The following is a 144179-nucleotide window of genomic DNA, read 5'->3' as shown; positions in this document are numbered from 1 at the left end:
GAATTTCAGATAAGTTCTTATAACCTTGAACATAATAGGTTGATTTGGTTGAAAACAAAAGTAGGTGTACCTTGGAAGAAGAGCATGACAAACTACTACATTACCTTCACAAGAAGCCTCCATCTCAAGATGAAGCTGAGGACTCTGTTGCTCAAATAAATGCTGATAAAGGTCCTGCTACTCAATTCCCTCCTTCAGATGTTGTGTTACATACCCATGGTGACTTGTCTCAAGAACATGTGATTTCTCTTGACCCTTTACAAGGATACCTTCTTAGGCTCTTGTTGTTGCTTTCACCTCCAAGAGTACAGACTTTAGTCAAGATGTTGCAAAGAGTTTTTCTTTCACGTACCCTCTTGCATTTATAGGAGGGCATGAAGTACCTTCTTGGACTTCTATATGCAGATATTTTTGTGTTCCTTTTATGAAAGTTTTGTTATGTTGTATGTCCTGTGATGGACTAGGTGAATTACAAGGAAATAGACTCAGATGATGTACACATTTTTCTAAGATTAATATAACCACTTTTTGGCCCCCAAAAAAAAAGAAAAGCACAAAATTTCTCACCTTTAAATTAGCAATATGTACCATCTTTTTAAAAAAATCAAAATTATACTTAGTTTGCAAAAGTTATGAAATTAGTTCTCTTTAGTGTTTTAGGAATAGCAAAAGATAACCTATTGCAAATCACAGCTCATGACTCATTGTTGTTTTTCATGACTCGCTGTTATTGAATAAACAAAAAGTGAGTTCATGAAAACGTGGTAAAACTATTCACATGAAACCTACTAGCCCATGCCACTATTCCTTAAAATTGTTGTTTTATTAATCATGGATCTTTGTACAAAGAGGATCCAAAGTACTTTACATGTGGCTAGAGAATCTTGGGTCTAAGGCTACATGGTGCAAGATATGAAATGGAATAGTGGAAATCCAACTAACCATCCACTTGGTCGAGTAGGTTGTTGAAGTTAGCCAATCTTGCTAGCTTTGGGTTTGGCTGGTCCTTTCAAGGTGTATTCGCAAGGACCGTTTATTTTGAGGGAGTTAATAAAAGTTCACATCGTATACTATCTACATAATCTACTTTTGTAATGTTGTGACTCAACTTGTGCCTTCTACTTAGTCACCATTTTGATTTAAGATCATGCACTTGTAATCCTCTTAATTCAAAATTTTGATCATGAAACATACCTCATAACTCCAAATTTCTAGCGCATAATTTCTACCTTGTGATGATGATCAAAGTTGTAGATACTTTGTCTTATGGAGAAGTGCAAAAGTTTTAGGCAAGAGTATGCATTTTTTTCATCATTATCAACAATGAAATTCCAAGCTAAGAGAAGTGTGACTCTTTATTATGTTTCCTAGCCTACAAATGGAACTTAGCATGCAGGAATTTGAGTAGTGTCTTCCAAGCTCAATTGCATTTGGTAATTAGGGGCAAGAAATCGAAGGAATAATTTGACATCTTTGGCCTGAGAACTATTATGAGGTTAACAATTTATTGTGTGAGAATTAGTTGCAACATTCTTCTCATATCATATCCACCAGATGCTCTTCACATTTACAAAGCTATAAGTTAGCAGGATATTTAACAAAGGGTAGTGGGGATAGGGGTTTAAGTAGGGGGCCTAGCCCATTTTATGTACATGAGGGGATTATAGAAGAATCCATTTTCAATGGATCCAAGTTATGTGAATGTATAGAGGGGGGTTTAAATTGTACATATACACATGTATACATATAAAATGGTGGTACATGACTAATTTTAAAATGCAAGTTTTGGAACAAGGATGCACTTCCACATATTCAAGAAACTCGTCTCCATGATGATCTTGGTGTGTCATCATTTGGATTGAGGTATCCATGCCTAACACCATGCATTTTGTATCTCATAGCCACAATTGGGTCTTTGTTTGTAGGTGAGTTAAAAGTTCTACCATATTACTATCCATCTAAGGAGTCATGTGGATTTGGCAATCATTCCTCCTCATCCTTGATGTTTAAGCAATACTATGGTATATATGTTCCTTCATGAGGTGGAGGTATGGTGGAGAAGCTACAATACAAAAGAGGCCAGCTTCAAATTGGCTATAACGTGGTTTATAACGGGACATGACACTATGTTGGGTGAGAAATGGATTTAATAGGGCTTTTGGACTTGACATCCAATATTAGAAAAAGTACATAACATGCCAAGGTAGTATGAATGGTAGCTTCAAAGTGTTCTTTTGGTACATAGGCATAGGGTCTAATTGGATAATATGTCTCCTTCAAGACGAATGGCACGTAGTTTGACATTGATTGGGCAAAAAAGTAGGGAGCATTGGGATGAGGATGCTGATACTCTATTAGTTTCTAATATGGCTAGCTAATAAGAAAATGGGTTGAAAGTTTTCTAGGTGCCAAAACTTAGAAGAGGGTAACTTTTGTAGCACAACTATCCCAAAAAATGGAAGATAAGAGCTATAAGGAGAGATTGACTAAGTGGTGACGTTTCCACCCTTGCATTCCTTCAGGATCCAATGCATGTCCTTGCAATACAATTAAGTCAAAGATGATCCTTTTTTATACTAAGCCAAAGGAGCTTGGGTGTCCTTGCTAACATGGCTATTAAGAGGAATATCATTGCAAAATATTTTGAAGAGGTCAAGTTTTTGTAGTAAAACTTTCTCTAAAAGTGGAGCATAAGTTTTTATAGTAAATCTCTCTATGAGCAGGTTATAAGTGTTGCTAGGAGAAAATAATGAAGTGGGCATGTTTCTACCTATTGCTAACCTATTAAACTAAGAATCCAATGACATGGGGTATTTCTTCCTAGTGCTACTTTTGGAAACTAAGAAGCCAATGGATGTTCATACCATACAATGAATTCAAGGAGCAAACTTTTCTATAACAAAGCAAAGGAGCTTGGGTGATCTTGTTAGCATGGCTATTAAGAAGGGGCTCATAGCCAAAAAGAAGCAAAACTATTATAGAGGAGGTCTATGGGCCACTCATCAATCCATGAGGCAAACTCTAGGTCTGTGTACCACTAGACTTGGATAAGGATTTTCCTACCACTAGTACATTGATTAGTGGAGGGACCCATTGACTAGGGAATAGAATATTTTGTATAAGTATCTCCCTTATTCATGATTTCTTTGGTGTCCTTGTCGGTCACATTGCTAATATTTGTGCTTTGAATAAGTGACATTAGTGGGGTTTTGTGAATCATCCTGAATCCAAGGCATTTGTAGTGTTCCTATTCTTTGTAGAGGAATATGAGTAGCAAACACTATTAAGCACCCCACTACATGCTATCCTCTCTCTACGTTATGATGTCTTAAGTGAGGATGATCAATCAACGAGGTGAGAAAAACTGACTACAATGAAGACATGAGATCATGAAAGAATAATGAAAAATCCTACTAGCACCATAAGGTATTCCCAACTCCTATTAGTCATCCATCCCTCTCAATAGGAGGATTCCAAGCCTCATCTCTCTTTGGTTGTGCTTTGTCCAAGTGCTTCTCCAAGGGGTCCTTATCTCTTAGTTCACCCCAGCCTCACCTTGTATTTGTTGAGCCATTGCCTAGTAACACAAAAGTTTTGCCCATATGTATGTTTACTATAACAAATATTTTAAGAGCTCTTGAGACAGCATTGGCTTGTGCTCCAAATGTTGCATCTGCCTCTTGCCCTCCGAACTACTAGCCGCCTGCATAGGTCATTCCCTCATTTCTTTAGTTTGTCAAATGATGTAAACAATGAACCCAATAGCTCAAATTGATGGAATAGTCTTGTGAAGCAACCCATAAACTATGCAAAATCATGAAGTTACCAAAACATAACAAGCTAGTTGGTCCAAATATTCGGATGCAAATAACATCGAAGGAAAAATACACAGCCAAAAATGTTGAAGCAATAACAAATTTTCCATACAGGTTCCAATTGGAAAGTGGATTGGTGATGCTTTATCCACATATACACTCACAAGTTGGTTGATTTTGGTGGCATTTGGTAGTGAAAAATCACATTTCATCATTTTGGAAAATTTCTTGTAAAACTATAGCTTGGATGCGGTGCATGCTTTGGAGGCTAAGGGTCATATGGAAGTATTTTTGCTAGTTGATTTTGAGCTTGGCTAGCTTGTGTTATTAAAAGTAGTCATGTGGTTTTAATGAAACCCACAATAGGTTTGGGCAATGCTAGGTGCACATTATTGAAGTCCTATTTAATTGATTATTTTCAGGGGTGGCCCTCGCAGGTCACCCCCCTGCACCAATAGCTCAATCGGATAGAGTTGGATTACCTGATTGACAAAATGTGTGCCTCTATCCGACACAATTTCAATGGGGCATCCGAATCGGGTGATCACATTTTTGTATAAGAATCTTGGCCTTTATGACTGCTTTAGCTTCAGCCCATTTTGTTAAGTAATCAGTGGCCACAATGATGTAGTGTGCCTGTGTTCCTTTTGCTACGGGATGTATGTAAAGGCTTACAGCCTATCATCCCATATTTGGACAGCATGTCCAATCCATACTGCCTCTGCAAGAGCCATATCCCACTTGTGGATCTAATCACCTCAATGCCCAAGAAATAACGCAGCTCTCCCAAATCCTTCATCTCAAACTTCTGCTTCAATAGCATTTTCACATGAAGGATATCTTCATCACTATCACCTGTGATGATTAAATCATCAACATAAATGACAAGCAACATAATACCTTTCTCTGTTTTTCTCACATAAAGTGAGAAATCTACTGTGGAAATTTGAAAGCCAATACTGACAAGATACTATCCTATCTTGTCAGACCATGCTCTAGGTGCTTGCTTCAAGCCATACAAGGCTTTCTTCAACCTGCAAACAAACTCAGGATGAACAGCATGCACATAACCTGGTGGCTGCTCCATATAGACCTCTTCTTGCAAATCACCATGCAAGAAGGCATTCTTTACATCCATCTGATGTAAAGACCATCCCTTCGATGCAGCCATAGCAATGACTGCTCTCACAGTTGCCATCCTTGCAACCAGACTGAATGTTTCTTCATAATCAATGCCATATGTATGTGCATACCCCTTGATAACTAATCTTGCCTTGTATCTACTCACAGAACCATTTGCATTGTGCTTCACCTTATAGACCCAATTGCAGCCAATTGCATTCTTGTCTTTAGGCAAAGGCACCAGTTCCCATGTAGCATTTGCTTCGAAGGCATCCATTTCTTCATCCATGGCTTTCTCCCATTTTTATTTTCCCATGGCCTACTCAAAAGAAGTGGGTTCTGGTTCTTGTATCACTTTGACCATATAGGCATAGTGAATGGCTGTAAACCCATCATATTTTAGCCTATCCATAGGATACTTGACTCTGGTAGACCTATGCAAAAAAGGCTCACTACCAGGTGCTCTCAAAACATCCTTGGTCTTCCTTACTCCAGGTGTAACAACACAAGGAATACCCAACTCATCATCAATGCTATGTTCTGAGCCACTGGATTCACCATCCACATAAGAGTGACCTGCATTCACATCAACCATGGGCTGATCTACTTTCTCTTTTCCTTTTCGTGATACCTGCATACCACTATCTGCATTGCTTTGAGAAGATTCTCTTGATCTCAATCTGCCTGTCCATGATGAAGTATGTGAACCACTACTAGAGGACACTATAAGTCCACTAATATTTTGTGATTGCTATTGTGAATTCTGTGCAGCATTACCATTTTGGGCATCTACATCATCAACCACATTTACTAGTTTATACCAGCTACTCATCTCATCAAAAACAACATTTTTGCTCACTGTAAACTTATGAGTAGAAGGATTATAGCATCTATACCCTTTCTGTTGCAGAGAATAACCAATAAAGATGCACTTCTCAGCTTTTGGATCCAACTTGCTGTTGAGATATCGAGCTCCACTTGCGATATGCCAGGGTGACTGTTGTGCATTTATGTCACCGACTTGTTAGCTGGAGATTCGGTTGGTACACCGCCCACGAATAATAGCTGGATGACAGCTATCCTTATCTACTATAGTTTGTGGCTCAGTTAGTATGCCAGCTTAGTTAGTTGAGTTTGGTTTGAGACCCACATATAGGGTTCTTCTATTTCTTTGTACTTGAGTTCTTTTGGCTTTCACAACTAAGAAGAGGAAAACTGTTTTCAGCCTCCACCTTCGTGTGTATTCCCCCATTTGTGATTGTGAGAAAGCCGCAAGTGAGACTTCTTCCCTCTCTCCCACAATCTTCACATGGTATCAGAGCCTTGTTCGTGGTAAGGAGCTCAAGAAAGCAAGCCAAGTTCGTGGTGTCCTAGTAAGAGGACCAGTGTTGCTTTCCTATTTCGAGTTTGGGAGCAAATCTCTGCAGGTAGCACAGCCAGAAGTGCAGGAGGGCACTGTTTCAAATTGAGACGCCCTTCGCGGTGTGGCGAGAGCGTAATATATGCTGCTTTGATTTGAGGCCGTTTCGGGGCCCGTTTTGAAGGCGGAAGTTCTTCGCAGGCACTCAGAAAAAGGCCCTGTTTTTTGCTGTGCGACCACTACGCGGCTAGTCGGTGGAAAGGTGCCGCAGAAATTGCATCGTATGATTGTGTGCAGAGATATTGGGAGTTGCAGATTCATGCCTATTGCCTGTTGATGCAAAATCGTCACTAGGAAGTGACTGTGTGGTGAAATACCACTCTCGTCGGTTTTGCAGATCTGCCCGTGTGAGGCAAAAGCTGTGTTTTTTGCAGTGACAGAATATTTTGCAGTGTTCTGTAATGGCATCTAATTCTCTTTCACAGATTGTCACTGAAAAGCTTGATAAGAACAACTTCCAGGCATGGAAGTTTAGAATGACGAATTTCTTGATGGGAAAAGGCTATTGGGAATTCATTACAGGAAATGAAGAAGAACCTGTTCTTCCTAATGTTCCCAGTCAACAGGAAATGCAGGCATTCAAAGGATGGCATGAGAGAGCCAGGAAAGTTATGTACTGGCTGTCTATCAGTATTTCGGACTCCATGATTGTGCATATTCAGGATGCAAATACGCCAGAGGCATGGGATACTTTGGCAAAAATGTATAGCACAAATACGCAAGCCAGGAAAATGCAACTCAAACAGGAGTTGCACAATGTGCAGAGAGAAAATTTGAGCATAAATGACTACCACATGAAAGTGAAGAAAATTGCAGATGCACTTGCTTCCATTGGGTCGCCAGTGGATGATGATGATTTGGTTTCTGTGACCTTGAATGGTCTAGGAAAGGATTATGCACAGTTCCGGACATCCATTGCCGTCCGTGAAAACTTTCCTGATTTTGAGGAGTTGATTGCTCTTCTAATTTATGAAGAGCAGAGAAATGGGGGTGCATCTTCTTTAGCAGGAACTTCAAAAGAAACTGTCTTCTACTCAAATGCTGGCAGAGGTAGAGGCAAAGGTAGAGGAGGCCGATATGCAGGTCATGGTAGAAATCAGAATATGCAGCAAACACAAGAAAACCAGTCCTGTGCAGGAGGACGTGGTAACTCTAGAGGCAGGGGGAGCCAAAGAGGCCGTGGTGGATGGCAGAGAAGCCAAAATGCAAACAGCAATGTTGAATGCTACTATTGTGGCAAAATGGGTCATATGGCTAAAGACTGCTACAAAAAGCAGAATGACATTATGAGTGGAAAATTGCAGCAAGGCAATTATGCATTCTCTAGTAGACAGAGTGATGACAGAAATGAGCATTTGTTTATGGTGCAGCATATGACAAATTCTGTAACAAGTGCAGAAGAAAGCAATGATGTGTGGTATGTTGACTCGGGTGCGTCAAACCACATGACAGGTCACGTTGAATGGATGCAGGATGCAAGAAAAATGGAAAAACCAGGATTTGTGGAGACTGGTGATGATACTGCACATCCTATTGTGCAGATTGGCAAAATTCCTTTGTCTATGCAGGATGGAAAAAAGAAATACTTGTCTGATGTATTTCATGTCCCGAACATCACCAAGAACCTGGTTTCTGTTGGTCAAATGGTTGAGCAGGGCTTGTAGGTTAGATTTAATCCTCATGGATGCTTTGTTGAGGATATGAAAAATAACGGTCGCTTGATAGCAAAAGGAAAGAAGAAGGGTAGGACGTTTACGTTGGATGCAGGCATGCCTGAATTGAGTGCAGCAATGTTTGCACATGGGACCGGTGTAGTTGCAGATATTGATATTTGGCACAAACGCATTGGTCATGTTAATATACAACAACTAAAATCAATGCAAGCCCAAAATATTGTTGCAGGATTGCCTAAATTCAAGGTTGCAGAAATGCACAAGGTTTGTGAAGCCTGTCAATTTGGGAAACAGGCAAGGAAACCTTTTCCTAGGCATGTTCAAGAGAGTAAAAAGCCATTGGAATTAATCCACTCTGATGTGTGGACTACAAAAGCTGCATCTATTGGAGGCTGTCACTATTTTGTCACATTTATTGATGACTTCAGCAGAAAACTGTGGGTGTATTTTATGAAAAAGAAAAGTGAAGTGTTTGGGCACTTCAAAGCTTTCAAAGCTATGGTTGAAAAAGAAACAGGCCTGCAAATAAAATGCCTAAGGTCAGATGGAGGGGGAGAGTACCTCTCAAATGAGTTTGCAAGGTTCTTGCAGGAGCATGGTATAAAGCAGTAATATTCATGCAGCCATACCCCATAGCAAAATGGAATTGCAGAAAGAAAAAACAGGCATATTGGAGAGGTATCTCAGGCTATGCTAAATGAAAAAGATCTACCAGATTATTATTGGGCTGAAGCAGTTGCTACAGCAGTCTATATAATGAACAGGACTCCCACTGCAGCAATACATGGCATGATGCCAGAGGAGATGTATACTGGTAGGAAACCAGATATTTCTCATTTGAAGATTTTTGGTTGCATTGCCTATGTCCATGTGCCAGATGAGTTGAGGTCCAAGTTGGATCCAAAAGCTGAGAAGTGCGTCTTTATTGGTTATTCTCTGCAGCAGAAAGGGTATAGATGCTATAACCCTTCTACACGTAAGTTCACAGTGAGCAGAGATGTTGTTTTTGCTGAGATGAGCAGCTGGTATAAACCAGTAAATGTGATCATTGATGTAGATGCACAAAATGGTATTGCTGCACAGAATTCACAGCAGCAATCACAAAATATCAGTGGACTGCAGTGTCCTCTAGCAGTGGTTCACATACTTCACCATGGACAGGTAAATTGAGATCAGGAGAATCTCCTCAAAGCAATGCAGAGAGTGGTACGCAGGTATCACGAAAAGGGAAAGAGAAGGTAGATCAGCCCATATATGATGTGAATGCAGGTCACCCTTGTGTGGATGGTGAATCCAGTGGCTCAGAACAGAGCATTGATGATGAGTTGGGTATTCCTTCTGTTGTTACACCTGGAGTAAGGAAGACCAGGGATGTTTTGAGAGCACCTGGAAGTGAGCCTATTTTGCGCAGGTCTACCAGGGTTAGGTATCCTGTGGATAGGCTGAAATATGATGGATTTACAGCCATTCACTATGCCTATATGGTCAAAGTGATACAGGAACCAGAACCCACTTCTTTTGAGCAAGCCATGGGAAATGAAAAATGGGAGAAAGCCATGGATGAAGAAATGGATGCCTTGGATGCTAATGCTACATGGGAATTGGTGCCTTTGCCTAAAGGCAAGAATGCAATTGGCTGTAAGTGGGTTTATAAGATCAAGCACAATGCAGATGGTTCTGTGAATAGATACAAGGCAAGATTAGTTGTCAAGGGGTATGCACAGACATATGGCATTGATTATGAAGAAACTTTCAGCCCGGTTGCAAGGATGGCAACCGTAAGAGCAGTCATTGCTATGGCTGCATCAAAGGGATGGTCTTTACATCAGATGGATGTAAAGAATGCCTTCTTGCATGGTGATTTGCAAGAAGAGGTCTTTATGGAGCAGCCAGCAGGTTATGTTCATGCTATTCATCCTGAGTTTGTTTGCAGGTTGAAGAAAGCCTTGTATGGCTTGAAGCAAGCACCTAGAGCATGGTCTGACAAGATAGGACAGTATCTTGTCACTATTGGCTTTCAAATTTCCAAGGCAGATTTCTCACTCTATGTGAGAAAAACAGAGAAAGGGATTATGCTGCTTGTTATTTATGTTGATGATTTGATCATCACAGGTGATAGTGATGAAGATATCCTTCATGTGAAAATGCTATTGAAGCAGAAGTTTGAGATGAAGGATTTGGGAGAGCTGCGTTATTTCTTGGGCATTGAGGTGATTAGATCACCAAGTGGGATACAGCTCTTGCAGAGGCAGTATGGATTGGACATGCTGTCCAAATATGGGATGACAGGCTATAAGCCTATTTCAGTTCCTTTGGAGCAGAATGTGAAGCTGAGCACAGATGTAGGTGAGCTTCTGGAAGACCCTACTATGTACAGACGCATAGTAGGAAGTTTGATTTACATGACTATTACCAGGCCAGATTTGAGCTATGCTGCTGTTGGGTTGGTAAGTCAGTTTATGCAGGCTCTAAGGAAACCGCATTTGGATGTGGCTAGACGCATACTCAGGTATGTGAAGTCCACATTGCAGTATGGACTATTTTACGAGGCTGGGGTTCAGATACAGTTGCATGGATACACTGATGCTGATTGGGCTGGTAGCATTTCTGATAGACGATCTACCAGTGGATATGTGTTCTCTTTTGGGAGTGCTGCAGTCACTTGGAGCAGCAAGAAACAGCCTACAGTTGCCTTGTCGAGCACAGAGGCTGAGTACAGGGGTGCAGCAATGGCTGCATGTGAGGTAGCTTGGTTGCATAAGCTACTTTATGATATGCATCAGTCTACAGATGGACCGGTTGTCATTCATTGTGACAACATGAGCAGTATACATTTGGCAAAGAACCCAGTCTTTCATGCTAGAACAAAGCACATTGAGGTGCATTATCACTATGTGCGGGAGAAGTTTTTACTAGGTCTTATTGATCTAGTTTATGTCAGCATAGAGGATCAGGTAGCTGACATATTCACGAAAGCATTGGGCGTAGAGAAGCTGCGCAAGTTCAGAGACCTGCTTGGTGTGCAGGAATTGGGATTGAGCTCGAGGGGGAGTGTTGAGATATCGAGCTCCACTCGCGATATGCCAGGGTGACTGTTGAGATATCAAGCTCCACTCGCGATATGCCAGGGTGACTGTTGTGCATTTATGTCACCGACTTGTTAGCTGGAGATGCGGTTGGTACACCGCCCATGAATAATAGCTGGATGACAGCTATCCTTATCTACTATAGTTTGTGGCTCAGTTAGTATGCCACCTTAGTTAGTTGAGTTTGGTTTGAGACCCACATATAGGGTTCTTCTATTTCTTTGTACTTGAGTTCTTTTGGCTTTCACAACTAAGAAGAGGAAAACTGTTTTCAGCCTCCACCTTCGTGTGTATTCCCCCATTTGTGATTGTGAGAAAGCCGCAAGTGAGACTCCTTCCCTCTCTCCCACAATCTTCACACTTGCATCTCAACTCATCTGGCACATGAACATAGGCAACCAAAAACTTTCAAATGAGAAATATCTGGTTTCCTACTAGTATACCTCTCCTCTGGAGTCATGCCATGTATTGATGCAGTGGGAGTTCTATTCATTATGTAGACTGCTGTAGCAACTGCTTCAGCCCAATAAAAATCTGGCAGGTCTTTTTCGTTGAGCATGGCACGAGATACCTCTCCAATATGCCTGTTTTTCCTTTCTGCAAGTCCATTTTTCTGTGGGGTATGACTGCATGAATATTGTGCTTTATGGGATTGTTGAGGATGAATGGACGGTGGGTGAATGGTTATGTTATCGCTGCGAGATGGGCTCGAAGTAACTCACCATGTGAGGATGGGAGTAGGGTGGTGGTCGATGGAGAGGGAGGAGTGTCCTGTGTAGGGCTCAGAATGGGGAAGAGGATGGAGGCAAGATGTGAAAGAAGAAGAATGAGGGGGTGGAGTGGGTTTTTATAGGAAATGGGTGTAGGTTTAGGGTTAAACCCTAAACTCTTCCCAAGTCATAACTTTTCATGGTTAGCTCGGTTTGCTCTTTTGCAAACAGATGATCTTTGCATGTAGGAATTGGAAGACATTCTCTCTCTACATGTAGAACTTGCATATAGAAGTTGCAAGTAGAACATGCATGTAGAGCTCGCATGTAGGAATCTCAAGTAGAACTTGCACGTTGAGGATTCCAAAGAGACATTATTTCTAGGCTTATGCAAGTACAAGTGGAGCTTTGCCACTACTCTACACACACATTCTATACTACCTAAGTCCATGTTGGCACAGAGACAACAATCACTCATTACCATGCACTCTAGTTCTATATTGAGCATACGAGCCCAGTGAGTGGTAATTTTTACTATACTCGTAGCGATCATCATGCTAAAGTGTGGTGGTAGTTGAGCAGTGGCATGGAATCGTAGCCACAACAGACGTGATTGATGATAGCCACCACCATCGGGTAGTAATTCCCACAAAAGTAAATCATGAAGCCTAATCACCTATAATCCATCATTACCATAATTTACTGCACTTGTAGTAATAATCATGCATGCAAGCTCGGCGGTGGTAGCTAGAAGCTGAGTAATTGCGAGCCACTGCGGTGGCTAGTAATTAACTGATAGCTTGGTGGATCTTAGCCACCACCACAGACGTGGCTAGGAATCTTAGATGCCACCACCTCTAATCATTCATTACCATGCAAGTCAGTACTGCCACCTTGAATTATTCAAAATTTAGGCCAACCACTACGGTGGCTCTTACCGATAGTAGTTGGGCTACAACCACCGTGGTGGCTCTCACCTTGATAGTGTAGTTGGGCTACAAACAAGCTACAAACTGCTATTCCATTCCCTTAACCGTTTCCTCTTTTATCCCTCTCAAACATTTCATTCTCCCTTGCCATCTCAAGCCTCCACTATTCCATTTCCTTCATTGCTTCATCTTCTATCCCTCTCGACCATTTCTTTCTTCCTTGCACTCTTCCTACAACTTCTATCCCATCTCGTAATGGACCTTGCATAGTCCAAGAGCTTCTCACACAATCTTTCCTCCCCCTTTGTAGCACAGTGTGAGAGCCCCTCCTCCCATGATCTTGAAATCATGACATATGGGTAAGGTAAGTGATCTGCCATGTGGCCTTTCTAAGGTCTCTGAACCTTTGTGAAGGAAAATGATGATGACGGGATCTTGTCTGCGAAGCAGGATGCCGTGCAAGTCGTCGCGCTGTGGATTGGCACTTGTAGAGTCTTGTGGATGCACGTATGGATGGAGACGCTCCAAAGCACGTATGTTCATGTCCAAAGCTTAAGGATTATTGTAGCACTGGTCTGCCTTTGCTAATGAGCTCTTGCTGGGTAGTCCAATTAAGGCATCGCTCGTCTACTGGTGAGTGAGGTTGATGCAATGAGGGAGCCATAGCACCAAGGCTTGTTGACGATGCATGAGCATAAGACGCTGAAGATCTGAGCTGGCTGGTCATGGGCGATTGCTGAGAGGTCATCGCATGCACTGGAGTTTGGTTGTCAGTGGAGCAACCCATGGGCTAAGCTTGCAGGAGGTTATAGTTGGTGGGCATTGAAGGCCAGCATTGGAGTCATCAAGCAAAAGGTCATCTGTGAGGTGCTTTGTCTATTTGTTGGAGATGGCGCTAAGTGCATGGAGCCACTGAAGGCTTGGAGTCGAGGCTCAATAGCCAGTCGCTAGAGAGGTTGCTGGTGTCGTCCGAGAAGGAGTCTCTTTGATGGAGAGACTTTAATGGAGTAGTCAGGCGGCTAGAGCTCTAGTTGGTGGCATGTAGGGAGGCATTCCCAGTCGAGAGCCTAAAGGAGGCTTTAGAGATAGGCGTGAGCTTGTTGGAGGAGCTATTGTGCCATGTCGTTGGGCCACTAATGGAAGGTCTGTTGATGAAGCAAGCATTGCGAGTCTTCCTCATTGTCAAATCATACGATAATATTTGGATCCCTTGCCATAGATGTGCCGAGTCCTTTGCAAACCGTAGATGCCCATTTCTGGCTCAGCTTCGATCATCAACGTATCAGAAATATAAGGACTCACACTTTTGAAACCTTATATGCCATGTGGCAACTTTGGTTGAGCTCTTGTGGAGGCTTTCAGTTGTCTGAGAAGCTCTTGATCATGAGACAAGCTTTGGAGTAGAGCCTTAGTCATTGCAGAAAGGCGTAGCAAATGGCTTTGGACCTTTGGAAGTCCAAGCAAATAAAGTTACTCACACAAATAAAGTACTCTCTTTCTAACAAGATCTTGGTGGTGTTTGCTCCTGAGGGCCTACATGCAAAGAGCAGAGATATATTGTAGAGTCCAAGGAAACTTTAAGGTATGCTTATGTGCTTCCAGTAAATAGAGATCCACATATCGGTTGCAGAAGAGTCGAACACATCAGCAGTTGGATCCACGCACCGCTCTCTATGGAAGATGATATGCATGATATCCCATAGCTCGCACGTGAACCTGGGCACCTTCATTCCCTTGGCTACACGTTGCTTTGGGGTCAGAGACCAGTATGAGGACTTTCCTGAAGGTATGCTTGCCTCATAATCATGAACCCATTGATATTGAGGCCATATTTTGGAATGTTTATCACGGGCTTGCTCCCATGTTACTTGCAATCTTGCCCCACCACTGCAATCTTGGCAATCTTCTGCCATTGTTCCTCAGTAGTCTTGATTTTTTGCATGAGCCCTCCCTCTTTGCGACACTTGTTAAAGAGGAATTTGCATTTACACAAAGTACCAACAGCTAACATGGTCCATGTCATTTTGCCGTCTCCATTATTAGGAATTGCAGACTTGGTAGGCTTCGGGACCCATGGCCTTTGCCTCGGCTAGGAAGGCCTGTTTGGCTTTCAATGACTTGATAGGATGTTGTGTGAGTGGGTTGTGTATTCTCTACAACATGTGTGTGGGAGTCATGAGTGGAAACTGGAGCAGAGGGCAACTCCATGGCTATGTACTATGATGAAGGCACAACATCAACATCTGGAAAAATGGAGTCTTGACTGTCAATGTTTAGGTCCATGATCGACATCCGTGGAAGCCCTGGCAATTGTGGAGGCAATGATGGTGAGGAGAGTCTGTGCTGTTGCATGGTAGATGGGGCGGGCATTGCAATGGAAGTCTCTAAAGATCATTGGGTGTGCATGCGAGCTTGTCCATTGGGTTGGAACCCATGGAACGAAAAGGGGAACAAGTATGCCATAGTGCAATACCTACAATACATGAGAGGGAAGCAATTGAGACCTCGAGTTGATATTTTGGTCATTACCTAGAACTCAGAAAATGCATGTATATCAAATGAATTTATGGTCTCAAAAAAACATCATGTATATGTCATTTTTTGCATTATCCATCACTCTAAAGCGTTCACACACAGTCCATCGAGATTAACCACTTCTTGTGCCAATTTCGAAAGTGTTACATACATGGGGCAGTCCATGCATATTGGAAGCTACAGTGTTGCTTCAATGTAGACTAGAAAGGCCTTTGCAACCAACCCTCCCACCCAACCAACCCTTAATCCCGTCTACTGCAATGTAGGAAGAGTCGAACAGTAGAAAGGTATGCATGCAGCCTTGAGTGGTTGGCAGGGAAATGCATCAACGAATTGTGAACAAATGGCGAAATGCGTGTGCATGCAACGTTGAGTGGTTGGTAGGGAAGTGCATCAATGAACTATGAACAAATGGCGAAATGCATCAATGAACAATGAACAAGCTACGAACTATTAACAAGTGGTGGCAATGCATCTACGAACAACAAAATGCATTAATAAAAAATGAATGGTGGACATAAAAACGACAACCAATGTACAGGCAGATGAATGTAAAGCATATGCTACAATGGACGTCGAAATGCAGCAATGGACGAACACCAAGGCAACTGAAGTAGTGAAGCGAGTGATACAATGCACGAGATCTCCAAAAGGGATAGCATTGCAGCAATCGATGTGCATGGGCTTTGCACACCTCACCTGAAGCGATGCAGTTGCCCTGGCTCGTTGGGGACGAAAAAGCAACGAACGGATCTTGCACATTCAAAATGATGGATTAGTCTAAAAGGAATGTCATTAACAATAGCAAAAGCATGGAGGAAGCATATAGAATGGAGCATACCTTATGGAGAGCAGGGAGGAAGGCAAAGCGACGTCCTGTATTTGACAGTAGCATTCAAAGATATAGCCAAACTAGTTGGCCTCGCCTTGTGAAACACCGAATGTGCAAGTTGCAAGCAAGTGGGCATCGAAATGCTTGGTTGGAGAGAGCCAATTCCCATCTCCAACGGGGCGGATTGATGCCAGAATATGGCGCATCAACGATGGCTATCAAATCAGTATCGGCCCTCCTCATGAATCTTAAGATTCTTAACCCCCTCGTCTGCCACCTTGCTCTCTATTATACTGTTGGTACCCATGGCATCATCGCTGATGTTAGCCGATGTTAGATTATTGTTCTCCATAGTTGTGCCATTAGATCACTAGTGAGCATGTTTGCCATGGTTTTCCATTCGAGGAACCGCAATTACAATTGTACTTGCTTGCAACATGATATTTTGATGACTCACTAGAATGGTGAGGTAAATTGTAAGGGCGGTCATGTTTGATCGATGTTGCATAAGGTTGTCGTAGGGCTTTGAAAGTGTCATGTGCATATAGTATAAAAATGTTATCAAACTTTCCAAGCTTCTCCTAGTTGCAGAGATTGACTTACATACTCATTTAGACCGATTCATCATTGCTCCATTAGACCGATTCATCATTGTGGAGTAGGACAGTACATGAAGTATAATTTCCTAGAGTATAATTCATGAGGCCAATGTCTGTGGAATTAGAGATTATATTAATAGATTGAGTGATTATATTCACTTAATGCATATAATCTCTTAAGCTTTAAATATAATCACACTGTGTGAATGCAATCTCCCCAACGTTTTTAAAAAAAAAAGAAAATTTTAAAACTTTTTCATACTCACACACCCATTTCATTTTGTGGTGGAAATGTGTAGCAGCTCACCTTAGCTAGCCACGTCTATAATGGCCGGTAAAACTTTCAAGCATGGAGTGGATGTTCCAGGGAAGTATTGGTTTGTTTGCTTCGTAAAAAAATGCCCGCTTCAATAGAAGAAGGTTACAACTTTGAGGACCTTTAACAACTATACGTGAATCACACACGTCTCCTATTCCACAATTGAAGCGTGGACCAAAGACATGATGAGTATGTACAAAAGGGAAAGGTGAAGATACACCAGGCACTTCTCGTCACATTCAGTGATCGATAAAGCGCTCAATCTCAGAAGGGAGGTATCCCAACTCCAAGGCCCAGGCTTTACATAGGGCAAACTATAAGGCTAAAGAATTGTGGAAGGCATTGCCTTGCAAAGAAGGAAGAGATTAAGCATAGTGGATTGAAGAGCATGTTCAGGGCGCCTGGGAAGCTCTAGCTCGCAAGGAGAAGCATTTGTGTCTAACTTCTGAGAAGGTTCTCAAAAAGCATGGAGCCATTTAGGACTCTATGGCTACAACCCTCATCCCAGAGGCAAACTATGATAACCCTTTTGTTGATGCTTCCTCTGAGGAGGACTAAAGACATATTTGCAACCATTGCTTTGCAATCTTAATTTTGGATATAAAATTGTAAGCCTTATTTCTTGCGAGTCATAGAACATATATTTCCTTTGTTATACATGTTGCTCTTTTCAATCATATAATGCATTGCATTAATGTGCATACATGGTAAATGTGTAGTCCCGCCATGTCTGCAAACCTATGGTGTGAAAGGAGATGTAATATAATTGACTTCATTCCACCTTCAAACCAATATAATTGACTTCATTGCACACTATTTGGTATGCACATAATCCAATGATTGTTTGCTATGCACATAATCTATGGCATGATAGGAGATGTAATGAACCATTGTGCAATGACGGGATTCAATTCAATTTGCGTGAACCCTCTCCATCACCTCTAAAAGTTAATTTAAGGTACGACAAATCTAGCTTACATTCCCTCACGAGGTTACTTCAATAAACATTCACAAATCCACCCTCTTACCAATACAAATGACTTCGTTGCCTTCTATGCAAGTACTATGAGGCTCCCTTAAAATTCCCTAAAATTCCAACAACCTTCCTTATCTCATGTGCACTTAAAAAACACACAAACACAGCTTTCGTTGGCTCACTAATGCTCGAGACTGCATTTCGACTCCTCTCACTGACCATATTTCTTCATGACTATAGGAGCTTAAAAATGTCATCTCCACCCATGGAGATAAACTCCATGCTACCTACAAAACTTTCCTCAATGTAAACACCAATTTACTTTGGGGTATAGACTCAAACTTACAATTCCTTATTAATCTACCCCATGAAATCCACTCTCTCTACTCTGCTGACATTGCAAACTGTTATGAAGCCATTCCTCATCATGGCTCTTCCAGTCTCATGGCATCCCTATCTTATTTCTGTAAACTTGCTACCAAACTAGGTTTTAAAGGATTCTTTTTTAAAAATGGTTGTATTTGTCTAACAAAATCAACCAAAGTCAAAACCCTTTACACCTTTAGTAAATTTCTCAATTACAACCACTTCTTGCTCCCCACACACACACACTTTTATGTAAGAAAAAAAAAATCTATGGATGGCGTCTAGATTGGTTGGTACATAAGCTTGCTTACCTTACTATTGGTATATGGATATTCTTAAAGAGAAGGGATTCAAGCATAACTTTAATATCGATCAACTAATTGACCACTCTGTCACAAGAGCCCTCAACACATCAGTGATGCATCTAGTTCATTAAAAGTGACGGCTACACCGCATCAATTTTACGTGAAAGAAAAAGCGAGCATCATTATACCATGTACAATGCCCTCTTCGAATGGGCATGCTTGGAGCATAGATGAGGTCAATAAAACCATTCTCGATGCAGCCCCAAATATGATGATGCTGATTTTCAATGTGATTCATTGTGACCCCGATAACAAGGGAGGAGTGTCTATGACACCTATCTTCCCAACTTAACTTGGTTCTTATCATGTTTTCTTGTTGGATGGTGGCAGGAATGCAAATTCTTCTCTTCAGTAAGTTAGATGCTTGTCAGGACTTCACCGGCTTTTACTTTTTTTAAAACATTATTGGCAGTTGGTAATGTCATTTAATGGATAGCTACAAGTCTATAGGGCTAGTATTATGCCTTGGAGCCCAATGGTGTAAGAGATTACAAAGATATGGTGTTGTAGGCATAAAGTCAACCCTATGGTTGACCAATAGTACTTGGGTACTATATATACCAAGTACTTGTATTCTATCATTTGAACATTTCTATTGGAGCTTCCTTGTGTGTGCACTCTTGCTCACTTGTGTTCACAACCTATCTCCACTTTGTTCCTACATTTGGTATTAGAGCACTTCTGTCTAGAGCCCATTCCCATGCTTGCTTCCAGACACTCGCAAGCTTGGTGCTCCAATGCGCGTTCCTGGTTCTCGCATTCAACTCTTCAGCTTTCGTTTGAGGTAGCTCCTTCTCTAGTTCAGTCTAGTGCCTCTTTTCGTCACTAAAAACTTGTTTTAGAGCAGGAAAAAAAACAGTCTGGCGGTTGTTTTTTGACCTTTTGAGGTTCAATTTTGACGTTTTAAAAATTTTTTGAGTTGGCCGCATACAAATAACTTGTCCCGCACCATTTCAATCAAGAAAAAAAATATTTTTACTTTTTTGTCCACGTACAGTTGTACAGATGTCGTACGTCCGTACGGATCTGTTCGTGCAGTCGCGCGACAGTGCTAGGAGTTCGTACAACTTGTCGAAAGGTGATTTCAAGTAGTTTTCACCTATTTTTGATTTTTTTGCTCAGATCTGTACTCTTTTAAGCTCCAGCCTCTCTCGGGTGTGTTCTAGCAACTCTAGGCATCTCCATACTTCTCCAGGCTCTTCCCTACATGTGTATTGTGTTCAGAAGGTACTCCCAATAGCTTCATTTAGCTTCAAGCAACTCACTTCAACTCCCTTGTCATCTCCAACTTGCCCACACAGTCAGCGGACTGTTTTGCAGGTGGTTCCCGCTAAGGTGCACTTTCAGTAAGTGTTTTGGTCTGTGTATTTCACTTCAGGACTATTTTTATAGCCCATACTCTTGCACTCTCAGGTGCATTTGCAGCTACTTTACAATTGTGGATGCCTTTGAGCTCCATTGGATGCATTTGAGCACTCGTGGGTGCACTATTTCAGATTTGGGTTGTGCATTTTCAATTTGGGATTGCACTTCAGATTGCAATGAAGTGCAGTGATTGGTTTATGCCATTTTTGCAGTGATTGCATTGTGCAGTCATTGGCATTTCAGAGCAGCCAATCATACTTTGCATTTGCAACAAGCATTAGTTTGGGATTTGCAGGCACATTTGTAGCCAGTTGCACTTTTGGGACTTGCAGTTCGTTTTGCAGGTACATTTGCAGCTTGTGGTATCCCATTTTGCATAATGTCGACTCTTTCAAACAGTTTTAGCAATTTGTCAGAGGGTGACAAGCTGGATGGACCAAACTATGCCTTGTGGTCATTCATGCTTAAGAACATCTTGGTTGGTAAGGGCTTGTGGGATATTGTTAGTGGGGATGAGGTGAGGCCAACAGGCTCATCAGCACAACTTCTTTGGGTCAGCAGACTACAGGCAAACAGTCATCTGCTACAGCCCCTCTTACTATTCCCATAGCATCAACGAAGGAGCAGAAGAAGTTTGATCACCACAGTGCCCAAGCGATGTTTTTGATTGCCACAAATGTGAAGAGGCACATTATGACGACTATCAAGTCGTGCAAGGATGCAAATGCAGGATGGGGAAGATTGGCAGACATGTATCATGTTAAGAATGAGGCAAGAGCCATTGCCTTGACAAATCAGCTCAAGGATCTCAACATGCAGGAAGGCTAGGTCATCACTGATCATATTGCCAGGATCACTGATCTACGTGATCAACTCGCAAGTATTGATGAGGAAATAGAAGACAAGAAGCTCATCTCTATTACTCTCAATAGCTTAGCGCCCTCATATGGCACATTCATCACTTCATTGACCATTGTTCTCAGGGCAGCCCCACTCTTGTTCGATAAGTTAGTTGGGCTTTGTTGCAGGAAGAGGAGAGATGCTCAAATTTTGCCCAAGCCTCTCGTTACGGTGAGCAAGTGCTTGCCATGGGTGGAAAGGGAAAGTTTCAAAAAAGTTTGAGCCAAAACACAACCATACAACTCATCCCAAGGAGGGAATGCAAGCAGTTCAAGCAAAAATCAGAAAAAGGGCAAATTCAACTATTGCAAGAAGCCAATACATTACATCGTAGAGTGTCAAAAAAGGATTGCCAATGAAAAGAAAAGGCAAAGGGACAACTCTAGTAGTAATTTTGTTGCCCCTAGTGAAACTCATGCTTCAAATGCACAGGGTGAAGCTCATCTTGCCCAAGGTGATAGAGATTTTGTGTTTGCTGCATTTAATGAGAAGATGGATGCCAGGGGGGATTTGAATGCTGAAAATCAATCAAGGGATACTTCCCTTGTTGCAATGATGCATGGTATATCGACAGTGGTGCTGCTAAGCACATGACTCCTTGCCAGGAGTGGTTTGAGAGCATCACACCTGTTCATGGCAGACAGGTTATGTGTGCCAATGATGCTTCTCAAGACATCATCGGAGTTGGGTACATCTCTATTCATCTTGATAATGGGAAAGTTAAGTATATCCGAGATGTTTGGTATGTTCCAGATTTGAGGTAAAATCTGATTTCAGTTTCAAACATTGCCCATGATCAACATATGTTGGTTGAATTTCAAGATAACCAATGTAGGATCAAGGATCCAAAGAAAGGGTATGAGGTTGTAGCAAAACAACAGGCACATGTGATACATGCTTATACAAGCTTGATGCTCAGCCTTATGATTAGAAGATATTGGCGGTAGCAATCACTTCCCAAGCTGATTTATGCCATGCCAGGTTTGGACATGTCCATCACATGGCATTGTCGTACTTATACAACAATAATATGACTCAAGGAATGCTAAAATTGTAGCAACAAGCAAATGAAGTGTGTGAGGGGTGTGCACTTGGCAAATTGCATCACTTGCCATTCAATAAACAAGGCAAGAATTGGGTCAAGGCAACCATAGTGTTGTAGATAGTGCACAGTGATGTATGTGGCCCCATGACTATTCCCACACATAGAGGAGCAAGGTACTTTGTGACCTTTATAGATGACTTCTCTAAGTTCACATGGCTTTTTCTCATGAAGGAAAAATATGAGGTGTTCTATTGGTTTCAAGAGTTCAAAGCTATGGCTGAAAACCAAACCAATTCTAGAATTGAACACTCAACTCAGATAGAGCGGGAGAGTACATGTCACATGCATTCCAGGGATTTTTGAAGCAGCATGGGATTAAACATCACTTGACATGCCCTTACACACCACAGCATAATCCACTCTCTGAGAGGAAGAATCGTACTCTCATGGAGATGACAAGATGCATGTTGAAATTCAAGAGAGTCTCAAAGGATTTTTGGGGAGAAGCAGTTGTGACAGCCACTTACATTCAGAATAGATGCCCTACCAAAGCTTTGGTTAATGTGACTCCATTTGAGGCTTTGTATGGCTTTAAGCCAAAGGTTAGTCATTTCAAAGTTTTTGGCTCAGTGGCATATGCTTTGGTTCAAGATGCACATTGGACAAAGCTTGATGACAAGAGTGTCAAATGCATTTTCGTGCGGTATAGCACTGAAAGCAGGGGATTTAGGCTTTGTAATCCCGCTACCAGGAAGGTAATAATCAACAAAGATGTTCTCTTTGCTGAGAATGAGTGTATGCAGCCCGCTAGTGCAGACTTGCCACCATATGATGACACCCCTTTAGACGTCATCCAGTTTGAGGCCATCCAGTTTGAGGATGATGAGATGGAGTCTCTTGATGCTTCCCCTTCTACTTCTCATAGTTCAGATGGCTTGCTACATGTTGAGGATGGCTCTCCCTCAAATGTTTCAGATTTCCAGCCAATTATTGAGAATAGACAGCCTCATGTTTGGAGGCATTATCAACATCGTGAGGCCACTAAAGATGTTGATGCAGTCTTGAGTGGTACAGAAGAGAAATTTATTCCACGTTGGGCAAGGTTAACCATTCAAGATGCTAAGGATCAGCCTACTTTAGGGAAAACCAGGGCCAACACTCAAAAAAATCAGAAAAAGGTCAATTTTACTTTGATGACCACAGTGATGGAAGCTGAAAATGAGCCTCATAGCTTCAAGGATGCTCAGCATAATCCGGCATGGCAGAAAGCTATGGAAGCTGAGATTAAATCCATTGAGAAGAATGCCACATGAGACTTGGTTGATGCGCCCATTGGGAAAAATGTGGTTGGCACGAAATGGATTTATAAGGTGAAATACCATTTAGATGGCACAATTGAGAAATACAAAGCCTATTTGGTTGCCAAGGGATATGCACAAGAGGAGGGGATAGATTATGAGGAGACTTTTGCTCCAGTGGCCAAGATGACCACCATTTGTTATGTCATCTCTCTTGCTGCGTTTTATGGTTGATCAATGTACCAGATGGATGTCAAGACTGCTTTCCTCAATCCAGATCTTAAAGAGGAGGTCTATGTACATCAGCCCCAAGGTTTTAAGGTGAAGGGACAAGAGCACAAGGTATGCAAGCTCAAGAAGGCTCTATATGGGCTGAAGCAAGCACCTCGTGCGTGGTACAGAAGATACATCAGTTTTTTATGTCCCAGGGCTTCGTAAACACTCATACAGAGACAAATCTGTATGTTCTGCAGCAAAAATCAGAATTGGTCATGTTGGTACTATATGTGGATGGCATCATACTCACTGGCAGTGATTTGCAGCAAATTACAGTAGTGCAATCCGCTTTATGTCACAACTTTGACATGACAGATTTGGGCCTATTGCATTATTGTCTTGGCATTGAGTTTGGCTCACCCATGATGGGATTGCTATGTCACAAACAAAGTATTTGAAGGGGTTGTTACAGAAATTTAAAATGGAGAACTGTAAGCCTATGGCTACTCCATTAGAAAAGGGACTCAAGCTGAGTAAGCATGATACTACTGAAAAGTTTGATGGCACTTTGTACAGGTAGTTGTTTGGCAATTTGATATATCTATGCTCCACACCACCTAATATTGCCTACACCATAGGGCTTTTGAGCTAGTTCATGCATTGTCCCATGATCACACATTGGAATGCAGCCAAGAGGATTCTTAGATATGTCCATGGCACTCTCTCTCTTGGCTTGCATTATGCTTCAGATTGTGATCTAGAGCAGAGTGGTTTCAACGACTCAGATTCGTCAAGGGACATTAACGACAGATGGTCCACTACTAGCTATTGCTTCTCATTGGGTTTAGGTTGTGTCTCATGGCTGAATAAGAAGCAAGAGCAAGTCTCTCTTTCCTCCAATGAGGCAGAGTACAAAGCTGCAAATTCAGCCACTACAGAGTTAATGTGGTTAAGGAGGCTTTTGCATGACTAGCATCATGCATAGGATGGCGAAGCAAACTCTATCTTCTATGACAGCCGGAGTTGCATTGCCATAGCCAACAATCCTGTCTTTCATGCTCGCATGAAACACATTGAAAATCATTATCATTATGTACGGGACTGTATTTATGATGGCTTCACTTATTCCTCTATTGTCCATCTGAGGACAATGTGGCGAATATCTTCACCAAAGCCCTGTCAACATATTTTTTCTTACGACATTGACATGGCTTGGGGATCAGAGACATTCTCACAATGTCAAGGGGGGTTGTGAAGTGATTCACAGTGACATTATTTTCATTTTCAGCCATATCTTTGAGGGGGGATTTGTAAGAGATTACAAAGATATGGTGTTGTCGGCATAAATTCAACCCTATGGTTGACTAGTAGTACTTGGATATTATATATATACCAAGTACTTGTATTTTTTCATTTGAACATTTCTATTGGAGCTTTCTTGTGTGTGCACTCGTTCTCACTTGTATTCACAACCTTTCTCCACTTTGTTCCTACAAATGGGTCCAAGATGATGGTAAAAGAATGAGGAAAGAGAGTGGTCTAAAGAAAATAGGGTTGGCCCTCCCTTCAAAAGGTGGCATGAATAAAAGGCCAAATGGTTGACTTTGGTCTTCACTTGTTGATTACACACATTGGACTACAAGCTCTCATTCTCCTCTATGGAGTTGTCTCTTGCCTTTCATGAATGCCATGTTCTCTTCTCCTCTTCCCTTCTTCTCCCCCTCTCCCTTCTCCACTCCCCTCTCCCCTCTCCCCTCCCTCTTCCTCTCTTGATGGATTCACGATTGCAATAAGCCGAGAGTTGCTAGAGCGACACTAGTGGATGGCATTCAATGTAGAGTAGCTTAGAGAGTACTCCATTAGCATTCTTGCAAGATCCCCATAACACATGAGTCACCGCCAAACTACACACATAGGAACAAAAAATGTTTAAAAAAAACAAAGAATTAGTGGGCAACCAAGGCTAAGCATGGATTACAAAAAGGCTCATATTTATGAGAGGGCACTATCACAAGGTCAAATGCAATCTACTTTCCATGAAATAAACAAATACATAACAACTTTGTTGCATGTAACACCCAAACATGGTTTGATAAAAGCAAGGGAAGAAGCATTAAAATGCCATGCATCACTGGTATGACCAGGAATGTAAAAATGCAAGCAGGGACTAGAAAACAACAAAAGTAGCCAAGAAAGAGGGCAAAGATTGAGCATACAAACAAGTGGTGAGAAAAGAAAAGAGACAATTTCTTAAAAGCAAGCAACTTGAAAGCCTGAAGGAGATAAAACAAAACCTCACCAAGTTTTTTTAGAAATTACATGGCAATCAATTTGAAGAGAGGAAAACAACATGGGAAGACATGATACTGTTCGTTAAAGACCTCTATGAAAGGGAGGGGGAAGAAAAAGTAAACCATGACTTCTCCATCCAAGCAGCAAATGACATCGCAATGGAAGAAGACGCAGGGAAAGGGCTGGAAAAAATTAGAAAATGGAAAGGCAAATGAACAACTTTCTATCCACTATGCTTGTACAAGCAATGATCCTTTATGGATGTCCAGCAGCATTCAAGATAAATATTTAAGTATGTGTGTAGTGTGTTTGTATGTATGCGTGCCTATGCATGTCCATCTCTACATGTGCATCTATGTGTGTGTGTGTGCATACGCATATGCCTGCATATGCATTTATGTGTGCATCTATCTATAGTGCGACAACATGTGTGTTTGCGTATACACATGTGTGTGTATGTGATTTAGTGAGTGTGTGCTTGCAAGATGCCCCTTTCAATTCATCTCTGGTAACCCTTAGTGGGCCCTTTGCTCTCATGATAAGGAATCCCCTCTTGCATGTAACTATTGCAAATTCAGTTCCTCTATAGGGCTAGAAAAGATAATGTAAAAAGCTTATTACGCTCCCTTACATGGGAGGAAGGTGTTTTAAAAAAGGTGATCCCTTGTCAAGACTAAATCGTGCGTGTAAGGTAACTAATGATAAGAACTCGGCTTCTAGCATTTTTCTTTAGCGCTCCATTAAACTAGGGAGGTAGTGCAAGAGCGATCCTAAGGAATAAAAAGATGCCCTGCTAAAGACAAGAGCGCATCTTTGCATGAACATCCGTTTGCTATGAATCTTTGGGTGTTTCATTGGTTTGCTTGGATGAAAAACAGGTACATGGCATCATTGCATGTTAAGATATGAAGAAAAGGCCTCAAGAGCCCATGGCTAGTACCTCATGCCCTTTCTTGAATGTCGAGGCTAGAGGGAGGGTGGCTTAAAATGACTACAAACTAATGAGTAAAGGGCCCATTCAAGAGTTACCAGAGATGAATGGAAAGGGAAGGGGGGAGGGGGGGTGAGAGGGATGGGATAGGGAAGGGCCCTCTAAATCTCGAATGAAATGATAAAAAAAAGAAGGAAAAAGGACAAAATATAAGAGCGGGAGGGGGGGGGGCGGAAAAAAGAAAAAGAAAAAGAAAAAGAAGGGAACAAAGGGGGAAGAGAGAGGCTGCAGGCCTTCTTCTTCTTTTTTCTTTTGATTCATATCCGTTAAAAACTTTCTCAAAATTTTAGTTCATCTTCTTCTTCTTCTTCTTCTTCATCATCATTCACAACACAGGATCTCCATCTCCATCGCCATCTCCATCGCCTCCTTCATCTTCTCGTCTTCCAGGTATTTCCCCCTCTTCCCTCGCACATTTTTTCTCACCTTTCCCCTCCTGCATTCCCTTCCTGCCTTTTCTTCCGTCGTTTTTTTTTTTCGCTCCCCTGCCCCTTTCACAATGCCCGGAAAACCTAGCACAGACTTCCGCCGTGCATTCTCCCCTTTTGAGCCGCTTTTTGGGATTTAGCGTAACGTACGGGCAGACATAGACCCCATACACCTCTTAGTCGAGGACGCATAAGCATTTGCCCTTCTCGCTTGCTTTTCCAGCGTCTTCAAATGCTATCCCAACCTTTTCTTTGCTTACTTTGATTCGTGATTGTTTGCGAATCCTAATTTAATCTTTCGCAATGTAGGAAGCGTACTCGTCTAAAACGTGTATATAGGCTGTGCCATCTTTCCTTTCTTGTACTTGCCAAGCATCGTCGTTTGTGGTTTTGTCGTATAACGTATTAAGGTGCTCGATCTCCCTTCCTTTTTATAGCTGAATATGCAAGGGACGCGGTGATGGCAATTGTCCTGTTAAAGTTATAAAAACGAAAGGCCAATAATTTAAACTTATAATTAGTGATGCCAATTGTTGTACAATAATTTATCAATCTGCTATCAGAAATAGCTATTGACACTGCAGACGTGTGTTGGTGCTCGTTTTGACATGGCCCTTGCGTCTTTGGTTGCACCAGGTGATGATCAAGGTACTTGGTAAATGAGTGTGAGATCTCTGGTCCGGCAACATGGCATCAACAATGAATTGCCTCAACCAGTAGTTGACAATCTGCCGACCTTCTCAGGCCCTGGTGCAAGTGGAGCAGTTTTGACAACCAAAGTGCCACAAAAGCAGCTTGCAATGCGACGCAAGGGCACGGAAAAAAGCGTCCTTGATGATATTATGGGAGATCCTGATGATTTTAGAGACCTAGGGGACTCAGATGCAGAAAGTGATGGGGGACGTTGGGAGGACACTTTGAGGAAAGGGTCAGTACCGATAGCCTGTTTTGTAAGGAAAGTTTATTTTATTGCAATCTATAGAAGTTTAAAAAATATTGGCTTTTTATGATGAGGTTTTGGGATCACTTGTCAAGAAGTTGCTTTAAATTTTACTTATCAGCGGTGGCTGGCTGGTAAAGTCCATGCCTAGGGACCTACAGGCCAATTTTAATGTGGCTTGATGTGCCAAAATGGCTTTGCGTATACTCATTGTGTGTCACGTATAGGCTAAGCAAAGGGAACCGAGTGTCAATCATTGTGAAAGCCATCCAAAAATTGTTGCACGAAAAAGTCGTACTTTGGCCAGACGGATATGAATTGGATCAATGCATTTCATGCACAGATCTGGGGAGGCAGACCCCACAATTTGTACCACTGGGGAGTAACAATTTGGAGAAGCATGCATATTTGTTGCTAATGAAAAACAACCATATTTTGCAATCTTACAAAACCAAAATTTGTCTGCTGTATGTGGAATGCTTTGCTGATTGATGATGCTTTGAGCCCTGACCAGCTGCCCCTGGATGTCTCATATTACATATTTTGTATAAAGAAGTTGTTCTGATGACACTCTAAGCAAATCCTGTACATATCAGGCTTTCCTGAGCAGGAGGTTTGAGAAGGCAGACTCTGCCACCCTTCTATGAATCTCTCGATAAGCATGACGTAGGCCAGTAACAATATGCTGCCAAGAACGATTTATTTTGTTGATTCTTGGATGGGCAGGAAATAACGTCTGGATTTGTATGTTTGAGGGATATGTTTATACTATGGCCTACACCCACTGTTGCGTGCTGATGACATTAGTGTGGATGTCATAGTAGCTAGTCCTTGCTATGCATGGTTTTCAACCTTATGAGTATCATGAGATTGAAGATGCACTATGAGTTGTGTTTTTAGAGGATGAGTTTTGGCATGTTCCTGGATTCATCTAGATAAGTGACATCGTGTAGTGCTATGTCTTTGGACAGTGCCTTCCCGTAGATGTGTGCTCTGCTACTGTCTGTAGGTATGCACCAAGAACTGCTCCCAGAGGTAAGGGCTGCTTCGAGTCCGGCTTCTGCAAACTGCTGCACATTCTCTGGATCACTAACGAAGTATGTTGACCTCCTTGCTGCACTCCTGGACAGCCTATTGTGAGGCACAACACTCGAACTGATTTACCCCAAGGCTAAGGCTGTATATAGAGAGCTGGAACCCTGGAAAACTCACCGAACAGTCTGCATGACTGGCCGGTTGATCAGTATGCGGACTGGTCCGCGACCTGTAACAGCAGCTAAAGATGGCCCAGAACAGGTGCTGCTTTGCCGCGTGTCAGTTCTGCTTCAGGCGACTCTAGAATGCCTATTCTAATCTTGGTACCATGTCCCCGCAATGGACATAATTTCCAGCACTGTTCTCATTGTCACACCGTCGATGCTCAATGACCCAAAGACATACTACTCCTTGAGATGTCCCAGTACCAAAATGCTGTTTACCTCAATGTCCAGCACCATCCTCCAATGGCAATATCATATGTCGTCACGAACATGCCTGGCACACACACCAACTCGGGTACAATCTCTAGGTACACCGAGTTGTACCCCTCTGAATTTGAGAACCAACCGGACCCTGAAAAGAACCAAGAACTCTGGGTCTGTTTCAACCCATTGTGCAACCTGCATGATCCAAAACATACATCCAAAAACCCTAAAATCACCACAGGATGTCTCCAGACAGAAGCTTGAGAGTGAGCTCTCCTCGGTTCAAGCCTTGAACCTACCAAGGTACTGCTATACTCTTGTCTATCGATGCCTTTGGTCCTCCTTCAGAAGTCTTCATCGTTAGTATCACCTGAAAAGTACCAAGTCCGTAGAGCTACACATACTAACTAGGTCCACCAACCAACAGAAATCTCCAATGGCCTCTGTTAAGAAAGCTCCTGTTGTATCTATGCGAAAGGTTTTGACCCTCCAACCTAACAAGCATTGAGTACCAAGCAAACTATTGTAATCATTACCTAAATACAAAGGGATTGCATACCGATGGTTTTGTTGCTTGCTGTCAAAAGTACCTCGATGAAGTTCTTCCATCAACACACCTGTGAGTTCCAAAGCCAATACTCTAGTCAGTGCAAGCTACTTATGGTACATCCATCTCAGAGTGGTCTTCACCTCCCGTATCCTCTATTACGGATCCAGCCTTGTCCTCAGCATGCCCTGAGCAACATACAGTGTCTTCCTCGTCTTCTCAGGAATGGATTTTCTGACCATTGCTCTACATTGCTGAATACTGGACATGAGCATTTGGATATATGCATCCTATCAAGGTGCTACACGGTGTTGCCTTGGAAGAAGCAGAACTATTGCTGCAATTGCTACCGAGAACAACTCATCGTGAACATGAGCTGAATCTTTTCAAGTTGTTTTCCCTTGAACTTTTCTTCTTGCTGCTTCTTTTGATCAGCCTTTTTCTTCCGAAATTGCTTGCCATATGTCCAAGCGTATCGCAAGCAGTAGCACTTTTTCTTCATTTTCCTCCCCTTAGTGTTTCCATCAAAAGAGTTTCCGTCCTCGGAAGTGTCCTTTTTCTTATTCGGCTTGCCTTTCTCATGCTTGTGCTTCCCTTCGCCTTTATTAGCGGATGTTGAAAGCTTTTTTGCTGCCATCGTCCTCACACAACCTTTGCCTTGCTCCTTCTCGGGGCAACAAGGGACCAAGCTCCCTGCAGGTCAATGGCTTTGATCTCTCTCCAAAACTGTCAGGGTTGTCACTAACCCGTTGATGCTCCCTGGTAGTTTACTCAGCATGAGTGTGGCCAACTGATTGTTGTCCACCTTATGACATAAAGCGGTCAATTGATCCCTTAAGACTTTTACTTTGACTATCACTCACCTGTGTTGGGTGCAGGAAGCAATGAAACGGGAGTGGAGTGCAAGAAGCAAATAAGCTGGAGCAAAACGTAGTACTGCTCAAAACGATAAGAGGGAAATACAAAGGGTGGCCAATATGGTCCCCAAGTCAACCATATGGTTGACCAGAGAAGTCAACTCATAGAGTTGACCTGACCTAAAGGTTCATACCAGGGCTAAGTGCTTACAAACCCCCCTCCATGGTATGGCTGAAGTATCCTGGAAATATCTTAGGAATACCTGGAAACAACATCATGGTTGCACATATTCGTCCCAGAGGGATATAGCAACTTATGATAAGTACAGAGTGATCCCTCACGTAATAAAAGGAACCAAGTGTAAAGCATGTCGAAATGCTTCAAACTTGGGCCGTGGTAAAGCCTTCGTGAAGACATCTGCCAAGTTGTCCTCGGTGGGAACATAGGACAACTGGATGACTCCACCAGACAATCGCTCTCGAACATAGTGATAGTGGACCTCAATATGCTTTGTGCGCGCATGAAACAATGGGTTTCTAGCAACCGCCAAAGCACTCTGGTTGTTGGTGTAGATCGTAGTAGAGTCGGGCTGAATGATATTAAGATCTGCAAGTAACTTGCGAAGCCAAATGCCCCCCCTCAACATATGCAAATTGTATTCCCAAATAATAGTGCAACCGGCCCGTATCTGTCATGGCAAAAGACTGCTGTAAATCAGCCTTGAAATCTGCAATTTGTTCCATATGTGGCTCAATGATAAGCATGTCATCCACATATAAAATCAGAATTAAAAATTCTGATGCACTCTTTCGGACAGAAAGAGTGGCCTCGCTTGGCTGTTTTGAAAGCCACGGGCTGTCAAAAATGCATGTATCTTCGCAAACCATGCCTGGGGTGCCTATTTCAATCTATAGAGGGCTTTTCTAACCTAGCAAACCATGTTAGCTGAGTAACATGGACCTCTTCCTGAAGATCACCATGAAGGAAGGCAGTCTTGATGTCTAGTTGATGAACCGATGAGATGCCATAGCAATAACACACCTGATAGTAGTAATGCGTGAGGTGGGAGCAAAGGTCTCCTCAAAGTCAATGCTGTGCTGCTGTGCATATCCCTTTACAACCAAGCGGGCTTTGAGGTGGTCAACACTGCCATCAGCTTTCCTTTTCACATTGTAGACCCACTTTGTGCCTATGGCACGTTTGCCTGCTGGCAAGTCACACATCTCCCAAGTGTTGTTTGTATGAATGGATTCAAGCGCAGCCTTCATGGCATCCATCCATTCCTTGCTGTCAAAGGCATCCTTGTGACATAAAGGTTCCTCATTGCAAGCAGTAGCAACCAAAGCTACAGCCAAATAATTGCCATGCATTTGTTTATGTGCATCTGTAGTGCAGGCTGGCAAAGGCTCAGCTTGCTTGCTGTCCCGGAGGGTGTCCAAAAGCCATCTCGGGACTGCTTTTGCTCTGTAATGACAGCACGCTCTTGTGAAACTGCATGCTGAATAGAATGATCATCAGCTGAAGGCATATGAGGTTGAGTAGGAGCTATTGGTGGAGGATGTGCACTGCTAGAAGTGTATGTCACAACAGTCTGCACTGGCTGCTATGGATCTGTGGGCGACTGAAAGACAGGAAACAATGTATCAAAGACATCTGAGGCATCAATAGTAGGCTGTTTTTTGCATTCCAGACAAGGTAAAGGCACATTTTCAGTGAATATAACATCCCTACTGACAATGACCTTGCCCATGCTGGGCTGAGACAACCTGTGTCCCTTGCTCTCTGTGCTGTAACCGATGGATATGCATTTTACAGCTTTGTCTTCAAGCTTGTGCCTTAGCTGAGATGGCCCATCAGCATAAGGCAATGACCTGAACACCTGCATATGAGAAATTTCAGGTTTGCGACCATGCCATGCCTCGTAAGGTGTGATAGTCTTCAATGCCTTTGTGGGTGCCCGATTGAGCATATAGTTGGAGCACATGACAGCATCCAAGAAAAACTTACTTGGCAAAGACTTCCCTTTGAGCATGCATCTGCCCATTTCCATCTGTGACCGGTTTTTCTCTTTTGCCAACCCGTTCTGCTGCGGAGTATAAGGGACTGTACATTGATAAATAATACCCCGAGCTGCCAAAAAATCAGAAAATTCATGGGACTTGTACTCTCCCCCCCTGTCACTGCGTAGAGTAAGGAACTTGTGCCCTGATTCATTTCAGCCATGGCAAGCCAATGTCTGAAGCATGGGAACACATCAGATTTGGCCTCCATGCCACATATCCAAGCAAATCTGGTGTAGTCATCCACAAAGGTAGAAAAGTAAAGGTAGCCCCCAAGAGATGCTATCCACATTAGCTCGCACACATCACTATGCACAAGGTGAAGCTTCCTGGATGCACCAACTGTCCCATCTTTTGAAAATGAGAAACGGTGCATTTTACCCAATAAGCATGCCTCACAAGCATGTTTAGCTGGTGCATGCATGGGTGGGAGAGTAACCACCATGTCCTATGAATGCATTTTAGCCAAGATTTTGTAGTTGAGGTGACCCAACCTCGCATGCCATAAGTGGGAATCTGAAATTACAGATTCAGCCACCAAATTTGCCTCTATAGCAGGCTGTTTATCATAAACATCAAGATGATATAGCCCAGAAGAAAGTGACCTAGTATGTACTATGCAGTCATCGTATTGGTTGTCATACACGGCACATCGATAACCATCAAATAGAACCCGAAAGCCATTAAGAGATATGGCTGCAATGGCAGAGAAGTTCTTCGTGATACCTGGGACAAACAAAACTTCCATGAGCGTGATTGTATCACCTGAAACTGAAGTGACCTCGATCTGGCCAATCCGTTTCACGGGATGTGATGCATTGTTGGCACATGTCACTGTCACTGTGCCACCATGTGGAGCAGCCCCCAATGTCTGAAAGAGTGATCTACAAGAAGTGATTTGCTTGGAAGCACCACTGTCGAAGCACCAATCTGGCTTAGATTCTAAGACAGACAAGGTTGTAGCATGCTTCTTTGGATGGTACTGACATGTCACCGTGAAAGGCCTCTCTTGGTGAGCAATGGTTGCTGGCAGCAACAGTAGTAGTGATAGCAAGTGTCTTTTGTTGCTTTTTCTTTTCAGAAGCGATGCGCTTGCGACATTCATAAATGTCATGTTCTGGCTTCCTGCAATAATTACAGCGTTTGCTGTTTTTCTTCTTTGCATTAGACGGGGCAGAGTTAGATGAGTGTCCAGCAGTAGATGAGCCTCTAGAAGGCTTGGGTTTGCTGAAATGTTGCCTGTTCTTTTGGCAAAAGCTTGATTGCAATTTGAGAGGCAGCACGATTTGTGCAACTCTGCTCATCTTGCAAGAGAAGGGAAACAAGCTGGTCGAAAGTATAGCACTACCTGAGCATCTGGAATAATTTTATCCACATCGATAAGCTGCTCTTGAAAATCCTTGATTTTTGTGATGTATGCATGCATAGTGTCCTCCTCTTCCAATTTGACATTCTCCAATTGCCTGCGTAAGAAAGTAACATGTGTCTTATTTCGAACCTAGTAAAGGTTAGCCAAGATATCCCGCGCAGCCTTCGATGTCTTGCAAGACCGAATGTGAGGAATGATATGTCTCTTGACTGAAAAAATAAGGATGGAATATGCTTGATCATCTCTACCATCCCATTTGGCCTATTCGGGTGTGGGAGGAGTGGCTGGAGTAGTAGTAGATCTAGAGACTAAAATGAAAATGTTTAGACTTCACAAGCAGTTGTAGCTTGAATGAAGAGATTTTGGACTACCTTTTGATTAGCCTTCTCCTTTAGTGCTAGCCTTCATCATGGTTGAGTCTGCCCTTCACCTCCGGAGTGCCGACAGAAACTGAGTACGAAGACTTTGTATAAATGGATGCTCAAGTATGTGTGGGTGTGTGGATTTGTATGTGTGAGAGCATATTTTTATACTATGGTCTACACCCACTGTTGGGCGTTGATGACGTTAGTGGGGATGTCATAGTAGCTAGTCCCTGCTATGCATGATGGAGTTTATGGTTTTCAACCTTGTGAGTGACTATCATGAGATTGAAACTGCACTATGTTGTGTTTTTAGAGGATGAGTTTGGGAATGTTCCTGGATTCATCTAGGTATATAGTAGTAGATCTAGAGGTGGCTGTAACAGCTGCACCAGCTGTAGCACTAGATCCAGAAGTGGTTGTAGCATTAGCAGAAGTGGACGCTACAGAGGAAGGTCGAAGATCCGATCCTGGGACAATACCCCAAATTTTTTTGGAAACCAGCAAGTGTTTCACCATGTATGACCACATGGCATAGTTGGGGCCATCGAGCTTGTCCTCAGCTGAGAACATACCCATCCAATCGTTGCTTCCCATTGCAAAAAAAAAAAAACCTTGAAGGAAAAATGCTGAGCTCAAGAGTAGCCTGGGCTTTCACTGCAAAATGAGCTGGCTGTCCAAAAATGACAGCAAATGTTAGGCATTGACCAACCAAAAATTGACTGCTTAAACAATGAGCTAAATGCACGTGCTGTCCAAAAAATATGACCTGCAAAAGGACCCCCCTTGCAAGTAGCTGTCCTGCAAATGACCAGCCCAAAACAAAGGGCAAATGTCTGCAAATCTGTCCAATGCAAATCTGAGCTGAATCTATCCAAAATGATGATTGAATGCCACAAATGTTAAAGGACAAACGGCCCAAATCAAAGGATAAATGCAAATATAACCCAAACTTTTGGCTGTGTCAAGCAAAGATCATTGCAAATATCAGCAAATCTGGCAAAAGCCCCAAAATCTGAAGGGGCAAAAATTCCAAAAAGAGGGCAAATATTGAAAAGCCCCAAAATAAAATGCAATTCGCAAATGTGATCAAATGTCTTGCAATGTCTTGCCAATCTCACTGCTATTTGAGAATATCCTGCAATTTGTGTATGTACGACAGGTACGAGCAAGTACGAAGTAGCGCACGGCAAGTACAAAGTGGTGGCCATATGGCGACGTGTGCTATCGGCACAGGGATGGTAGCAAATGCAGGCGCTTGAAATGCGACAGATGTATGGACGTACGGCGATGCGTGGTGTTGCCGCTCGGATGGTAGCAGGAGGGCACTCGAAACGTGGTTGCTGGTAGCTCACAGACGACGAATCACTCCCCTCTATCTTGTTAAAAACGTCCAGACCTCGGACTATTTCTAGAAAATACAAGCAGAAGCCACACCCACCCAAACTTCATCGCACATCGGGTTGGCTCCCGTGCTCACCCGTGGCGTTTACCTCCTTGCAAGGAAGGTGGACTGAGCAATGAGTGGAGAGGGAAGGCAGGTAGGAGCAAGAGAACTTGCTTTGATACCATTGTTGGGTGCAGGAAGCAATGAAATGGGAGTGGAGTGCAAGAAGCAAACAACATGTTGGGGCAAAACATAGTACTACTCAAAAGGATAAGAGGGAAATACAAAGGGTGGCCTATATGGCCCCCAAGTCAACCATATGGTTTACTAGTGAAGTCAACTCATAGAGTTGACTGACCTACAAGGCTCATACCAGGGCTAAGTGTCAACAACCTGGTCAACTTCTTCCATGTCTAGCATCAACATTTGATTTTGGAGCATTACGATGTGGCGGGTATTCACCCTCTCTTGCAAGTTTTTCAGGATTGTCCATGCCTTAGGTGAGGCCTCCACCAGTTGAATCTGTGAAAGCAATAAATCTGTAGTTGTCCTGATGATCATTGCAAATGAATGAGCATCGTTTTGCATCCATTCTTTTGTCATCTAGATTTGTTGCCTTGGTTACTATTCCATGATGCATCCTTTATGTCCATCGGTTTTAGACCTCATTCTTCAGTTATATCCCACAATCCACATGCAGCCATGTGATTACTAGTCTTGATCTTCTAGATTGGGTAGTTTGTCTCATCTAGCATCCTTGTTGAACGAGCTTTTGGTATCCGCATGTATTTCCTTTTGCACCTATGAGATTTAATTTAAAGAATATTCTTACACATACACTGACCTTCTTGTCACATTTAAGTGATCAGAAGCTGCCTTCCTCTTTTAGTTGTCAAAGTCCATCCCTTACTTGGATGCCAAGGCATATACCTCCTGGCTTGACCACCAAGGCATACACTTCCTGGCTTCAGATCTTTGCTTCCAATGCAACCCTAGTCTCACAGATCTCACTTCCAAGCACAGCACCGTCACACAGCTCTCCATAGGCAATTGTGGCTCTGATACCATGTTCTTTTTGACTATTGTTTCCACATGGCAGAATAGTAGATGGTTAAGAGAATCTAGAGAGGAGAAGGGAATGCTGTATTATCCTTGCTGCACTCCTAGACAACCTATTGTGAGGCACAATATATGAGTTGACTTCTTTGGTCAACCATATGGTTGACTTGGGGGCCATATAGGCCACCCTTTGTATTTTCCTCTTATCCATTTTTGAGCAGTACTATGTTTTGCTCCAGCTTGTTGTTTGCTTCCCGCACTCAACTCCCGTTCCATTGCTTCCTGCACCCAACAGTGGTATTAGAGTAGGTTCTCTTGCTCCTACTTGCCTTCCCTTGTGCTCTCCCATTGCTCCTACCTGCCATTTTACTCCAGCTCAGTCCGGTGCCTCATTTCATCGCCAGAAACCTGTTTTTTGAGCAGAAAAACAGTCCAAAGACTGTTTTTTGACTTTTTGAGGTCTGATTTCAACGTTTTTTGAAATTTCTGAGCTGCCCGCATATAAACGACCCTGTCTCGCACCATTTTGCCCAAAGAATTTTTGTTCGTACGATTGTATGAACTTGTACGGACACGTACGCAATGCTGCCAAGAATCCGTACGACTTGTCAGAAGTTGATTTCGAGCATTTTTGAACTGTTTTTGGAGGTTTTTTTCTTCAAATTTGGACACTTTTCAGTCATTTGGGCCTTCCTCCAAGTGCTCCAATCTGCTCTAGTACCATTTGGCTGGGATTCTCTCCCTCTTGACTCAGATTTGCCTGGTACAATTGGATTTGAAGCTTTTCACCCTCTTTTATGTCACGTTCGCATATATTGCAGTGACATTGAGGTGATTTTGCTGTAGAGATTGGGGCTATTGTGTCTCATTTGCAGATTTTGCAGTGATACTTCGACAGTGGTGCTTCCAAGCACATCACTTCTTGCAGATCAGTCTTTCAAACATTGGGGGCTGCTTCACATGGTGGCACAGTGACATGTGCCAACAATGCATCATATCCTGTGAAAGGGATTGGCCAGGTCGAGGTCACTTCAGTTTCAGGTGATACGTGTTGGAAAGGTCACCTCCCCATCTGTAAGCCCCCATATGAGGAGAGCATGGGGGAGGGAGACCTAGGGCAATACCCAACAGAAAAAGAGAGAAAGGGGCTGCCACATAGACAGCATCATGGCTGTCATGTGGGCAGCACATCTAGAGCTGTTATGGGCAGGACAGAGGGCCAGGATAGTGTGGAAGCATGGCAGATCTGTACGGATTACAGACGCCTGCTGTACGGCTGGTTTCAGGGACACGTACGGAGCTTAGGCAGGAGTCCTAGAGCTGGAACAAGCCTGGAGCAGAGGCAAGATAGTCTGGGACAGATTGCGATGGATCTAGGACATGGAGGCGCACTGTTTGCAGAGGCGCAGATAGGGTGTGCAGGCCCAGATCTGCAGCAGGAACTGTGGCTGTCAGTGGGCAGGAGACAGGCCTTTTATAGGCTGGATATATGCCTTGAAAGGAGGGCCAAAGGACCCTGAAAGTGTGGGCCAAAAGCCCTGGGGGAGTGTGCCCTTTTAGGGCTGGACCAGCCACAGACTGGTCGGCCAGTCTGGTCGGCCAGTCTGTACCAGGCTGGTCGGTTTTTCCAGCCCCCTTGGGGGGCCTATAAAAAGAGAGGCCTCAGGCCTCATTTCACATCCAACTTCCAGCAGATCCAGGGCAGAAAGGAGCAGCAGGCTGCCACCCTCTGGACCTACATTCAGGAGGATAGAGAGGTGCTTGAAGGGCTGCAGACTTAGCCAAGAAAGGGTTGGGACCTTGGCTGTCATCTGAGAGGGAAAGAGTGAGGGAGTGGAACAACGGGGAGAGAGAGTGAGAGAGAGGGGAGACACAAAAGATGTGGGTGTGAAGTGTTGAGCCACACCACAACCTCATAGGTTTTATTAGGATTAGGCTTTCACCCTATGACCGTCCTATGACCGTCTTAAGACAGTCATAGGTGTCATATCTTTAATAAAAGGGTGGCAATGTGCCTTTACCCCAACAACCTCCCACCTAAAGGCCAATGTGCCTAAAGGGGAGAAAAGAATAAAAATTACAGCAATATACAGTTACTGTATACAAGACCATAAAATAAGAATGGTCTCATCCTAATCCCATGATGTGGCGGCAATGTGCAAACCGCTCTATAGGCAAGCTCTTAGTGAGCAGATCTGCAGGATTATCATCAGTATGCACCTTCACAAGCTTAAGTCGCTTGTCTTCCAGTACCTCCCTGATGAAATGGTATTTCACATCTATGTGCTTGGTCTTTTGATGAAAGACCAGATTCTTTGCCAACATGATAGCACTCTGACTATCACAATGCAAAACTGGCATATCTCCTGTAATGCCCAAATCTCCCACCAGCCGAGTAAGCCATATTGCTTCCTTGCAAGCCTCAATGGCTGCAACATAATCAGCTTCAGTGGTTGACAGTGCAACGCATTTTTGCAACCGAGACACCCATGATATAGCACCTCCTGCAAATGTGAAAATATAACCGGTAGTAGATTTCCGGTTATGTGCATTCCCTGCATAGTCTGAATCTGTAAAACCATGCACCAATGCATCCTGCCTACCATAGCATATGCACAAGTCTTTGGTACCCTTGAGATACCTCAAGACACCTTTCACTGCTTCCCAGTGCCGCTTGCCTGGATTTGCCATATACCTGCTGATGACTCCCACCGCAAAAGCAATATCCGGACGAGTGGCAACCATGGCATACATCAAAGAACCAACTGCAGATGCATACGGAACCTTGGCCATTTCAGCCTTATCATCATCTGATCTGGGGCTGTCCTTACTGCTGAGTTTTAAATGTGGAGGCAACGGGGTACTAATAGACTTCCCCCCCTCCATTTTAAACCATAGTTTTTTCCATACGTTACCATACGCATACGTCATACGAGTACGGAAGTATGATTGGAGTATGGTTCAGCCCTTGGGGCTGAAACATACGTGACCCTAGTTTTATCCAAAAAATTTCAGAAAAATATAGATTGATCATTGATCATTGTACACATTAAATTGACACAGAGGTATTAAACTGAAACTTGAAACTTGTATAATTTTATTAATTTTAAAGTCGTCAATCATGAGTCATGAGTCATGAGTCGTGAATCGTGATTCTTCATTCATGAAAGACTCCAGCCTCCAGAGACCGTAGTCATCTGGATTCTAGATTTTGATACATCATAGATGGAATCATAGATCATAGATCAATAATCAATACTACACCAAATTTCAAAAGGTCCAAAACATCATGATCAAACTTCAAAGGAAGTAGGTACACCGTATTAGTAACTACACCAAAACATGAAAGGCAAAACATCATAAAGAAAAGGCTGCCAGTGTGCCACAGCCTCAAGCTGCATCTTCATTCTCATCCTCTTGCTCATCCTCATCCTCATCATCATCCGCATCAATGCCTGCACCCTCCTCATCCTCCTCCTCCTCCTCATCACTATCATCCTCATCTGCCTCGCCATGGAACTCCAAAAGACTAGAGCTGCTTGAAGCTGCAGCAACATCCATCGTTCCTGTAAGTGTAACAATAGGGGCTGCAATGTCTTCTCCCTCTGTATCTGCTTGCCTCGCTAGCAGCCTATCATCATCCTTCTCCTTGTTGATCATTTCTAGGGTCACTTCTATCTTCTCAAATCCCCTTTCCTTGATTTTGGAAATGAGACGCAAATTAGTATGGATGTATACTAATTTCTCGGTATTCTTTGGAAGCAGCCTATTCCTTCTTGTAGTATGGATAAGAGAGAATGTGCTCCAATTCCTCTCACAAGGAGAAGCACAAGTGCCTTGCGAGAGCACTCGAAGAGCTAACCGCTGTAAATTTGGTGTGTGAGCCCCAAATGTCTCCCACCATTTCACCCCTTGGTGCATTCTCTTTTCATCCTTTGCAATCGCACGAGCAAATGTGCCTGACATGGATTTGTAAATATACAACTCATCACATAAGGTGCCTTGGCTGTCAACATCATACTTGGTGTACCGCTCTATGGCATCCATCCACCCATCGTGCACCTCCTTGTCACTATCTGGATTTTTCTCTCTCCAAATAGGATGGAGAACAAACGCTGCCGCATGCAATGGAGAATGCATCATATTCCACCTGTCAACACATAAGGCTCTAACATCAGCCAGCTTTGAGGATTCAATCCCATCAATAGTTGCCATCTTCTCGACCATCCGATCAGTGAGTTCATATACAAGTCCCATGGTAGCCCCTTCCCTATCAGCCAGGCGAAGGATCTTCAAAATAGGTGCACAAAGCTTCACAATGAGTCTTGCATCTTGCCAAAATGAAGCACCCAATATAATAGAAGACACCTGTTGTGCTTTCACAGTGCGTGACACCTTCTTCTTGCAATACTCATCACTGACAACCATGCGACGCAATCCATTGTATACCCTCTCATCCAACAAGTTTGCTAACATGATAAACATGTAAGCAAACCGTGTTTGTGCTGGCTTCACCAATTCCTTCTTGCTGAATTTTCTATACATTGCTAACACGGTGTGTTTCCGGGTAACAAATGTCACAATCATGTTAGCATGTACCAACACTGGCTTTACCTATGGAAGCTTTCCAATTTCCTCAAACAAGAGGTCAAGGCAATGGCATGTGCATCTAGTATAGAAAATGTGAGGCCACTCTTCCTCCACCAATTCTCCTGCCCGCACACAGTTAGATGCATTGTCCATACACACCTGCACCACATTTTCAGCCCCAACATCAAGAATGGCATCTTTTAGTATCCCAAAGATGTACTCCCCTGACTTATACTGCCCACTTGTGTCCACGGACTTCAAGAAGGCTGAACCATATATGCATGAGACCATAATATTGATTATAGGCCGGCGTCGAGTGTCAGACCAACCATCACAAGTTATGGTGCAGCCATATTTTTTCCACTTATCCCGAAACTGTAGCATCTCTTGATCTATGCATACTGCTTCATTAGTTAGCTCCGTTGTGCGCAAAACATTGTAGGATGGAGGCTTGAAGGTAGGCCCAACTTGGCCAATGGCACGAACCATCTCCAAAAAATAAGGGCTCCTCACCTTCCAATGAGGAATATCCTCTGCAAAGAAAAAACGACGGAGAGCAATGTATGCATCCTTCCGTGCTTGTGACTCCCATGCCTTTTCCAAGGTTCCCTTTGACGTCTTCAACTTCTTTTGCTTTGGCTCATATGCACTGCCAGATGCATTTCCACTTGCAGTACCACTCACTGAGGCATCTCCCAAATCAGCCACATCTTCAACAAGCTGTTTTGCAGCAGTTTTTAGGGCCCTTTGCCTGCAATCTTCGACAAGTATCTTTCACATTTTCAGGAGGAGCAGTACACTTGTCAACCCCCAAGCCTGTGAGCCCAAGAAAATGTGCCCTTATACGGGTCGGTCCTCCATCCCATGAATGAGGGCAATATTTACATTTACAAGTGAATTGGCCCTTCCCCAAAGGCTTCAAGGCCTCTACAAATTCCCATTCTGGTCCTTTTTGTCTTCCCATTTGTAGATCTGCAAGCTGCAAATTTGCAAAAGAGGGCAAATAAGGCATTGGGCAAAGGAACAATTTCCAAAGAGGGCTTGAAGTCCTTGCAGGCTGCCCTGTTAGATGGCATCAACTAAAGAGAGAGCACTTGCTGCAAAACAGGAAAAAAAAGCAGCCATTGCATTTACCTTGACACTTGGAGCAGGTAGAGCGTAGAGGCAAGCTGCGGGCTGCAACTGTACGGTGACCACTCACCTCCAAAGCAAGTATAAGAGGGCAAAGGGCTGTCTAAATAGAGGGCAGCAAGGTGCTGAAGAAGAGGGTAAACTGAAGAACTTAGATGAGTGAAGGGCTGAGGGGACTCGGGAGTCGGGACTGAAGAAGAGGGCAGCACTGAGCAAGGTGCTGAGGGGACTCGGGAGTCGGGACTGAAGAAGAGGGCAGCACTGAGCAAGGTGCAGAAGAAGCTTAGAAGAGGGCAAAGGGCTGCAGCCTGCCTAAATAGAAGCAAACGTCAGCCTAAATAGGCTCTTGAGGCAGCAATGGTCGGTGTGCAGCGGCCAGCCTGCAAGCAGAGCGTCGGTCGACGGTGAACAGTACGGAAGCCTTCGCAAGGATGTCGTACGGAATCCGGATTCGAATTTCGAACATCGCAGCCCAGCAACAATATAAGGTACGCATCCCGATTTTTTAACCCCCAAAAAAAGTCACGTACGGAAATCCGTACGGACGTCCGTACGTACGGCCGTACGGAAAAACTGACCGTACGCGTACGGATGCAATCATGTACCTCTGCAGTACTTTGTCAATGTACTCCTTCTGTGATAGAAACAAAAGTCCTTTGGACCTGTCACGAGTAATCCGCATGCCAAGAATATGGTTTGCATCACCCAAGTCTTTCATGTCAAAAGACTTATGCAGTTGTTTCTTCAAAGCACTAATCTCCTGCTGAGATTTACTGGCAATCAGCATGTCATCCACATATAGAATGAGTAGCATCAAACTGCCATCCTTTGCCCGTTTGGTGTACAAGCAATGATCGGTCTCACACCTATGATACCCTTGGGACTGCATGAAGGCATCAAACTTCTTGTACCATTCTCTTGGCGCCTTCTTGAGTCCATACAAGCTCCTCTTGAGCTTACACACAAAGTTGCTCTTTCCCTTTAACAGCATATCCCTCTGGCTGACTCATATAGATCTCATCATGGAGATCTCCGTGAAGAAAAGCAGTCTTCACATCCATCTGACATAAATCCATGTCCTCATGAGCAACAAGTGCTAACACTGCTCTCAAAGTAGTCATCTTGACTACAGGGGAAAAGATCTCATCAAAGTCAATGCCCTTCTCCTGCTTAAATCCCTTGGCAACCAATCTGGCCTTATACCTCGGTAAAGCATTTGAATCCACTTTGACTTTGTAAACCCACTTGCATGGCAAAACCTTTTTGCCTGTAGGTAATGCACCAAGTCCCACGTATCATTTTGAAGTAGGGAGTCCATTTCAGATTGCATGGCTTTCTCCCACTTCCTTTTCTCTGTTCTTCCCATAGCTTCCTTGAAGCTGGAAGGCTCACCACAATCTGTCAGCATGATAAAATCAGCCACATTATTGGCTCCTGGAACAAACGTGTCAGGAGGCCGTTGTACACGGGTGCTCCTCCTAACAAAATGTTCCGGATTAGGCTGCTGTCTAGCCTGTTCGTCATGCATGACGGGTGGCTGTACCACCATATTTGGCTGTTCTACAGCCCCATTTGCTGGCATATCCAGTGGTGCATCATTGGCAAAATTGTCTAGCTGATTTTCAGCCTGTATACCCTCTTGAACAGGGTTATCTACAGCAGCCTGCTGTTGCATATTAATGGGCATTCTTTGCTGTCCGACATCATCATAAACAACCCTCCTGTATTCCACAGGTTGCACGGGTTCTTTGTGTACACTATCCTCTTTAAAGATGACATCATTGCTGCGTATAATCTTCCGTTTAACGGGATCCCATAACCTGTACCCCATTTCACCTTCGTCACCATAACCCATAAAGATGCATCTGGAAGACTTTGGCTCTAGTTTGGTGCGCAGTTCTTTGCGTATACGAGCAAAGCACTCGCAGCCAAACACACGTAAGTGCTTATATGAAGGTGGCTTGCCAGACCACACCTCCTCTGGCACTTTCAACTCCAAAGCCTTGTTCGGCGACCTGTTAATTATGTGAACTGCTGTTTGCACGGCTTCTGCCCAAAAGCCATGGGGCAATGCAGCATAAGACAACATACATCGAACCTTCTCCTGAATAGTTCGATTCATCCGCTCACTCACACCATTTTGAGATGCATTATGAGGGGCTGTGAGTTCCTGTTTAATGCCCTTAGCTTCGCAAAACTGTACAAAAGCATGTGACACATACTCACCCCCATTATCGGATCTGAGGCATTTCAGCTTGCGACCTGTCCGATTCTCAACCTGAGCGACAAACTTCTTGAAAGCATCTGAGGCATCGCTTTTATGCTTCAAGAAATAGACCGGTGGGAGGTTGTTGGGGTAAAGGCACATTGCCACCCTTTTATTAAAGATATGACACCTATGACTATGTTAAGACAGTCATAGGGTGAAAGCCTAATCCTAATAAAACCTATGAGTTTGTGGTGTGGCTCAACACTTCACACCCACATCTTTTGTGTCTCCCCTCTCTCTCACTCTCTCTCCCCGTTGTTCCACTCCCTCACTCTTTCCCTCTGATACCATATATATATATATATATATATATATATGTATGCATGCATACACACACACACACACACGCACGCACGCACGCACGCACGCACGCACGCACGCACGCACGCACGCCCGCCCGCCCGCACGCACGTACGACGGAAAGTCTACTTACGGTCGAGGTGGAGCACGCGGACTCGAGTCTAGAGAGCAGATAGGAGAAGTACCTTGTGGTAAGATCAGAGGACCACACCATTGGTGGGACTCTGGACTGTCTCTTTTGTATTGTGTCCATAGTTGTGGACGGAAATATATATTTTGGTGGTTTCTCTATCTGGTTGGTTCATTGTCTATTGATGAGTCTGCACACCTATTGTATGCACATAAGTAAAGAAGTCTGTGATTCCACACCCACACCGCACACAGTGTGAGCTCCTGGGCATTACTATAAGTCTTCCCTGCGTGTACCCTCTGTTGGGTATTTTCTATCATGGTATCAGAGCCCAAGTAGGAGGCTCACAGGTGTGGGAGCCTGAAGGTAGGGACCTTGCTGAAGGACGACCCTGATTCAGAAGCTCTAGGGAATCGACTTCCACGACTGGAGGATTGTGCCCTTGCGAGAAGGAGGGTGACTCAGGTTCAGTCAGGTGCGTTTAAAGTTCGCAGTCCAGGTGATCTGGAGATGTACTTTTGTTGCAGACCTTGCCAAAGGAAGGACGGGTTGAAACAGACCCTCAGAGCATGGTGCCTGGAAGACTCGAGGTTGTTCACTCATTATGAGGGGGACGACTGGGAGATCGTGACGGCTGGATTGCTCGAGTTCAGAGGCAGGAACGTGACTAAAGGAGGTGGTACCAGGAGGTGCTACCAGAGATGGACCTGTGTACCAGGATGGTGTGCGGAAGCAGAACCGGACCTGGTGGAGCAGGAGCCACTGGATGAAAAGCTAGGAAAAGATTTCGACATCGAAGAGTTCCAGAGGACTACGACCAGGGAGTTACTGGAGCATCGTCATCGACGTGTTGGCATTGGGCCGAGATGTGTCGGTGAGAGGGGGTGTTGGAAAGGTCACCTCCCCATCTGTAAGCCCCCATATGAGGAGAGCATGGGGGAGGGAGACCTAGGGCAATACCCAACAGAAAAAGAGAGAAAGGGGCTGCCACATAGACAGCATCATGGCTGTCATGTGGGCAGCACATCTAGAGCTGTTATGGGTAGGACAGAGGGCCAGGATAGTGCGGAAGCATGGCAGATCTGTACGGATTACAGACGCCTGCTGTACGGCTGGTTTCAGGGACACGTACGGAGCTCAGGCAGGAGTCCTAGAGCTGGAACAAGCCTGGAGCAGAGGCAAGATAGTCTGGGACAGATTGCGATGGATCTAGGACATGGAGGCGCACTGTTTGCAGAGGCGCAGATAGGGTGTGCAGGCCCAGATCTGCAGCAGGAACTGTGGCTGTCAGTGGGCAGGAGACAGGCCTTTTATAGGCTGGATATATGCCTTGAAAGGAGGGCCAAAGGACCCTGAAAGTGTGGGCCGAAAGCCCTGGGGGAGTGTGCCCTTTTAGGGCTGGACCAGTCACAGACTGGTCGGCCAGTCTGTACCAGGCTGGTCGGTTTTTCCAGCCCCCTTGGGGGGCCTATAAAAAGAGAGGCCTCAGGCCTCATTTCACATCCAGCTTCCAGCAGATCCAGGGCAGAAAGGAGCAGCAGGCAGCCACCCTCTGGACCTACATTCAGGAGGATAGAGAGGAGTTGATAGAGTGTGAGGAAGATAGAGTAGGGAGTAGAGAGACTCACTGCACACACAATAGTGGGGATAATCACAATGAGTAAGTGGTACCTCCCCAAGTACACACATATATATCTATTATGGATAAGGTAGTAACCCTTAAGTACATCTAAGTACAAATGTGTACTTAGTGTACTTAAGTGTCCTACATTAAAGTACAACATAAAGTACTATTTACATAGGGTGGCCAGTGCCTTTACCCCAACAACCTCCCACTTAAAGGCAGTGTGCCCTCAAGGAGAGAAAGAATATTGGCCTCAACCAATACCCATAAGAGATCTGCAGTGTGCAAACCTCTCTGCAGCTAACCCTTTGGTTAACAGATCTGCCGGATTGTCGTCTGTATGCACCTTAACAAGCTTAATTTGCTTGTTTTCAAGCACCTCCCTGATAAAGTGATATTTCACATCTATGTGCTTCGTCTTTGCATGAAAGACAGGATTACGTGCCAACTGTATGGCACTCTGACTGTCACAATGCAACAATGGAATCTCCAATGGATAACCCAAATCTGCCACTAACCGAGATAGCCATATAGCCTCCTTGCATGCCTCAGTGGCTGCAATGTATTCTGCTTCTGTGGTAGACAATGCAACGCATTGCTGCATTCTAGATACCCACGACACTGCACCTCCAGTGAAAGTGAAAACATAGCCGGTAGTAGACTTCCGGGTATCAGGGTGACCGGCATAATCAGAGTCTATATAACCCTGCACTTTGGCATCTTGACTGCCGAAACATATACACAAGTCCTGTGTACCCTTTAGGTATCTCATGACACCTTTCACTGCATTCCAATGCTTCTTGCCAGGTTTAGCCATGTATCTGCTAACCACTCCCACTGCAAACGCAATATCGGGCCTGGTTGCAACCATAGCATACATGAGACTGCCACACGCTGATGCATACGGAATCTTTGACATCTCAGCTCTCTCAGCATCTGTCTGAGGGCTGTCCAAAGCACTGATTTTCACATAAGGAGGTAATGGAGTACCAATACTCTTCCCCCCCTCCATGTGAAATCTCTGCAAGACCTTGCCAATGTATTCCTTCTGAGACAAGTATAGCAACTGCTTTTCCCTATCCCGAAGTATGCGCATACCCAATATATGGTTGGCATCACCAAGATCCTTCATATCAAAGGTCTGGTGCAATCTCTTTTTCAAGGCATTCATCTCCTTATGAGATTTTCCAGCAATTAACATGTCATCCACATACAAAATGAGGATAAGTAAACTGCCATCTGAAGCTTTCTTGGTATATAAGCAGTGATCAATGTCACTTCTCCTGTAACCCTGGGTTCGCATGAATGTATCAAACTTATGATACCATTCCCTGGGTGCCTGTTTTAGACCATAAAGACTTTTCTTCAGTCTGCATACAAGCTTCTCTTTGCCCTTCACTGTAAAACCCTCTGGCTGCTGCATAAAAATTTCTTCATGTAAATCACCATGAAGAAATGCTGTTTTGACATCCATTTGGACCAAATCCATATCTGCATGTGCAACCAATGCTAATACAGTTCTGAGTGTTGTCATCTTGACAACGGGAGAGAATATCTCCTCAAAGTCAACACCATATTCCTGCTTGAACCCTTTGGCAACCAGTCTGGCTTTATGCCTTGGCTTTTCACCAGGTGTGACTTTAAGTCTATAAACCCATTTGCATGGTAGTACCTTCTTACCAGTAGGCAAGGGTACCAATTCCCAAGTGCCATTCTTGTGAAGACTGTCCATTTCAGACTTCATAGCAAGATCCCATTGAACCTTGTCTGCCCTCTGCCTAGCCTCTCTGTAGCATGAAGGCTCTCCACAATCAGTGAGCATCAAATAATCAATGCCTGGAACAAATCTTTCTGGCTGCCGCGTCTGTCTGGTTGACCTTCTAACCCAAAGACCATCATCTTGAGCTGGCTGTCCAGCCGGTCATCACCCAGATAAGGTGGCTGTTCCATGATTCCTGGCTGCATTTGCATGTCAGGAAGATCACCTAACTGTGCCTCATCCATTGGGATGTTTTCTGCCATAACTGGCTGTCCATTAGGATCTGCTGCAGCATCATTTAATGGCTGATTATGCTGCTGTTGTGGCTGATTTACAGCCTGTCTGTGTTGCCCATGATGCCTGTCATCATCAATAGTTACTTTTAAAGGTCCCTGCTATACAACAGGTTCCTTGAACATGATGGTTTCATCAAACACGACATCATTGCTGCGTATAAGTTTTCTGTTTTTGGGATCCCAAATCGTGTAGCCCATCTCACCTTTGTCACCGTAACCTAGGAATATGCATTTAAGAGACTTTGGATCCAGTTTAGTTCTGTCCTCCCTGCGTACATGCACATACGCGACACAACCAAAGACCCGTAGGTGTTTATAAGACGGAGGCTTGCCCATCCATGCTTGTTCAGGCACACCACCACATAGTCTCTTGTTTGGTGACCTGTTAATAAGGTGCACAGCTGTCTTTACAGCTTCAGCCCAAAATGTGTGGGGCAATGCAGCATGTGACAACATGGATCTGACTTTCTCTTGAATGGTCCTGAACATTTTTTCAGCTGTACCATTTTGTGGAGGATCATATGGTGCAGACAACACCCTTTGAATACCCTTTGCCTCACAGAATTCTTGAAACTCTTTGGACAAATACTCTCCACCATTGTCAGATCGTAAGGCTTTCTGTTTTTTGCCTGTCTCATTTTCAACTAGTGCAACAAACTTAGTGAAAGCCTTGAACGTATCACTCTTCTTTCTGAGAGTGTAAACCCACACTTTGCGGGTGGCGTCATCTATGAATGACAGTATGTACTTTGAACCTCCTAAAGAGAGTGTAGGCATCTCACACACATCTGTATGTACTAGCTCCAAGAGCTGTAATTTCTGATCTGACCTTCTCTTATGAGGTATTTGTACTTGACGACCGTAGAGACAAAATTCACATTTCTGTAAATCTGAATATTTTAGACTCGGCAAGTAACCAAAATGAGCCAATTGCTCCATTCCCTTAATACTCATATGGCCAAGCCGGCTATGCCACAATGAAATCTTTGGCAGCTCGGTGGCATTTACATCAGAATGCGGACAATGTCCAGCATGAAGTGAGTACAAAGTATCAACCTTAGGACCCCTGGCAATAGCCATTGCCCCTTTGCTGATTTTCCATTTCTGATTACCAAAGGTGGTAAGATAACCATCATCATCCAACAACCCTGTGGAAATCAAGTTCTTCTTCACCTCAGGAACAAGCCTGACATCACCTATACCAATGATAGAACATGCATGGTTATCACCAAGAAAGACAACTCCCTTCTGCCCTCCTGCATATCTGACAAACAGATCTCTGTAGGATGTCACATGAAAGGAAGCACCTGAATCTATAATCCAGGAAAACATATCTGATCCATCACCAGCATGAAGTGTATGAGCCTCCAGTGAAGAGGTGAAACATATCTCATGTCCACTGTCACTGTCACTAACATAAGTAACATTCAGCTCCTCTTTTTCTTTGCCCTTAGACTTGCCTTGAGCCTTGCCTTCTTTGGCTCTCTGGTCATTCTTCTTTTGAAAACACTTTTTCTCAATATGTCCCTTCTTGCCACAATAGTTGCATACAAGATCACTCTTAGAGCGGGACTTGCTCCTCTCTCTTTCTTTGTCTTTTCCACGTGTTTTGGACCTGCTGCGTGCATTCAAAGCATTTGACTTCCCAATAGCATTGTTCTTTCTGTTCATCTCTTCCTGTAGAAGAGCACTCTCCACATCTGCAAATACCAGAATGGTTTTTGAGTTGCTGGTAGAAGTCCTGAATGTGTCCCATGACTCAGGTAGAGAACATAGGATGAGTGTAGCTTTCAGCTCATCATCGAGCTTCAACCCCTGGTTGATCACCTGGCTGAATATGCTGTTAAACTCAATAATATGAGTGGACATAGCTGTCCCCTCCTTCATTTGAAGACCAACAAGCTTTTTTAGCCAGTAAGCTTTTCCCGTGGCACTTTTCTTGGCATAAGTATCCTCAAGACGTTGCCACATCTCCCACGCAGTAGGTTCATCCCTGATGCCTACAACCAGTGAATCAACAACTGTAAGCATAATGGTCGACCTGGCCAAGCCGTCCATCTTCTCCCACTGCTCATCAGTAATGTTGGAGGGCTTAACACCCTTCTCCTTTATAGGTTTGTACTGATCCTTCTGCATCAACACATTGTAGCATTGTGTCCTCCATATGTCGTAATTTTTAGCTCCTTCGAGCTTCTTTATCTGAAACAAGGACGACACGTCGCTGCTGGAACTCATGGTAAAGAAAATAGAGTTTGACTCCCTGTAGTCGTGCAATTTAGCACTAGTTACTCCAAGAAAATTCCCCCGCAGCGGAAGTACGATCAGAAAATGAACTTGGTACTGTTTCAGTGGCATAAAACCAACTGAAAGTCTTTCTCCCACTTGCTGCAGAAACAGTACAGCAAGCTGTTGTTGTCTGGTCTGCTGGTACAGCTGCTTCAAAGTGCTGTACAGCTGCTTCAAAGTGCTCCAGAAAAATCCCAGAACTGTTTTCTTAAAAGATAGCAGTACTTTTTGACTCTTTTTGACAGTCAAATCTGGTCAAACTTGCTGTGTGACAGTCCCGGACTGTCAAAAAACAGTGAATCTCTGATTGTGGATGAAGATCCCTGATTTTAGGCCTCCATATGCTTTAGAAACTTCCCCCCCAACTGAATTCACAGTTTGGAAGTGAGATTGCTCAAAAGCCCTTTGAATGCATGAAGAAAATCAGAGATTTGACCTCCAATTAAAAGATTGACCTTTGACCAAAAAAAAATTGTAAGTCAAATTTGCACTTTCAAAGCATAGTAGTGCTCCACGAGATAGTTTGATGCATGTAGAGTGCTTCCACTTGACAGATTGCCGGTCAGGCTACAAAAGCCCCAAATTTGACTAAAGTCAAACTTGGTCAAAATCGACCAAATCTGTACCAAATGTGGATGTACTTGCAGCAACAAACTAAAGCATTTGTCCCACGCATAATAGCATCAAAAGCCCCTTGAATTGACGGCACATTCCGTGCATTAACACAGTAAATGGCATCAACTGCTACTGCTCACAAGGCATGTGACTGCATGTCGTTTGACCTGCATCCAATAGCATACACTGCATGTGTCTAAATAGATCTGACCAATGCATATACCCAGTGCCAACACTGTGTACAATCACTGGCCAAGTGATAAGACCTGTCTCGACACTGTTTGCGGCATAAGCTAAGCCTCAGTGCGAGTGTAAGCCCTGCCCCAAGTAGAACACCTGGCTCATATGCCAATGGCGAAGTACAGTGCTGTCCCGTGGACAACGAATAAACAGTAAAGAATTCCTCCTCAATGTATGAGCCCAGTGAGACTCAAAGATCCTCCTCGATGTGCGTGTTAACGCAGAAATAAAATCTGCTGTCGAAGAGCAGGAAAGTACAGCAATGTGTGCCCTTGCACAGGGTGCACCCGTACCTTGCGTACCTTTGCACGCTTGACGGAGAACTTGTTCCTGCTTCGATTGGAGTGCACGCAGCCCTTGCTGGATAACTTCAGCACGTTCGATTTCGATGCTGGATTCCACGTAGAGGAGGAGCCCTACCGCCCTGGCCACGCCGATGCAGCCACGCCTTGAAGCCCTGGCCACGCCGATACAGCTGCGCTTTGCAGCCCTGGCCACGTAGATGCAGCCGCGTCAGCAGCCCTGGCCACGCCGATACAGCTGCGCTTTGCAGCCCTGGCCACGCAGATGCAGCCGCGTCAGCAGCCGTGGCCTGCGCTGATGCAGCCGCGTCATCGCTCTTTGGTACTCCTTGCAGCTACGCCGCCCGCGCCCTCGCCGTTGCAGCCTGCGCCCTTGCAGCCTCGCTATCGCGACTCGTCCGTACAAACCCGCGCTTGCAGACGCCCTTCGCGATCCGTCCGTACGGCTGTACGGACGACGTACGGCCGTACGGACTTGTCCGTACGGTAGGGGTAGGCTAGGGAGAGATGGGAGTGGAGGCGGAGGGAGAGAGCCCGTTGGCTCTGATACCAGTTGATAGAGTGTGAGGAAGATAGAGTAGGGAGTAGAGAGACTCACTGCACACACAATAGTGGGGATAATCACAATGAGTAAGTGGTACCTCCCCAAGTACACACATATATATCTATTATGGATAAGGTAGTAACCCTTAAGTACATCTAAGTACAAATGTGTACTTAGTGTACTTAAGTGTCCTACATTAAAGTACAACATAAAGTACTATTTACATAGGGTGGCCAGTGCCTTTACCCCAACAGGATAGAGAGGTGCTTGAAGGGCTGCAGACTTAGCCTCATTTCACATCCAGCTTCCAGCAGATCCAGGGCAGAAAGGAGCAGCAGGCAGCCACCCTCTGGACCTACATTCAGGAGCAGCAGGCAGCCACCCTCTGGACCTACATTCAGGAGGATAGAGAGGTGCTTGAAGGGCTGCAGACTTAGCCAGGAAAGGGCTGGGACCTTGGCTGTCATCTAGGGCAGAAAGGTGTTGAGATCACTGCATCATCTGGAGCAGCCAGTCCACCAGCAGAAGGAGCAGCAGCAGGGCTACCTTTGGGCCTATAGTCAGGAGGAGAAACAAGTACCTTGTGCTGCAGACTTAGCTTGCAGGAGGCTGCCCACCTAGGCTGGTTTCCAGACAACAAGGTGGAGAGGATCATTTTAGACGGAAAGTCTACTTACGGTCGAGGTGGAGCACGCGGACTCGAGTCTAGAGATAGCCAGCAGATAGGAGAAGTACCTTGTGGTAAGATCAGAGGACCACACCATTGGTGGGACTCTGGATCTGTCTCTTTTGTATTGTGTCCATAGTTGTGGACGGAAATATATATTTTGGTGGTTTCTCTATCTGGTTGGTTCATTGTCTATTGATGAGTCTGCACACCTATTGTATGCACATAAGTAAAGAAGTCTGTGATTCCACACCCACACCGCACACTGTGTGAGCTCCTGGGCATTACTATAAGTCTTCCGCTGCGTGTACCCTCTATTGGGTATTTTCTATCAATACGATCACGCTCATGGAAGTTTTGTTTGTCCCAGGTATCAAGAAAAACCTCATCTCCATTCTAGCCGTATCCTTGAATGGCTTTCGGGTTCTCTTTGATGGTTATTGATGTGCCGGGTACGATGACATCATAGTACTTATTGGATCACTTTCTTATGGGCTATATCATCTTGATGTTTATGACAAACAGCTTGCTATAGAGGCAAATTTGGTGGCTGAATCTGTAATTTTAGATTCCCACTATGGCATGTGAGGTTGGGTCACCTTAACTACAAAAGCTTGGTTAAAATGCATTCACAAAACATGGGGGTTTCTCTCCCACCCATGCATGCACTTGTTAAACATGTTTGTGAGGCATGCTTATTGGACAAAATGCAACGTTTTGTTGAAGAAGTGAAAGGAAAGCATGAAGCTGAACACGAAATGAGAATGCTTGCTTGCTTATGGAATGAAGAAAGGTGAGGTCCATATGTAGGCACCTCTACATGAGCCACCAAGCTCCACAATCATCTCCTCAATCATCTCCTCAATCAGCTCCTAGAATCTCTCAATCATCCTATGTGGCATCTACCACCACCTAACAGTGCTTATGGGCACCTAACTGTGCCTCTAGCACACACATAGAACCTAAGGTGTGCCTGGGGCATACACCTTGAGATATCCCATCAAACCCCCCCTCAAGGGAATGCCTTAGGCTATGTCAAGGATACATCTAGTCACATAGTGTCTCAAGCCATCTCATGGTAGTCAAGGATAAATCTATGGCTAGGATCTCATGCTAGCAAGGGTTCCCAAGGGTGTGAAGTCAACAAAGGGATACATAAGACCTTCCAATGGTTATCTCTCTTGCATGTACATACACATAATGTCTGCAGGAGGTACCATGGAGCAAAACACATACACATGGCCTACATCATATGGTGACCAGAGGTGTTTACAAAGAACACAATAGTTTATTTTATTCTTTTTGGAGGACTATCCAGGCAGAGTACCTTGACTCAACATAAAAGAGAGATCTGGAGCATATATGGAGATGGTTCAAAAAGCATAATCATCATAGGAGGCCTCATCTTGTGGAGGCACATCAACTGAAAGTAGATTGGCAGTTTCTGGTTTTGTAGTTGCTTCCTTTTTGGCAACCATTATCTTTGCAATCTGCAACAAGGAAGCCATGTTGGCATTCTCTTCATTTCACATATTTTGCATAAGCAAGCCATGAGAGGGTCTAACCTAAGAATTGGGCTGTGTCTACTCTCTTACAAGGCTAGAAAAAGCTGAAAAGCTTCAAAGTACAAGCATTTGGTGTAAAAAAAGAAGATTACTGATGAGCTAAGAAGAGAAAAAGCAGAGAAAAAGAGAGAAAAAGAGAGAAGGAAAGAGAGTACAAAAGAGAGGAAAAGTGGGGATAAAAGAGAGGAGTAAGGAGAGGAAAAGAGAGGAGCAAAGACTTGTAACCAAATTCCATAATAAAAATCATAATGGAAATGATACTTCAACTTGCATGCTTCATAGAGGTGGCTAAATGAAAGTATTCCAAGCAAATCCAGGTGTAGCAACCTAAAGGAAAGTTGTAGCCACAATTGTACTGATGCTATTCAATACTTTAAAACATCAGAAATGCCAAAATAGCACCAAACTCACAACATTGTTAAAACTGTCCAAAACAGAGGCCTGATCTTGGAGGGCTTGTATCTCACTCTTCAAAGCAAAGAAAAGAGGGCTTTCTAGGTAGAAATAAAGCTGGTATACCAGAGAAGAGCCACTGAAGAAGAGAGGCGAAATGCCGCGTCACGTCGCCATAGTCAGGAGCTTGAATGTCGACTGGTTTTTCGTCTGTTTCTCCCTCCCTGGTGGACCATTTCACTTCAAATATGGACAGGAGCTAGCTCATGCTGTTGTGCAAGCGTGGCTCAGAGGAATTTCGGAATGGCTGCTCTAGCAAGTCGTATTGCACGAAATAGCGTCAGGAAGAAGGCGGCTGTTGCGCAGGTCTGTGGGCACCATTGCCTAATTGCTCTGACGTGGAAGGTCGCCCATATGAAGGGTCTCTCCAGCCAGAAGGACTATGGGAATGGTTGCTTGTAGGTAGAGAACTCCGCCCTCCAAGTGGTTGGGCAGAAAGGGGCAAAATGGAGAGGAAGGTGAAGAAGAAGAAGAACAAGAAGAAGATGACATGGCATAAATGGGCTCAAGGAGGATCATAGTGCTCTGATACCATGTTGAAGAAGTGAAAGGAAAGCATGAAGCTGAACACGAAATGAGAATGCTTGCTTGCTTATGGAATGAAGAAAGGTGAGGTCCATATGTAGGCACCTCTACATGAGCCACCAAGCTCCACAATCATCTCCTCAATCAGCTCCTAGAATCTCTCAACCATCCTATGTGGCATCTACCACCACCTAACAGTGCTTATGGGCACCTAACTGTGCCTCTAGCACACACACACACAGAACCTAAGGTGTGCCTGGGGCATACACCTTGAGAATTCCCATCACGTTTCTCATTTCCAAAGGACAGTTGGTGCATCCAGGAAGCTTCACCTTGTGCATAGTGATGTGTGCGGGCCGATGCGGACAGCATCTCTTGGGGGCTGCCTTTACTTTTCTACCTTTGTGGATGACTACACCAGATTTGCTTGGATATATGGCATGAAGGTCAAATCTGATGTGTTTCCATGCTTCAGACATTAGCTTGCCATGGCTGAAAATGAATGAGGGAACAAGCTCCTTACTCTACGCACCGACAGGGGTGGAGAGTACATGTCCCGTGAACTCTCTGATTTTTTGGCAGCTCGGGGTATTATTCATCAATGTACAGTGCCTTATACTCCGCAGCAGAACGGGCTGGCAGAGAGGAAAAATTGGTCAGAGATGGAAATGGGCAGGTGCATGCTCAAAGGGAAGTCTTTGCCAAATAAGTTTTGGTTGGATGTTGTCATGTGCTCCAACTATGTGCTCAATCGGGCACCCACAAAGGCATTGAAGACTGTCACACCTTCAAGGCATGGAACGGTCGCAAACCTGAAATATCTCATATGCGGGTGTTTGGGTCATTGGCTTATGCTCATGTGCCATCTCAGCTGAGGCACAAGCTGGGAGACAAAGCTGTAAAATGCATTTTCATTGGTTACAATGCAGAGAGCAAGGGATACATGTTGTATCAACCCAGTACGGGCAAGGTCATTGTCAGTAGGGATGTTGTCTTCTCTGAAAATGTGCCTTTACCTTGGCTGGAATGCACAAGACAGCCTACTGTTGATTCTTCAGATGTCTTTGATACAATGTTGTCTCTCTTTCAGTTGCCCATAGATGCATAGCAGCTAGTGCAGAGTGTTGTGCCATACACTTCTACTAGTGCACATCCTCCTCCAATAGTTCTTGCTCAGCCTGATATTGATATGCCTTTAGTTGATGATCATGCTATTGAGCAAGTAGTTTCACAGGAAAGTGTTGTCATTAAACAGAAAAAATCAGTCTCGAGATGGTGTTTGGACACACTCAGGGACAGCAAACAAGCGGGGCCTTTGCCAGCCCGCACTAGAGGTGCGCATAAACAGATGCATGGCAACTATTTGGTCGTAGCATTGGTTGCTACTGCTTGCAATGAGGAACCTTTATTCACAAGGATGCCTTTGACAGCAAGGAAGGGATGGATGCCATGAAGGCTGAGCTTGAATCCATTCATGCAAACAACACTTTGGAGTTGTGTGACTTGCCAGCAGGCAAGCGTGCCATTGGCACAAAGTGGGTCTACAAGGTGAAAAGGAAAGCTGATAGCAGTGTTGACCGCCTAAAAGCCCGCTTGGTTGCAAAGGGATATTCACAGCAGCACATCATTGACTTTGAGGAGACCTTTGCTCCCACCTCACGTATTACTCCTATCAGGTGTGTTATTGCTATGGCATCTCATCGGCATTGGGAGGTTCATCAACTGGACATCAAGACTGCCACTTGGTTTTGAACAATTTTGTCATGAAAATATGGTTTGCCGGCTCAGAAAAGCCCTCTATGGCTTGAAGCAAGCACCGGGCATGGTATGTGAAGATGACATGCTTATCATTGGGCCACATATGGAACAAATTGCAGATTTCAAGGCTGATTTACAGCAGTCTTTTGCCATGACAGATATGGGCTGGTTGCACCATTATTTGGGCATACAATTTGCATATGTTGAGGGGGGTGTAATGATGAGTCAGTCCAAGTATATTGGACAGCTCGTTGATCGCTTCGAGTTTGAGGATTGCAAGCCAGTTTCTACTCCATTGGAGCCTGGTTTTCGTTTCTCCTCCGAGGATGGAAGTTCGCCATTTGATGCATCCCTTTATCAGTAGGCTGCTGGTTGCCTCATAGTCCTTTGTCATACGCGGCCTGATCTTGAGTATGCCATTTCCCAGCTCAGCATGTACATGCACAAGCCTATTACGTAGCATTGGCAAGCAGTGACACGGGTTTTCGATACTTGAAGGCCACACAACATTTGGGTTTACTCTATGGTTCAGAGGCCCCACTTGTTTTGCATGCATTCACGGACATTGATTGGGCAAGATGTTACGACACTAGGGTGTCACATAGCGGCTGTTTTATGCTTGGAGCTTCATGCATCTCTTACTCTATGGTTCAGCAAGAAGCAGCCTACAGTTGCTACATCCAGTTGTGAGGCTGAGTACAGAGCAGCTTTCACAGTTACAATTGAGTGCGTGTAACAGAGGGTTACTTTTTACTTAGGCTAAACTTAGGCTAAAGTTAGTGGAAAGGCCTTTATTGGCTTGTAAGTGTTTTTTTCCTTTCTTTAGGGGATACCATAAGTTGCCACGTGGCATCCTAGGAGGTAATCCCATAAGCAATACTGCTTTGTACTCACCTGGGCCAAATCTATATAAGGGCTCTAGTTGTACTTGGCATTTATGTGGCTTATGCCTACCCCTTACAAGCCTTGGATACCACGGGTTTCCAGGTACTCTCATTGTGATTATGCATTTGGGATTACATGCTGCTCTGTACATTTGCAACCTAGCTGCTATCCTTAGGCTTCCCTCCTAGTGGTTTAGGGCAGATCTAGCTAGGCTGTAGGCTAGCTTAGTTTATGTGATTGGATGAAATCCCTTGGGAAATTCTGTGTTTATTTGAATACAACGACTCTTTGCTTTGCACACAAAGGCAAAAATTTGTGTTGCAAGGTTTAAGAGCCCCAAAAACGCAGCTGATTTCAGCAAGGCAGCTAACCAAGGAACTCAAGAAGAGAGAACTTTATATGCACTACATGTGACAGAACATCTAGCGGAGAGTACTCCTCAAGGGGAGGATGTTGATATGAAGCAATTGCGTACTCACGAGTGGAGGATGTTTAATTGCTGATGTATCAACATTTTTGAATTGCTACACATCGTTGTCGTCCACTAGAGAATACTCCTTGCTAGATGTTCCGTTGAGTGCAATGCATATAAAGTGCTCTCTTTCTTCAATTCTGCTGAGATCAGCTGCTTTTTTGGGGCTGTTAAACCTTGCAACACAATTATTTTGCCTTTGTGTACAAAGCAACTTTGGATGGACTTCATTACTTGACTGACTTCTACAGACAAAGGATGGGACAGCATCTATGTGGTGGTTGACAGGCTGACAAAAGTGGCCCATTTTATCCCTACCAAGTTATGGTATTCAGCATTGCAAGTGGCTTGGTGATTTCTCGGGAGATGGTCAGGGACAGAGAGGTGAAGTTCATGGGTAACTTTTGGTAGGAATTATTCACAGCAGTGGCACCATACTACTAGCACATCACACCATCTGGAGACTGATGGTCCATCGGAGAGGGTGAACAAATGGGTGAGGAATACCTGAGGCACTTATGCCATGACACTCACAAGTCTTGGGATAAATGGCTTGGACTTGCAGAATTTGGTAACAACAGTATCAAGCATTTATCTATTGGGATGGGTCCATTCGAAGCAATATATGGATGCAAAGTTATGAAAAATCAGCAAGCCCGGGATGATTTGGATGAACAGAGGGTATGCACAGCGGAAGACTGATAGTAATGCCCAGGAGCTCACACAGTGTGATGTGGGGTGTGGAATCACAAACTTCTTAACTTATGTGCATAGATGTGCAAGCCAGTAAATGGATAATGCTCAGAGACAAATATAGAAGCAACACTTTATATTTCCGTCCGTCCAGAAACTAGGACAGGATGCAATACCAAAAGGTCCTCCTACTACAAGCCTGGCACTTCTAGATCTCTGAGCCCGCGTGCTCCACCTCGAGCATATGTAGACTCTCTGTCTAGATCACTTCCACCTTGCTGTCCGGAAGCCAGCCTAGGTGGGCAGCCACACTAGCTCAGTCTGCAGCTTCTCCTAGGTCACCTTGTCCTCCTGAATGTAGGCCTAAGGCTCCCCCTTTGCTGCTCCTGTCTGCTGTCCTGAGGGCTGCTCCAAGTGATAATGATCTCAGCAACCTTCTGCCCTAGAAGACAGTTTAGGTTCAGCCTCTTCTTGGAGCTAAGTCTGCAGCAACACCTCTCTCCTTCACTTCCTGTGTAGAGGCCCAAGGATGGTGGATGTGCTGCTCCTTTCTGCTCCTCCCAAAGCTGCTCTGCTGGATATGAAATGAGGCCTAGGGCCTCTCCTTTTATAGGGCTCAAAGCCCCCTTGAACTAACCGACCAGCCAGCCCTAAATGGGCCGACCAGTCGGCCCCCCCGCTCCCAGTCTGTAAAACCGACCTGGTTGGGGCTTTTCTTCAGACCCTATATAAGGGCCCTGGCTAGGCCCTTTTGGGCTGCTGCTAGGCTGCCCTTTTGTTGCTGCTGGAGACCCTCTTGCAGGCTTCATACCTGCCCACAGACCCCCACCATGCAGCCGTACTGGTCGGCGCACCCTGCTGATGTCATTGGCCTCCAAGGATCTGCACAGTCCCTTACAACCATGTGTCATCACCCGTACTTAGAGACGTTGATGTCCCGTACTGTTCCTTCAGGGATCCTCCTCTATTGGCTGTGAGGTGCTGCCCATGTGGCAGCCCCCTCCCTCTCTCTTCTCTGGGCATCTTCTACCCTAGGTCTCCCTCCCCCACGCTCTCCATATATGGGGGCTTACAGATGGGGAGGTGACCATTCCAACAGCCATATCATCTACATCCCAAGCCCTTGTGGGCTTTAGAGACAAAGTACTCGGTAGCAAAATATAACCTGAAGATGAAAATTCTTGGCAGCTGGCTGACCAGCAGCACTCGCTGTTATGGATTATTTTTCAGGCTGCTCAACTTTATATTGCTGTTTTGGCATTCCTTCTGTGACGGCCATAGTTACATTTTGAGGACAAAAGTCCTTAGGAAGGGATGGCTGTAATGAAGGAGGTAAATGGGCTGAATAGTGGTAGCCCTAGGGGCAAATGAGCAGGTTAGAGGGGTCACAATTGGTGATATTTGGAAGGGACTACATAAGTACGCCTCCCCTCACTCTTGTAGCCACGTTTTGATGTGACATCTTATCTAATCTATGCTTCGCTTCTTCCTGTCCATCCTACCACAGAGGGGCATGTGCAACATGCTCTTGGGTAGGCAGGCTTTCGGAGACATCACCCCACCTTGGATCACATCTTCACCTTGAGGGCTATTAGTGAGGAGGGGAAGTTGAGACGCCAGAAAGTCCACACTTGCTTTGTGGACTTTCGTAAGGTCTTCAACACAGTGCCGCGTTCTCACTTGTTCAGGAGGCTATAGGAGTTTGTGTTCCCAGAGGTCATGATTTGGGGGTTATGAGTCTATGAGTTCGTCAAAGGGAGGGTACGTGCCCCAGGAGGTCTGTCGGACTGGGTTGAGAGCACTATTGGAGTGAAGCAAAGCTGCCGCCTCTCCCAGACTCTTTTCGGACTTTATATTGATGAGATTACATCCTTTGTAGACCGCCTTGGAGGAGAGGGTTCACTTTAGGCTGATTTGATGGTGCAGATATTGTTGTTCGGAGATGACATACTCTTCATATCGTTCTGCAGAGAAACATATGGAGGTGTTCCATAGAAGAGAGACACCTGACAGTTAACCTTGGGAAGACTAAAGTTATGATCTTCAACACCTCGCGAGCAGTGCTCCATTGACAGAGTTTCACATATGGAGGTGAGTCAGTGGAGGTTGTGCAGTGTTACACATATTTGGGTGCAGTATACATAGCACCAGTCTTCACGATGACTCATGCAGCTAGAGCAATACTCATATGAGGATAGGGTGCTCTAGCTCGACTTGAGAGATAGTGCTTCGGCAAACCTCTTGTCACCCCCGACGAAAGGTTGGCTTTTTGACACTTTGGTGAGACCGATATTGGACTCTATTTCATGGAGATGCGACGACACAGAGATGGACTGATGCGACAGACTAGGGAGAGCAGCAGGAGATGATGCCAGAGGGTACTCAAGTCGACTGAGCATAGAGACACGTCATAGATTTCTTTGCATTTGAGTCAGCCCAAGAGGATGTTGAGGAGGAGCAGCTAGATGAGATGAGGACATCATGGGTCAGGAGTGAGAGCCATGCTAGATGAGAGGCACATAGACCACATGTAACACGGCGAGTGTCTATCTCAGAGGAGATTGTCAGAGACGAGGTGTCACTCTTGACGTAGCCCATCGGATACAGAGATTGAGACGACCATGTCCTCCGCCACCTCGCGTGACAGCTCGACAGATAGACACGTGAGCTCTTCGCATCTCATTGGGGAGCCACTATGGCACCTGGATACATGGACCTTGGGCATGTACTCAGAGCATTATCCTTGGGTACTTGATGCTTGTCTTTGTTTTGATAATACTAGATTAGCACCTTAGTACTCAGCAAGGGCCTTAGTGAGCCATTTGCTTCAGCCCACAGTGGCTTGTATGAGCTACCTTTTGCTTTTGTACTTTGTCTCATAGGCCTGCGAGGCCTCTTGCAGATGTTAATCTCTCGCTCTCTCTCGTATTTCGGAGTTTCTATAGAGATTAATGTCTTTGTATTTCGGAGGAGGGATTCATCACACCACCGGGGTACACTGAGCTTCATATGCCTCACTCACTACGGATCTCCATCGGACGGTTTCGGGTATCATCACACCGCCTCCGCATAGAGAGCGGCAGAGCAGAGGGGATTCCTAGGGAGCATCGCTTATGCATATTGTGCGACTGTCAGGAGGTTGAGTCGGAGGAGCATTTTATTTTCAGGTGCCCAGTGTACTACGAGATCCGAGGTCGCTACCACTGCCTCTTCAGAGACAGCTCCGGGCTCCTTTCCAGATTCCTCGCATACCCAGATCAGAGATGCCTTGCGGCCTTCATTCACGAGGGGGTCCGACACAGAGAGTACTCACTCTGGCGACAGGGCTTGGCCACATCATCAGACACCTCTCAGAGCAGGATCACAGAGTTCTTCCCATGGAGTGACATTGATCGTCTAGTCTCTAGCCGTAGACGTGACAGAGACCCCGACCCGACGACTGCAGCACGACACATGAGACATCGAGGGGACACACAGATCACTCTGTGGGACCTCCCGTCATTGTTTAGACCCGGGATACGTCCCACGGGAGTCACGGTGGCTCTGGTCTTGCGTTGAGCCTTGTTTAGGAGACTGAGACACATGGCACCCCTTGACGGGCGCCAGCGTCCCATCACCGGCTATGCACCAGCCAGGGTGACATGACATACGGAGGATTCCACTCCGCTCTAGTCCTTTTCTTTTCATTGTTACTGTTACATCCAGATGTATTTGATTATGTATGATCAGACTTAGGATTCAGCATGGGTGATGATGCTCGTCTCAGTAGCTCCACCCTTACTGTGATTTGTATCAGGTTTTCTTTCAGTCTCAGACCCATTGGTCTTCCGAAGTCTCTAATAAAATTTCTTTCTTTCTTTCTCTCTTTCTAATAAACTTTCTATCTTTTTCTCTCTCTAATAAACCTTCTATCTTTTTTTCTCTCTCATGCCCCCTCCTCTCCCTCTTTCTTCTACCTCCCCTTTCCCATTTCTCCCTTTCTATCACCCCTTCTGGTAAATCTATCATCTCCTTCCCTCATCCCCTCTGTTACAATGCTGATGATACGAGTGTTCGCTTCTTTTGTGCATAGACTAAATTTGCAGTTTGCATTGGTAGGAGTGGCAAAAGTCACCATGTTATCCTAAGAGGAATCGACCCAAGCTTTTCATTAATTTATGATTGTTGGGATTCAGGCCGCATGCTGTATTCTTGGATAATAGCTGCTTATATTCTTTGTTATTATTTTTGATCAATTGACTGTACTCAGTTTGTCTAATTGTGGTTGAGCTGTAAATAATCAATGCTTTTCTGAGAAGTTTTCTGTTACATGACTTTGCAGCAGTGAGGAGGATGGAGTTATTGCAGAGGAAGATTCACAGAAAGCAGATCTGGAGCAAAAGGTGATTCTCAGGTTTCAAAAGCAGCTGTGTACTAACAGACAAAATGTACTCAGGACTAATCTTGAGAACAAGACTGTCATGACAAGAGAAATGATTATTTATTTAATTAATAGTCATTATAACCTTATTATTGTTAGGGGCCAATTTGATGGTGCGGTTATATGTTTGTATTTATGATCGATCAAACGGTGTACATAGTACCGCCAAAACTATGTAACATTGGTCAATGATTAGTAATAAAGATGTGCACACACGTGTCTAGGTCCTAGGGGCAATAGGAAAGGGAAAGGGTGCATTAGAGTGCATTGAATGGGTCATAGGATAAGGGTAGGTGTAAATGGGAAGATGGAACTTGAGTGATCTCAAGGGACATTAATGAAAGGGTATCACTCTTTCTTTGAAAATCTCACATAGCATTCTCTCTACCACATTCATTCGTCATCTCTCTCCCACCTTGCATGTAGGTCGAAAAAGAAACAAGTACTCTCACGAGGGCGCTCTTCCCCATTGGAGGGCCAATCGGCGTTCAAATTCTGCATGCATTGCACACATTTGCATTTTCAAAAAGTGTGGATCTTCACATTTGGTATCAGAGCGGTGACGATCCACGAGCGGGACGAGAAGAGGGCGACAGCTGCGGACGACGGAAGTCACAAGAGAAGTTGCAGAAGAGGATCACTGTGGAAGGGGAGAGTGGCCGACACACACAAGCAGGATAAACACAAGAAGTGTGGGGATAAAACGTATGTGTGTAGCACACAGTCAACCTTTTATATGAAAGGATAAGGTTACAACACTAAGTACGGTGTACTTAGTGTACTTAACAAATAAAGTACTAAGTGTACTAACTGTACTTGGGTGGCCATAGTGCCTTTACCCCAACAACCTCCCACTTAAAGGCAATATGCCCTCAAGTAAAAATAAATGAGGTTCAACCTATACCCATCAACTGTCGGCAATGTGCAAACCGCTCTGCAGGCAAGCCTTTTGTCAACAGATCTGCTGGATTATCATCTGTGTGAATCTTGACAAGCTGAATCAGCTTATCATCTATTACCTCGCTGATGAAGTGATACTTCACATCAATGTGCTTTGTCTTTGCATGAAAGACAGGATTGTGTGCCAACTGAATAGCACTCTGACTGTCACAATGCAACAATGGAATATCACCTGTAATACCCAAGTCTCCCACTAGCCGAGATAACCATAAGGCCTCCTTGCATGCCTCTGTGGCTGCAATATATTCAGCTTCCGTGGTAGACAAGGCTATGCACTGCTTGCATCCTTGACATCCATGACATTGCACCTCCAGTGAATGTATATCTGGATGACCAGCAAAATCTGAATCCACATAACCATGCACCTTTGCATCTCGCTTGCCAAAGCATATGCACAACTCCTGTGTGCCCTTCAGGTATCTCATGATACCTTTCACTGCATTCCAATGCTTCTTGCCTGGATTTGCCATATACCTGCTAACCACTCCCACTGCAAACGCAATATCAGGTCTGGTAGCAACCATGGCATACATGAGACTGCCACAAGCTGAAGCATACGGAATCTTGGCCATTTCAGCCCTATCAGAATCTGAGTGTGGGCTGTCCATTGCACTGAGTTTCACATACGGAGGCAATGGAGAACTAAGGGTTTTCCCCCCCTCCATATGAAACCTGTGCAATACTTTGCCAATATATTCGGTCTGAGACAAATACAACAAACGCTGTCCCCTGTCTCTCCGTATCCGCATTCCCAGTATGTGATTTGCATCACCAAGGTCCTTCATATCAAAGGCCTCATGCAATCTTTTCTTAAGGTCATCAAGCTCCTTACGAGCTCTACCAGCAATAAGCATGTCATCCACATATTAAATGAGAATGATTAAGCTGCCATTGGCAGCCCTTTTGGTATATAAGCAGTGATCGTCATCACTTCTCCTGAAACCTTGGGACTTCATGAAGGTATCAAATTTCTTATACCATTCCCTTGGTGCCTGTTTCAGCCCGTAAAGGCTCTTTTTAAGCTTGCATACAAGTGACTCCTTGCCCTTGACTGCAAATCCTTCTGGCTGCTGCATGTAGATCTCCTCATGAAGATCACCGTGAAGAAAGGCTGTCTTCACATCCTTTTGGCATAATTCCAAATTCTCACATGCAACCAAAGCAAGTACAATCCTGAGTGTGGTCATCTTAACCACTGGAGAAAAGATCTCATCAAAATCGACACCATACTCCTGCTTAAAGCCTTTGGCAACCAACCTGGCTTTATACCTTGGCTTAGCTCCAAGTGTGACTTTCAATCTATACACCCACTTGCATGGCAGTACTTTCATGTCCTTAGGCAACTGCACCAATTCCCAAGTACCATTTTTATGGAGACTGTCCATTTCAGACTTCATGGCTAGTTCTCCACAATCTGTAAGCATAATAAAATCTGCTCCTGGAACAAATCTGTCTGGCGGTTTCATTTGTCGAGTGGACCTTCGGACCCATTGGTCTTGCTGTCCAACTTGCTGCTCACCCAAAACAGGTTGCTGTTCTAGTAGATCAGGCTGCAGAATTATGCCTGGGAGGTCTTCCAAAGGTGGCATGTCCCGTAGTCCATCTTCCGCCACTGCGGGCTGTCCATTTGGACCTGCTGCAGCATCATGCATTGCCTGATTACGCTGCTGTTGTGGCTGATTCGCAGCCTGCCTGAATTGTACAGGATGTCCCGAGTCATCAATGTCAACCTCTGAAGCATCAGAAGGCTTATCTGCTGCCTTAAACATACATGACTCATCAAATAAGACATCATTGCTGCGTATTAGCTTCTTATTCACAGGATCCCATAGGCGGTAACCCATCTCACCACTATCACCATATCCAAGAAAAATGCATTTAAGAGACTTAGGATCAAGCTTGCTGCGATTTTCTCTGCGTATATGCACGTACGCAGTGCAGCCAAAGACCCTCAAGTGCTTATAGGAAGGAGGTTTCCCTGTCCAAAGCTCCTCTGGCACTCTGCCATCTAGTCTTTTATTTGGTGACCTATTGATGAGGTGTACTGCTGTTTTTACAGCTTCAGCCCAAAATCCATGAGGTAAAGCAGCATGTGACATCATAGAGCGAGACTTTTCCTGTATGGTTCTATTCATACGCTCTGTAGTGCCATTTTGCGCTGGACTGTAAGGAGCAGTGAGTTCTCTTTTAATACCTCTAGCATCACAAAATGCATTGAATGCATTAGACATATACTCCCCACCGTTATCTAACCGCAAAGCCTTCAGTGTTCTGCCTGTTTGGTTCTCAACCATAGCAAGCCATTTCTGGAACACTGGAAAGACATCACTCTTCAATCGAAGAGGATACACCCGCACCTTCCTTGTGGAATCATCTATAAATGTGACAAAGTACCGTGCACCTCCACGTGAAGGACTAGGCATCTCACACACGTCTGTTTGTCCTAATCTCCTTTTATGAGGACACTGTATTTGTCTACCATATATGCAGTGCTCACAAAACTTTAAATCAGAAAATTTAAGAGACGGTAAGTAGCCAAGGCGAGCCGATTGCTCCATTCCACTTATGCTCATATGTCCCATCCGGCTATGCCACATAGAAATATCCGGCAGCTCGGTGGCATGAATATCAGCATGATTACATACTTTAGCATGAAGAGTATACATTGTGTCAACCTTAGAGCCTCTGGCAACAACCAGGGCATCTTTGGTGACCTTCCAGAAACCATGACCAAAGCTGGTCACAAAACCTTCGTCATCCAACATGCCAGTAGAAATCAGATTTTTCTTGACTTCGGGTACATGCCTAACATTGTGAAGCATAAGCTGAGTACCATCAGCAAATACAAGCCTGACATCTTCAACACCAACAATACTGCATGAATGATTATCCCCTAGAAAAACGACTCCATTACTGCCTGCTGCATATCTACAAACAATTCTTTGTAAGGTGTAACGTGGAATGAGGCACCTGAGTCAATGATCCAAGAGTGCATGTCTGCAAAATCTCCTGCATGGAGAGAATGAGCATCCAAAGTAGAGAGAAATAGAACCTCTCCCTCACTGTCATAACCGTGTGTAGAATGAAGCTCTTCAATCTTCACACTGTTCTTGCCATTGCTTACTGGTACAATTGCTTTTGCATCTGACGCATCAGTGTTTTTGGCTTTGTCTCTCTTATCATTTTTCAGTTTAAAGCACTGCTTTTTGGTATGTCCCTTTTTGCCACAGTAGTAGCACTCAACATCTTTGTTGGAGCGGGACTTGCTCCTCCCTTTTCCCCTTTCCTGAGATTTGCCTCTTTGCTGACTTCTCCCCCTTGCATTTAAGGCATTGTTAGGCTTTACTGCATCTTGAGCTTTCAGCTTCTGCTCTTCTTGCAAAATCAGCCCTGTGATATCTGAAAAACTTATGAAAGTGTTTGCATTTGTTACAGCTGCGGTGAATGTATCCCAACTTTCAGGAAGAGAGATCAAGAGTGCCATACGCTTGGTTTCCTCATCCACCACATATTTTTGATTTGCAAGTTGAGTGACAATTGAATTAAACTCATTGAGATGTGCATCCATGGAGGTCCCTTCCTTCATCTTCAGATTGAAGAACTTGCGCAGCCAATATATCTTTGTGGCTACACTCTGCTGCTCATATGTGTCCTGTAGCTTTTTCCACACACCCCAGGCTGTTTTTTCACCATCCACATTCCAAACAACACTCTCATGGAGTGACAATTCAATTATGGACTTTGCTGACAGATCAGCTAGTACCCAAGCATCATCAGATGTGCCAGTGGGCTTCACATCTTTGTGTATAATAGGAGCATGAAACTGCCTGAGAATTAGCACATTCAGGACCATCTTTTTCCACATTGGGTAGTTAGCAGCACCCTGCAACTTTTTAATATTGAGAAGAGAAGATTCGGAGGATGAAGCCATTCCAATCAGGAGGATATACGCAAACAAGTGCGCGTATAAGCCAATGCTTGGTTGTGGCTACAAAAGCCCCTTGATTCCGCAATTCAAAGAAAATGAGAATTTCTCTCACATAGGAGGCATAGATCTGCAGATCTACCTCACTGACATTACATCTGATCCACAATGCTCAAGTATGAGCTTAGAAATTGTGCTGGGACAGAAAAGAACTGAAGGCTGAAGGAACAAAAAAAAAAGAAGCGGATGAAGCGGGCTGCTCTACGATGTGTTGCGAATCGTGAACGTCTCCGAGCTCTCCGGCGATGGCGATGGTGATGGCGAGGACAAGCTCATGTGGCCACTTGTGGCGCTGATGGCGGAGTTGCTGGCGCCTGTGGCACTGGTGGCGCCGCTGGTGGCGCCGGTGTCGCCGGTGGCTGCTGGTGTCGCCGGTGGCTTTGGCCGCTGGCGTCGCTGGTGGCTGCTGGCCGCTGGCGACGAACAGCCTCGAAGGTTGATAGCGCTAGCAGTTGAAGGCGCTGTCTGCTGGCTGCCGTTGCTGGCGCCGCTGCCTAGCGATGGCAGTGCTGCTGGTTGCCTAGGGATGGCTCTGATACCAGTTGTGGAAGGGGAGAGTGGGAGCACACCGACACACACAAGCAGGATAAACACAAGAAGTGTGGGGATAAAACGTATGTGTGTACCTCCCCTAGCACACAGTCAACCTTTTATATGAAAGGATAAGGTTACAACACTAAGTACGGTGTACTTAGTGTACTTAACAAATAAAGTACTAAGTGTACTAACTGTACTTGGGTGGCCATAGTGCCTTTACCCCAGCAATCACGACTGACCGATCTCTGAGGTTCTGAGACAAGGGATTTTTCTGAAAATTTCTGGTCTTGAACGGTGAACGGGGTGTCCTCACGAGGTGAATTGCCCCCCCCCCCCCGGCCCCCCCCACCCCCCCATGTGAATGTACCCTTAAAATCCTTAAACCGTGAGGAAAAGGGATCCCCCGTTCTCCCCAACGAAAAGTCGGATCGGAATAAGATTTTAAGGGGGGTGATCCACCCATCAAGTACCCCCTATAACGGTATCTAGAGTTCCAATCCGCTTAAAACGAGTAGCCCAAATGGAGCGTACCAGTTTACAGCAGAAATACAAGAAGAAAAGCTTGAAAGAGAAGGGAAAGGAGGTCATTTTAAGTGTCTTCTCAACACAAACGAAGCGGGAGTCGGATAAGTACCACCAACTCTACAACACTTGACTTTTGCTGTAAAATAAACCTCTTTTTTTTGAAATTACAGCAAGACGTTTTCTCTCTTATATTACTAAAAGGAAAGAATGGAAGGGGAAGGGACATATAACAATGAACTTTATTCCTTTTCCTCCGTTACCCCAAGGAGAGAGAGAAATAACACCTTCACCCCCTCTTGAAGAGGATGGATTAGGTGAGAGTTATACACATCTTGAGTATGATAACCCACAAATAGATTTACAGCAGTCTCTCCTTCAAGAACCTCTTGATAGGGAGTTCTCCTTTCGTAATGAAAGAAGAAATGAGACCAGCCAAGAACAAGGTGATGAGTTCACGCCTTCAACTCAGAACCCAGTACACATGGATTATAATCCAAGTGCAAGAGGAAGAGAGGAGACTCCTGTTGATAAGCTGATTTTCCAGCTTAGCAATATGATTGAGCAGTCCATTATGACAAGATTAGGGACTAAGAGGACTTTAAACTTCGGGGATGAAGAGTTGAGTACCCCTTCTAAGAGGTCCAAATTCCAACCACGAGAGAGAATTGAGTTTCCCAAATATGATGGGGCAAGGGAGGCTGACAAAATCCTCAATTGGATTTGCCATTTTGAGCTATACTTTGCCCATCAAGACAAGACCGAGCAAGAGAAGCTTGCTCTTGCCACATTGCATCTGCAGAAGGATGCTCTAATGTGGTGGTCCTTATCACAAACAGGAAAAGAGCCTATTCATGAATGGGCTAAATTCGTGGAGCAACTGAAAGCCACTTTCATGCCACCGAGGCATGAAGAGAACCTAACCTTTCCTTGGGAGAGGTTTAGGCAGTTCGATAATGAGAGTAATGCAGATTTTACAGCCAGATTTTGAAAACTCTCTCTAGTTACCCGAAAAGAGTGAGGAAGATAGGAGAAAGAAGTATTTAGCAGCTTTAAGCCCAAAAGTAAGGTACGAGGTTGAAATGTTTAACCCGACCACGCTTAAGGACCTCACTAAGCTGGCTGAAATAGCCGAGAGGAAATTGAATCCTCGTAAACCCTTCAATAAGGAGGATGGGTTATCATCTAAGACCAACAATATACCCACTTTTAGGAAACCAAACTGGTTTAAGAATAATAAAGGGAAGGGTACAGCAGCAGACCGAAAAAGTGTTTCCCTTGTCTCGAAGCTCCTGCGAGCCCCCCTCCCTCCCTCCCGCAGCCTCTACCTCCCTACCCTCCTTCGCCTCTCTCCCTCGCCCTCGCCCCCCCTCGCCCTTGCCTTAACCTCCTCGCCCTCGCCACACCCTCCCCGCCTCAGCCCGCCTCCACGCCCTCACCCCTGGCCCCCCCGCCCCTCGACCCTCGCCTCACCTCTCGCCTCGCCCCTCGCCCTCACCCCCCCGCCCCTCGCCTCGCCCCTCCGCCGGCTCCCTGCCTCGCCCCTCGCCTCACCTCGCCTCGCCTCGCCCCTCGCGTCGCCCCCGTCCCTCGCCCGCCCCCCGCCCGCCCGCCCCTCGCTTCTCCGCCCTTCCGCCCCGTCCCTCGCCTTTCACCTCCCCCTGCCCTCCGCCCTCGCCCTTCACCCCCCCTCCGCCTCTCCGTCCTCGCCCCTCGCCCTTGCCCCTCCCCCCCCCTCCGCCCTCCGCCGCCGTTCCTCCCCCTCGCCTTCGACCTCCGCCTCCGCTCTCGCCTCCGACATCCGCCCTCGGCCCCTTCCGCCTCCGCCTCTGCTTCCCCCACTCGCCTTGATTCGTCTCGCCTCATCCTTCTCCGTCACACCCAGGCTCCATCCCTCGTCTATCTCCCCCCTTTTTGGTGACAGCCTCTTCTTCATTGGAGATCTTGCAGTTTGTCTTGGCGGTATGGCGGCTCCCTGCCCGGAACCGGAGGCCCAGCCGGACTCTCCCTCTCCAGATGCCTACTACGTTATCTTGATAGAGCAACAATCGGCTCGGGTAAAACATGTTGCCAATGACTTTGCCCTTACTTCCGTCTATGGCAGAGTCATTGGACACTCTCCCTCCAGATCAGCCATTAGGGACTGGCTCCAGTCCACTCTCATGCTAGAGGACAGCCACATCGAGGAGGTGGCCCTTATGGGAAGGGGCATCTTCTGGCTTAAACTCTCCACTGAGAAAGCTGCCAGCAACCTGATTGTTGGCTCCCCCACATCTGTGGATGGAAAGATTATCATGATAGTCCCTTGGTACCGTGGGTTCAGCGCAGCGGATTTTGATGCTCGTTTTCGCATACCTCGCCACCCAGTGACGCTAGTTTTTCCAGGCCTTGCTGCTGAGTTACGACCGATAGTCAGGGACCTGGGTTCCCACTTTGGCTGGGTGATGCATGATACTTTCGTCGACGCGGTTACTGCAGCAGGAGCTCCCCGAGTCCGTGTGGCTGTGGCAGACCCTGCGACTCTCCCTGCAGTGATTGAGATCGTGACAGATGCTGGCAGCATTGCTTAGAGCATGGTAGTCACAGGACAGCCAGGCCAGTGCCTGAGGTGTCACGGCTTTGGGCACCTGGCTGCTACTTGTCCACGATTCTCCAGCTCCTCTCGGCCCTCCCCGCCCCCCCCCTCCGCCCCCTCCCCCCCCCTCCGGGCAGCCACGTCAAGAGGAGCAGAGGCAGCCGGAGTCCGGTCCAGAGGTGGCTAGCGGCTGGACCGAGGTCAGAAGGAAAAGAGGAAAGAATAAGAAGATTTCTGACAAAGGCAAGGAGGCAGAGGTTACCCAACCTGCAGCAACGCCTCAGAGACCTGATAGGAAGCCGCCCCAGGGTCCTGGGAGAGCTTCTTCTTCGACTGTAGCCCGCCCTCCGCAGCCTCAGGTCCCCCTCTCTTCCGCTCCCCAGTCCCCTTCCACTCAGACCCAGCCCCTTCCCCAGTCGCAGCCCCATCTTCCCGACCCGCAGCATCAGCCCCCGCCTCTTCCTCTTCAGCCCCCTCCTCTTCCTACTCAGCCCCAGTCCCAGTTTCAGCCCCATCCTCCCCCCCCCCCCCCCCCCGCCCCTCTCAGCTCTCCTGCAGTGTCAGCTGCACCGATGGTTCCTCAGCCGCGGGCAGCCCCCACTCCCCCTCCTCCGCCCCCTGCTAGTCGCTTCCGTGGAGTCTGAGTTGCCTACCCCTCAGCCTCCTCCCCCTTCCCCACCCCAGGCTGGACACCCCGAGTCTACACCACCCCTGGAGCAGTCTTCCCTGTCTGCTAGCCCGACCCCCTCAGTTGCAGACTCTGGCAGGCCTCAGCTTCAAGAGAGAGAGCTTCCTCGCGACTTCTACAGATCTGGTCCCTGGGATTACTTAGATGTGGCCGACCTTGGGACCTTCCCTGCTTGCCTCGACATCAGTATCTTCCTACTCCGTAAAGGGGCGGATGGGAAGATCGCAGCCTTGGCCCCGAGGGATGGCCCTAGCTTTGCTTTCACATTTCTCAGCGACGGCACCGAGACTTGGACAGACGACTTGGTCTGGGAGGCTCTTAGAGAGCAGACGCACGCCCATGTTTGTTCCTGGATAGGCCCGTCGGGTGGACAGCTTCTCGAGACTCAGTGGTCCGAGGGTGACGTGCGCCTGCGGTGGCGCTGCGCCGCCAAGCGCTTTAGATTGATTGTGATCCTCAGGCCCCCTCTGTCGTGGCCCCTTCCCTAGGATGTCAGAGCCTGGACTCCTCAGAAACTCCGAGCCTTCTACGGGATGACTACCTCAGAGATCTCGAGTTGGCTCGAGAAAGCGTTTGTCCATGGCACCAAAGGCCTCATGCCTTTGCTGAAAGTTTTGAAGAACGGGCAGGACGACCCCGCCTCTCCCTCCAAACCTTCTCAAAAGCGTCAGCGCCTCCATTCCGAAATGTTAGCTTCTTCATCGACATTAGCCGCAAGCAGACAGTTGTTCGCAGCCTACCAGTCCTCATCATGAGCTTACATCTCGTCTCCTGGAACGTGAACGGGTTTCATTCTTCTGGCACCCGTGGTCCTAGGAAGCTCATCCTGAGACAAGAACTTTAGCCAGCAGTGATTGGTCGCTTGGATATACTTCTGCTCCAAGAGCATAAGCTTTCAGTGGCTCATTTCCGTAGCTGCAGGAAGATGCTCCCTGGACGCTCTCATACTTATTGGGAGCCCTCGATTGGTGCACAGGGGAGGAGTGGCGGTGTCTGTACTTCCGTTTCGGAGTTGATTGCCCAGGGAGTTTTTGGTCATGGTACGTTGATTCCAGGCCGTGCACTTTGGGTTGGCCTAGAGTTGGAGGTTTCCAAAATAGGAATCCTCAACATCTATGCTCCCACAGACCTTCGATGCAGAGCCACTTTCTGGAGGACACTCACAGGGATTCTCCCAGACATGGATTCATGGATTGTTGGAGGTCCAGAGTTTACAGGTATGGCGCAAGCAGAGCAGTCCGCTTGGGACTCCTTTATCTTCGCGATAGGAGGTAGGGACAGCTGGAGAGACCTGTCCTTCCGCCGATGGCACGGGAGCTTGGACTTCTCGTGGGGTTTCCGCAGGGAAGGAGGCAGACTCTTGGAGAGACTGGATAGATTCTATGTCAGTGATTGGGCCATCAACAGAGGTGGTCAGGTGGGTATAGTGCCAGGGACGACACTCTCCGACCACGCGCCTGTGCTCTTATCACTAGACTCGGCAGCTCAGTCCCTTTCTCCCCGTTCGTGCCGGATTCCCGATTCCATCTTCTCGAGGGAGGAGGTGCGCAGTAGTATCGGTAGCCTTTGGGACAGAGATTGGGGCGAGTGCGTGGATCTGGTAGATTTGGTGGCGCAGGCTTTGCAGGAGTCCAGCCAGATTTGCCAGCTCGCAGCCCTTCAGGTTCGCCAAGAGTGGTGGGGCAGAGAGAGCTCTTCGCAGGGACCTCGCCTCCATTCAGCGACTCCAGCAGGCAGCTCCGGGTTCGGAGGAGCTTCGGATCCAGGCCCTTCGAGCCAGAGCCCTTCTTGAGGAGACTCTCCAGCGCCGTTCAGAGTTTTCCTATCACGCCTCCCTCTCATACTGGGCTCGGAAGGGCGACCGGATGAGTAGAGAGTTCTTCAGGACGCATGGCCAGAGAGCAGCAGGTGATCAGCTCCGGAGTCTTATGACAGCGGAGGGGCACATCGTTACTGATCCGGAGGTCTTGGGGTTGGCTACCGACTTCTACAGGACTCTTTTCTAGCAGGAGCAGCTTGCCCCTCGTACTAGACGTTCCCGCGAGGAGGTGTAGAGGCACATTCCACCCCTTGTTCAGCCCAGCATGCATGCGACGTTGATGGCTCCGTTCACTACTGACGAGATGCAGGAGACCTTGATGGCCATCGATGGGCAGAAATGCCCTGGCAAGGATATGCTCTCTCGCGCTTTCTTCACCTCCTTCTGGGATCAGATCCATCAGTCCCTCCTAGCAGCCCTTCAGAGGATTTTCAGCAGCGGACATATGCCAGAGAGCCTCTCCTCGGGATTGATTTGCCTCATCCCGAAGGGAGGCGATCGACAGGAGATCCGTCAGTGGCGCCCGATCACTCTCCTTACTACTGCCTACAAAATCCTTGCCAAGATGATCAGCGCCAGAGTTCGGCCTCTACTTCCTGACCTCATTCATGACACTCAGACAGGCTTTGTCCAGGATCGCTGTATCTTGGATAATGTCTTCACCTTCTCAGAGGCGACGGAGTGGGCTCAGCATAGTGGGTCGCACTTAGCAATCCTACTTCTCGACCTACGATCGAGTGGACTGGTCCTTCCTGGAGGGTACTCTGGAGAGACTAGGATTCCCAGTAGGATGGATTCAGGGTATCTTAGCGTTTTACAGGACAGCTTCCAGCAGGGTCATCATCGGCGGCAGGATGGGAGAGAGATTTCGTTTGGAGAGATCAGTGCGTCAGGGTTGCCTCCTAGCTCCTTACCTGTTTCTCTTCTTCGCCGAGGCCATGACACACTACCTTCGGGCGAGGTCGATCGGGATCCGGGGTGTTCGCCTTCCCATCAGGGAGGACACGGAGCTCCTGGACTCGGAGTATGCAGATGACACAGCGCTGTACGTTCAGGATTATGAGATGATGCTGGAGAGGGTGAGACTGGCCTTAGAGGTCTTCTGCTCGGCAGCCGGTGCGAAAATCAACTGGAACAAATTAGTTGGTTTTCTCACAAACCCTGGGGCATGCTTACAGTGGGGGAGGCTTTTGGGTTTCAGATGGATCCCGCGGGGACAGACAGCTCGATATCTCGGCTTTCAGGTCGGCCTGGACATCACGCCAGCCCAGCAGTTTCTTCTGGTGCTAGATTCCATTCGCCGGAAGCTGGCTTTCTGGAGCACTGCTAAGCTCTCTTGCAGGTCGTGCTCTTGTAGTCAACCAGGTTCTCCTGGCCATGGCCTGGTATGTGGCCTCTTGTTGGTGCTTCTCGAGATCCAGCGTGGCACAGCTCAGGAAGTTGGTTCGGAATTTCCTGTGGTCTGGGGGGGATGGTCTCAGAGATACCAGAGCCAGGGTAGCTTGGCAGACAGTCATTCTTCCGCAGGCAGAGGGTGGCTTGGGGGTCATCGATCCTGAGCTTCAGAGTCAGGCCCTGTTGGGCAAGTTGGTTATCCGCGGTTTGACCCCGGGGGGGCAAACGTGGAAGATGTTACTTCAGCAGGGGATCGGTTCTTGTGTCCCGCGTTGAGGTGGAGAGTGGCTACCGTCCCTCTGGTGGATCTTCACTTCTGCACTGCTCACTCACCCCTGCTCCCCGCTCATTCGTAGCCTTCTCATGGTTTGGAGGCGGCTCCGTCTCAACCTCATACAGTCCCCTCCTAGCTGTCAGGAGGAGATCGATCGCCAGCCGCTCATCTGGAACGATTAGGTCAGAGATGCCTTGGGCCTTCAGCTGGGAGAGAGATCACATATCATGTAGGATGGTTGGATGCGGGGGCCAGCCCGGTCCCTTTGAGTTTGGAGGGACACTTACAGACACTTGGAGACCGTGGCTCTAGCAGCCGTAGCTGGAGGTGCCCATGGAGCTCAGGCGAGACGCACAGAGATAGACGGAGCGATTCCAGCCGGTTGGTTGGTTCCACCCGAGATTCAGATCCTCATGCCCGGTGATGACCGTTGGCTTGGACAGTTCACCCCCCGTGGTATCCCACTGGTGGTTGCAGGCCGGATGGACGACACCTCTGTTTCCTTCTTTGCAGTTTTGGGGGACGGCCGTCTCAGGAGAGAGGGTGTGCTCATCGACCCCCTCCTCCCGTGGCAGAGGGTTCGGGTCGTAGGCCTCGTGGGAAGGTTTGGCGGACCGATTCTAGTATAGAGCAGGATCAGCTGCAGTTATGGCGACTCTAGCTTTGGGAGGGACGGGCCTTGTCAGAGCGCTTGATTGGGACCGAGGAGAGTGGAGATGGCTAGAGATTGTGGCAGGCCAGGGGCCGATCCCTTTCTTCGCTTACAGCACGACATTGGGCAGGAGAGTTCTCGGGAGGATGCAGAGCCACCCGCCCACCCAGCGGCCCAGTTGGTATGCTCAGGGTATCTCCAGGCTATTTTTGCAGGCCTTCTGGAAGGCCTTGTGGGAGAGCTGGCTGCCGCGGAAGATTTCCTACTTCCTTTGGCTACTCGTCCACAAGGGTCTTCCAGTGGGGAGCTGGTTGCGGCAGGTTGGTCAGGATGGACTTTGTCAGATCTATCATGAGGACGAGGAGTCACCAAAACACTGCCTGTGGAGCTGCATTCGCGCCCAGAAAGTGTGGAGGTGGACCTTCGGGATCCTTACTCGCGCAGCATCGGAGCTAGGTTTGATCACTTGGGGCGCGTTCTGCTGGTGCAGTACCGCACGTGGCTTTCATCAGTTGTTCGAGGCAGGCTTGCAGGACCTCATGTTCCTTATCACACAGGGGACCTGGGGGCCGCTAGAGGGCATTCCACCGCACCTAGCAGAGGCTGACACAGGATCTCAGGAGAGGCAGCCAGTCTGGGAGATTATTAGCAGTATCGTTGGATGGCACATTTGGACCTCGCGCTGCGCGCAGATCCTCGGTGGCACCTCTCTTTCGATTGCCCAGGTCATGACCGACATCTGGAGTGAGATTATACACACACTCAGAGGCCAGTGGGACCAGATACAGGGAGATTCGCGGGCTGGCCGGGAGAAGCGGAGACGTTTCCTCCGTGATTGGGATACGCAGGGCCTCTTCTTCGAGCATACGTTGCAGGCCTTCAGTGGCGCTATTCACCACCTCTCTGGTTGTTCACTCACACTCGCCTGATTTCTCCGTGAGAGAGAGCTTTATATTTTTGTTTCCTTTTAGGGCTGCGTCCGATTTGTGAACGCAGCCCCGTCAGCTGCAAAGCTGACCTCACGTATCTTGTTTTCGAAGTAATATAATCAGCACTGTTTTTTCGGAAAAAAAATAAAGGGAAGGGTAAAGCTCTTGTAAGGAATGTGAACAGCCAATCACGTCCTGGATGGGTGCCATTTCCTTCTATGACTGACGAAGAGAAGAGGAAGTTGATTAAGGAAGGAAAATGTTTCGGGTGTAAGAAACATAAGCCAGGGCACGTATGGCACAAGTGTCCCATTCTCTTGGCTAAAATTGCCAAGACGAATTCAGTAAAAGGGAAAGCCAAGGCATCCAAGCAGGAGGGTGAGGTTTCTACCTTGTCACCCTCGAAATCTACTGTGACTATTGAGCCAATAGTGAATGCTGTCCATTCAGCCAATACCTTTGGGCCTCATGATCTTTTTAAGGTGTATGGATTCGTGAATGGACAGAGAATAGTGGTTCTCCTAGATGATGGATGTAATTATGACTTAGTAAGTGATAGATTGGCAAAATTACTCCATCTAAACCAGAACCTATAAAAAACATGTCGCTTTCAGGAGCTTTTAGGGGACACAATGAAGAAGACACATCCATAGTACGGAATATTCCTTTTCGTATACAAAAATATAGAGATCGAAGGGATTTTCTAGTAGCCCCTTTACAAGACGTTGACATGATTCTAGGTAAACCATGGCGGTATGATTTTAACCTTGCTATTCATCCTCATACTCATCATTGTTGCTTTGTATATAAGGATGAAAACTTGTTGCTTTGTATATAAGGATGAAAACATAAGGATCGTAGGGGATCGGGACGTGTATACAATTCCATTGATTACTCCTACCCAAGCGAAAAGATTGGTAAAAAGGGGGGTAGATTGTAATCTTGTGTATATATGGGATTCACGAGATCTTCATATCTCAAAAGAAGATTGGAAGAGAAATGAGTTCCTTAGAGCTTATGAGGATCGATTTTCAAGAGATGACTCATTCGAATTGCCTATGGAGAGAGAAGATGATCATGCCATAGACTTAGAGCCAGGAGCTTCTCCTCCATGTAGAGCCCCATACAGGATGAACAGGATAGAAATGGAGGAGATAGAAAAACAAATTGAAGATCTGTTGCAAAAAGGCCTGATTCGACCAAGCAGTTCTCCATTTGGAGCACCTGTATTATTGGTTAAGAAGAAGGATGAATCATATCGTATGTGTATAGATTACCGTGCTTTGAATAAACTTATGATTAAGAACCGGTATCCGATTCCAAGAGTGGATGATTTATTGGATATGCTTAAAGGTGCTAAAGTTTTTAGCAAATTGGATTTGAAATCTGGTTATCATCAACTTCGTATGAAAGCTGGGGATGAACATAAGACTGATTTTCGCACTCTCAGTGGACATTATGAGTTTTTGGTCATGCCTTTTGGCCTAACTAATGCTCCAGCCACTTTTAGTAGGCTGATGAGAAGTTGCGACCCTACCTGGGAAAATTTGTCATAGTCTTTTTTGACGACATTTTAGTTTTCAGCCAGAATGAGGAAGAGCATAAGGATCACCTTGCTAAGGTGATGGAGCTCCTAAGGAAGGATCGATTGTCCCTAAATACCAAGAAGAGTGAGTTCTTCAAGACAAAAATAGAGTATTTGGGACACATTGTGTCAGCTGAGGGAGTTCGGGTTTGACCCTAAAAAGGTCAAGGCCATAATTGAATGGCCAATACCCAAAAACATACATGAGCTGAGATCCTTCCTAGGGATGCGTAGTTATTATTGCAGATTCATTATGAATGTTGCACGTCTTGCTTCCCCACTAACAGATTTGTTGAAGAAGCATTCCTTGTATGAGTGGGGAGAGGTTCACCAAGTAGCTTTTGAGGAGCTTAAGAGAACATTGGTGACTGCACCAGTGTTAACACTTCCGGACATGGACAAAGAGTTCTTTGTTGTATGTACGGATGCAAGTGGTACCTCGATTGGGGGAGTGTTGATGCAAGAAGGGCATCCCATTGCTTCTGAGAGTAGAAAACTTCAAGGGGCTGAATTGAAATATATCACGTATGAGAAGGAGTTATTGGCAGTCATTCATGCTCTAAAGTTATGGAAGCATTATTTATATGGTTCTGCTTTCAAGTTTAAGACTGACCATCAAAGTATCAAGCACTTGTTTTCTCAACCCATTGTCTCTTCAAGGCAAATCAAATGGGCTGAATATATTCAATCTTTTGGGCAACCAAATATCGAATATCAGCCAGGAAAGGAGAATTTAGTAGCTGATGCTTTGAGTAGACGACCCCAAGTTAATCACTTTAGTTGAGGAGAAATCATTAGGAGCAGTGGTTGAGGAGAAATCATTAGGAGCAATGGTTGAAGCTTATCCTTTAGTTGAGGACTTCGCTGACATTTATGGGAAGATTCAGCGTAACGAGGTCGAGGATTTAGAGGCTTATTCCATCGTGGATGGATACTTATTTTTGGGACGTACCATATGTGTACCCAAAACGTTTCGGTATCTAGTCATGAGTGAGTTACATGCGAGTCCATATTCTGGACATAGAGGCATTAGAGGGACCATTGACAATATTGAGAGATACTTCCATTGGCCTAAACTTCGCAAAGAAGTTTCGACCTTTGTTCAACAATGTGACGTATGTCAGCGCATTAAATCTGACACAAGTAAGACTGCTGGTCTTTTGCAGCCTTTGCCTATTCCCTCGGAAAGGTGGGAACACATTACAATGGATTTTGTGTCCGGTTTCCCCAAGGTTGGTCAGTTTGAGCAGATTTTCACTGTTATAGATAGGCTGAGTAAACAAGCTCATTTTATTCCCTGTAAAAAAGAAATGTCTGCTCCTGAAACAACAAGGTTATTCATTAGGGAAATCTTTAGGTTACATGGGTTACCAAAATCCATTGTATTCGATAATGATGGCCGTTTCATTAGCAACTTTTGGACAGCCCTATTAGAGAATCTCGGAACTAAACTGAAATTTACTACAGCCTTCCATCCTCAAGGAGATGGAAAAGTGAGAATGCCAATCAAACCATAATTACTTTACTTTGAGCTTATGTCCATGACCAACCTAGAAGGTGGCCAGAGTTCTTACCCATGTTAGAGTTTGCTTATAATAACACTGTACATACTTCCACCAAGAAAGCCCCATTTGAAATCATCTATGGGCAATGTTTATCCACTCCAATAACACACTTGGGGGAGCGAATTTTTGCTGTTGACCAATTTGCTGAGGATATGTCACAGGTTATTGAGTAGGTAAAAGAACATATTAAGAAGGCCCAGGTTCAACAATCCAAGGCAGCCAATTAAAAAAGAAAAGAAGTTATTACAAGGAGGATGATTGGGTTTAATTGAAGATTGATAAAAGAAGAATCAAGTGTTGGGGTAAAGGCTCTATGGCCACCCAAGTACAGTTAGTACACTTAGTACTTTATTTGTTAAGTACACTAAGTACACTGTACTTAGTGTTGTAACCTTATCCTTTCATATATAAGTTTCACTGTGTGCTAGGGGAGGTACACACACATACCTTTTATCCCCACACTTCTTGTTTCTTATCCTGCTTGTGTGTGTGGGTGTGCTCCCTACTCTCCCCTTCCACAACTGGTATCAGAGCCTTGCATCCAATCCTTACCAGCCCACTCAAAGTGGTGGAGGAGGAGGACCAGCTTGGGCTGTCCCGTGACCTCTTCCTCCTCGTCGACAGCTGCTCCTGCTCTCCTCGCCTACCAGCCTCATCGATGAGCCATCGCTAGGCACAGTGCCACGCCGTCAGACAACGCCTTCATTTGCTAGCGCTACGCTAGCAGCCCTTTGAGGCCATTCGTCGCCAGGGCCAAGGCCACCGGCGACGCCAGCGCCAAGGCCATTGGCTACGCCAGGGCCAAGGCCACCAGCGACGCGGCGCCAGCCAGGGCCAAGGCCACCAGCGATGCGGCGCCAGCCAACGACCAGAGGCCACCAGCGACGCGGCGCCAGCCAGCGACCAGCGGCCACCAGCGACGCGGCGCCAGCCAGCGGCCACCAGCGACGCCATCGGCACCACCAGCAGCTACCAGCGCTAGCCAGCGGCGAGCGGCCACCAGCGCCATAGTATTGTAGGTCCTCGCCATCGCCACAGGTGCAGGTCCTCGCCACTGGTGCAGGTCCTCGCCATCGACATCGCCGGAGAGCTCGAAGATGTGCACGATCGTATAGCAGCCCACTTCACCCGTTTTTTTGGGTTCCGTCTGTTGTCAGTGAGGTAGATCTGCAGATCTATGCCTCCTATGTGAGAGAAATTCTCATTTCTGAATTGTGGAATCAAGGGGCTTTTGTAGCCACAGCCAAGCATTGGCTTCTACACGCACTTATTTGCGTATATCCTCCTGATTGGAGTTGATTTGTGCAAGGATTTGATGCATTTTATGACTTACAGGACAGTGGCAGATGCGTATGAATTGGGGCTTTTGACATTTTTATGCATATCAGTGTTGGGGGAAACACCTAGATGCTTTATGTGATCAGTGGAGCTTTGGGAAAGCTGTGTTTGCACTAAAATCTTCAAAATTGGCTTCTAGTCAAGGGGCTTTTGCCTCATTCAAGTTCTAAACTGTGTAACACAGTTATAGAGGCAAGAGAAAGTCTAATTCTGACAGTTTTGGACAGTTATACAGTCAATTTCTGTTGCTGTACTAGAAAGTACAGTCGGGTACTGTCCGGAGTCAATTTTTTGGACTGTAAACAGTCACTTTACTGAAGTTTGAAGTGCATAAAACAGTGCTGTTTTCACTGTTACAGCAGGGACATACATTGTGTCAAATCAAGGTACTGCTGTACTGTACTACAGAGCCTCAATTAATGCATTAAGTATTATTTTTCTGGATCTTCAGCCGGCAGGAAACAGACAGTATTTACTGTTAAGTGGGAGAAAATTGCAGGAATTAACTTTTGAGCACAACTACAAGTGCATCTGTGCACTTAGTTTGTAGGGAGTCAGGCACCCAAGTGTGGGTTATAATTCTTGCGATTGTAATGGCTTCATCCTCGGAATCTTCTCTTCTCAATATTAAAAAGTAGCAGGGTGCTGCTAACTACCCAATGTGGAAAAAGATGGTCCTGAATGTGCTAATTCTCAGGCAGCTTCATGCTCCTATTATACACAAAGGTGTGAAGCCCACTGCCACATCTGATGATGCTTGGGGTGTGTGGAAAAAGCTACAGGACACATATGAGCAGCAGAGTGTAGCCACAAAGATATATTGGCTGCGCAAGTTCTTCAATCTGAAGATGAAGGAAGGGACCTCCATGGATGCACATCTCAATGAGTTTAATTCAATTGTCACTCAACTTGCAAATCAAAAATATGTGGTGGATGAGGAAACCAAAGGTATGGCACTCTTGATTTCTCTTCTTGAAAGTTGGGATACATTCACCACAGCTGTAACAAATGCAAACACTTTCATAAGTTTTTCAGATATCACAGGGCTGATTTTGCAAGAAGAGCAGAAGCTGAAAGCTCAAGATGCAGTAAAGCCTAACAATGCCTTAAATGCAAGGGGGAGAAGTCAGCAAAGAGGCAAATCTCAGGAAAGGGGAAAAGGGAGGAGCAAGTCCCGCTCCAACAAAGATGTTGAGTGCTACTACTGTGGCAAAAAGGGACATACTAAAAAGCAGTGCTTTAAACTGAAAAATGATAAGAGAGACAAAGTCAAAAACACTGATGCGTCAGATGCAAAAGCAATTGTACCAGTAAGCAATGGCAAGAGCAGTGTGAAGATTGAAGAGCTTCATTCTACACACGGTTATGACAGTGAGGGAGAGGTTCTATTTCTCTCTACTTTGGATGCTCATTCTCTCCATGCAGGAGATCTTGCAGACATGCACTCTTGGATCATTGACTCAGGTGCCTCATTCCATGTTACACCTTACAAAGAATTGTTTGTAAGATATGCAGCAGGCAGTAATGGAGTCGTTTTTCTAGGGGATAATCATGCATGCAGTATTGTTCGTATTGGAGATGTCAGGCTTGTATTTGCTGATGGTACTCAGCTTATGCTTCACAATGTTAGGCATGTACCCGAAGTCAAGAAAAATCTGATTTCTACTGGCATGTTGGATGATGAAGGTTTTGTGACCAGCTTTGGTCATGGTTTCTGGAAGGTCACCAAAGGTGCCCTGGTTGTTGCCAGAGGCTCTAAGGTTGACACAATGTATACTCTTCATGCTAAAGTATGTAATCATGCTGATATTCATGCCTCCGAGCTGCCGAATATTTCTATGTGGCATAGCCGGATGGGACATATGAGCATAAGTGGAATGGAGCAATTGGCTCGCCTTGGCTACTTACCGTCTCTTGAATTTTCTGATTTAAAGTTTTGTGAGCACTGCATATATGGTAGATAGTTACAGTGTCCTCATAAAAGGAGATTAGGACATAAAGATGCTCAACTTGAGCTTGTGCATACAGATGTGTGTGAGATGCCTAGTCCTTCACTTGGAGGTGCATGGTACTTTGTCACATTTATAGATGATTCCACAAGGAAGGTGTGGTTGTATCCTCTTCGATTGTTCCAGAAATGGCTTGCTATGGTTGAGAACCAAACAGGCAGAACATTGAAGGCTTTGCGGTCAGATAACGGTGGGGAGTATATGTCTAATGCATTCAATGCATTTTGTGATGCTAGAGGTATTAAAAGAGAACTCACTGCTCCTTACAGTCCCGCGCAAAATGCCACTGCAGAGCGTATGAATAGAACCATACAGGAAAAGTCTCGCTCTATGATGTCACATGCTGCTTTACCTCATGGATTTTGGGCTGAAGCTGTAAAAACAGCAGTACACCTCATCAATAGGTCACCAAATAAAAGACTAGATGGCAGAGTGCCAGAGGAGCTTTGGACAGGAAAACCTCCTTCCTATAAGCACTTGAGGGTCTTTGGCTGCACTGCGTACGTGCATATACGCAGAGAAAATCGCAGCAAGCTTGATCCTAAGTCTCTTAAATGCATTTTTCTTGGATATGGTGACAGTGGTGAGATGGGTTACCGCCTATGGGATCCTGTGAATAAGAAGCTAATACGCAGCAATGATGTCTTATTTGATGAGTCATGTATGTTTAAGGTAGCAGATAAGCCTTGTGATGCTTCAGAGGTTGACATTGATGACTCGGGACATCCTGTACAATTCAGGCAGGCTGCAAATCAGCCACAACAGCAGCGTAATCAGGCAATGCATGATGCTGCAGCAGGTCCAAATGGACAGCCCGCAGTGGCGGAAGATGGACTGCGGGACATGCCACCTTTGGAAGACCTCCCAGGCATAATTCTGCAGCCTGATCTACTAGAACAGCAACCTGTTTTAGGTGAGCAGCAAGTTGGACAGCAAGACCAATGGGTCCGAAGGTCCACTAGACAAATGAAACCGCCAGACAGATTTGTTCCAGGAGCAGATTTTATTATGCTTACAGATTGTGGAGAACCTTCTTGTTACAAGGAAGCCGTGCAAATGCATGATAAAAGGCTATGGGAACTAGCCATGAAGTCTGAAATGGACAGTCTCCATAAAAATGGTACTTGGGAATTGGTGCAGTTGCCTAAGGACATGAAAGTACTGCCATGCAAGTGGGTGTATAGATTGAAAGTCACACTTGGAGCTAAGCCAAGGTATAAAGCCAGGTTGGTTGCCAAAGGCTTTAAGCAGGAGTATGGTGTCGATTTTGATGAGATCTTTTCTCCAGTGGTTAAGATGACCACACTCAGGATTGTACTTGCTTTGGTTGCATGTGAGAATTTGGAATTATGCCAAAAGGATGTGAAGACAGCCTTTCTTCACGGTGATCTTCATGAGGAGATCTACATGCAGCAGCCAGAAGGATTTGCAGTCAAGGGCAAGGAGTCACTTGTATGCAAGCTTAAAAAGAGCCTTTACGGGCTGAAACAGGCACCAAGGGAATGGTATAAGAAATTTGATACCTTCATGAAGTCCCAAGGTTTCAGGAGAAGTGATGACGATCACTGCTTATATACCAAAAGGGCTGCCAATGGCAGCTTAATCATTCTCATTTAATATGTGGATGACATGCTTATTGCTGGTAGAGCTCGTAAGGAGCTTGATGACCTTAAGAAAAGATTGCATGAGGCCTTTGATATGAAGGACCTTGGTGATGCAAATCACATACTGGGAATGCGGATACGGAGAGACAGGGGACAGCGTTTGTTGTATTTGTCTCAGACCGAATATATTGGCAAAGTATTGCACAGGTTTCATATGGAGGGGGGGAAAACCCTTAGTTCTCCATTGCCTCCGTATGTGAAACTCAGTGCAATGGACAGCCCACACTCAGATTCTGATAGGGCTGAAATGGCCAAGATTCCGTATGCTTCAGCTTGTGGCAGTCTCATGTATGCCATGGTTGCTACCAGACCTGATATTGCGTTTGCAGTGGGAGTGGTTAGCAGGTATATGGCAAATCCAGGCAAGAAGCATTGGAATGCAGTGAAAGGTATCATGAGATACCTGAAGGGCACACAGGAGTTGTGCATATGCTTTGGCAAGCGAGATGCAAAGGTGCATGGTTATGTGGATTCAGATTTTGCTGGTCATCCCGATAACCGGAAGTCTACTACCGGTTATGTTTATACATTCACTGGAGGTGCAGTGTCATGGATGTCAAGGATGCAGCAGTGCATAGCCTTGTCTACTACGGAAGCTGAATATATTGCAGCCACATAGGCATGCAAGGAGGCCTTATGGTTATCTCGGCTAGTGGGAGATTTGGGCATTACAGGTGATATTCCATTGTTGCATTGTGACAGTCAGAGTGCTATTCAGTTGGCACACAATCCTATCTTTCATGCAAAGACAAAGCACATTGATGTGAAGTATCACTTCATCAGGGAGGTGATAGATGATAAGCTGATTCAGCATGTCAAGATTCACACAGATGATAATCCAGCAGATCTGTTGACAAAAGGCTTGCCTGCAGAGCGGTTTGCACATTGCCGATAGTTGATGGGTATAGGTTGAGCCTCATTTCTTTTTACTTGAGGGCATATTGCCTTTAAGTGGGAGGTTGTTGGGGTAAAGGCTCTATGGCCACCCAAGTACAGTTAGTACACTTAGTACTTTATTTGTTAAGTACACTAAGTACACTGTACTTAGTGTTGTAACCTTATCCTTTCATATATAAGTTTCACTGTGTGGTAGGGGAGGTACACACACATACCTTTTATCCCCACACTTCTTGTTTCTTATCCTGCTTGTGTGTGTGGGTGTGCTCCCTACTCTCCCCTTCCACATCAAGTCAGTGAGAGGAAGTACAAAACATGTCAAGCTAGCACCGAAGTTTTATGGTCCATTTCAGATTTCAGCAGCTTTATATCCAGAAGAAGGATCCAGAGCGTATGAGCTGAAGTTACCAGCCCACTGGCGTATGAAGAACATTTTTCATGTGAGCAATTTGAAGAGATACCATGGCGATACTTCTGCGTTTTTGGATACTCAGCATCAAGAAGAACCTGAACTTGAAGATGGGACTGAAGTTCTTACTCCGGAACAGATCGTGTACCATAAAGAGAAGAGCACTCGTGGAAAGAAGAGATATATGTATTTACTGAAGTTAAAAAACCAGCCAGCTAGTGATGCACAATGGATGGAAGAAGAGTTCTTTACAGATTTTCCACAGATACTCGCAGATTACAAAGAGGCGATGCAATGGCAGAAGTAACAAGAGAAAGTGCACGTAAGAGGAAGACCCTTTTCTTTTAGGTGGGGGTGCTGTTTAGGTTTGTTTAGCGGTTTCCTCTTTTTTCCCTCCTTGAAGAAGACTTTTATTTAGTATAAAAGAAATGGTCAAGAGCAAAGCACTAAAGGCACAAATCGATCACACATAGCATGTGAAACAAGTGGCTCTTTTTTAATGCCATTTCCAGCTCCAGCTTGCTCTTGAGTCCTCTTCTCCCTTTTTCAGTACAGCCAGCTAGTTCTCCCTCATACCTTCTCCATTTTGGGCCATTCCTCGCTCACTTTCTACCTCATCTCGACTTGATAAGTTATCATGTGTATGTGTGTGCATTATGCATTGAAGTCTGCGTGTGTGTGCGTGTGACTGCGTACGCGCACATGTGTGAAGAGAAAGAGAAAGAAAGAAGTGTGTGCATTATGCACTGAAGTCTGCGTGTGTGACTGCGTACGCGCACATGTGTGAAGAGAAAGAGAAAGAAAGAAGAAAATTTATTAAGTCTTCAAAAATAAAGAAAGTTTATTAAACTCTTTGAAAGACCGAAGGGTCTTTGAGAGTGAAAGAACCAAATACAATGAGCTGAATGGGTGGCCTCTAAGTGGGCTTGTGCACCCAAGACAAGTACAATCATAAACATAAAAATACTAGTACAAAGTGTCTGAGCCCATGGAGAGGACGGAAGCTGTGGTGTGGCATTCTGTGGTGGTCCTCTGTATGCTGGTGGAGAAGTCAAGTCCACGAGAGGCTCCGGTGATGTATGGGGCTGTGACGGGATAGAACCCATGATAGAGTGCTGATGACAGTCGGTATTCGTGTTTTGGTCCGCTATGGTCTCCTAGTTGTGGACCTACATCGGACAATGCCACTGTCACACCTTTCGGTTGTGCCTCCAGTCTATGCATCATCATGTTGAGGGGTCTGTCGTATCTCTCTCTGTGCCTCGGCTATAGTCCATACAAGGAACAAACTTTATATATTAATGATTATGTATGCTATATTTAATATACTTTGGATATTGTGTGTTTTACTTGTATAAATAGAGGGCTTTCCTAGGCAAAAAACTCCTCTGTCTGCTTGAAATCTACAAAACAGGTTTCATGAAAATGTTTATGGTAAGAGTGTTCTCAATAGACCATCATGAGTTTGTGTGCAGTCCAGGATGTTGTGAATAACAATTTGAATGTGGATGGTGGCAAACGCTGTGCTATGAGATGCAAAGACGTACCATCCTCTTGAACTTTGATCTAGAGAAGGCTCATGATAGGATATCCTGTGATTTCATTATAGAGTGTTTCAAAAGTATATTGAATATCTGTCTGCTTGAAATCTACAAAACAGGTTTCATGAAAATGTTTACGGTAAGAGTGTTCTCAATAGACCATCATAAGTTTGTGTGCAGTCCAGGATGTTGTGAATAACAATTTGAATGTGGATGGTCGCAAACGCTGTGCTATGAGATGCAAAGACGTACCATCCTCTTGAACTTTGATCTAGAGAAGGCTCATGATAGGATATCCTGTGATTTCATTATAGAGTGTTTCAAAAGTATATTGATTTGGCAGCAAATACTTGCACATTGTGACTTGCATCCTTAAAATAATGTGGCTCATCCATCTCAAGTAGCTTGCTGACCCAAGCTGATTCACAACACTGAGCATCCTCAGAACCTCTAGTATCACTCCATGTGCGGCCTAGAAGAGGGGCAGAAAGCTTGCTCTCCTAAAGAGTACAGATCGGCCAACTACTTGTGCTATTGCATGCTCAATCTCTTGCTGAGTGATCGGACCAGCTGTAGGCTGAACTGCTGCAAATTCTGATTTTCCATAGGCATTTCAGGTGTATCTTCAAATGAAATGGGCAGCTTGAGGCTAGATCTGAAGGAGAGGAATAGAGAGACAGAGGAGTTGGGACAGAACTGTAGCAGAGGAGTAGATCTGGAGCAGGAGGGGCTGCAGTAAAGGATGGAGGAGGTGACTGAGAGTGAGGGGGTAGGGAGTCTTTTATAGGCCTGACCTAGGAGGTCGGCCAGCTGGTCGGCCAGGTCTGGGTTGGCCAGACCAGCTGGTCGGCCCGATTCTGGCCGACAGCATGGCCCTGCTGGCTGCTGGTTTGTTTGCCCCTAAATTGGGGATTGTAGTTTCTTAACACCCCCTCTCAATTGCCAATTTGGAGGGGCAGACATTGTGTGCTTGGAGCTTCGTGTAGAGATGTCGACGGTGGCTATCCCTGCGAAATGCCCAAGAGATGCAATGCAAAAATGCAGAGAAGGTCACAAGAGGAGTGCCCTTGCAAGGGAATTGTTCACTTCCTCAAGTGCCTTAGTTACACGTATGATCTGCAAAAATAAGAACACTGTGAAGCTCGAGAGAATAAGCCACCTCCTCTCACCGCCGAAAGGTGGAGGGAAAAGCAAAGGTAAAGAACAAATATGTCGTAGCAGCATTGATAATCCAGAGATGGTGGGATTTCGCCAAAGGAAGAGGTCGTAGCTGAACAGTGAGCCAGTGTGTGCCCGATCTTGGACCTCGGGAGAGAGGAGTCTACCCCACCTCCATGCTGGACACAACAGTCATCAAGACACATCTGAACAGAAAGGGTCCCGCCTAGGGAGAACTTGTAGATCCTGGAAGTCGATGCCGATGGTGGTAGAGGTGAAGGATCATGACCTCCTTGTTCGAAGGAATGGGGAGGGTCAAGCCTGAAACCGAAAAGGGAGGGAGGGATGGGAGTAGAAGATGGAGGTTAGAAAGGGAGGGATGGGAGTAGAAGATGGAGTTTAGAATGGGAGGGATGGGAGTAGAAGATGGAGTTTAGAAAGGGAGGGAGGGATGGGAGTAGAAGATGGAGTTCTCTCCCATAGTGCGCAGCGGAATGAAGAGGAAACTGATATGTTCATAGGAGTGATGCTCCCCGTACCTATGGCCTCCATGAAGAAGCAGGATCTTTAGATCACCAGAGATTTGGGGTCTTTAGATCACCATGGCTCTGATACCATATAGAGAAACGATAGGGTCTGCAGTGGAGCGATCAAAAATAGGCGATGCTCAGACACAACTGAAGAATGGAACTAAGAAAACATAGTGCCTGTTTGGTAATATGAAAAACTGAATACAAGAACCTCAAGCTGTCGTGTCTCAAGGACCGTGGCTGAGGTGAATCAGAAAGATGATTCCATGTAGAGAAACAGTAGAAAAGATAGCAGCAGAGGGAGCGAAACGCAGTCCTCCGTGTAGCTCGACGATGATGAAGATGATGAAGAGCTGGAGCTGCCCTAGAGGTAGGAGAGGATGGCAGCAGATGAAGAGGAGAAATGTGGAAGCTTGTCAGGCAGCAGTCAGGAGCAGATCTGGAGCAGCAGCTGGAGGTTTAGGGCTAGATCTGAAGGAGAGGAATAGAGAGACAGAGGAGTTGGGGCAGAACTGGAGCAGAGGAATAGATCTGGAGCAGGAGGGGCTGCAGCAAAGGATGGAGGAGGTGAGGAGCAGCTGCAGGTCCAGTCCACTGAGAGTGAGGGGGTAGGGAGTCTTTTATAGGCCTGACCTAGGAGGTCGGCAGCTGGTCGGCCAGGTCTGGGTTGGCCAGACCAGCTGGTCGGCCTGATTCTGGCCGACAGCATGGCCCTGCTGGCTGCTGGTTTGTTTGCCCCTAAATTGGGGATTGTAGTTGCTTAACACAGCACCTCACTTCAAAGACCATGGAAAGTACCCAGAGGTAGGATGGATCTGCAGCAGCAAAAGGCGAAGCAGTTGCCAGCACAAGGGACCAGAATAGGAGGCGATCACATGGCGCTGACATCTGCAGGGTGTACGGCTCTGTACACTACTGGAGAAGAGCCTGGCAGAGGTGCAATGATGGCAGGATGGGTAAGTGCAGATGTGGAGCAGGTTTTGGGACTGTTTGGAGGCCCTGGTTTAGGGCTGGAGAGTGGACACCCAGGTGTCCAGAGGCAGCAGCAAGGAGGGCTGCAAGGGACTGACCCTGGGGGGCATATTTATAGCCCACACAGGTTGGCCAGGCAGGCTTATATAGGGCTGGGCCCTTGCCTAGATTGGAGGGCCAAAGGCCCTAGAAGTGTGGGGCCAAAAGCCCCGGGTTGTGAGCCCTTAAAGGGCTGGACCAGTCACAGTCTGGTCGGCCAGATTAGGGCAGGCTGGTCGGTTTTTTGACAGGCCCCTAGGCCTATAAAAGGAGAGGCTTGATGCCTCACAATTCATCCAGCAAGTCAGCAAACATAGGAGCAGCAGGAGCAGCAGAAGTCTGATCTTTGGGCCTACATCTAGGAGGCAAAGCAGGGCCAGAGTTGCTGCAGACTGAGCTCACTTGGGGCTGATGAAACCGGCCTCTAATCACTCAGAGGGCAGTGGAACTAAACCTTTAATCACTTCAGCACTTATTTACAGCTCACAAAGCATATATCACAATCATTAACCATTGCATGATCACCATTTGGCATTTACCCATTTGTTCACAAACAAAACCACTGAAAAAGGGATGGAGGCTAGAATGCCCCTGCTCAACAGACATAGACAAGTGCACCCGATTGGCCCCAAACACCGTGGCGCCCCTTTCGGTATTTCTTTATATTTCACAGTGAAATGATTACAAGTTGCATCTGGGAGACCTTCCCTGCAATTGAGCACGCAGCCCCAATTCACTAAGCCTTCGCAAGGCTTTCAAGCATAGAACACCATCACATAAGTGCACTTAACCCATAGGCTCAACCCAAAGGCATTCTCTTTTCCGAGTGCAATTCCATTGGCTGTCCAGATGCAATCACACTGCACCCCAGCTGCACTCTCTTTGAGTGGTTTCCAGATGGCATTCACAAAGCTTTTCAAAGCTCCAAAATAAAATCAGCAAAGTACCCAACCAAAGAATGACTCATGTAGCTCTGCCTGGGCACCTGCGAGCCAAGAAAGAGGCGGCACACAAGGCCAACCAATAGCTTATGGCAAAAAGAAATTGCAGTAGCAAAATCACAACTCACCAAGCCCTGAAAACTCGAACCAAGTCCTCAATCGCCAAGAGGGCATAGTAGCCAATGCCCAATTGCATTCTCAGCCAAAGAGGAGTGCAAATGCATGAAGAAAGAGCATTTACAAGAGTCGACCAGCAAGAAGGTTTTGGAGAAGTTTCATCGCCGGAAAGTCCTCCAAAACTGAGAAAAACCAGTCAACCAGCGCGTCGGACCACTCGAAATTCAACAGAAAGCTGTAGCTTTGCAAGAGGAGAGGCCCAGGAGGCGGTAGAAGAAAAAAGGTCCAGAAAAAGCCACTTTTGCAAATTCGACCAGCAAAAGAAGTGCTCAGCTCTGCCCGTTCTACCAAACGCACGGAGGGAAAAGCATATCACTACGAAGGGGAGGCAGAGGGGAAGCCATCGGGCCAAACGGAAGTCGAGGAATCCAAACGGGTGAGGAGTTATGAAGAAAAACGGAATTCAGTTGGAGGAGGCTGAAAAACCAGTCCAAAATCTCAACAAAGAGAGAAGATGAGAGAGAAAACCACACATGTGAAGTTGAGAAGGCCCAGGAAGGTCCAGGAATGGCAAAGGAGCATGTAGAAGGCACTAGAGCCACCTGGAACTCTAGGGGGGCCACTGAAGGTACATGGCCCTCTAGGGGGCCCATTAAAAATGCTACGTCATCATTTTCCAACAACCACTCTTTTAATTCCTTGGAATGCCTTTGGGCCTAGGGATTAATTACGCTTATGTGCTAGGCACCATGTTGCGTTTAATTACACATTATTAAGCCCACGCTTGGACTTTTAAAACCAAAGTTGTCACGGTCTTGTAGTACATTAAAGTACTTAGAATTTCACGCCCCCGTGACATACCCCTCTCTTGAAACAGCAAACCACAGTTTGCTGCCCCAAAACACAGGAGCGAGCATGAAATATAGCATAAAAGAGTATACAAGAAAGCCGCAGCTATAGTATACAGAGACAGTGAAAATATGGCTAGGAGAGGCATGCATCCATCCATATATACTGCTCAAAATCTATGTGATCCTCGGCGATCAATAGTCAAGATGCATCAATATCATGAAGTCTCACAGCAGAAATACTGTCAGCTCAGTATCTCGGATGAAACATACAGTGTCATCAAGCGACCTCATGAAATCACAGTGAGCCCGTCTGTACTGAGGGAGTGGAGGTGCTACCCCCCTCTCGAACATCAGGTAAAGCTGCAATATCCCAGGTGAATCTGCCAGTTCACCTTCCTCCATCCATTTCGCATCAAGTGATGGGTAATTTTGAAATTTTACCAAGTAGCGACGGATAACTTTACCCTTGAGCTTTCTATCTCTGTGTGCCAGAATCTGCTCTGGGACCAAAAGTTCATCCTGTTCTTCCACTTCAGGCTGCACCTCATCAGGTACATCCTCGGGAATATCTCCATGATATTGCTTTAATAAGCTCACATGAAAGGCATTATGTATCTTCCAATGCGGAGGCAACTTCAGCCTGTAAGCTACCTCGTTTATCTTTTCAGAAACCTGGAAAGGACCATAGTAACGCACGTTCAGCTTTGTGTACAACCTTTCCTTGCCTTTCTTATTTTTCAGCCTTGCCTTCTGAAAACGCAGCAAAACCCAATCACCTTCTGTGAATACCAATTCCCTGCGGTGCTTATCTGCTGCTCTTTTCTGCTTGTCTTGACTTCTTTGCAAGGCATATTTGATCTTCTTGTAAGCCTCTTCAAGGCTTTCCACAAAACGATCAGCTTCGAAGATTTTCTCTTTTGTATGCAAAATGGGAGGTATCTTCCTGGCACCTTCCACTATTTCAAAAGGTGCTTTACCTGTGGATGTGTGCACTGTATTATTATAAGCATATTCCAGCAAAGGCAAATAATGCTCCCATTTGCTTTTGTGGTCTGAGACATAGCATTTAAACATATCCAAGATGGTAGAGTTTTCCTGCTCCGATTGTCCATCAGACTGAGGGTGAAAAGATGACGAAAAATTCAGCGTAGTGCCCATATTTTCAAACAGTCCTCTCCAAAAGAGGCTGGTCATCCTCGGATCTCTATCACTGATTATGGATTCAGGCATCCCATGATACTTGAAGACATGCTGCAAAAACAATTTGGCCATTTGATCTGCTGTAATTTTCTTTCTTACTGGCACAAAGTGGGCTTGTTTGCTAAACCTGCAAATTATTGTCCACAATCCATCATGTCCAGTAGGAGTACGTGGAAGATCAAACACAAAATCCATAGCTATGCTTTGCCATGGTCTATCGGGAATTGGCAAAGGGTGTAACAACCCAGGTGCCTTCTGCCTGTCAAACTTTACTTTCTGACAAACCATGCATGTTCTCACATATTCTTCCACATCTTTCCTCAAAGATGGCCAATAAAAGTATTGCTCCACTGCTGTAATTGTTGCTGTAATTCCCCTATGTCCTGCATATGGAGGAGCATGACTTTCCATTATGACTTTCTGTCGCATCTGATCAGTGACACAGAGTCGTCCATGCATCAAAATGAAACCCTCTTTCAACATATAGTGATCATGCCTTTGACCATCAGAAAGCTGATCATAAATAGTTGAAAAATCAGCATCATTAACATACTGATCTTTCATCACATCTAACACATTGTTGTAAGCAATGCTCACTGCTGAAACACTGGGTTTCTTGGAGACTGCTTCAGGCTGTGGTTTCCTGGAAAGTGCATCAGCCACGACATTTTTGTTACCCGGCACATGTACAATTTGAAAATGAAACATTGAGAGGAAGTTAGCCCATCTCATGTGCTTTTCAGATAATTTTCTCTGCGTGAGAAAATATCTAAGTGACTGACGATCTGTCTGCACATAAAAATCAGCTCCAAGAAGGTAATGTTTCCATGTGGTCAAAGCATGTATCACTGCTAACATTTCCTTCTCGTATGTCTGCAAGTACAATTCAGCATCTTTGAGAACTCTACTCTCATATGCAACCACTCTGCCATCCTGCATCAAAGTGCCTCCTATGCTGTTCCCACATGCATCACAAGTTACAGCGAAGGGTTTTGCAAGATCTGGCAAGATAATAACGGGTTCAGAACACAATTTTTGCTTCAGCTCTTCAAAAGCTGCATTTTCCTTTGGTCCCCACCGAAACGGTACAGCTTTCTTTTGTAAAGCATGCAAGGGAGAAGCAATTTCTGCAAAGTACTTTATAAACCTCCGATAGTATGAACACAACCCAAGAAAGCTTCTGACTTCATGCAGATTTTTCAAAATTGGCCAACTCCTTATGGCCTCAACTTTTGCAGGATCCATCTTGACTCCATCCTTTGACACTATATGACCGAGAAAATGAATCTCATGCATAAAGAACTCACTTTTCTTGGTGTTTATTAATAGCTTGTGTCTTTTCAACTCTTGAAACACAATAGTGAGGTGTTTCCTGTGCTCCTGCTCATTTTTAGAGAACACAATGATGTCATCGAAGAAAGTGCCCACAAACTTTCTGTGTGCTCTAAAAATTTTGTCCATCATTCTATTGAAAGTGGCAGGTGCATTAGTCAAACCAAAGGCATCACAAGGAACTCATATAAGCCAAATGAAGTGCGGAAGGCAGTCTTGTAGACATCTTCAGGCCGTATCCTTATCTGATGGTATCCACTTTTAAGGTCAATACGACTGAACATTGAGGAACCTTCCAGCCGATCCAATATATCATCAATGCGTGGAATTGGAAAACGGTTCTTAATTGTGACTTTATTCAAAGCCCTATAATCAATACACATTCTCCAACTGCCATCCTTCTTTTGCACAAGCAACAGAGGGGAACAGTAAGGAGAATTACTTGGCTGTATTAATTCCTTTTCCAAGAGTTCCTTCACTTGTGACATTATCTCTTCCTGTTGTGCCTTACTGACACGATAGGGAGGTATATTAGGCGGTGAGCTTCCTGGAATTATATCAATTTGATGATCCTCGGGCCTCTTGGGAGGTAATTCTTGAGGAAGTGCATCTGAGAAACAATCCTGAAAATCTGAAATAAAAGCAGCCCTTTCTCTATCTAAAGCAGAAATAGTAGAGCCTTCCTGAACTGGTTGGCTGTCCTCTTTGACAAAAATCAAGTACGCTGAAATATGACGCTTTATTACATTGGAAATACAAGAAGCTGAAACTACAGGGATGGACTCCCCTTTCAACTTTACATCAAGTACATGATTTTTGCCTCTATGAGTTAAAGAAATCTTCTTGTTTCTCATCTGCACATCAGCCCCCACCCTGTACATCCAAGGCATCCCAAGCAAAGCATCACACTCTGGCAAAGGCATAATGTAGAAGTCCTCTGCATCCTGATATCCCTGGATATGCATCCTCAACTTGCCAATGATAGGAGTGACAGGTGTGTTGAGTTCAGGGTTGGCCATATCACACATGCCGGATGGCCCCATTTCCCCAGGCTCGATGCCAAGCCTTCCTGCCATATCAGGAGTTATGAAATTTGCCTTTGCCCCAGAATCAAAGAAAAACAAACAATTCTGATTTCTGATTTTTCCCCATGCTCTGCACATCTCAGTCTTTTTCATTTCCTCTTCATCATGTGCATGTGGCAAACTCCCAATCACATCTGGAAGAAGTCCTGCAGAAGGTTTAGGCTTTTTGCCCTTCCGATCAGCCTGTTTATCACCATTCTTATCATCATCTGACCTGTCTCTTTTCTTGAATGGGCAATCATAAGAGCGGTGTCCCTCTCCTTTGCATATAAAACATTTGTTTTGCTCCATGAGTGACTTTTTCTCTTCATCAGATAACTTGGTACGGGGCTGTTTTGTTGGAATACTGAAAGGAAAGAGTAGAGTTCACACAAAATCATAGTACTTGCTTATAGAATGAAGAAGAAAGAGGTCCTTAAGTAGGCACCTCATACAAGGTCACTGACATCACTGATGACCTCAAAGCTCCACAATCATCTCCTCAATCTGCTCCTAGATTCTCTCAATCATCCTATGTGGCTCTCCACCACCTAACTGTGCTTGTGGGCACCTAACTGTGCCTCTAGCACTCACACATAGAAACATAAGGTGTGCCTGAGGCATACACCTTGAGATATCGCAACAAAACCCCCCCTCAAGGAAATGCCTCAGGCTATGTCAAGGATACATCTAGTCTCATAGTTTCTCATGCCATCTCATGGTGGTCAAGGATAAATCTATGGCTAGGTTCTCATGCTAGCAAGGGTTCCCTTGGGTGTAAGGTTAACAGAAAGGGATACATAAAGACCTTCCAATGGTTATCTCCCCTGCATGTACATGCACACAATGTCTGCAGGAGGTACCATGGAACAAAACATACACATGGCCTACATCATAAGGTGACCAGAGGTGTTTACAAAACACACAAAACACAATAGTTTATTTGCATTCATTTTGGAGGACTATCCAGGCTGAGTACCTTGACATAAAAGAGAGATCTGGAGCATACATAGAGATGATTTAAAATGCATAATCTTCATGGGATGCCTCATCTTGTGGAGGCAAATTCACTGTAAGTAGATTTGCATTTTCTGTCTTTGCTTTGTCTCTGCAAAACTTCTCACTATGGTTGTTTTTGCCACAGTGCTTGCATGGATTAACTTTGAAGCAGTCCTTTGAAAGGTGATTTGTCTTTCCACAGTGATTGCAAGGAGAATACTTGCCCTTCTGGAATTTCATAACATAAGCAGTGTCATTGCCTTTCCTTAACTCCATATGTCTTTCTTCTTCTTGGAGAGCTGAGATAATGCCTTCAAGGTTTGGATTGGGAAGATTCTTCAAAGTGCTAACAATGTGATCAAAACTTTCAGGCATACTCTTAAGTAACACTGCCATAGCATCATCAGGGGTGATAGGAGAGTTGATAGAAGCTAACTGAGTCATAAGACTCCGCATATAGTTGACATGAGCAGCTAAAGTAGTATCACTTGCCATCTTTAATTCAAAGAAAGAGATTTTAAGTGATAGTTTAGATATGTGAGAGCTTGCACCAAAAATCAAGTCTAGCTTCTGCCATGCTTCCGATGGAGACTCCAAGTCAGATATATGATGTATGTAATCATCACCCAAAGCTAAAGCAATTATACCATATGCTTTTTCTTCTCTTGCTGGATCCCTTGCCGGTCGTGTCGGAGTTGAAGATTCTCCAGCATTTGAGGCCGTAGAAGAAGCGGTAGGAGTAGGTTTGACAAGTCCCCATAAGTTCTCCCGCATCAATGCAAATTTTACCTTCATTTGCCATGTATGGAAGCCCTTTCCATTGAACTTCTCAAGATTATATATGGTAGCCATGAGAGGGTCTAACCCAGATATTGGGCAGTGTCTATCTCTCTTACAAGGCAAAAATAACTGAAAGACTTCCAAAATATGAGCACTTAATGTAGCAAATAGTAGTGACTAGATTTCAAACAATGATGCTTCTTCTTACATGCTTCATAGAAGTGGATGAAATAAACATTTTCCAATCAAAACCAGGTCTAGCAAGTCAAAACAAAACTGAATCCACACTTGTACTGAAGTTATTGAAAGCTTCAAAAAACCAGAAATGCTAGAGTAGCATTTTATGTAGCATCATCTTCAAAAACTTGTCCAAAACTGTCAAAACTGAAATGCTGAACTTGAAGGGCTTGTAGCTCACTCTTCAAAGCAAGGAAAAGAGGGCTTTCTGAAGCAAAAGAAAGCTCATATACCAGAGAAGGTCCAGCACAGAGGTTGGACGAAATGGTGCGCACTTTTGCCCGGGAGAGTTGCTACAGGCTGAAACTGAGTTTTGACGATTTCTCCCTCGTTACTGAACCAAATGACCTGAAAAATGGCTCAAAATCTTCGTCTTGAGGTCGCCCATCTACTCCTAAGAGGGCTCAGGCAATGGCGGAGTAGGCAGGGAGTATTGAGCAACAGAAGAAATTCGCTGTTTGGAGAATGGCAGCCACCACAGACGTTTTTTTTTCAATTGCTTGCAGGTGGAAGTTCGCCCATACTAGAGGAGTTTCCAGCTCAGAGGGTTTGGGCAATGGCTGTTTGTAGATGGAGAACCAAGCTCTCAAAGATTTTGGGAAGAAAGAGGAAAATGGAGAAGAAGAAGATGATGATGTGGCAGAAATGGGCTCAAGGGGGATCAAAGGGCTCTGATACCATGTTGGAATACTGAAAGGAAAGAGTAGAGTTGACACAAAATCATAGTACTTGCTTATAGAATGAAGAAGAAAGAGGTCCTTAAGTAGGCACCTCATACAAGGTCACTGACATCACTGATGACCTCAAAGCTCCACAATCATCTCCTCAATCTGCTCCTAGATTCTCTCAATCATCCTATGTGGCTCTCCACCACCTAACTGTGCTTGTGGGCACCTAACTGTGCCTCTAGCACTCACACATAGAAACATAAGGTGTGCCTGAGGCATACACCTTGAGATATCGCAACATGTTTATTAGGCTGTCCACGCCTTTGACCAGCTTTGAATTGGGCTTTTCCTCCCTTTTGAAACGGTCGTTTGCCATAATTTTTATTTTCAGATTTGATGTCCTTATCCTGCTGTCCATAAAGCCCAAATTCTTCTCCTGCATCGATGCATATGCTGTCCTTGCATTCTCAATTAATTGAGTCATAGAACCCACCTTGGTTTTGATGCAATAATCACGTAGCTCACTAGGCAATCCACAACAGTACCTCTCTATTTGCTCTTTCAAAGAAACATGCCTGTAAGAGCTCAATGGCAGCAAAACATCCCAAAACCTCTTGGTGTAATCATCAAGATTCTTGCAAAGTTTGTATGACAAGTCATGCCAATGTGAAAGTACTTCAACTTCAAAAGTTGGAGTAAGCCAAGTAGAAGAGAACACTTGCTTAAATTCCAGCCAAGTAGTAGGTGCATCTCCATGAAGCATAAGGTTGGTGTACCACTTAAGTGCATTGCCTTTCAAAAATGTGGCAACCTTCCTCATCTTGGATGCTTCTGTAAACAAACCCCCAAGAAATGCAGCATCAAACTGTTGAAGGAATGTGAGGGCTTTGTACCTGTCCTGTACTCCATTATATGTATCAAACTTGACATGAGAACCACCATCCTTAAATTCTTTATATACATTTGATATTGGCTGTCCCAAAGATGGCTGTATATTTGCAGCATTCCCTTCACTAGGGAGAGCCATGCTTGGCTGAACATTAGGCATGGGAGCATATGCTGTGGCTTGCATGCCTGGCTGCATTCCCACATTGTCATACATGGCTTGTTTTCTATGCCCAATTGGCGGTGAAATCAACATAGCATCAAAGATAGAATCTGTACCAAAATATTCAGGTTGCTGCCTCAAATATGGCTGAGGTGGTTGAGCCACATTTATGGACTGCACATTATTATTTTGAGGAGTAGAAATACCCAAACCAAGGCCTTGTGCTGGCTGCTCATTCTGTTGCACTGGATGTACTTTTTGTACCTCTTTCTCAAGTGCTCTTTTGGGCGATTCCTCTCTCTTGGAAGTCACTTTCTGAGTCATTTTTGATGGCTGTCCCTCATGGGAAACTGATGCATGAGTGTGCGGTCCGCCATGAGAAGCTGATGCATGTGTGTACTCACTCTTTCCCTGCTTGTGCTTTCTTGATTTCTTCTTCTTCTTGGCATTTCTTTGCACAATCTGAGCCAAATTTTGAGCCAGCTGAGTCAAAGCAGTCACTGCACTTGCAAGCTGTGCATTCAACATAGTAGCATCATCTGACTCACTGCTAGAACTAGTATCACCGTTGAGCTCAGTTGTAGCTTCATGTGTGGCCTGCTCAAAAGGCATTTGTTGTGCTTCCTGCAGCTGTACACTAGCTGGATCATTAAGGCTTTCCTGCCTTCTCCTTTGAGGAGTTGTGGAGCTCTCTTGCTCATGGGTACTCTCCATGTTTATGGTTGTAATATTCAGCTGTCAAAAAGTGCAGCAAAGATATCCTTCCACCAAACTACCAAGGCCCACCTCTTGAGAAAGAGTGTGTGGTATCGCGGCAATGGAACCAATGAAACCGGCCTCTAATCACTCAGAGGGCAGTGGAACTAAACCTTTAATCACTTCAGCACTTATTTACAGCTCACAAAGCATATATCACAATCATTAACCATTGCATGATCACCATTTGGCATTTACCCATTTGTTCACAAACAAAACCACTGAAAAAGGGATGGAGGCTAGAATGCCCCTGCTCAACAGACATAGACAAGTGCACCCGATTGGCCCCAAACACCGTGGCGCCCCTTTCGGTATTTTTTTATATTTCACAGTGAAATGATTACAAGTTGCATCTGGGAGACCTTCCCTGCAACTGAGCACGCAGCCCCAATTCACTAAGCCTTCGCAAGGCTTTCAAGCATAGAACACCATCACATAAGTGCACTTAACCCATAGGCTCAACCCAAAGGCATTCTCTTTTCCGAGTGCAATTCCATTGGCTGTCCAGATGCAATCACACTGTACCCCAGCTGCACTCTCTTTGAGTGGTTTCCAGATGGCATTCACAAAGCTTTTCAAAGCTCCAAAATAAAATCAGCAAAGTACCCAACCAAAGAATGACTCATGTAGCTCTGCCTGGGCACCTGCGAGCCAAGAAAGAGGCGGCACACAAGGCCAACCAATAGCTTATGGCAAAAAGAAATTGCAGTAGCAAAATCACAACTCACCAAGCCCTGAAAACTCGAACCAAGTCCTCAATCGCCAAGAGGACATAGTAGCCAATGCCCAATTGCATTCTCAGCCAAAGAGGAGTGCAAATGCATGAAGAAAGAGCATTTACAAGAGCCGACCAGCAATAATTCCACTGAAAAATGCGAAAAGAAGCACTTCTGTCGCGAAGAAGTGGGAGTTCTTGGGCTCAAAAGAAGCGTGCTTCAGAGAGGAATGCATTGAGAAGGTTTTGGAGAAGTTTCATCACCGGAAAGTCCTCCAAAACTGAGAAAAACCAGTCAACCAGCGCGTCGGACCACTCGAAATTCAATAGAAAGCTGTAGCTTTGCAAGAGGAGAGGCCCAGGAGGCGGTAGAAGAAAAAAGGTCTAGAAAAAGCCACTTTTGCAAATTCGACCAGCAAAAGAAGTGCTCAGCTCTGCCCGTTCTACCAAACGCACGGAGGGAAAAGCATATCACTACGAAGGGGAGGCAGAGGGGAAGCCATCGGGCCAAACGGAAGTCGAGGAATCCAAACGGGTGAGGAGTTATGAAGAAAAACGGAATTCAGCTGGAGGAGGCTGAAAAACCAGTCCAAAATCTCAACAAAGGGAGAAGATGAGAGAGAAAACCACACATGTGAAGTTTAGAAGGGCCAGGAAGGTCCAGGAATGGCAAAGGAGCATGTAGAAGGCACTAGAGCCACCTGGAACTCTAGGGGGGCCACTGAAGGTACATGGCCCTCTAGGGGGTCCATTAAAAATGCCACGTCATCATTTTCCAACAACCACTCTTTTAATTCCTTGGAATGCCTTTGGGCCTAGGGATTAATTACGCTTATGTGCTAGGCACCATGCCGCGTTTAATTACACATTATTAAGCCCACGCTTGGACTTTTAAAACCAAAGTTGTCACGGTCTTGTAGTACATTAAAGTACTTAGAATTTCACGCCCCCGTGACAGCTGAAGCATACGCTGCCTACTAGGGCAGCAAGGTGCTGAGATCTTTGGATGGAAAGTCTACTTACGCTCGAGGTGGAGCACGCGGGCTCGAGTCTAGAGATAGCTAGCAGATAGGAGAAGGGGGCGTGACAGCTGAAGCATACGCTGCCTACTAGGGCAGCAAGGTGCTGAGATCTTTGGATGGAAAGTCTACTTACGCTCGAGGTGGAGCACGCGGGCTCGAGTCTAGAGATAGCTAGCAGATAGGAGAAGGACCTTGTGGTTAGATCAGAGGACCACACCATTGGTGGGACTCTGGATCTATCTATTTTGTATTGTGTCCATAGTTTTGGACGGAAATATATTATTTTGGTGGTTGCTCTATCTGGTTGGTTCATTGTCTATTGATGAGTCTGCACATCTATTTTATGCACATAAGTTAAGAAGTTTGTGATTCCACATCCCACACCACAGTGTGTGAGCTCCTGGGCATTACTATAAGTCTTCCGCTGTGTGTACCCTCTGTTGGGTCATTAGTAGTTCAGTCCCTAGTCCATGTACCTTGTCTTGGAGGCTGGTTCTCTCGGTTTCCCATCTGTCATTATGATCAATAGATGATGTGTCCTTTGAAGAGAAAGCTGAGAAAATATCATCCTCACTCATATTTAGTTTGACTTTGCTTTTTCTTTCCTTCATTCCTCCTGTATTTTCCCTGCTTGTTTCTTGAATTCATTGAGTGTCTTGTCTACATGAGTAGTCACTTCTTTAAAATTTCTTTACAAAAACACGAATTGAGTCGAAAGTCGTACATGCCATGCATCTAAATAAGCAAACTTGTTATTTAGCCACTCCGCATTGATTGGAAACTTAATGTGGTCTAGGTTTTGTTGTAGTTAAAGTTTTTGGGTATGCTAATTGACAAGGGTGGATTCATGTTGATTGGTGACAAGTTTTTCAATTGTTAGAATACACAAGTCAGAATATTAAAATAGTTTGCAACATTGGTTTATGCATTGTGTCCAGTCTTTTGCTTCTATTAGGTCCTTTGTTTTCGATGGACTAATTATTGATATTAACACTAGTTGTTGATATTAAGAGTATTTTCGTGTAAGGTAGGAGTCACTAATGATATACACCTTTTTTTCCTTCAACAGGATGCTTTGGACAAGGCATTGGAAATGCGAGTAAGCAAAGATGATCCACAACCTTCGTCACCTTTGTTGGATGTGAGGCTTGAGCCTCCCCCTTTAGGAAATCAAGGTGTGTTTGAAGTCTTGATGATGTACCACTATGATGTGTACTGTAAATTCTGCATCAATTCTCTTGGAGGCGAAGCTGTTTGACTTACAATTTTGACCCTATGTTGTGGGCCCTTTTAGTAAAATGTAATGGTATAGCTGAAGAAACACTAGTAGTCGTGCGATTTTCTTTAACATACGATAGTGGGGTAAGGGTTGTTGAGGTCACCTTACAAGATGGATTTTTGAGAGAACAAATCCCCGCCCCCCCCCCTCCTATCACCTCCCCATTTGTAAGCCCCCAAATGAGGAGAGCGCGGGGGAGGGAGACCTAGGGCAGGAGATGCCCAAAGAAGAAAGAGAAAGGGGGCTGCCACATGGGCAGCACCTCACAAAAGAAAATGACTGCAATAGATGGTGCCAAATACAAAGCATGGAACTGGTTTGGAATAGGGCAGATCTGGAGCAGCAGAAAAGGGACAGAAGCGCCTGGGATGCGCCAGCCTATGGGCAGGAAAGGAGCCTACAGCAGGGCCTGGCAGCAGCAAAGGGAGGGGCTGCAAAAGGGCAGCACCCTGTCCTTATAAAGGGCCATGGAGCTGGCTGGTCGGCCAGATCTGGTCTGCCATATGGCCCAGCCCACAGCCCTATATATAGGACGGAGTGGAGGGGACCAGCCACTCAGATGGCACACAAAACAAGGGGGCTGGGCCCCACTTTAATGCAGAGGGCACACAGCCCAAGGATAGCTGCCCACACCCCAATGTAAAGGGCTGGTGGGGGCGGGATTCTTACAGACTGAGTCGGCTAGGAGGTCTGCTCCAGTTGGCTATTGGGGCCAGCCCTTTGGGCCTATAAAAAGAGGCACTTGGGCCTCATAACAGCATCCAGCACACCAGCAAGTGTGGCAGCAGCAGGAGCAGCAGTGCACACATCCTCAGGTCTACTTCCAAGGCAATAGAGGCTGCAGACTGAGCTCTACTTGGGTTGGGATTTGGCTGTCTCCTAGGGCAGCAAGAAGCTGAGATATCTGGATGGAGAGTCTACATACGCTCGAGGTGGAGCACGCAGACTCAAGGTTCTAGAAGAGAGTAGCAGATAGAGAAGGACCTTTGGTAAGATCAGAGGACCACACCTTGGTGGGACTCCAGATTTATCTCTTTTGTTGTGTCCATAGTTTTGGACAGAAATATATTGTGTTGGTGGATTCTATATTTGGCTATGTCTACTGTCTATTTCCTGATCTGCACATATATGAAGCACACAAGTTTAAGAAGTTTGTGATTCCACTTACCACACTCTGTGTGAGGTCTTGGGCTATTCTATCAGTCTTGTGCTGTGCGTACCCTTTGGTGGTTGATTTCTACCCCCCCCCCCCGGGCCTCTTTTCTCTCTCTCTCTCTCTCTCTCTCTCTCTCTCTCTCTCTCTCTTACACACACACGCGCGCGCGCACGCTCTGGGACACCTGACCTCATGTGAGGTGCATCGCATCTCACGTCGGATGACACGACGTAAGAAGCAGACTGTTCTCACTCGTCGGATTGATGAGGTGGTCGGATCTTTTGGAGGGGGAGACCCGACTATCAGCTGGGGAATCCTATCAGAGGGGAAATGGCCCATTCCCATCACGGACCCAGAGATTTGGCACATATATGCATGCTCCTTATACGACATCCCAGGTCAGATGCCACCAGATATGTCCTCTATGCCCAGACCCACTACTTGTCACTTGTTCACTGCGTAGAATGTGAGGAATGCCCTCCTTCGTTTGCACAACTGGTTGACACCAGACTAGGAGGGGCTACATACAGAGCACTTCGCACATGGACAGGAGGTCTTGGCCCCGATTCTAGTGTAGCTGTTCAACCATGCGGTATGTCACGGATTCCCACCTACTTGGAGCACTACCACCATTGTACCGATACCTAAGGCAGGGGACCCCATGGATACTGGGAACTACCGCACTCATGATTGGCCACAGTCTGGCTGCCAATCAAGTTTAATCTTTTATAAGGTAGCTTGCAAAAAACCGGTTTCCCTTGGCGACAACTAGAAACGATTCACAAGAGTATCCATGGAGAGCCAATCCCTCTTACTCAAGTCCCACAAATCCTCCAAGTAGTCAATCCTTGGTTATTCAACCTTACTGACAAGCGCGGACTCAACTGTATCGATGCAACTTTAATCCTAAAGGGCCAAAAGTGAATCCAAATATTAAAATGCAAAGAAGCGTCACCTCTAAGAATATTGAATCCTTCTCACTAACAATCCCCCAGCCGTTTCCTCCACAATGCAAGCAGCTTAGACAATATTTCAAAATGCCGTATACGAATAGGAAATTGAAAAGGAATTAACTCGTGCCACATTGTGGATCCTCTTGAAATCCATAGAACTCCTTGCTGTTGGATTAAGCCTCTAGCAATAATTGCCCATGGTTGCGAAGAGTGTAGTCTTAGAAAGATTATGGATCTATACTGGAGAGGGTGATCATTAGTTAGTTAGAGGGCCATGGACAAGGGGCTCTTGGACAGGCATGCTTCCGGAGAAAGCACTCCACACTGAGAGCCATCATCGAGGAGGCGAAGTCGAGACGCCAGAAGGTCTACAATTGCCTCGTGTACTTTCGGAAGGCTTTTGACACAGTCCCTCGCTCTCGCGTGATCAGGCGACTACAGGAGTTGCATCTCCCAGAGGATATGATCTGGGGAGTGATGAGTCTATACGAGTCCGTTAGAGGGTGAGTCCGCATTCTTGGGGGGCTATCAGATTGGGTTGAGAGCACCATAGGGGTGAAGTAGGGTTGCTTCCTCTCATCGACTCTCTTGGGGCTATACATTGATGAGATCACATCCTTTGTTGATCGCCTAGGAGGAGAGACCTCCCTATTGGCTGATGGTACAGATACTACTACATGTAGATGACATAGTCCTCATTTCGTCCTCAGCTGAGGGTTTGCAGAAACACTTGGAGGCCTTGGAGATGTTCTGCAAAGAGATGGACATGGCAGTCAACCTTGGGAAAACCAAGGTTATGATGGTACAGATACTACTATATGCAGATGACATAGTCCTCATTTCATCCTCAGTCAAGGGTTTGCAGGAACACTTGGAGGCCTTGGAGATGTTCTGTAGAGAGATGGGTGTGACAGTCAACCTTGGGAAAATCAAGGTTATGATCTTGAACACATCCCAAGTAGTGTTTCATCAACATTGACGTCGACGTAGTTTCACTTACCGTGGGGAGTCAGTGGAGATAGTGCAGTACTATTCACGGGACTAGGCTTCACAATGACCCATGTTGCCAAAGCGCGACTCATACGAGGGAAGGGTGCCCTGGCCTGATTAGAGAGACAATGCTTCCAGGCGCATTTCCACGATCCACCGACGAAGGGTTGGCTTTTTGACACTCTCGTGAGATCCACTGCCATGTATGCAGCACCCTTTCAGCTACTACTGACTGGAAGGGATTTGAGAGGCTACAGGTGATCATGGGATCCATGATGATTCAGAGTAAGCCTTAAGTTCCCCATCAGATCATACATGCATGGTTCGCCATGACACTCTCCAGGTGGATGCCCTCTTCCAGACCGTGACGTTTCTCCACAGAGTTTGGGCCCTACCTCAGTGGAGATTACCGAGATTGGCACTGGAGTCATCTAAACGCATGGCAGAGAGAGGCTTTGATACAGCATGGTATGCACGAGTGTCCACATGGTTTGATAGCCACTGTATCGAGATGGATAGGCTCTCCCCTTGGATGCACCATCGGAGCTCCTTCCACATGATGAGATTAACCGTATCATACGGTTAGACCTTCTTCAGCTTTACACATCTCGGGCTTGGGGGGGGGGATCAAGAGTTCCCCACTAAGACCGAATTCTATCATGACTACTTTCTGAGTCGGAGCATGGTCTCATCATCAGGCCCCAGTACCTTGAGAATAGTGTAGGCCATTCTATGGGCTATCCATAGGGCGTGAAGGATTTCATCATTCGAGTCCTGACGAAGACAGTTGTGGAAGCGTTCCTGTTTCTTGCGTGGGTAATAATTGGCCTGACGGGGGTGCACCGATGAAGCTTTGGAGAAGTGTTCACAGGCTTTGAGGGAGCGCACGGGCTCTGAGTGTAATTTGTGACGGACAACGTAAGCTCTTTTGTGTGCCCAGCGCGTTGTGATGCAAAAGTTCCTGCAATTGGAACTCTTCCAGGAGAAGCGATAGTAGGAGACATGAACGTAAATTTAGTTGGGCCAGTATTCCGCCACGCTCCCCGTGTGGTGACGATGCCTTCAAGCGTAGCGATGCCTTCACGCGCAGGTTCGTGTTTGACGGAGGTTCTTACGCGATGCGAAACGCCCGATGTTGATCAGCAGCCAAGGTCTAGAACCTTAGGCTGATGTGGCAGTCAGCGTGACGTGGCAGGCAAGGCACCAGCTGACGTGGCACACGTGGCAGAGGCAAACTTGCCAGGTCAGCAGACACGTGGCACACAGGTGACGTGGCGTCCGCACGTGCGAGCTGACGTGGCAGCCAGGTGGCATGCTTGTGCAGTAGATGACGTGGCATTGGCACGTGGCAGATAGGCAGCTGCTGATGTGGCAGCCAGCTGGACTGCTGAGATGGCAAACCAATGGTTAGACTAACCCTGGTACAGTTCATTCCTGGTTGGTTGATCCGTGGTTAGTGAAAATGTGGTTAAGTTAACTACAGCTAGTTAACTCTGGTTAGTTGAACCAGTACCCAGTTAGTTCAACATTGGTCCAGTTAATCTGGCCTAACCAGACCAGTTTGGTTGGTGTAACCAGTCCAGTTAGTCTAGTTGCAGACTAACCAGACCAGAGCCAGTTAGTAGAGTAACCAGTCAGTTACTTCATCTGGTTACTGTTTCCCACACACAGAAAAAAAAAGAAAAGAAAAAAAGGACAGTTGCAGAGACTGTTTCCGCTAGCAGATTTCACCTGCCTGTCAGACTTTTACTGTCAGAAAAGCAGCAGAAAAGCAGAGAAAACAGAGATTTGCAGAAAAAGAGTATGCATGCCTTTGAGCAGTGAAAAGAGGGAAAAACAGATGCTTTTTGAAGTCATTTGCAGCAGCCAGAAAAGGGGCAATATAGTTGTTGATGCTTTGGCAACTGTGTGGGTATACGCCTTGAATTGACAGCCAGTACTGGCATAGATTGTGAATGCAAGACACCTCTTGTTGAGGTAAATTTTCTCTCTGAAAAGCGAAGGCAGCGTGCATCAGTTGCATACACAGTGTGTGTGCGAGAAATTTGCAGATCTCAGACGAGTTGTAAGAAGATGGCTCAATCACCTATCCAATGGGATTCACAAGATAGGGATGCGCATCCAAATCAGAGAAGTGTGCAACAAACTCAGCAAGAATTTGAGCAGATGGTAGGCACTCGTATACAAGAGATGGAAAATCTTAGAAAGGATCCAAGGGCTCAGCATTTGTTTCAAACAGAAGCTATGCCTAATGCAGTATATGACGTGCCAATGCTAGAGGCACACTCTCGTGTACAGCCAGAGAAAGAGAGATCTCATAGGGGACGGTCTCATAGCAGGAAGAGATCAAGGCATCATCACCGATCTCCTAGTCCATCACCGTTTACCTCGAGTTCGACTTCTGTATCTTCTTCTTCTTTATCAGATAAACCATCTAAGAAAAGAAGGAAACACAAGAAGTCTAGGAAGAGAAAGTCTTCCAGAGAGACTAAGGAATTCAAAGAGGGAGGTAAATCTGTCAAGTTTATGACCTACAATGGACAGTATGATCATACAGACAAAGCATTGCAGTTCATCAGGCAATTTGATGCTGCATTCGGTACAGAAAAGTTTTCAGAATCCTCCAAGTTAAGAATGGTCAGTTTGCACTTGACAGCGACAGCTAGTGCATGGTGGAGTGCACAGGCCACAGATGGGTCAGCCCCAAGAAAGTGGAAGGACTTCAAGAAAGCCTTCTACTAGCAGTTTATGCCTAAACAGTTTAGAGACCATGTTCTTCAAGATTGGGACAGTTTGCATATGGATGCAGGAGATACAGTGGATGTGTACAACCAAAAGTTTTGGGATGCTTATTTGCAGGTTGCACCTTTCAAAAAGATCTCCAAAGGAACCCAAATGAGAAAGTATAGAGCTGGTCTCACTCCAAGAATCCAGACAGTAGTGAATGCTTTGGGGGCAAAGAACATTCAAGACCTTATGCATTCAGCTTCAGTAGCTAGTCTTGTGCCGTTACAAGATCCATCCACGGTACTATCCTTGCATGTTTGATCCAGGAGCTACTGATAATTTCATATCAGAGGACCTAGCCTTGAGGCTGGGAATAAAGACAGAGGAATTGGGCAGGGCTTTGGATGCCGATCAGATGTTCTGTGGGAATCCTGTGCCAGTCACTCCCTTGATAGGGAAGCTCCATCTTCATGTTCAGAGTTATGTAGATCAGGAAGACTTCTTCATTTCTCCACTGAAACATCATGATGTAGTCTTGGGAATGCCTTGGTTTCATCGCAAGGCAGTGAAGTTTACTCTTCCTAAAAGAGTGCTGGAGTTTGTGCATAGGGGGAAAAATCAGCGTTTAGTTGCCAGGAATAAAGGGGAGACTATCCCCATTGTATGTGATGTTACATGTGGTAAAGCAATAAAGTCTGCAATTTCCGCGTACATGGTTTTTGTAAAAGAAAAAGATAATGATATGCATGCTGAAATGAATGATGCAGACAAAGATAAGTTTCAGTTTCTTATAAACTTTAAAGATTGCTTTTCCGATGCTTTGCCAGGGGAGTTACCCCCAGAGAGACCAGAAGATCATAAGATAGAATTAATGCCTAGTAGTGAACCACCAAATAGACCCCCTTATAGAGTCAGTGCGACTCAGAGAGAGGAGATTATGGCTCAGGTACAAGACTCGCTGTCCAAAGGGTTGATTCAGCCCAGCTCGTCTCCTTTTTGTTCCCCTGTACTGCTAGTACAGAAGAAAGATGGTTCATTCTGTATGTGTGTTGATTACCGCGCACTGAACAAAATGACCATCAAGAATAGATTCCCTATTCCGCGCATTGATGATGTGCTGGATCAGTTAAATGGAGCTTCAGTTTTCAGCAGGATAGAGAGTGGCTATGACCAAGTGAGGAGACAGCCTCAGGATGTGCACAAGACAGCATTCCGCACTACATTCGGGTTGTATGAATACTTAGTGATGCCTTTTGGGTTGACAAATGCTCCAGCCACATTCAATAGAATGATGGATCGCATCTTCCGAAAGTACAGGCATTTCACGGGTACTTTCTTTGATGATATCTTAGTCTTTTCAAAGACAGAGGAAGAGCACAGGGAACATCTTGCCATAGTGTTTCAAGAGCTGAGAAATCATCAGCTCTATGTAAACAGCAAGAAAAGTGAATTCTTCTTGGAAGAAATCCATTATCTGGGGCATATAATATCCAAGAATGGGATACAGATGGATCCAGCAAAGATCCGTGCCATTCAGGAATGGCCAGAGCTGAAAACTGTGCATGAAGTTCGAAGTTTCCTAGGCCTGTGTTCTTACTACAGAAGGTTTATCAGGCATTTTGCTGATATCGCAGCTCCATTACATGACCTTACTAAGAAAAATGCAGCCTTCACATGGGGGGAATATCACAGAAGAAAGCATTCAATACACTCAAGGAGAAGTTGACTACAGAGCCTATTCTTGTAGTCCCGGATCTTTATCAACCTTTTGATGTTGATTGCGATGCTTGTGGAGAGTGTGTTAGAGCTGCATTACATCATAATGGACATGTAGTAGCCTACGAGAGCCGAAGATTGCGTGATGCAGAAAGATATCTTGGAATCTATGAGATAGAGTTATTGGCTGTAATTCATGCCATCCATACATGGAAGCACTATCTTTTGGGTGTAGATTTTACTGTTAAAACAGATCACCAAAGTCTAAGATACTTTTTGACTCAGACCAAGCTTTTCGAGAAGCATATGAAATGGGCAAACATGCTGTCAATGTATCATTTTCAGATTGTCCATACCCCAGGAATTCGGAACAGAGTGGCAGATGCCTTGTCCCGAAGACCCCAGGTCAATAATGTGACTATTGCTTATCATCAGGACCTAGAAGGCATGAGGGAACAATATGCTAGTGATGCAGATTTTGGTGAAATTCTACAGCAAATGCAAGAGGGGCAATCCACCAGTCACTATTCCCTGAAAGATGGGTATCTAATGAAAGATGATTGCCTATGCATCACCCAGGAGATGAGGAAAAAGATTTTGGAGGAATGCCATGCACCTCCCTATGCTGGACACAGAGGAATTACAGCAACAACTCTAGCACTAGAGAGGTATTTCTTTTGGCTAGGGATGCGGAAAGATATACATCAGTTTGTTACTGAATGCCTTACGTGTCAGAAAGTGAAGTATGACAGACGGAAGGCACCTGGCCTACTTATGCCTCTTCCCGTGCCTCAGGCACCATGGGAAAGTATTACAATGGACTTTATTTTTGATTTGCCAAGATCAAAGTCAGGGAATGATGGGATTTGGACTATCATTGATAGATTCAGCAAGCAAGCTCATTTCATTCCGGTTCGCAAAACCATAAAGGCAGATCATATGGCTAAGCTTTTCATGGCACAGATCTTTAAGCATCATGGTATGCCTAAGTCCATTGTTAGTGATCGAGATTCTAGAATGACCGGTCTATTCTGGAGAGCTTTATTTGATAACATGGGGACGAATATGAATTTTTCTTATTCTTTCCATCCCCAGACAGATGGTCAAAGTGAAGTAGCAAATTCTACAGCATTAGATATGCTGAAATGCTACGTAGGTGACCAAGGTTCAGACTGGGAAAAGTACCTACCATTGGTAGAGTTTGCTTACAATAATACAGTGCACAGCTCTACAAGGAAAGCCTCCTTTGAGGTCATATATGGGAAGGTGATTTTGCCACCTATATTGAGAACCAAAGATGAAATATTTGCAGTTGATCAGTTTGTGAGAGACCTCCAAATAGCTTACAGCCAAGTCCGGACAGCAATCGAAAGGTCTAAGGAGAAACATAAAAGAGCTGCAGATAAGCATAGGAGACAATTAGATCTCAAGGAAGGGGATTGGGTACTTTTGAAGTTTGAAAAAGCTAGGCTCTGCAAGTTTAAAGGCAAATAGAAAGTGTATGCAAAGTTATCTCCCAGATACTATGGCCCTTTCAGGGTTACAGAAAGAATAAATGAGGTTGCATACAGGTTAGCATTGCCAGAGCATAGGAGGATTCACAATGCATTCCATGTGAGTCTTCTAAAGAAATTCCAGGGGCCAGAGCCTACAGAACCAGTATCAGAGGATCCACAAGAAGTGGATGAGCTGGAGGAGGTCCTTCAGCCAGAGCAAATTGTGTACCATATTGTACGAAAAGGCCCTTAGGGCAAGGAGTTTTACAGGTATCTTGTAAAATTCAAGAATTATACGGCCTTAGATGCCAAGTGGATGGACGAAGACATGTTATCCGATCATCCACATCTTTTGGATGTTTACAAGGAAGCTTTTCAGTTGAGGTCAACTGAATAGAAGCCGAGGGGATGTCACCACAATGTAAATATCCTAAGTCAAAGTACAGTTGACCATTTATTTGATCATAATTAAAGAGTTTTATATGTGTTAATTATGGTCAAAGAGTTCTTTTAATGGTCAAAGAATTGACTACGGTCAAAGATACTTGACTCTAGTCAAGTAAACTTGACCTCGGTTGGGGAGACTTGGTTTATTACCAAGAGGGTTAACTGCGGTTAACCAGAGAACCACAGAGCTGACTACGGTCAGAGAGTGTTGACTTCGGTCAACGAGACTTGGCATGCGCCAAGAGGGTTAACCACGGTTAACCAAGATGTGCCAACTTCGGTTGGAGAGACTTGACTATAATTAAGGCGCCTCGACCCTTGGTCAAAGCTCCTTAATTATAATCAAGAGTGTTGACTACGATCAACCAGAGAATAAATATATATTTTTATATTTGTTAGGTGTGCACATGTATTCAGTGGGGACACCCACCGTGACTAGAATTAGTCCACCGTGTGTTATTTGCATGCAAAGCGCTAACAATTAATGGGTGCCATGGTGGTGCGCCTTAATTAATTGTTGCAGGTACTAGGAAGAGTTATTTTCCTAAGCGCTACGGGAGCCTAACAAGCATCTAGGAGGCTGTTCGTGTGACCAAGTGCTTTGAAGACTCCAGAATGGCCCTTAGTGGCATGTAATAAGACTTAGTCTAGATTTTAGACAAGTGGCATGTTGCGAATTTGAAATGAGCTTGAAGCTCTTGTAAGGATTCACGTTTTGGATTTTTGGGATGTATCAGACAGCTCTACGCTGAACTCTTGTAACAGATTCTCTTTAATAAAATACCTTCGGGGGGGTCCAGCCCAACATGTTGTCCTGGGCCCTAGTGTCTCTATTGAGAGAGGGAGAGAGGGAGAGCAAATGAGAGTGTCTCTGCTGTCTTTTACGAGAGCTAGTATTGCACTCCTGAGCCCTCATTCCTGCTGGTCTTGCTGGTTTCTACACACCCGTGAGCATTTGAGGCCTCTCCAAGCACGGAGCACTTGCTACGGAGGTACATTTCTGCTGCATTTTGAAGCATATTTTGCAACTCACACGTGCGAATTTTTGCTGCTGTGCGGAATCCATACAACAGTACGGACCATTTAGTGCTACTGCGTCTCACACATGTGATTGTGATTTTGTACAGCCGTACAGACTGTACGGACCAACTACACATGCATATACTCCATTTCAGAAGCCGTATAGCTTGCTGTGCAACATTTAAGGCTTGTACGATTTTGTATGGCCAGTTTTTGTCCACGCGTGTGGTCCATACAACAGTTTTGAGTGTTGTACGGGCACCTTTGCTGTTGTACAGATCTGTTCGAAGGATTTTGGGGCTTTCTCATGAAGCGTGCCGTTGTTTGAAGCAATTTGGAGCTTGGTGCTGCAATCCGGAGACCTGACTAGCAGCAAGGATGATTTGTTTGGGATGCTTGGGGTTGATGACAAGCTTGATGGCACCTATTATCCCATGTGGTCATACATGATGGGACATGTTTTAGTTGCCAAGAATTTATGGCATATTGTTTCAGGTTCTGAGGCCAGGCCTACACCTAATGCCAGTTCTGGTGTTGCACCTACTACCTCTGGTCGTGATGCCAAAGCACTTGCCTTGATTGCTCTTTCAGTGAAATGGGTTATTATCTCTCATATCCGGTCTTGCCTTGATTGCTCTTTCAGTGAAATGGGTTATTATCTCTCATATCCGGTCTTGCAAGACAGCTAAGCAAGCATGGGATCAGCTTGCATCTTTGTATAAGGTGCGGAATGAGGCGAGGGTTACCTATCTCTGCAAGCAGTTGAAAGACTTGAAGCTTGAAGAGGGTGGTAACATGGATGCCTATCTCACTAATAAGGATTTGAGAGAGCAGTTGGCCAACATTGATGAGATTATGTATGATTCTCAGCTTGTTTCTAATACCCTTTATGGGTTGCCTGATTCATATCAACGCTTTGGTACTACATTGCGGTTGGTTGTAGGTGGCAATGCCGACCATTACTCATTTGACCAACTGCTTGCTCTTCTTCTTCGGGAGGAGCAAAGTCGTGCAAATCACAATGCTTCTATGGCTAGTGATCAAGCCTTTGTTGCCCAACATAAAATCAAAGGCAAAGGCAAGGTTTCAGCTGGTAAACCCTCTCCCTCACATGCTGGTCATTCTCATGGTGCCTCTTCTTTGGGGGATAACAAAAAGAAGAAGAGATGTAACTATTGCAGGAAACCTGGGCATGATATTTCTGAATGCAGGAAGCGGACTGCATCTGAAAAGAAGAAGAAAGAGTCTGGTCTTGCAATATCTGGTTCTTCTAGTGCAAAAGATCGACCTGAGTCTGCTAATTTTGCACAAGACCAACATTGGGCTTTCTTGGCTAAATGTCAATATAATCCTGATGTCCATGATGCTTGCATGGCATTTTCAGATGTTCATGATGCCTGGTTTTTTGATAGTGGTGCTAGCAAGCACATCACTTTCTTCTGTAAGTTATTCAGCTCATTAGAGCATACATCTAAGGAGGGCAGTGTCACATGTGCCAATAATGCATCATATACCGTGAAAGGTATTGGGCAAGTTGTTCTTGCTTTTGTCTCTAGTGGTGTTGTCACTCTAGAGAATGTGCTTTATATTCCAGGCATTTGCAAGAACCTCATCTCTATTTCAGCTATAGCTACATGTGGCTTTCAGGTTTTTTTTAATGGTGTTAGGTGTGCATTGTATGATGCTACACATGCCTTCACCATGGTGTTGACTGGCACATTGACTAGAGGTCTTTATTGACTTGATGCTTATGACAGATGTTTGGATGATGATGTTGCACTTGCAGATGTACATGCCTTTGCTCTTGATGCTACCATGGCAGATACCCATTTGTGGCATGAGGGGTTTGGACACCTCAACTTTGGGGCTTTGGTGAAGTTATATAAGGACGGTATGGTTGTTGATCTTCCCAAAATGCATATGCCTTTGAAGCATGTTTGTGAACCATGCTTGCTTGGTAAGATGCACCGGGCTGCATTTCCCAAGGATCGGAGAGTTGGGGCTTCACGCAGATGTTTGTGGACCCATGAGGGTTGCAACTCTTGGAGGCTTCTATTATTTTGTCACTTTTATTGATGACTTTACCAGCTACACTTGGATTTTCGCCTTGAAATCCAAATTTGAAGTTTCTTCATGCTTCAAGCACTTTATTGCCTTGCCTGAGAATGAGAGTGGGTTGCACATTGCTCACCTTAATACAGATAGGGGGGGTGAATACATGTCAAAGGAGTTTGCTGTTTTTTTGGCTTCATGTGGCATACATCATTGATGCACGGGGCCTTATACTCCTCAACAGAATCCCGTGGCTGAGCGGAAGAATAGGTTAGTGATGGAGATGGCCAGGTGCATGTTGAAAGGCAAACATTTTCCTAACAAGTTGTGATTGGATGCCGTCATGTGTGCTAATTACACCTTGAACAGAGGTCCCACAAAGGCATTGCAGACTATCACAGCTTATGAGGCTTGGACGGGTTGTAAGCCTCGCATTTCTCACATGGGGACTTTCGGATGCTTGGCCTATGCTCATGTGCCTTCACAGACACGCACTAAGTTGGATGATAAAGCTGTCAAGTGCATTTTTATTGGGTATAGCTCAGAGAGCAAGGGCTATAAGCTCTATCAGCCCCGCACGGGCAAGTGTTTTGTCAGTCGGGATGTTGTGTTTGATGAATCTTCCACTATGCCTTTGCTGGACTGTTAAAAACAACATGTTGTTGATGCCCCATATATTTTTGATAGCTTGATGCCCTTGTTTACCTCTGATGCTCAGGATCATGTTCCATCTGAGGTTGTACCTCCTCCATTTGTTGGTCATTTGCAGCCACATGTGCAGCCTAATATGCCTCTCATTGATTAGGACCATTTGCACAGGGCTCTTGGCCAAGAAAGAACTGAAATTCAGGAGCCCAAAAGGTACCCTGTTGGCTCCTTGACACATCAAAAGATAGCAAACAAGATACTCCTCTACCAGCCCGTACTAGAGCAGCTGTCCGGAAAGAGCATGCTAGTTTTGTTGCTTATGCTTTGGTTGCTACAGCATGCAATGAAGAGCCCTTATGTAATCAAGATGACCTGATCTACAGTATGCTGTCTCACAAATGAGCAGATATATGCACAGCCCATCTACACACCCGTGAAGCCTTCAAATATATAAAGGGCACTCAGCATTTAGTCCTTTATGGGACTGATACTTCACTTGTCATACATGGATTCACTGATAGTGATTGGGCTGGTTGTTCGGACACTCGTGTGTCACATGGTTGCAACTCTGTTATGCTTGGTACTTCATGTGTTTCTTGGTTCAGCAAGAAGCAAAGTACGGTCGCTACTTCTAGCTGTGAAGCTGAGTACAGAGCAGCTTTTACAGCTACAATGGAGTGCGTTTGGCTTCAGAAGCTACTTGCAAATCTGTATGCATGTGAAGCTGCTCCTACCGTCATCTTCATTGATAGCAGAGTGCTTTGGCTGTTGCACGGAATCGTGTTTTCTATGCTCGCACAAAGCATATTTGAGGTTCACTATCACTATGTCAGAGAGCGATTTTTAGAATTATTGATAAATTCTAGGCAGTGACCGATGTAAAGTCAATAAGTGGGTTAGGGGCACTTTTCCCTCATTTAGAGGTTTTTCCCCCTAACCACAGTTAGTTCACTAACTACGGTTAGTGAAGGATAAGATTTGTCACTTAGACAAAACCTTATCCCCCTTTGTATTGTTTTACTTCATTCTATTGCATATTCAACGGTCAGCTCTCTCTCTCTTGCTTTCTACTCTCTCTCCTATTTCCATCATTTGGTATCAGAGCAACCCATCCTCTTGGCCCAGCTCCTTGCTCCAAGCTCCCAGCTCCCAGCCCGTACATCGGTGCAGCAGCCGTCCGTACAATAGTATGGATTTTGTACTTGCTCATGACGCCATCAGCTCGTCCGTACACCTGTAGTTGCCCGTACCGCGTGGAGGCATCCGTACAGTGCCGTACTGCTTGGCATTCCCGCTCGTACAGAGCACAGCTAGCCATTTCCGAGCGTACATTCTGTACATCCATACTGTGCATGTCCGTACAGCCACACGTGCAGTGCTGTCGGTACAGGCCATACTGCACGTGCGACCTGTACTTGCCTCGAAATCTGTGACTCACATTTGTACCTCTAGGCATTTTCGTACAGTCTGTACACAATGTACGGGCTGTTTGTTCAGAAATTTGCGCTGCTGCCTGTACATCCAGCAGCAAACTCAAGGTGCAGATAATCTTTTGTAGGCACATTGCATTTTTTTTGGGACGAAAATTTGGGGCTTCTGTGCATTCTTGGACAAGTATTGCAGGCAGATTGCAAATTTCTCAAGAATTTGGGGCTTTTGGACTTGCATTGCAATTTTTGCAACATTTGGGGCTTTCAGTCAATTTGCCCTCTTCTGGTTGCAATTTCTGGCAAGAAATTGGGGCTTTTGCAATTGGATTGCAATTTTGCAGTGACATGTGCATTTTGAGCCATTGTTTGGCTGTGGATTCAAGCAGGTGCATTTTGAGATTGTGGGTGTGCTCATTTGCACACATTGGCAGTAGAATTTGGTTCTTTTTCAGATAAATTGCAAATTGGGGCTTTCAGACAATTTGCCCCTTTTTGAGTTACAATTTCTTGCAAAAATTTGGGGCTTTTTGCTTTACACTGCAATTTCTTGCATTTTTGGGGCTTTCAGGCAATTTGTCCTCTTTTGGATGCAATTTCCCTGAAGAAATTGGGGCTTTTGGCATTCTGATGCAATTTGGCAGTGTACAAGCATTTTGGGACTGTTGTAGGCAATTTTGGACTCACTTTGAGTGACATTGGAGAGCATTTGCAAGAGAATTGAAGTGCATTTTGAGCCTTTAATAGGCTGTGACAGTATTTGTCAGTGTGGGCAGAATTTTCTTTGCAGATTTTACTTGTCCATTTTACCTCCTAGGAAGGGATTTTACTTGGCCAGTTTGCTGTATTTTTTTAGATTATCTGGTGATATCTTGGTTGGTAGACATCTTTGGGATTATGTCAATGGAGATGAAGCAAGACCAGTTACAGCGGCTAGAGCTGTCACTCCTACAGCTAGAGGTAGGATTAGAGGTGCAAATGCAGCACAAGTAGTTGGAGCAGCCACTCCAGGAGCTCCCATAGCAAAGCAGAAAAGATGGGACTCTAGAGATGCACAAGCTCTTTCAGTAATTTCTCTTTCTGTCAAGAGGTTCATTATACCTCATATTCGGTCACACGAGTTGGTAGGACTTCTATTGTAGGAGGAGCAGACACGCAGAAATATGGCAACCTGGGCTGGCGAGCATGCCATGCTTTCCAAGTTCAAGCCCAAGGGTAAAGGGCAGCAAAGGCCACATGCCAATCAGCCCACAAATAAGCATAAAGCTGATTCAGGACAGCCCTCTTATAAGGCAAAGGGTGATACAAATAAGCGGAAAAAGAACGGCATCTGTCATTATTGCAAGAAGCGAGGTCATTATATTGGAGAATGCAAGAAGCGCATAGCCAAAGAGAAGAAAAGGGATTCTAGTATGGCTGTGTCAGATGCATCAGCTCCACATTCTCATGATGGGGGAGATGTTGCAGCGAACTTTGTGGAAGATCACTATGTCTTTCTGTCTTGCGCTTCAGATTTTTCTGTGGGTAGTTCAGATGCTACAGCCACTAATGATGATGACCCATATGCTTTCTTGACTTGCAATTATGATCCTTCAAAGGATGCATGCTCTCTTAGTGTCGATGAGACACTTCATACTTGGTATTTTGACAGTGGTGCTTCAAAGCGCATCACTTTCGAGAAGAGTTTGTTTGTATCTCTGTATCCTCCACCCACCAAAAAGAAGGTGACTTGTGCAAACAATTCTTCTTATTCAGTATGTGGAGTGGGAGACGTTATTCTCACATCCACTGATGGCACAGATTTCAGAATTTCAGATGTTCTCTATGTGCCAGGGATAAAGAAGAATTTGCTTTCAGTGTCCTCACTCTTTGTATCGAGGTCTTTTTCAGCTTGATCTATATGAAAAAAGATCCAATCTTGCATTATCAGTTAGCACTCCCACTGCTGCGATGCAGAATGCGGAGTTATGGCATGCCAGGTATGGGCACATGAGCTATGGCAGCTTACTGACACTTCAGAGGCATGATATGGTTGATGCATTGCCGCCTCCTCATGCATGTGAAGGTTGCATCCTTGGCAAGATGCATAGACTTCCATTCAAGAAGGATGGTGCAGTGAAAGCTACACGCAAATTACAGCTTATTCACAGTGATGTCTGCGGTCCCATGAGGACACCTACTTTTGGGAGTCATCTCTATTTTGTTACATTCATAGATGACTTCACCAACTATACTTGCTTCTATGGTCTCAAGGCAAAATCAGAAGTGTTTATGCATTTCAAACACTTTGTGGCTATGGTTGAGAATGAGACATGACTCAAGGTGTAGACACTTCGCACAGATCGAGGGGGAGTAGATGTCTCATGAATTCGAGACATTTTTGAAGGAGAAAGGCATCACGCATCAGCTTATAGTGAGGCTTACACCTCAACAGAATGGCAAAGCTGAGCGGAAGAATCGCACTGCCATGGAGATGGATAGATGCATGCTCACAAGTAAGAAGTTGCCTCAGAGGTTTTGGCTTAAAGGCCTCGTGTGCCAACTATATTTTGAATCGGGCTCCTACAAAGGCTTTGAAGACAATCACTCCCTATGAGGCATGGCATGGGAGAAAGCCTTCAGTGGACCATTTCAAAGTCTTTGGTTGTGTTGCATATGCCCACGTGCCTGTGGAGTTTAGACACAAGTTGTCAGATAAGGCACTCAAATGCATTTCTGTGGGATTAGTTCACCAAGCAAAGGCTATCGTCTTTACAACCCTGCTACACGCAAGATTTTTGTTAGTAGAGATGTTATTTTCTCTGAAAATTCAGCACATACACATGCTGAATTTCAGATTCCAGCTTCTTCAGATGATGTGTTTGAGTGGATGCTTCCTATCGCATTTGGTTCCCCTGCTGAAACTCAGAATTTACAGCAACCTCCTCCAGATCCACATGCCCTGATTCAGCCACCGGTTGATTTAGTACCACCTAAGGGTGTGGAAGAAGTTGGCAGGCAAGAGATTCAAGAGATACACGCAGCCAAAACAGTCCCGAATTGGTTGCTTCAGACTCTCAGGGAGAGTAGGCTTGAGGCTCCATTGCCTGGCAGGACTCGTAGTCCTGTAAGGCATGCAAGGGGGGCTCTTTTAGTTGAGACAGCTTATGCAGGGACTCTTCTTGATGAAGAGGAGCCTGACTCTTTTGAAGAAGCAAAGGATAATGTGCATTGGATGCAAGCCATGCACAATGAGTTGCAGTCCATAGAGAAAAATCAGACTTGGGATGTGGATTTGCCACCAGGTAAGCATGCCATCGGTACAAGATGGGTTTTCAAGGTCAAACGGAACCCCGATGGGTCCATTGACAGGTACAAAGCAAGGCTGGTTGCCAAAGGATATGCTCAACAAAAGGGCATTGATTATGAGGAGACATTTGCTCCTACATCCAGGATGACAACCATAAGAACTGGTATTGGTATGGTTGCACATTTGGATTGGAAAGTCCATCAGTTGGACATAAAAACAGCATTTTAAATGGAGACTTGTTGGAAGAGGTTTATGTGAAACCACCTCCAGGTTTTGCGGTATCAAATGATGCACGTAAGGTATGCAAGCTGAATAAAGCTTTATATAGGCTGAAACAGGATCCCCATGCTTGGTATGCAAAGATAGATGCCTTTCTGTCCAGCAAGGGTTTCAGCAATAGGCCAACTGGAAGCACCCTCTACATCAAGAAGGATGGGGGGGGGAATCTTGGTCATCATTCTTTATGTAGATGACCTATTGCTCACAGGGCCAAATGGTAATAAAATTGCAGATTTCAAGGCTGAATTGAGAGCCACTTTTGACATGTCAGATTTGGGCATGCTACATTATTATTTGGGATCCAATTCATTCAAGAGAGACGTGGTATCATTATGTCTCAATCCAAGTATGTTCAAAAACTCTTGGATAGATTCAGGATGCAAGATTGCAAGCCTATAGCTACTCCCATGGAGCCAGGGTTGAGGCTTACAATGTATGATGGATGAGAATCTGTAGATGCCACACTCTACAGTTAGGCGGTTGGATGCCTCATATATCTGTGCAATACATGGCCCGATCTTCAGTTTGCAGTATCTTAGGTGAGTAGGTATATGCACAACCCAAAGACAACACATTGGCAGGCTGCAAAATGCATCTTCCGTTACTTGCAAGGCACAAAGTCTTATGGCTTGATGTTTCCCAAGGGGGGTGACTTGCAGATGCATGCTTACAGTAATTCAGATTGGGCTGGAGACTATGATATTAGGTAGTCCACAAGTGGTAATTATTTCTTTTTGGGTAAAGCTTGCATTTCTTGGCCGAGCAAGAAGCAATCTACTGTGGCTACTTCCTTATGTGAAGTTGACTACAAGGCAGCTTTCACAGCGACAGTTGAATGTGTTTGGCTGCGTCGTGTGCTTGTTGATCTTCGTCTTTCATTGAGGGTCCTTCTCCGATTGTCACTGATAGTCAGAGTGCTATAGCAGTGGCAAAGAATCTAGTGTTTCATGGTCGCACGAAGCACATTAAGGTTCACTATCACTATGTCAGAGAGAAGTTACATGCAGGAGAGATCAGTATGATCTATGTGTCAACACATGACAATGTTGCAGACATCTTCACCAAAGCACTTCCACGTGAGAAGTTTGAGGCATTTTGCAATGCCTTGAACTTATCTCCTTTTGGTGATTGATCATCTCCTTGTACATGACATTGGCACTGCAGGGGGGTGTTAGAAATATTGATAAATTCTAGGCAGTGACCAATGTAAAGTCAATAAGTGGGTTAGGGGCACTTTTCCCTCATTTAGAGGTTTTTCCTCTAACCACAGTTAGTTCACTAACTACGGTTAGTGAAGGATAAGGTTTGTCACTTAGACAAAACCTTATCCCCCCTTTGTTTTGTTTTACTTCATTCTATTGCATAATCGACGTTCAGCTCTCTCTCTCTTGCTTCTTGCTCTCTCTCCTATTTCCATCACGATTATGAGGTGATATTCAGTTGTCTTATGTTCCCCCTCAAGACAACTTGGCTGATCTTTTTATGAAGGCTCTACCTCGACCTAAGTTTGAGGTTTTTCGGCAAGCTTTAACTTAGTATCTTTTGTAACTTGATTTGTTGTACTCTATACAATCATAGATTGCTATATCCCTACAAAACGAACATGTGTAACCATGACACTAGATATTCAGGTATCCTGAGCCATGTCTAAGATACTTCAGCCCATACCATGGAGTGGGGTTTGTAGGCCATTCTATGGGCTATCCATAGGTGCCACTTATTCCTTGGTATGTGCCTTATAGGCCTAGTTATAGTCAGTTAGGACCATTAGTACAATTAGTACATGTACCACCTAGGTCAGTTAGGACATCTGGTCGAGTTAGGGTAGTTAGCTCTAGGGTTTTGTTATGTTGGCTCTGTCTTGAGCCTCCACTCTCAGTTTTGCAGCAATCTATTACAACATCTCGTTTTTCTCCTCCCTCACCTCCATTTTTGAGCTTCCATTGCTCACCATGGCTAATAGATAGGAGAGTCTCACACGCCTTGTGGATTACTATCGGACAGATACGAGTTTCGTCCCTCCAGTTGTGGATTCAGGCTGGGAGAGCGTCGGCATACCTAGAGAGCGTTGGGTCTGTAGAATATGCACGATGGGGGAGGTCGAGACAGAGGAGCATTTTCTGTGTGTTTGTCTGGCCTACTATGATACCCGAGGGCGATACCACTGTCTCTTTCAAGAGGGGCTCGTCTTGGGACCACTCATACGGCTGATACATTTCTCGGACCAGGCTTGCATTGGGCTCTACTTGATTGAGATGCGGAGGCACAGAGACCCCCTTGTGCGGCAGGCCAGAGATAAGCTACAGTCGATGTCTCAGGACATCGAGCTAGACCGAGCACAAACGCACGTCATCGATTTTTACGCATTCGAGCCAATGCCAGATGAGATTGAGGGGGAGGAGCTCAAGGATACAAGAGCACTATGGATCACCAGTGAGACCCGTCACCACGATATGGTTGGGGAGACCACACACGACACGTGTGGCGACCAAAGCACACACAATTGAGGTTCGACGTATCTCAGCCCTCCTCAGAGAGGACCGCCAGAGACGAGACATTACTCTCGATGTAGCCCATCGGATACAGAGATCCAAGAGAGCGCGTCTGCGGCCACCGCGGGAGACAGCCTAACAGACACAGATACGTGAGCTCTTTGCATCACATCAGAGGGCCATCACGGAGTATAGAGCCTTCACATGTACTTGGAGCTCTGGCTCTGAGCACTTGATTGCTCTTTTTTCCTACTATATTTTGTACAAGTTGTATTAGTTTTTTGCATTCTTAGCCCTTAGCACTCAGCGCAAGGGCCTTAGTTAGCCCTTTGCTTCAGCCCACATCGGCTTGTATGGGTTACATATATCTTGTATGTTGTCTCATAGACCCGCAAGGTCTCCGAAAGACGTTAATACACAGCAGTGGTTAAAAAGGGAGCAGCATGCTTCACATTGAGGAGTAGTGAAGCCGTTGCTCCCTCTCTGCCCCGCCCCTTCCGCAGCCCCATCCCTCCCTTTGCCTCCCCATCACGATTGTACAGACCAGGATTGGGGTCCTAAACATGTACGCCCCATCATGCAGACCAGGATTGGGGTCCTAAACATGTATGCCCCATCATGCAGACAGCACCGTCCGGCTTTTTGGAGGAGGCTCTCAGAGTGTCTTCCGGATGTAGATTCTTGGATTGTTGGAGGGGACTTCAACAACTTGGAATTTGGGGAGAACAAGCAAGGCGGCGCCTCCTTCTTTGAGATGCCAGCAGCAAAGCGAAGCACCTGGAAGTAGTTCATTTTAATGATCAATGGCAGAGACCCTGCGGCGTGAGCCGAATTTCAATAGGATACTTGGCAGCCTCCTCTTCTCTTTCAGATAGAGGAGACATGATGGAATGCTTGAGAGGCTAGACCGCTTCTACGTTGGGGATTGGGCACTACACAGAGGCCGCTCTACTGGGATTCTGGCAAGTACCACGACGTCAGATCACTCTCCAGTACTTCACTTAGAGCAGCCCCGCAGGGGTCTCTCCCAAAAGGGGGTTCGCATTTCAAAAGACCTCCTGCAAGACGAGGAGATTTAGCAGGTCATGGCAGTGATTTGGCAGCAGTCAGAGATGGCACCGTGTGAGGGCTGGGCTTCGTGGGTGGCCGATGCGATCCAGAGGAGGAGTGAGGAGCTGCAGGCTTATGCCCTTAGGCGGAGGAGGGTTCTTTAGCAGCGCGAGCGGGCACTGAGGAGAGACCTCACCTCCATAGAGCGGCTCAGGGAGCAAGATTCAGGATCTCAGTGGCTTAGGGAGTGGTTTGAGAGCGCTCGCCTTGAGCTTTAGGACACGGAGATTCGATGGGCTGAGTTCTCCTATCACTCTTCTTGAGCCCGATGGGTACAACAGAGGGATAGGATGACGAAGCAATTTTTTCAGACCACTGGGTCGCGACCGGCAGGCACGCAGTTGCAGCGTCTCCGAGATCCGCAGGGCATTATGTACACTGATCCGCATGAGATTTTAGACCCGACCATAGGTTTTTACAGCCAGCTCTTTCGGAAAGAGAGGATGGCTGCAGTTGGTCTTGTGGCCCGGGAGGTAGTTTGGGATCACGTTCCGACGGTAGTCTCGCAGGATTTGTGCAGCAGTTTAGAGGAGCCTTTCACGGATGAGGAGCTTTGGGAAGCCCTCAAGTCTCTCCCGACCCAGAAGTGTCTTGGCAAGGATGGCTTGACTCCCGCCTTATTTCGGAACTTCTGGGAGATCATCTCCACCCCTTTTCGACTAGCTTGCCAGGAGATTTTTGACACGGGCTCCCTCCCTGAGTTTGTGAGCAAGGGGTGGATTTGTTTGATCCCAAAAGGGGGAGATAGGTCAGATATACGGCAATGGAGACCGATCACCTTGCTTGATACCACATACAAGATCCTCCCCAATGGCCTCATCTTACTGACATCATTCACGACACACAGACCGGGTTTGTCCAAGAGCGCAACATCCTATACAACATTTCACGTGCTGGAGGTAGTGGATTGGTCCAGGGAGGAGTCACAGCCGTTGGCCGTCCTCCTCTTGGATTTCAAGAAGGCCTACGACAGGGTAGAGTGGTCTTTTCTGGAGGGTACTATGCGGAGATTGGGTTTCTCAGATAGATGGGTCAGAGGAGTTTCTGCGCTTTATGCGGGGAATTCTAGCCAGATGCTGACACACGGGCGAGGCCTTTCCTCTTTCTCGTTCGGTCCGCCAGGGTTGCCCTCCCGTGGGACCCCAGGCTCTAGGGCGACTGTTGCGAGGTGTGCTCTTTTTTGCAAGGCTTGGCTTGCAGGAGTTTTTTACATTTTCACTCCGCGAGGGATTCGTTGGTTGTATAGACCCCCCACTGGCTGTTAGCCCCAGTACTAGAGATCCCCTAGGCAGTGAGCTGGGTTGCTCTGGAACAGGCCGGTTTTTCTTTCAGCCTTTTCCCGATTTTTTTCATACTCAGCACCTTCAGGGCTGATGTTCGGTATGAATTTTTCAAGCATTAATAGAAGGTTCTTTTCTTTGAAAAGAAAAGAAAAAAAAAAGGAAAAAAGGGAGCAGCAGCCCCTAAGAAGGAATTCATTCATGAGGCTTTGGAGGAAGAGAAAAGGAGAACCATCAAAGCTGTGAACGTGTTTGTAAGAGGCTTGACAGTAGGAGATACTCCAATGGCAGATGCCCAAGTTCTGTTCACTAAGATGGGCATCAATCTCACATGTGAGACAGCTTGGAGGGTAGGCAAGGTAGAGACACCCAGAAGACCTTTAGTGCCAAAACTTCGGACTGCCATGGATAGGTCTACCCTCATGAGTATGATAACAAATTTGAAAGGGACCATAGTGCCCAGAAAACGGCGTTTCTGGGCACTCAAAACGGTTCACCGTTTCCGTGCTGTTTCCAAAACCAGAAACGGCGTTTCAGAGGGAAAAAAAAGTTTTTTTATTTTATGCTTTTGCAGTGCCTCTAGAATTTATCCAAAGAAACGTATATATAGAGCAGCAATGTAAGAGCTTGTAGACACCAATGCTCAGCTATAGAAGCAAAAGTATCAGCACACACACACACGCCCGCCTCAACCACCGAGTAAGAAGTTAGAACCCCATCGGCGGATAGGGCAGTTTTTTCTCTCCCTCTCTAGCCTCTCCTCTTGCTCTCCTCTCATCCTACAACCCCCCTCTCAGCCTGCTGCCCCTGCTCCTTGCTCTCCTCAGCCCTTGCCCTCTCCTCTCCTCTCCTCTCCTCCTTGCTCTCCTCTACAACCTCTCCTTCTTGCTCTCCTCAGCCATTGCCATCTTCTTGCTCTCCTTAGCCCTTGCCCTCTCTCCTCTCCTCTCCTCCTTGCTCTCCTCTCCAACCTCTTCTTCTTGCTCTCCTCAGCGGTTGCCATCTTCTCCTTGCTCTCCTTAGCCCTTGCCCTCTTCTCTCCTCCTTGTTGTCCTCTCAAGCCTTGTTGTATGACATGTATTAATAATAATTACATGTATAATATATATTTTATTAACTAAAAACCGAAACTCCGTTTCCACCGTTTCTTCTGTTGCTTGAAACTCCGAAATGCCATTTCCCGCCCTTTTTTGTGCACTAGGGCAGGCATGATTTCTGAGATAGCACTCTACCCTAGACCACATTTTCACTTTGAGGGCTATCATTGAGGAGGCGAGGTCCAGACACCAGAAGGTCGACACATGCTTTGTAGACTTTCAGAAAGCTTTTGACACTGTCCCACGGTCTCGGATGATCAGGAGACTACATGAGCTACAAATTGCAGAGACACTGATATGGGAGGTGATCATCTTGTATGAGTCAGTCAAAGGAAGAGTTTGCATCCTAGGTGCTCTATCGGATTGGGTCGAGAGCACGATCGGAGTCAAGCAGGGCTGCCTCCTCTCACCGACCCTCTTTGGGCTCTACGTTGATGAGATCACTTCCTTCATGGACCTTATGGGAGGCGAAGGATCACTACTGGCTGATCTCATGATAGAGATATTGCTATACGCCAATGACATAGTCCTTATCTCATCCTCAGCAGAGGGGCTGCAAAGACACTTGGAGGCCCTAGAGGTGTTCTGCAGAGAGAGAGAGACCTGACAGTCAACCTTGGGAAGACCAAGGCTATGGTCTTAAACACCTTACATGTAGTGCTCTGTCGACGCAGCTTCACGAGCCAGTGGAGATAGTGCAGTCCTACACTTATCTAGGAGCAGTCTTCACAGGACCCCTTTTCACTATGACACATGCAGCCCATGCATGGCTCACACGGGGGCGAGGTGCTCTAGCCGGATTGGAGAGACAGTGCTTCTAGCCGCACTTTCAGGATCCATCGACGAAGTGTTGGCCCTTCGATATGCTAGTGCGGCTGGCTGCCATGTATGCAACACCCTTCTGGGGATGTGACCTACCGATAGCAGAGTGGAGGAGATTGGAGCGGCTACAGGGACTATGGAATCTAGGATGATTCGGAGCAAGCCCTCAGTCCTGCATGAGATAGTATAGGCAGAGTTCGCCATGACACCACTATAGACTGATGCCATCTTTCAAACAGTGACATTCATTCACAGAGTCTGGGACTTACCCCAGTGGAGACTATCGAGACCGGCTCTCGAGTCATCCAGACAACAAGGTGAGAGCAGGGCGGACACATGGTACGCATGCATATTGAGATGGATATGCTCCCTCCCTTTCAGTACAATGTTAATACACCCCCTGAGTCGATTCCACAAGATGAGATTAACCGTATCATACGGTTAGACCCCCTCCAACTCGATACATCTCAGGCTTGGGGGGGAGATCAGGAGCTCCCCACCAAGATCCAGTTCTACTATGACCATTTCCCGAGAGTCTCGGAGGGGGGATTCATTATCAGACCCCTATATCTCAAGGACAGGGGAGTCTCACGCATTGAGGATGGCCATTTAGCACATGCGGGTTTCATCCCATCAGCTGAGGATTGAGATAAGGAGAGCAACATGTATACCCAGAGAGCAGCGGATTTGCATGTTATGCACAGTAGGAGAGATTGAGACGAGAAGCATTTTCTCTGCGCGTGCCCAGTCTACTATGAGATCGGGGGGTGATATCAAGGTCTTTATCAGGATAGGAGTGGGTTCGGCCCACTATCGCGATTGATCCACTTCAATGACCAGGTGTGCATTGGGCTCTATCTAGTTGAGATGCGCCGCCACAAGGAGACCTTGCTACGATAGATTAGGGAGCAGCAGGAGGGGACCAGACCACAGGATAGTGAGGTTGAGCAGACACAACGGCATGTCACAGATTTCTATGCATTTGAGTCAGCTTCAGGACTGAGTGGGTGGAGGAGGAGGATCTAGCTGATATGCTGGCGGTATGGATTGCTGAGAGAGGATTGCAGAGGCTACTCGTGACACAGAGAGTGTCCAGAGCACACTTGATTGAGGTCCGACCTATCACAGCTTTCCTCAAAGGAGATCGACTGAGACGAGGGGTCACTTTGAACATAGCTCAGTGGGTTTAGAGATCGAGGAGACCATGCCCTCCTTCGCCACCACAGCGTGAGACGGCCAGACAGACGTAGATCCGAGACATCTTCGCCGCTCATAGACGAGCCACCACAATGTTGGGTTTCGGATTCTGAGTTCGAGTTCGAGTTCCAGCTCTCTTCTTCCTACTTCAGATAGCACATGTATGACATGACATGATATGATATGATACGACATGTTTTGTATTCGATTTTGCTTGAGCTATTGAGCTCTTTATTTCAGCTTAGTATAGTACTCAGCAAGGGCCAGCCCTTTGTGGCTTGTACGAGTTTTTTTCCCTTTCTGGTGTTTTTTGCACTTTGTCCCATAGGAGGCCCACGAGGCCTCCTGCGGACGTGAATATATCTTTCTCTCTCTCTCTCTCACCCCATCTTTTCCCTTTCTCTTTTTCTGAAAGGAGGGACCTAGATCTAGTTTGATTCCACCAATTTTGGAATTGGTGTTGGGAATACAATCCACATGTCTAGAGAGAACTAGTTACTTTGTTCGAGTCCTAGCCTTGGTAAGAGACATTTTGATAAGTTGGATAGACCGGAGGACATCCATCACTTTGTGGGAATCTCTGGTTAAGCACACTTAGGCATGAACAAACTCGGGTGGGTGACCTCCCGAGAAGAGGGAGCTGTGGATGTCAGCTTCAGCAGTGGTTGACACCATCAAGCTTTCAGCAGTAAGTTAGAGTAGCTTTGTAGAATTTTGGACTTAAGAACAACAAAATCTGAATTTGTTCGATTGGATATGTTGTAAACGTGCTTTTAGAGACAAAACCGTAAATAAAATCGCTCTAAATGCGATTTGTAAGTGGGGCCGGTTACTTTGCGGTAATCTTGATCTACAATGCGGTATTGTTTGTATCTATTTTTGAATTTTGCCGCATGGTGTGCAATGTACTGTGCGGTATTTCAGGATTACCGCACGGTATCTTTTAACTAGACACATTCTAGCCACCATAGTCTTCTCACTTTCTTCGCGATTCTAGTGCTCTCCAATCGAGCTTACTGGAGTCTCAAAAACAACAAAAAGGATTTCAAAGGCATTAACAAAGATTCAAATTGAATTTGTAAGTTTTATTCTATCCTTCCTAAAGTATCATGTGTCGATTGTGTAGCTCACTTTTGCTGGCTTGTATCAAACCACACAGATATAACTAGCCTTATTTTATTTTTTGTGGTTCGTAGACTATAGTGTTTGATTTTTGTTGTTGTTGATAGTTGCGTATTATTTTTAATTTAAAATTGTTTCATAGAAAGAGCAGGGTTTTTTAAATTAGTCAAAGGTGCTGGACTTTGATCTTTTAGTGTTTAAATTCATAGTATTAAAATGTATTTTAAATAATTATTGGCGAGAAGTGATCTTAACTACTCAACTTGTGGAAATCACTCTCTAGGAAACTTGGGCTGGTTATCCAGCTTTGACTCTACTAGTGTCTGCTTTGAGATTTTCTCTTTTCATTGGCTTGTTGACAATGGACAGTATCACCTTTGTTGGTACGGCTTAATGCAATCTCCCATTTTGACCAGTTCCTATAGCTTAAGTATCCCTCAATTGCACCGATTGCAACTCTTAATGGCGTCCACTTCACACTCACTAGATTTCTGTTGTTTTGTTTACTTTTGAGGCATGTTGTGACTTGCAGGAATGACGGATCAAAGCTGTTCAGGGAGACAGCATCATGCTAGTGATAAGGAGAGTAGTTGCATGCAAAACGGGGGAACAAGCAATGGTTTGTCTAAGCATAAAATACAAAAAAAGAGATACTTTATCATCAAGAGCTTAAACCATCATAATATAGCAAAGTCGGTAGAAAGGGGAATATGGGCGACACAAGCTATGAATGAGCCAGTTTTGAATGAGGCTTTTGAGGTGTGCTCATTGTCTTGATTTGGATTTGATTTCATTATTCTTATAGAAGGCTGGCATTATTTCTAACCTATTTTCCCAAAAAAATCTTCTTGTAGACTGCGGACAAAGTGTTGTTGATATTCAGTGTAAACATGAGTGGACATTTTCAAGGTTATGCACAAATGGTATCTCCAATTGGCAGAAGGAGGGCTAGTGTGTGGAGTGAAGCCAATTGGGGTGGGACATTTTGTGTTGAATGGATTCGAATGTATGATCTGCCTTTCCAGAAGACTGTACATTTGAAAAACCCTCTAAACTCTTTTAAGCCTGTGAAAATCAGCAGAGATTGTCAGGTAGTCATTCTATTCTGGATGTTCTACATATGCTGTTTATGTCAAGTCTGTGCTTTTTCTTTCATAGTACATCTGTTAGATGCATGCCATTTTGAATTGCAGGCTTCACACATTGAGATTATTTTGCAGGAGCTTACACAAGATATTGGCGAGGCTTTGTGTGCTCTCATTGATGAGGGGGCTGACAGAGAAGGCAAGATTAAGAGGTGAGCAGTGCTTGAGTGATAAGAATTGTGATGTTGTCTGAAAAACTGTCTCAAGGACAAAGCTCTTGGGATAAAAAACTGATTTACCTGAAACAATGGCAGGAAAATTGGTCCAGGAGACATCTCACTAGCAAGAAAGCCACCCTTAGAAAGGTTATCTATGAGTAATGGTGGATTTGGCAGGCCTGCGGTTGGAGCAGCTCCTATTAAACCAGGAATATACCCCGCTCCACAATTTCCCTCAGGAATTCCACATGAGCCATATAATCCGCACTTGCCAATTGTAAGATCTGCAAATACGTCAAGTGCAATCTCTGGTTTGAACAAGCAACCAGGGAGTTCAAGGTCAAGATCCCCAAGGTCTGTTTCATCTGGGAAGGGCATCACCCGAGAAAGAGGACGAAACAAGGACCAGCATGAAGGGAAAGAGAGGGGCTCAGGAAAGGAGAAGGATCTTCACAGGATTGGTAGTGACCATTCAATTGCTGCGGTTCCACCTGAAGAGGACTTATTAAACATGGTCTGTGCTATGGATCTATGTTGAGTCTATATTGAGCCTTATATGCATTATCACTCTAGGTTCAGTTTTCTTTATTTAATATCGTGCCTTTATTTTGCTAATTAGAAAGTGATGATCTTTTTCTAGTTAAGAATAATTTACTGGGTGACTTCCGTTTTTTTACAAGAGATATTGGGCAGATACTTGACCATGGAGATATGTATGTATGTAGGTATTTAGTATATATGTGCGTAAGCGTGCGTGTGTATGTTACTTTCATTTTTTAATTAAAGATATTGGGACCAGAACAGGAAGAAATTGAACCGACTGCGCACTCAACTTTCTAGATTTCTTTCTTGTTTTCGCAGACATATGAAGAGTATCTGCAGCGTCATGGAAACTCAAGGGACTACAAATATTATGACCAGGTCATTGCTGACATGGGGACATGATGATGGTTTTTATGATTCATATAATGCCTCTCAATTCTATTTGTGCACTGGGATAATGATATTTGGAATTATGTTTCAGGGTGCGGGCGGCTTGCCCGGTACACTATGGCCAAGTAATGGAAAACCAGGATTGGCATATGCTGATGATCAGTGAGTGCAAGATTTTACCCCGGTGCAAGTTATTTAAGTTGTCATTGATTATGTTCTCTCCTCGAAACTTTAATGCTAATGAGCTTATTGGAATTTCTTGTAAACAAATAATCAGGAAGAAATTCATGAGCAGATCAAAGTTGTTTTGATGTGTTTGAAATCTCTGCTGATTTTCTAGGTACTCAAACTATCTTGCTAACTGGTATGGCAATCAGCGAGGCTCGATGATGTCAAATAGTTGCTATTATGCTGCTCAGGCATTGGCTGATCCTTATGTTGGCAGTCAGCCTCCCTGAGAGCTGATATTGTGGCTTCATTATGCAAGCTACTTTTTCAGACATCATGTTGGAAAGACAACACAATGATAATTGATCCTTGGCAGTCACTCTTCCTGCTAGCTGAGTTTGGGCCTTGATTATGAGAAGCCAATTTCTCCTGGACATCACTTTGGAAAGACAGCAAAAGACAAATGGATGTAATTATTAGTAAAACTCGGATGTTCAGGGAAGATATACTAGAGGTTGTAGATCACAATCTTTTTGTAAAGAAACTGTTAACCCAAATTTTTTAACTTTCTATGCCAAAGTGGCTACTTGAAGAAATCAGCAAGCTTGTTTAAATGCTGAAGACTAGTTTGGGGATGTATTTTACAATGGATGCTTGTAAACTTTGTATTTCTGATGAACTACTGATTGATAAGGAAACTCCACAATTGTTCACCGTAGGGGCTCTCTATTTACAGCCCGGAGCAAAGGTGAGTGAAACAGTGTGCCGGAAGGAAGCAAGACTCTGGCGCATTTGATTTTTTGAAATGTAGTAAGCATGGAGGTTGTATCATCAGTTTGTTACTTTGTGAGGACTGGAAACTTACGGAAAAGAAAAGCCCGACTTTTTTGAGGGCTCAATTTTGTATTATCTGAACCGTGCAGGAACTGCAACGGTGCTGATCAACTTGCCTCTGGTTGATAGTCATAGAGCTTTCGTACTCTTTATGAGGAATGGAGAGCATCTTGGACATTACAGTTAGGAGAATGTCCTGGCCATTGCCAAGTAGATGTCATTTACATGTGGCTTCATTGTTGCTGTAGGCTTCCATTCTAGTGTTGTAGGGAAATATAAAGCAAACAAAAATGTTACAGAGGATGTCTCAAAACCTTACATGCTTAGGGTGTCAGTTTGTTTTGCCAGCAAGGTCAAAACAAAAGGAAAAGAAAGATCGTCATTTTGAAGTATTTTGAACCTAGTAATAATATGATTTAGTGTTGTGTTATGCTTTGTTCCAATTGAATACAATGAAACTGGCTCATTTATGGAAACACTTTTGCACAGGTGTTTTCCTGGCATGTAGCATCCATAAAATGTGGTATGGTATTGAACGAAATTGATATACAGATCAATATTTCTGCTTGTTTGCTTGCTTTGTTTTTTTCACAGAAGCTGCTGTATTTTTCTTTTCAACATCCACCATTTCTTTTATTATCTTATTTCTCAGAAGATGTTGTCTTTTGAGTGTTGCGACACTGATCTATTGAACACGGATATTCAGTCCATGGTACTGTGCTTTGGGACTTAAGCCATTTGGCTTGCTGAGGTACAGAACAGCAGCAATGTTCTGCATCACATTAATCAACCTTCAGTTTTGGGATTCAGTACAATATACCGAGATAACGCCCTTGTGTAAAAGCCTCGTCGATGGATGAGTAATCAAAGGGCATAGTGTGGCACACTAACCTGTCTTTTTGATCCATTGTTTGCCAACTTGTTTTTAGGTGATAACGAGTCGTCCACTGCATATTTCAGCACTGAGAGAAGTTGCTTCTTAACATCATGTCTATAATGTTGCATCTCCATTTCAGTCGTTTTTAAACACACAATTTTCTTGGCCTTTCTTAGCCTGGTTCGTGTTCAAAGCTAGGGTGTTTCTGCTTAGCCCAGCAAAAACGTTTCAGCTTAAAGGTTAGCAGGGGACAACATTGCTGCTATTAGAAGCTGTAATGAACCAGATTTCTCTTGAACTTGACTTATTCAATGAGTACCTAAGACTCTATGGCTGATTTACAGGCCCTCCTGCAGTGAGACCTCTACATCGGGTATATCTTTCCCTACCCTATTTGTTACCTGCTCCAGGCTGACTATGTGCGTAGGACATATCCTAGGTGCTCTCTTAGTTGTATACTCGTAGTATTAGAGTGGTGCCTCCTTCCAATAGAAGGGATGGAGAATGGGATGTGAGTACATGAGTGGGCATACCTCATTAGATGTGCCCTTTCAATTCTCCGTAAGACCTAGGTTAATCCTTAGACTTAGGTACTCCAGTTTCTAAGGTTCCTTGACCACACCTTAATTATTCTATTGCGTTTTCACCCCTGGGTATTGATCTGTAACTCAGCATAACCTTTTTCCTGCCTGTATATCAATGACTATGATTTTTAGAACCGTTTGAACCAGCGTTGTTCTCTTGACTAAGATTGGGAAATATTGGGTACTTAGGTCATGACATTTCCTGTAATTTTTAGGATATAATTAGGAGGAAATGCTATGTCATTTTGCATGATCAGCATTGCTAATTTGGGGAATACTGAGTATTGATGTTATGATATTCCCTCTCTCTTAATTTTAAGCTGCGCTTAGCTAATAACTAAATAGGGTTTAAATTCTTGTCATAGGTAGTGTTTGTGGACTACATGAAGATATAGTCAATGAAAGTTTAGGGTGATCCTTCTTTCTTTTCTTTGTTATCTTACCATTTATCCTCAAGCTTAAAAGGAACAAATAAGATAATTCAAACCTAAGGAATTAGCTTGCATTACAATAAAACAAAAATTAAAAGGGTAATAATACTTAGCTTCATCACAATCCTATCGTGGTTCTTGTTGTCTTTTTCGTACACCTCTTGGAGTGACGGGTTCACAACTATTCTATAATAAGCCAATGGTTTGGTCCCAAGGACCAACTTGGACCTATTGTTCTATAAGACACAAATGGTTCAATTGGCCATCGTAGAACTACTCTTTGCTAGCATACTTCTTCATGTCTTAAGAGGAAGCATTGAGTAATACATTGTATAATAAGTCCCATTCTCAATCCCTTAACAATGTTTTTTTTCGTTTGACTCTCAAAAATACAAGTGGTAACCCCCTCTAATAGATTGGCCAATAAAATGTTCTTTGTTGGTATCATGGCCTCAATTACTCTGGTAGTTTTCAATTGTATCCTCGTTAAGTAGGCATAGCTATGAACTCTATTTCTCTCTTTCTAGGGATGCCTCTTTTCTCTCTCTTTAAGTTTAGCTCCTATTAGATTCTACTTTCTTATAGATTACTCCCTGTTGAATGCTTATCGTAATCTTTAGTTTTGGCATTCTGATAGTTTGCCTTATTTATATTAGTTTAGAACACTTGACCTAGTCTAACGTGTATCTCTATCTACATTGCTTTTTGCTAGTGTAATCTACTTGAATTCTCTCTTGGAAACCTTGATTAACCAACTTATCAATTGAAGATGTTTGTCGCTTCTAGTAAGCCCTTATACTCGGCTATTGCAGTCTTTCGCTTCTAGTAAGCCCTCGTACTCGGCTATTGCAGTCTTATGAACACTCACCCCCCATTTCAAGGCACATAGATAGAGGATCATGTCAGACCCACATGAGTTGCAACAAGAAATCAAAGAGCTTAAACTCGAGCTTGCATCCCTTGGGAGGAAAGTGTAAGATATGGAAAGTGGGAAATCAGTCATACACAAATGTAATGCATTTCCACAGACACCAACACTTCTCTCTCATGATTAAGGATATTATCACCAATCACGTGAGCTCAATCATGCAAGAAGTGCTTGTTGATGAGAGTAACGAAGTCAACAAAGTGGATCTCTATATGGAAGTCAAAAAGCAACAAGCTACGATCTCGTGCATTGGGGGATTGAAAAAAGGAGGCCTTCATGATGATGAGGAGAAAGGTGTCCTAAGAAGGAAGTAGAAGTTGAATGGGATGAAATAGAAAATCCAATATTAGTCAAAATGGCACACAAGCACAAGTCTACTTCAGAGAGAGGATAGCAAGAGTTAAGATCCTTAGACAAACACACAAGCTAAAGGGTACAAAGCTTTGTATATCTGAGGAGCTTACTATGATCCAACTCAAACAAAGACACATTAAACTCACTAAAGGAAGCACACAAGGTAGGCAAATGGGCGGTTTATTGGGATAGGCAAGTATTGATCAAAGACTTAAAACCCAAACCCATAGACTCTCTGTTAAACTGATGTTACAAACGCTACCTTATAATAGTACTAATAGCCATGCCCTACAATAATTTGGGAGGAGTTGTGAGCCTTGTGCACTCCCTTGATTCTTTGGCTATCCAGGCGTAGTAAGCCACTTTTTGCTTTTGGTACTTCGTCTCATAGACCCTGAGGTCTTCCGCAGACGTTAATAGATCTTTATTTCTTTCTTTTCTTTCTTCTCTTCACATTTGGATTACAATCCATGTGCATGGGATTTTTCGCTAGAGGCTTAGACTCATTACCTTGCTCTTAGGTGGACTCATTTCTCCTCTCATTTCCAAAGGAGAACTATCTACTAGGAAGAAGAGAAAGATAATCCTGTTGTGGGTTATCATAATTAGGATTTGTATAAGTCTCACCTAATGGATTCTCCTCATAGGAATGGGACAAGTTCACTATTATACATCCTTGTCCCTTCCATTCTTCTTTTTAACAAATAATAGAAATCTGAATTGCTGTAAACTCAAAATAGAGGTTCAAAACTCAAATGTTGTATGGGTAATTGTACTTATGTGTCTCTTGCTTGATTTGTGTCAAAAAACAAGTTGAAATAAGCTTTGTTCGCTCGTTGCTTTTGAGTGAATCGGAGGTCTTAATGTTGTTATAATAACCCCCCCCCCCCAAAAAAAAAAAAACACACACACACACACAACATCGGGGCCCCATTGTCCTTATTTATGAAAAGTTAGATTGGAATCAAGATTTGAAGGGGGTGATCTACCGGTCAAATACCCTGGTCCTTTTTTTCCATAAATGTGACGACTTAAGGGCGCATTTACATGGCGGTGAGTCACACTATTAGGATGTTGGTTCATCATCCAAAACAGAGAAACACAAAGGAATTTCATAGAGAAGTCACTCCTTGGTGAGCCCAAATTTTTACTTGGGCGACCTAAATTCGCATCTTGTTCATGCACCTCCTGCTCTTCGCTCCTACCTTTTTCATGGTGCTTTGAAATAATTTTCATGTGCTTAAACATTCTTAAAATTTTATTCTATACTTATATATGCTTTCAAAAAGTTATCATGTGCTCTTATGTGCAGTTATGTCCTTTTGTGTGCTTTTATGTGCTTTCTAATGTGTTTTATGTGCTTCTATATGGTTTCTTTTGTGCTTTGAAGCAGTCCTCATGTGCTACTTTAAAGCCATCCTTGTGTGCTTTTACGTGCCCTTATGTGCTTTCTATTGTGCTTTGAAGCAATCCTCATGTGCTTTTATTTGTTTCTACTATGCTTTTATAGGCTTTTATGTGTTTTTCTAGGCTTATATATGCTTTTAGTTATGCTTTCTTATACAATCATGTGCTTTCTACCGTGCTTTGAAGCAATTCTCATGTGCTTATGTTTTTTTTCATGTGCTTTCTTTTTGCTTTGAAGCAGTCCTAATGTGCTTTCTCTTAGGCTTTGAAGTACTCTTCATGTGCTTTTATTTTCTTTCTTTTGTGCTTTGAAGAAATTCTAATGGGTTTTCTTATACAACATGCCAATCATCATGTGTTGTATGATTTTGAAACATTCCTTGCACTGTCCTCTTGTAGGAGAAAGTTAACTGGTAGCAACAAATGTATGACAAGGATTTGCACCACTTCACTATTGCATACAACTAAAGGAGTGTGCTGAACACAATAGCCAAGTTATAACTTATCCACATCCTACAACACTAGCAGTTGTAGTGTATCACTCAAACATTAGTTAAACTTCAGCGCATGTGGCTTTTTGTTTGATGGTTCATGTTTGCAAGTACTTTCTCTACCTTGTCATCACATATACCACGTTTTCTCTTTGTGCATAGGTATTATTTATTTGTTGGATTTTTTCTATTGTTATTTTTTGTTCCATAACAATTCCCCGAAGATGCTTAGTTGTGGTAACTAATTTATCAAATGTTTCCCGATGGAGTTTCTTTCCAAAACCATTCTTGAGTGCAAGTTTCCAAAATATTACAATTGAGAATGCTGAGTAGGAGGTGCATACAGGTATATTAAACAAACTAAATTTATGTATCACAAGTTGCTTGTAAGTGCTCTCAACCTGACAAGAATTTTCTAGGTACTAATGTTGCACAATAAAAAGAGTGGAAAGATTATAAAGATTTTTTATTGGAAACATGGGAAGATCAAGTATACTTTTTATCGAAGATGCCCAAGAGGAGGAGTAGTGTAGGCTCTAAGGACTCACCAAATAAGGAAACCCATTAGAAGTCACCAAAGGGGACACCTTCTAAGAACTCACCAAGTAAGGAAACCCCTTAGAAGTCACTAGAGGGGACACCTTCAAAGAAAGCAATTGGAGATGAAGGTGCTAAATAAGATGTCTCACCAAGAAAACACCACGAATGCCACCTAGGTGGACATCTATAGTCCTAGTGGAGATGTCAAAGAAGATGATGTATTTGATAATGATGATGAGGATGAAATCCCTCTATCATCTTTTGTGCTTCCAAAAAGAAAAAGGAGCTGCTTAGATGTGGCACAAGGTGTGCCCAAGAAGAAAATGAGAGGCATGTAACAAAGTGTGCGTGAGTTCGTGATTTAGCCATATTGTCACATGCTTTTAGAAATATATTTTCAGTATCTTTAGTGCTGCAAATGTTTGTTTACTAGAATTCTATGTCATATGTACATGGAATTGGTTGTTATGTTAAATGTATACCTTGGTTGTGTTCTTAGTCACATATTTTTCTTTTAATGCAGTAGATTGAGTAAAGTTTGATCATGATACAGCAAAGGAGCCAAAGGGAATGGTACATGTGAGTATATAGCCTGTAGAAAAGAAAGGAAAAAAGGAGAAAAGAAAAAAGGAAGAGCATACAAAAACAAAAATGGAAAATGCACTTGAGAAAAAGGCAAAAATGGAGAATGCAAAAAGGAAAAATGCAGAGAATAAAAGAATAGAAAGAATGATACACAATAAAATATGCAAAAATGGAAAATATAAAGAAGAAAAAGGTAGAAAAGGAAATTGTGAAAAGGGAAGGGGCAAAGAAGGAAGATGCAAAAACCAAAAAGGCAAAGAAGGAAAGTGCAGAAAGGCACACAAAAGAAAAGAAAAGAAAAAGAAATGGAAAATGCACATATGAAAAAGACAGAAATGGAAAATGCACACAAGGAAAAGGCAAAAATAGAGAATGCCAAAAGGAAAATTGCAGAGAATAAAATAATAGAAAGGGAAAATGCACATTATAAAAAGGGAAAAATGGAAAATAAAAAGAAGAAGAAAGGAGAAAAGGAAACTACATAAGGAAGATAGTAGAGAAGGAAAATGCAAAAAGAAAAAAGGTAGAAACAGAAATTGCAGAAAGGCACAAGGAAGAGAAGAAAGAAATAAAAAGGAAAAATGCAGAGAAGAAACAAGGAAAAAAAAAGAAGGCAAAAAAGAAAAAGGTTGAAAAGAAAGAAAAACAAGGTAGAGAGGGAAAAGCAAGTACGGAAAAGCGAAAGAAGAGAAAAGTAGAACAAGAAAAGGGCGAATGAAAAAATACAAAGAGGAAAAAGGTAGAAAGGAACAAAGTAGAGAAGAAAAGGGTAGGGATGAAAAAGCTAGATAGGAAAAAGGTAGAAGAGGAAAGGGCTACAAGGGGAAATCAAACAAGGAAAAAGTAGAAAAGAAAAGGGAAAAAAAGGAAAGGGCAGAGACAGATAAGGTAGAATGGAAAAGGCTCACAAGTAAAAGGCTGAAATTGAAAAGGATGAAAAGAAAAAGGCAAAAAAGTAAAAGGAAACAAGGAAAAAGGAAGAGAAGAAAAAGGGAGAGAGGGAAAAGGAAGAGAAGAAATAGGAAGAAAGGGGAAAGGTGGCATAGGAAACAGTAGTACAGGAAAAGGAAGAATGGGAAAATGCAAAGAGAAAAAAGGCAGAGAAGGAAAGGCTACAAGGGGAGAGGCAGACAAGGAAAAGGAAAACAAAAAATTAAAAAAGGCAGAAAAGAAAAGGGCAAAAAGGGAAAAGGTAGAGAATGATAAGGCAGAAATGACAGAGGATGAAAATGAAAAGGAAAAAAAGGAAGAGGTAGAAAGGACAAAATCATTGCAAGAGGGAGAGGAAGAGGCATAGCAAGCACTTGGAGTTGATCTAGTTGAGGAGGTTCTTAAAGAAATTATAATAGATTGGACTCCCAAAAATCAACAAAGCCTTGCATTAATTTTTTATATGAATGGGGTGTTGCTACTGTCCTTGAAATCTAGGCTTACGCTAGAGTACACATGTCTATTGTATGGAAGAATGCACAACCATTCATACATTTGTTGAATTTTTTTATGTTTGGATATGCAGTTATT

At 44.9% G+C, this 144179-nt stretch overlaps 2 protein-coding genes across 3 annotated transcripts; one reads left to right on the top strand and one right to left on the bottom strand.

Moving 5' to 3' along the window:
* The first annotated feature begins 27066 nt into the window (after positions 1-27066).
* On the top strand, positions 27067-136820 carry LOC147890337 (YTH family protein). 2 transcript variants are annotated; one of them, XM_087390174.1, is made up of 11 exons: positions 27067-27244; positions 27919-28210; positions 64756-64813; positions 105694-105799; positions 133756-133982; positions 134078-134314; positions 134444-134520; positions 134623-135040; positions 135388-135447; positions 135551-135621; positions 135800-136820. In XM_087390174.1, exons 2-11 carry the CDS (start codon positions 27942-27944, stop codon positions 135915-135917), a joined length of 1641 nt encoding a protein of 546 aa, XP_087246300.1. In that variant the 5' UTR covers positions 27067-27244; positions 27919-27941; the 3' UTR covers positions 135918-136820. The 2 variants fall into 2 exon arrangements, with proteins under 2 accessions (XP_087246300.1, XP_087246298.1); XM_087390172.1 differs by having other exon boundaries at positions 64753-64813.
* On the bottom strand, positions 40718-41818 carry LOC147890338 (uncharacterized). The gene has a single exon (XM_087391010.1). It carries the CDS (start codon positions 41810-41812, stop codon positions 40718-40720), a length of 1095 nt encoding a protein of 364 aa, XP_087247136.1. The 5' UTR covers positions 41813-41818.
* Positions 136821-144179: the final 7359 nt, after the last annotated feature.

Source organism: Dipteris shenzhenensis, chromosome 19 (genome assembly GCF_047967505.1).
Source record: "Dipteris shenzhenensis isolate YYH24624 ecotype China chromosome 19, Dip_SZ_1.0, whole genome shotgun sequence".
Taxonomy (NCBI): domain Eukaryota; kingdom Viridiplantae; phylum Streptophyta; class Polypodiopsida; order Gleicheniales; family Dipteridaceae; genus Dipteris; species Dipteris shenzhenensis.
Note: the sequence above shows the minus strand (reverse complement) of the source record. Positions and strands in the feature narration are given on the sequence as shown.

What these genes read in the sequence shown, in the direction of transcription:
- LOC147890337 (XM_087390172.1), top strand. Translation starts at nt 27,942, where the DNA reads ATGAGTGTGAGATCTCTGGTCCGGCAACATGGCATCAACAATGAATTG. An exon ending in AAGCAGATCTGGAGCAAAAG is followed by an intron (nt 64,814 to 105,693) that starts GTGATTCTCAGG and finishes TTCCTTCAACAG; the next exon opens with GATGCTTTGGACAAGGCATT. An exon ending in TCCCCCTTTAGGAAATCAAG is followed by an intron (nt 105,800 to 133,755) that starts GTGTGTTTGAAG and finishes TGTGACTTGCAG; the next exon opens with GAATGACGGATCAAAGCTGT.
- LOC147890338 (XM_087391010.1), bottom strand. Translation starts at nt 41,812, where the DNA reads ATGTTTATCATGTTAGCAAACTTGTTGGATGAGAGGGTATACAATGGA.